This window comes from Salmo salar, chromosome ssa28 (assembly GCF_905237065.1).
Source record: "Salmo salar chromosome ssa28, Ssal_v3.1, whole genome shotgun sequence".
In the NCBI taxonomy this organism is placed as follows: domain Eukaryota; kingdom Metazoa; phylum Chordata; class Actinopteri; order Salmoniformes; family Salmonidae; genus Salmo; species Salmo salar.
This window is the reverse complement of record NC_059469.1, coordinates 13,119,733-13,263,911: the sequence shown is the minus strand read 5'-3', so window position 1 is coordinate 13,263,911 and position 144,179 is coordinate 13,119,733. Positions and strand designations below refer to the sequence as shown.

The 144,179-nt window shown below is 42.4% G+C and overlaps 2 protein-coding genes and 1 long non-coding RNA gene across 10 annotated transcripts in view; 1 reads left to right on the top strand and 2 right to left on the bottom strand.

The window, feature by feature from the left end:
• Nucleotides 1–56,068, bottom strand: part of abcc3 (ATP-binding cassette, sub-family C (CFTR/MRP), member 3) — a 62,731-nt gene extending 6,663 nt beyond the window's left edge. The window contains exons 1-25 of one of the 7 annotated variants that reach the window (XR_006762609.1): nt 55,798–56,068; nt 21,922–22,098; nt 21,469–21,594; nt 19,639–19,776; nt 18,800–18,925; nt 18,657–18,718; nt 18,255–18,386; nt 14,875–15,114; nt 12,264–12,441; nt 11,988–12,149; nt 11,380–11,472; nt 10,576–10,779; nt 10,215–10,361; nt 9,911–9,998; nt 9,320–9,386; nt 9,091–9,217; nt 8,519–8,695; nt 7,854–8,021; nt 6,740–6,923; nt 5,922–6,030; nt 4,574–4,730; nt 4,101–4,308; nt 3,409–3,719; nt 2,154–2,467; nt 1–8 (exon numbers count right to left, since the gene is read on the bottom strand). The exon at nt 1–8 is cut by the window's left edge and continues 192 nt beyond it. Coding sequence is in view for 5 of the 7 variants with exons in the window: in XM_014179583.2 (XP_014035058.1) it covers nt 1–8; nt 2,154–2,467; nt 4,101–4,308; nt 4,574–4,730; nt 5,922–6,030; nt 6,740–6,923; nt 7,854–8,021; nt 8,519–8,695; nt 9,091–9,217; nt 9,320–9,386; nt 9,911–9,998; nt 10,215–10,361; nt 10,576–10,779; nt 11,380–11,472; nt 11,988–12,149; nt 12,264–12,441; nt 14,875–15,114; nt 18,255–18,386; nt 18,657–18,718; nt 18,800–18,925; nt 19,639–19,776; nt 21,469–21,594; nt 21,922–22,098; nt 55,798–55,833 (3,428 nt within the window). In the remaining 2 variants the exon portion in view is untranslated. Of the gene's footprint in view, nt 9–2,153; nt 2,468–3,408; nt 3,720–4,100; nt 4,309–4,573; nt 4,731–5,921; nt 6,031–6,739; nt 6,924–7,853; nt 8,022–8,518; nt 8,696–9,090; nt 9,218–9,319; nt 9,387–9,910; nt 9,999–10,214; nt 10,362–10,575; nt 10,780–11,379; nt 11,473–11,987; nt 12,150–12,263; nt 12,442–12,774; nt 12,794–14,874; nt 15,115–18,254; nt 18,387–18,656; nt 18,719–18,799; nt 18,926–19,638; nt 19,777–21,468; nt 21,595–21,921; nt 22,099–55,797 lie in introns of those variants that run through there. The other 6 variants (XM_014179584.2, XM_014179583.2, XR_006762610.1 and 3 more) reach the window with 6 other exon arrangements.
• A 12,961-nt stretch (nt 56,069–69,029) lies between these two features.
• On the bottom strand, nt 69,030–132,163 carry LOC106589507 (ras-interacting protein 1). Of its 2 annotated transcripts, none has more exons than XM_014179579.2 (17): nt 131,278–132,163; nt 109,779–109,984; nt 109,397–109,571; nt 107,073–107,305; nt 106,097–106,701; nt 98,499–98,816; nt 97,406–97,554; nt 96,495–96,744; nt 96,297–96,334; nt 93,180–93,406; nt 92,928–93,040; nt 84,401–84,665; nt 84,117–84,295; nt 83,827–83,971; nt 83,439–83,626; nt 82,847–83,293; nt 69,030–69,564 (listed from the first exon to the last, which is right to left on the bottom strand). In XM_014179579.2, exons 1-17 carry the CDS (start codon nt 131,415–131,417, stop codon nt 69,487–69,489), a joined length of 3,756 nt encoding a protein of 1,251 aa, XP_014035054.2. In that variant the 5' UTR covers nt 131,418–132,163; the 3' UTR covers nt 69,030–69,486. The 2 variants fall into 2 exon arrangements, with proteins under 2 accessions (XP_014035054.2, XP_014035055.2); XM_014179580.2 differs by lacking the exon at nt 69,030–69,564 and adding an exon at nt 77,052–78,674.
• LOC106589509 (uncharacterized) lies at nt 75,730–93,064 on the top strand. Its single transcript, XR_001324859.2, has 5 exons — nt 75,730–75,873; nt 76,468–76,557; nt 92,010–92,049; nt 92,706–92,757; nt 92,982–93,064. It is a non-coding gene; the product is annotated as an uncharacterized lncRNA (long non-coding RNA).
• Nucleotides 132,164–144,179: the final 12,016 nt, after the last annotated feature.

Below are 144,179 nucleotides of genomic sequence, written 5' to 3'. Positions count from 1 at the left end.
TAAAATCTCTACAGCCGTGGGGAAGAGAGACGAACAACGCATTATATAGTTACTGAACACTGGGATACAAGCTGTGACAGTAAGCAACTAGGAAGCGCACACTGCAGTAACACACTATATATAGTAAGGTCAGGGTTCACAAAACATCTGCAGAGTTCCTTTGGACAGACTAATAGAGTAATAGATTCCTTTCATAGTGATAGATATATTTAATATTCATATTTAGCTAGCGTTTACATTAATTATCATAATGCCAGTTCTTGAACTCTGCGGATGCTCTTTCCACCCGGCCCATTCTACGAAATAAGGTATATTTAATTTGATTATCAAATCAATTTATAAATCATCCAGTACTAAACATATTTGATTCCATTTCATAAATCAACACTTCAATTTCCATTAGTGCTTAAATGCCATCATAATATTGGCTTTTAAACACTAACACATTATTAAGGTCAAACTCATACATATAGAATGATTAAAAGTCCCAGTGAGTAAGAAATACCCATTTTTTTTCAGTGATTGAGAGACACATGGAGAAGGTAAATAAAAGACAATGCAGATAAATCAAAAAGGAGAAGGAATATATGCGGATGTTAGATGATGGCGACCCAGTTAACAGCATTGCAGTTCCAGTTAGCAGGCGACTCAGAGGCACATGTGAACACACAGAACCCTGCTTACATTCACCGTAAAGAACTAGTTTCAAATGTCTCCCCGACAGAAACATATAGAGCCCGACCAATGGTTTTTTGGGTCAGATTCTGATTTATTAGGGGACAAAACATACCGATCTGTCTGCCGATCACATTTTTACTCACTGAATTTGCATAAATTGCCATTCTAAAGTGCAATTGTCCAATAACTATGCTTCAAATGTTGATTTCACACATCGTGACAAGAATGTATGCAAATATGTCCCCTCGTTCTGAGAATGGCCGCATTTGTTCAGAAAAGCATGAGATTTAAAAATCCTTTTTACTGAATATCGGTTAACGGTTGAATTATCGTCTGATAACGATATAGCGGTAAAAGGCCAATATCGGCCGATAATATCGGTGAACTGATATATCGGTCGGGCTCTAGAAATATATCAGTTTTCCAACTTCTGGAAACTGCTAGCTACTGTACAATCGTTAAAGGAAATTATGACCAAGCACAAGCCCCAATAGCCCTCAGCGAAACATCCAAATGCAGATACTACAAACTAAACTATTTTTCGGTCGGGATCACGTAATCTCTTTAGACCTTCTCAATCAAACTGATTGGAAGGTGGAAAGGAGGTGATTGCAGGTGCTGGAGCCAGGACATGGTGCATTTCAAACGGATGAAAATCAGATCAAGAGCAGTCTTGTCAATTGACGCTCAACACATTCTATCATTGACCAGCAATTTGAAGAAACCTTGTGGCTCCTATCAAGTGTCGTAATTTTGTGGGCGAAATCTCCAGACGCAGAAAAAACACACACATTACAAAGCCATAGGGACCTTAATAAGCCAAACCATCTTAGTGAGTTAGTAGTAGATAACATGATAGCCAAAACAGTTATTCACAACAAATGGATGCTAAATGGATGTTGGATGATTTGAAGTTTAACTGATTAGGATGAGTTATAAAACGGCGGAATGAACATTCAGCAACCATGATGACACGATAATGCCTATTCCCCCCCCCACACACACACACACTACAGTATTCACTACAGATACCGAACGGCTGCTCACCATCTACCCTCAGTTGTTTGCCGGCACTGATTCAGTCAAATTCAAAGTTCTGTGCATCGAATGATCATAGTGAAGCCAAGTCAATGGAATAGCAACAATGTTGGTTCTAATGCCATATGTTGAGGTTCCACATCCATATACCCTGGGGTGGTGTGGACTAGAAGAACAGCCGTTCCACACAAACCAAACAACTAGAGATTGGAGCCTTAGCCGACAGACTAAACCTCCACTCGCTAGTCTGCTACTGTATCTACCCACCAAGCAAACCCCACTGCCACTATAACACTAAGACAACGAGAATGATGGTCACATCTACCACAGCAAACTGCACACACACAACAGCAGCAATCTACCAGCCCCCCCACACACACACACACACACACACACACACTGTATTAGAGTTATTAAATGAGTTGTGTCCTATTTACCTGGACCCACCAATAGAACACCGTTAACGGCACTACGACTAGTAGGAACAGAGGGGTGAGGGCAGAGCATACGATCAGCACATTCACTGTGTACCAGAAAGTGCGCATCCATATGTCAATATTGTCTGGGATGTGCGAGTCTATAATGTCCACGTCTTTGCTGAAGCGGTTTAGTACGCGCCCCGTGGGGGTGCTCTCGAAGAAGCCCTGGGGTGCCCTCAGCACCCCCTGGAGCATGTAGAGGTGCATGAGTTTGGCTGCCCGCAGCATGCTGTAGGCCTTGGACAGCAGACAGTTGGCCAGCAACAGCACACCTGGGAGAGGGGGGAGGGGCACAGGTGACAACCACACTACTGTTAATTGGATCTCTCTCTCTCCCTCTCCCTCCCACTGGTATAGAAGCCTTTGGCAGTATAGAGTAATGACCCAAATATTCACTTCCTGGGTCAAACACTAAAAGCAGGGCATGGAAACCCTGCATACCAATACCCTGTAGAGTCGGACAAGAAACAAAAGACCTCAAACTCTCTAATGTGCGGATGGATACCTGTAGCATCAGACTACTACTTGCCTTTCCATTCATTCACCGCCAGAGGGCAGCAGCACACCAGAGTTCTCATCTTTCCTGTAAGAACAAACCTAAAACCCTCACCTTTAGATTAGGTCTAGGGGCAACTTCATCCTACGCCACTCTAGTCTAAATCTATGTTCTCCAGCTACAATACATTCTCCACTGTGTCCCTGAGAAGGATGTTGGGTGGTAAAGAAAGCACAGTAGTGTTCTGAGCTCTCAGCTTGATCGCCTCAAGAGGACCAGAGTAAACAAACACAACAAGATCAGCTGAACTGAAGCCTCCTTCACTACTGTGTGTACACAGCACCGGCTGTGGGTGAACCAACCCTGCTGTGTGTGTCTGCGTGTGTGGGTAAACAGGCTGCAGGCAGGGCAGGAAGTGCTATAGGGCCGCTGAGAGGGAGAGAGAGACAGTTAGGGGAGAGGAGACAGGGAGGAGAGCAAATGCTCAACAGATAACAGGAACACAAAAAGCTGCAGAGAAAAAAAAAGCCAAAGGTCACAGAAACTGCTCCCACCAATCAGGGTGCTGCATGCTGCATTCAGGAACGTAAGCAACCCAGTTTGGCACAAATTCAAATGAAAAGGAGGGGGAAAAAAATAAGTATTACTTGACACCATAAACTCCTGCCCTAGAGAGTAGAGCAACCAACCATTAGCTCTTCAGAACAGAACCAATACCTGGACAAAGATGTATATGAAAGCCAGCGGGGCTATGACCACGGCGAAGATGGGGGTGCTGGTCACTATGACTATCATGGTGGAGAGAGAGGAGAAGAAGGTCCCGAGGAACATGAGAACGGTAGAGGGCAGGGCCTCGTCGATGACGTAGATGTCCTTAGAGAAGCGGTTGATGACCCTGCCTATGGGGGTGGTGTCAAAGAAAGACTGGGGTGTGTGAAACTTGTTGTCCAGGAGGGCATAGTGGAGCTTCCTGGCTGCTCCGATGTTTCCCATGGCCAGGGTGAAGGAGGAGACCATGACCAGGAGCCCTGAGAGGAAGGGAGGAGGAAGAGAGGGAGGGAGCGGGGAGAGGAGGGTTGAGGAGGCAGTGGGTTCTGTATGTGTCCGCGCTCGTGAATGCAGAGATCCTTTTCAATTTCATTCAAATCAAGCTCCCAGAGTTACTGGAAAAGGACCTGAGGTGTTGAGGAGAAGGTCCTCACACAAGACCAACCACTCATAGTTAGCGTCATACAGTAATAAAGTAAAACATACAATTGTCATATACACAGCAAAATCTACAACAACAAAACCTCTTTGGCACAAATGACCCAAACACCACAGACAAATTGTATTATTGAATACTTTCAGTCATCTTAAGGTGGATAGGTATCCTTATCCTAAAGGTACTGAACAGCAGGTCTCCTCACCTTGTGCCATGCCCAAAGCAGCATACACCCCCACCCTCATGCTGACATTCTCCTGGGTCACGTTCTGAGCTGCGTCATTGGTCCACTGGCTCAGCCAGACGTTGGCTCCGATGGCGGCAGCACTCTGGCAGCCGTACAGGAAACAGATGAAGAGGGACAGCAGAGGCCCTACTGCCTTGGCATACTCCCAGAACACCTTGCTCTTCACCTGAGGACAGGGAGGATAGGGCAGTTAGAGGTCAGGGGTTAGAGATCAGTGGCTCTAAAGCTTTGGAATACTCCCAGAACACCTTAATCTTCACCTGAGGAGAGGGAGGAGACAGAGGTTAAAGGTCAGTGGTAAGAGGTTAGACGTCAGAGGCCGTACTCTCTCGGAATACACCCGGAACAACTTCACCTGGGGGTAGGAGAGAGTAGAAGTCTACATCTTCAATCAAGTTTACTAAACTATGTATGCCCATAGCTCTACTCACCCTGCCTGTCTCAGCGGTCTCTGCCTGGATGAGTTTCTCCACCTTGGGTAGTTTCTTCTCTGGGTCAGACTCGGCATGCTTCCTCTCGCTGCACAGACGCTTCCGGACAGACCTGCTCTTTGGGTTCTCCAGGTCCCCTGAGATGATGCTGATCTGCCTGCAGGGAGGGAGGAAGTGATTGATCAGTCAATCAATCATTGTGTATATCACACATTTGAAAAAAGTGCTTGACAGCAACTCAAGTCCAAAGCCCCATAAAATATGGCATTTATCTATTAAAGAGGTGGTAAAACATACCGTAGAACTTTTAGCTAAATAAACAATCCCCTGCATATTAAGCGATGGGCTTGCAATTTGAAACACTGCATTTTTACCAGATAAAATGGTTCAATCAAACAACACTTCAAACTTTTCCCCCTGTCAGCTAGGGTGAGCACATGCTCCGGATTGTACGGGACAGTCCTGCATTTTGGCCCTTTGTCCCGCAACCAAACAATCATGTCCTGCATTTTATCAACAAATTAAAAAGCCAGTAATTTACAAAAAAAAAGGTTGATTTGGCCCATATTTCAGTCAGACTTCCCATTCATTTGATAAGAATTGACATTCCAACCTGCCTCTTTTGCAGTCACATTGCGCTTAAATGCTTATGACAAGATATATACCATAAGGATGTGGTACTGATGATTACTTCTCCAGTCAGTGTTGAGATCTGATATTCTGCGCAGTGCAAGATGAGACGCCAATGTCATATCGTCAACCAATCACATTTGTCAAATCTTTTCAGGCTAAATTCCAGCGGACAGTTATAACTACTTACAAAAAGTGTGCCTCTAATAAAGAGCTAAAAAAGTCAGTCAATAGCTGTATTAGACAGAAAGATATAAGTTAACTTGTGAGGCTCTCCATGCTCATTAGTTGCTCATTCAACATATTTGCTGCTACTTCACTCAATCTCGTTTTAAAAGTCTCCCTTCCTAATTGTTGTACATTCCCTGAGACCAACCAGAAACATTTCCTTGGACAAATATTCCTAGATTTTCATAACAATCACACGTGGTCTCTCATTTCTGCATCACCACATTTTAGACGAGTCAAAAGAGGTACGCTTCAATTCATTCGCTTAGTGCAGCGGGAGGGGGATTTTTGTCCGGGGGAGGTGCTCCCGTTGACCCGCATTTGGGTTTTTTAAATGACCCTACTGACACATTTTATAAAACATTGCAAATTGGAATGCAAAATGTCAGAATTGCCGCAGCAAAATCAGGCATTTTGGCCAGCAACTATCACAAAAAAACTCAGAAGAATCCTGCCAGCCTTATGAACTGTTACAGAGACTTATAAGTACCTTATGAACTGTCTCTTTGCCTCATTGACCACTGGTTCGTTGTCCACCATGTCTGTATGGTTGCTAAGGGCGTCGTCAGGGAAGTCTTCTTCATCGTCAATCAAAGCCTCTGTGGGTGTTGAGTCAGTGTTACCGTGGTAATTATGTAGCAGGTGTACACACTCCTATAGGTGTAGGGCAGGGACAGCCAACTCTCCTCCTAGAGAGCTACTGGGTAGTTAGGGTTTTGTTCCAACCCTACTCTAACAAACCTGAATCAGCTAGTAGCTTGCACACCCAGTAGCCTTCAAGGACACATATTGGCACGCACTGGTGTAGGGGGAACAGTGGAACCCCAAGGGCATTAACATCAATAGCATCTGCCCTTCTGCTTTAGCACTCAAATTCAAATCTGGACCTTGAAGCCAGTTTCACTGCTTTTCTTCATTCTTCCCCTCTAATCAGAGACCAATTTAAACGTGGGACCGCTTACGGAAGCCCGTCGGAGCGGGGACAGGTCGCTGACTAGTGTTGGCAATTCAGCATGATACATGTCCATTGGGGTGGGGGCAGGGTAAAAATGTCCATTGAGATGGGAGGGGGGTTAATATGATAACATACAACTACACATAAGAAAACATTTGAATACATGTGAAGTATTCCAAAGACATGTTCTCACATGATTTCACGTGACCAAAAATGTACGCGGTTTTTCTTTAAGGGACACTAAGTGGGTGCAATTAATTACCAGGTGGAAGTAGAACGGAAAACCAGCAGTGCTACAGACATCGTAGGGTAAGATTAAAATACCCCTGTGCTATAGTAACAGGTAGTTGTACCTGTTGCCTCGTCCTCCTCGATGATGTCCTCCAGGGAATAGTTCCTGAGGAACTCTGCGAACGCTCCATTCTGTTTGAGCAGCTCTTGGTATGAGCCCATCTCCGACACCCTGCCCTCCACCATCACCACTATGTTGTCCACCTGCGGCAGGAAGCTGATGCCGTGCGTCACCAGGATCCGCGTCTTGAGAGAAAAGAAAAGAGGATCTGTCATTAAGGCTGGGAATTGCCAGGGACCTCGCGATACTTTATTATCACGATACTTAGGTGCCGATATGTGTTGCGATTCTATACGTTTCACTATTCTATATGTGTTGCGATTCTATACGTTTCACTATTCTATGTGTTGCGATTCTAGACGTTTCACTATTCTATATTGCTATTGCGATTCGATACTGAGATTTTATTGCAATTCGATGTTCTAATAAATCTGCTTAAAACATGTTGACTCACCATTTAAAAAGAAGATGGAGAACAAACTATAGAAGGAGAAATACTTGAGCTAGAGAATTTATATTTGGAGTCTTTAAAAATAATAGTGATACTATACTGTATTCATTTTTCCCCCATCACTTACTGTCATGTCAGTTCAAGTATTCTTAGTGTTGCATATGCAGCAGGACAGTGAACATTCAAATATAGGAAGTGACACTCACTATAATAATGAAACAACCACAAACACATTGCACATGAAAGCCCCACCGAAGACGATGTGTATTACACATACTGAATTTACACACTCAAGTCTGTACATGAGTTTCTTATCAGCGCAATAAATTCGTACATTTGATACTAAACCAACAAGTAGAGGGTTGAAAACAATAAACCACAGATAAGAGCTACCATTTCCTCTATTGTAGGTGAGGACTCTTTAAAAAAAAAAAAAAGGGGTTTTACTATGTGAACTAGACAGAATATAGCTCATGTACTTGTCAGTTATGAGGAGATTCCCACTGGTGTCCTTTTTAACATGGCCATGTAGTGCCATACCACCAAATATTGTTGATAATGGACAAGATATCTAACCAGTTAATGTCTCTCTGCGATCACTCAGAATGTGTCTCTCTTCTTCTGTAGTGTATGGAGAACAGAGCAGAGTGACTCTGCTACTCACTTTGCCCTGCAGCGCCCCCTCTGGGCCAATGACGTGGTCGAAGATGTGTTTGGCCACGTGGGCATCCACAGCAGAGAGAGGGTCATCCAGCAGGTAGACGTCTGCCTCGTTGTACAGAGCTCTGGCCAGACTGACCCTCTGTCTCTGACCACCTGATAGGTTGATTCCCTGAGAGAGAGCGAGAGAGCGCGAGAGAGCGAGAGAAGAGAAAGTGAGGAGAAAGAGTGAGGAGAAAGAGTGAGGAGAAAGAGTGAGGAGAAAGAGTGAGGAGAAAGAGAGAGGAGAAATAGAGAGAGAAATAGAGAACGAGAAATAGAGAGAGGAGAGAAAGAGAAAGAGGAGAGAAAGAGAAAGAGGAGAGAAAGGAAAGAGGAGAGAAAGTGAAAGAGAGGAGAGAAAGAGTGGAGAGAAAGAGAGACAAAGAAGAAAAAGAAGAAAGAGGCGAGAGAGAGAAAGAGAGAGGAGAGAGAGAGTAGAGAAAGAGAGAGGAGAGAGAGTAGAGAGAAGGAGACAGACACAAGCAAATCACTGATCTCAAAATAAGTTGCTTTGTTTGAGACTTGAAGACTCATCTTAGCTCCCAGAACTGATGCCTTTAGTTGTGGGCTAACATGACCTTTAGCCCCCAAAAACTAACCAGGTTAGATTCTATTCCATCTCCCTACCTTCTCTCCGATCTCAGTCAGGTCTCCTCCAGGTAGTACTTCCAGGTCCTGGGTCAGAGCACAGGCCTCCAGACAACAGCGGTACTTCTGCTCGTTGTAGGCCTTGCCAAATAGGATGTTGTCTCTGAGAGTGGCATTCTGGATCCAGGCTTGCTGCGGGACGTAGGCCACCGAACCCTGAAAGGAGAGGAGGGAGAAAACTCAGTACAGCTGGGAGAGGAGGGAGAAAACTCAGTACAGCTGAAAACTACAACTGGACCCAAACAATCAGTCTATCAATCGTTCAATCAATCAATAAAGCAATTGACCCACTAATCAATTACTCAATCGAGCAAATGCCCCAGTAAAATCAAATCAACCAACCTTCAGCTAGCATTTTACATTTTAGTCATTTAGCAGACGCTCTTATCCAGAGCGACTTACAGTAGTGAATACATATATTTCATTTTCATTTCAAGCATTTTTTTTTGTACTGGCCCCCCGTGGGAATCGAACCCACAACCCTGGCATTGCACACACCATGCTCTACCAACTGAGCCACAGGGAAGGCTAATTGAATTCAGTGGACATACCCGTATAGAGATGTCTCCCTCCATTTTCTCCATCTCTCCCAGAAGAGCTGACACCAGAGAAGACTTTCCACAGCCGACATGTCCTACCACCGCTAGCAGTGAGCCCTGGGGCACCATCAGATTTATACTGACACACACACACACACACACACACACACACACACACAGTCAGTGCATTCTTTCCCTTGAATAGTTATTGTCCTTTACATGATGCAACTTGCCAACATACTTGTGTAGAGCAGGAGGATCTTGTTTTGCCCAGGTGAACTTCCCATTGACAACAGACACTGAGCTATCTGAAGGGGAGAATGCATTGCAGTTACAAAAACAGGAACCATGACACAGCATTACCAAACTGGTAAAAACACAGGGAGTTACAGAAGGAAAAGCAATGACTGTGGAATCCGTCCATCTAAATCCCTTAAGTCACCTCAACTTAAGAGTCTAAAATGTTATTATTACAAAAGCCAAGAGTAATGACGATGCAAAACTGAAATTGATTACATAATCCCTCATAGTTTCTATTGAAAACCTAACCGCCTACAGTAATGGCAGGCAGTGGTGCCATGGTAACGGCCCATGTGAGCATGACTCAGCAGTAACCATAGAAATAGGAATTAGAATAGTAATTTAATAGGATCTCTATGGCAGAAACATAGACAATTAGAATGCCTCAGAGGCCCCGTTCCATTAGCTTTCTTCTATACCACCCCTTCATGTCAGTGAAAACCTAAGGGGTATCAGAAGGGCCTAGGGGGTGAAATGAAACCAGCCCAGCCAAGTTTGGGGTGGTTCCTTCTTCAGCTGGTTCAATGTTCACCTGTGGCAGTGTTATTCCGGTCCACAGACTCTGGGTCCAGCTCATCATGACTCAGGAAGTCCTGGATACGCTTCAGGGACACGCTGGCCTTGGAGTAGCAACAGAGTCAACACAGGCACACAACGCAAAAGCATGCACAGCATCCACAGGAGGAATGAGAGAAGGAATAATAGGAGGAGTGAGGGAAAGAGGAATGAGAGAAGTAGGGGGAAAAGAAAGAGCGACAGATTGAAAAAATTGAGAGGAGTGAGACAAGGAGAGAAAAGAAGGAGTAAGAGAATGATAGAGGAGGAGAAGAGCCTACCTGTATGATACTGCTGATGACTTGGGGAAACATATTGAGAGGGAACCGTAAGATGTTGAACAGAGACAAAGATACAAAGGCTTTCTCCGCGTCCAAAATGTTATTTTTATCCACAGTCACATACACTGCAAACGTTGTCAAGGCAACCTGAGGAGACATAAAAAAAAGAAAAGCTTGGAAATAGATCCTCTGGACAGCTCATTGATCAGCAGCTTCCAGTTGTATTCTGTCCATCTAAAACAGCTGGCTAATAGTCAGAGTTAACCTTCCTTCCTCCATGCAAAGTGATATAGCGCATACAACAAGGATAATATAGGTGTGTGTGTGTGTGTGTGTGTGTGTGTGTGTGTGTGTGTCGTACTAGGAATGGTGCGCTGGTCCAGGCCATGGTAGACAGAGCACCGAGGTAGGCCGTCTTGCGGAGCACATTGAGCTCTTTCTGTCTGATCTCCAGAACCTTGTCTTTAAAGGAGCTCTCCCAGGCGTACAGCTTCAACACTTTGATCCCGTTCAGAATCTCGTTCATCAGTTTGATGCGAGCGTCCTTGTACTGCATCTGCTCCACCTTAAGAGACAACAGGAGGGAGGGGGGAGAGAGGGGAGGGGGAGGTGGGAGATATCCTCTGTCCATGTCAAAACAATGCTACTTTAGAGATGTAGACCGCTTGGCTGTCGAAACGTTGGTAAATAAATAAATAAATGCGTCAGATCTAACAGTGTATGCGGCTTTTCCTTTTCCTTTAAAATACTGTATTTTAACACTCGTTAAAAGAGGCTTTGATAGATGCTCAAAGACAAAGCACAAACATTTCAGAGCAAACTGACACACCACAAACAGAGTTTTTGAAGTACAGAGGCGCAAAAAACGTATAGAACACTTCATTCATCTTTCCACCCACAAGCCAACTAGTTTAAAGAGCAGCCTGCTCACTATAGTACAAACTCACAGGAGATCTTTACAGTGCTTTGGTGTTTGATCATGAGCATTTTTGTGGTAAAAAGTTGCACGTTTCTACTTTGACACACTTGGATGGGAAGCCGTTTGTTCAATCTATGAGACTTCATCTTAATTACAATCACCATCATCAACACCATCCTTCTAATCGTGATCGTCACCATGACTTCTACTCCATGTCAAACAATAAGCAGAGGGAGGTGTGTATACCTGGTAGGCTCGTGTCTTCACAGCGATGGCGGCATTTAAGGGGATCAGCAGGATCATCACAGCAACACCAGCCAGCACTGACGGACCCAGATTCTACCACACAGAGATAAGGCATGACCAATCAACACAGACACTGACCAAGGTTCTAGAAGAGAGAGGCAAGGTATTAGCAATCAAAATAAAAACAAGGCAGGATCAATCAACACAACAGAGATGGACCCCAGAAAGACCACATATGACTAATCAACACAGAGAGCAGGGGTGTAATTATTAGTCGGATTAAGTTGCAAAACTTTTAGTCTGTTACAAAATGTTTTGCGTCGGAAAAACGTTTACCGTTAACTTTAGGAACTAAACGGAAGCAAACGGAATGAAATGAAACGGGGGGGGGGGACCTAGAAACTCATTTTTGTTGCTAATTGTTTTCCGTTTTGAAGTAAACGGTTTCCCTTGCAAAACATTTTCTGTTGCAAACGGAATCCCACTAATGAATACGCTCCAGGCACAATCATTCTGGATCTCATCTCATTAGATCTATTCCCCATACAGTGCACTACTTTGGCTATGGTGGACTAATAAACCCACCGCCATGGAAAGAACCCACCCACCTGCCACAGGAAGTATAGTGCCAGTATGATCTGAAGTGGGGCGGACCACAGCATGTTGAGAAAGGTGGTGAGATCCATGAAGCGCTGAGCGTCCACTGACATCAGGTTGACTATCTCTCCCACTGTAGATGTACGTTTGGCCGCGTTAGTGATAATCAGAGACTAGGGAGAGAGAAAGGACAGAAGAGAAAGACAAAAATACTATTTTCACCACTGTAGTGTGTGTGTGTGTGTGTGTATATATGTGTGTGTGTGCATGCTTCTGCTTGTGTGTACCTTCCTGTAGATGGCTCCTATGATGGAGGTGCGGAGCCTCATCCCAGTGACGAAGCAGTACTGGAAGTGTTGGTGCAGAATGAGAGTCTGGAGGAAGGCTGCAAAGAACATGAGGAAGGCCAGGGCATATCCCCACCAGGTGGGAGCTCCCTTCTGCTTCGTGAATGAGATCAATAACCTGGAAGGAGGAGAGAGGAAGATGGGGGGGCGGGACAGGAGGAGAGAAAAAGATGGGAGTAGGTGTGTCCAAACTTTTGACTGGTACTGTATATATAAAATACAAGTCAAAAGTTTGGACACATCTACTCATTCAAGGGTTTTTATTTTTACTATTTTCAAAATTGTAGAATAATGGTTAAAAAATAAAAACGAATCAAATAGCACATATGGAATCATGTAGTAATCAAAAAAGTGTTAGACAAATGAAATATATTTGATATTCTTCAAAGTAGCCACCCTTTATCTTGATGACAGCTTTGCACACTCTTAGCATTCTCTCAACCAGCTTCACCTGGAATGCTTTTCCAATAGTCTTGAAGGAGTTCCCACATATGCAGAGAACTTGTTGGCTGCTTTTCCTTCACTTCACTCTGCAGTCCAACTCATTCCAAACCATCTCAATTGGGTTGAGGTCAGGTGATTGTGGAGGCCAGGTCATCTGATGCAGCACTCCCTCACTCTACTTCTTGGTCAAATAGCCCTTACACGGCCTGGAGATGTGTTGGGTCATTGTCCTGTTGAAAAACAAATAATAGTGGGACTAAGCGCAAACCAGATGGGATGCCGTATCGCTGCAGAATGCGGTGGTAGCCATGCTGGTTAAGTGTGCATTGAATTCTAAATAAATCACAGACAGTGTCACCAGCAAAGCACCCCCACACCTCCATGTTTCACGGTGGGAACCACACATAAGGATATCATCCGTTCACCTACTCTGCGTCACAAAGACACGCCGGTTGGAACCAAAAATCGAAAATTTGGACTCATCAGACCAAAAGGACAGATTTCCACTGGTCTAATGTCCATTGTTTCTTGGCCCAAGCAAGTATTTTCTTATTGGTGTCCTTTAGTAGTGTTTTCTTTGCAGCAATTCGACTATGAAGGCTTGATTCACGCAGTTTCTTCTGAACAGTTGATGTTGAGATGCGTCTGTTACTTGAACTCTGTGAAGCATTTATTTGGGCTGCAATTTCTGAGGCTGGTAACTCTTATGAACCAATCCTCTGCAGCAAAGGTAACTCTGGGTCTTCCATTCCTGTGGCGGTCCTCATGAGAGCCAGTTTCATCATAGTGCTTGATGGTTTTTGCGACAGCACTTGAAGAAACTTTCTAAGTTCTTGAAAGTTTCCGGATTGACTGATCTTCATGTCTTAAAATAATGATGGATTGTCATTTCTCTTTGCTTATTTGAGCTGTTCTTGCCATAACATGGACTTGGTCTTTTACCAAATAGATGGGGGGGGGGGGAGAGTTTGTATACCACCCGTACCATGTCACAACACAACTGATTGGCTCAAACACATTAAGAAGGAAAGACATTTCACAAATTAACTTTTATCAAGGCACACCTGTTAATTGAAATGCATTCCAGGTGACTACCTCATGTAGCTGGTTGAGAGAATGCCAAGAGTGTGCAAAGCTGTCATCAAGGCAAAGGGTGGCTACTTAGAAGATTCTAAAATATAAACACTTTTTGGGTTCCTACATTCCATATGTGTTATTTCATAGTTTTGATGTCTTCACTATTATTCTACAATGTAGAAAATAGTAAAAAATAAATAAAAACCCTTGAATGAGTATGTGTGCCCAAACTTTTGGCTGGTAGTGTAGATGGGTTTATGCTTCACAGAAAGCCTCCCATCATTCAAACACACACTTTCATGACAGCCTACACAGGGAACACATTTGCAAATCGGCTTTACATTGCAAACAAATAAAACAACTCGACAGCCGATGAGGACCATAAGGACGTAGACCAATCAACATGCAAATAATATTTGTCCTGGAAATAAGAGACCATGACACATCGTTAATGTAGGTAGATTTTGTCCTTCCATAAACCACATAGGTAAATACTGTCCAGGTGAATCCTCTCCAGTGGAAACACTGGGGTAGTGAGAATATTTGTTTAAACATTTGAGTCATTTAGCAGACGCTCTTATCCAGAGCGACTTACAGGAGCAATTAGGGTTAAGTGCCTTGCTCAAGGGCACATCAACAGATTTCAACTAGACAGCTCTGGGTTACTGGCCCAACAGCTTAATCGCTAGACTACTACCCAGCCCACGTTGGTAAAAAGATTATTACATCGGAGCTACTAGACTGTGCAGCTTTTCCTTTTCTTTTAAAACACTGTATTTTAACACTCGTTAAAAGGGGCTTTGATAGCTGCGCACTCTGTAAAGCTACAAGGAAACAAAACACCCACCCCTATGATGGGTGTGATACAGGAAATACTGCTGCTGTACTAAATTAGCTTATATTCTTATCTTTTTATTTTCTCAGAACTTTATCTTTATTCAGACCACATTCAGCATGTTCATCTGCATTTGACATATAGACTTGGTAAGACTTCATAAGGGTTTATAATGCTGCGTAGTGCTCTATTTACTTGAGGAGCTGTGGGTTGACGAAGGTGATGAGGTCCTGTAGGAGTTTAAATGCAGATCCGATGAGGAAGTAGGGTCCAAAGGCCTTGATGAGGGAACGGAGGAAGGAGGGCTTCTTGGGGTCTTTTTGTTTGGACAGCAACACCTCCACCTCCTCAGGACTGCTCTCCCCCCCTACATGGTTGGACTCTCCCGCTGGCGGAGGTTTGGAGTACAGAGCCTGGGTGGACTGGTCCTCAGCACTGTGGAGAGAAGGGGTGGAAATAGGTTCGAAGTAGAAGAAGCATTCATCACATCCAGTTTCTACCCTTGAACATGAAGTTAGCAGATATACTGTATATTTACGCATGATTTTCTCACACAATCGGAATGTGGAGGGGTTGGATTCCTACAGTCAATGAAACACAGCCCTCCCTCACACCTCTAAACAGGTTTGAGCAATTACAGGCTTAGGTCTCTCTTTCATATCACTTTACTGGTTCTTCTGTTCACTGAAGGAAAACCAGACAGAACTTGGCAGAGAAACTGAAGAGTAGTGAAAGAGCGAGCGAACATGAGAGCGAGCGAGAGCCAAAGAGAATGTTTGGAACAATGATGGAGGTTAGAGTTCAGCATTCAGCAGACACTCCCAAGCTGGTGTCAAGTGTGTTTGGACAAGATTTATATTTAAATTTTTGTCATTTCCCAGACGCTCTTACAGTTAGTGTATTCACCTTAAGGTAGCTACGTACAACAACCACATCTCACAGTTTTCAAAACTTTCCTCAATAAAGCAGCTTTCTGCAAAATCAGTGCAGGTAAGAAACATTTTAAAGTTGAATTCCATTAGTTCTGGAATGCCCTGTACTTTCCAGTTATGGGCCAAACAGAATAAAAAAAATGCCGTTTCCAGCTACAATAGTCATTTACAACATTAACAATGTCTACACTGTATATCTGATGAATTTGATGTTATTTAAAAATCTTTTCTTTTTTTTTTACTTTTCTTTCAAAAACAAGGAAATTACTAGTGACCGCAAACTTTTGAACTGTAGTGTATGTCCAGTTTAATAAGCTGAAGCAGATAGCAGTTTCAGCTAATAGTATTTTCCTCTTGAAAGCTTGTTTGACAAGTTTAAGCAGAAAGCTTTCTAGTTAAGGTTTTTGTGGTAGCCACCTGCTTTGATAAGTTAAAGTGGAAGACAAGACCTTTTCAAAGAAAAACTTTATATAAATCCAAACAATTATTAATATCGTAGGATTGGGATGAATTATAAAAATGGTTGTCTTTTATCAGAGAAAAAGCAGGTACTCTGTGTTTGGAGCAGAAAGCAGGCTTAATAATGGCTACCAGCCAGGCTATACAAGCGAGATTTTCACTCCACTGCTTTCCAGTCACATTCCAGTTTTTTTAATTCACTGCAGCAGCCTGTTGGAATTCTCTGTATGATGTAAACACATCATGTATTATGTAAACACATGTAAACACACAATGTTCCATCTGTGTGTTTTGTAACGATTTCTCTCCAACTCATCTTACTGATCTGTGGTGCTATTTCTGCCTTTGATACTAGCATGTTTGCTTTACTACTGTGTTTTCCACCCAAGACCAGGGATGCAGAGACACTGACTCAACAAATGAAATGCTCAAAAGGTGCCGCACAATCCAGTGGTTACTATCCTAACAAGTTTAACAGATATGAGCGATACTGGCTGGCGCCACATGAAGAACACACTTTATCTTTCTCACACATACGTGCACATGTACAAACACAAGCATGCACACTCAGATCCCATAAAGACAACTTCCTCCTACAGCTCTCCACAGTACTGGGAATGATGTGAAAGGGCAAACTACTGTTGACTTAGGCTGTGTCATTTGGCTGTGTAACCTTAAACAAGAGAAACCCTTCTCTACACAGTCATACTGCTGGGTCAATGTTGTTGTAACAAGTAAAATAAGGAAATAAGGGTACTGATTTTCAAACTGTGAAAAAATGTATTAAAACAAAAAAAGTTGTGAAAACATTGGAAGCCTTTGAGATAAGAAATCACCAAATAGAATATGTCCATTACAGGAAAGATTAAAGGAAATTTGGATGCTGGTCTCAAAATCAAAATTTCTTAGAAATACACACTGAACAAAAATATAAAACGCAACATGTAAAGTGTTAATGAGCTGAAATAAAAGATCCCAGAAATCCTTATTTCGCTAAAATGTTGCGCACAAATGTGTTTACATCCGTGTTGGTGAGCATTTCTCATTTGCCAAGATAATCCATCCACCTGACAGGTGTGGAATATCAAGAAGTTGATTAAACAGCATGATCATTACACAGGTGCACCTTGTGCTGGGGACAATATAAGGCCACTCTAAAATGTGCAGTTTTAGACCAGCCACCCGAACAGCTGATGAAACTGTGGGTTTGCACAACCAAAGAAGTTCTGCACAAACTGTCAGAAACCGTTTCAGGGAAGCTCATCTGTGTGCTTGTCATCCTCACCAGAGTCTTGACCTGACTGCAGTTTGGTGTCGTAACCGACTTCAGTGGGCAAATGCTCACCTTCGATGGCCACTGGCACGCTGGAGAAGTGTGCTCTTTACGGATGAATCCCGGTTTCAACTGTACCAGGCAGATGACGTTGTGTAGGCGAGCTGTTTGCTGATGTCAACGTTGTGAACAGAATGCCCTTTGGTGGCGGTGGGGTTATGGTATGGGCAGGTATAAGCTACAGACAACGAACACAACTGCATTTTATCAATGGCAATTTGAATGCACAGAGATACAGTGACAAGATCCTGAGGCCCATTGTCGTGCCATTCATCGGCCTCCATCACCTCATGTTTCAGCATGATAATGCACGGCCCCATGTTGCAAGGATCTGTACACAATTCCTAGAAGCTGAAAATGTGCCAGTTCTTCCATGGCCTGCATTCCCACCAGACATGTCACCCATTGAGCATGTTTGGGATGCTCTGAATCGACGTGTACGACAGCGTGTTCCAGTTCCGCCCATATCCATCAGATTCGCAGAGCCATTGAAGAGGAGTGGGACAACATTCCACAAGCAACAGCCTGATCAACTCTATGCGAAGGTGATGTGTCGATCTGCATGAGGCAAATTGTGGTCACACAAGATACTGACTGTTTTTTTGATCCACACCCCTACCTTTTTTTAAAAAGGTGTCTATGACCAACAGATGCATATCTGTATTCCCAGTCATGTGAAATCCATAGATTAGGGCCTAATTAATTTATTTCAATTGACTGATTTCCTTATATGAACTGTAACTCAGTAAAAACATTGAAATTGTTGCATGTTGCATTTATATTTCTGTTCAGTATAATAATAGTTTTTCAGTTTCCCATTCTACCCCCACCCTCCTTTGCTCCCTCCCTACCTGTGAGCCTTGGCTTGCTCCACCTCCCACTCCCGCAGTAGCTTGGGGACGACCACCTCTGAGCTGTCCCTCTTGTTCAGTGACCACAGGTCTTTGGCTTCCAGAGGGTTCTTATAGCCCTTAATGGCCATGCTGGGACAGAGAGGGACACAACACATTAGTGGAACTTTATGAAGTGCAAGATCCTGGAAAAGGCTTTATCCGTGTCCAGGAAACCAGGGCACAGAGAGAAGACGTGTTGGCGGTTCCATTGATTATTGATCAAATGTACTGATTACTTGTGGGAATAACATACATTGAACATGCAATAGCTACAAGCCATACAAATGTATAGGATAAGACAATCCTGCACCAAGGCATAATTGTTGTACAGTATGTGTTGTATGGGGGAAATCATGTTACCTAGTGAACCACCAGAAGGTCATAGTGGAGAGGAAACCAGCAGTTGATTGAGGACAAGGATTCTGAGGAGAAAATGGCAGAATAAGGTCACAGTGTGTGTGTGCGTGTGTGTGTGTGTGTGTGTGTGTGTATTGTTGACTCACGGGGTCTGTGTCTATGTTGGAGAAAAGTGGAGGTTTCTCATTGAAGCAAGAGAGGATAAGCTCGGCTACGATCAGGCTGAAGTAGAAATAGAATGTGGTGAAACGCAACTTGTCTGAAATCACACTCTGAAACACAAGAACAGAGAAAGACTGTATTGACCTGTTGGAGGACATTTTGTTATGAAAGCCATTTCTTAAGGAAGCTGACAGACAATACACTAACTGTGCTAGTCTCCTAAAACGCTCTCTTACATATCGATGATCAGTCCCCCCAAACCCTGCTGAGCTAAAAACAACTAAGTCATCCAAAATCATTCTTTTGTCTCCCTGACCACAAGCCATTCAGTCATTTTAAATAAAATATTTAAAACACAACTAGGGCCTAATTGGTAGGATCAATGGGATTGTAAATAGCCAGAGCAGACCACAAGACAGATGTTAGCATGGTTTGACCTGGTTTGGCCCCAGTGTAGCTCTGGCTAGCTGTTAGGGCATTAGATTATGTTAGAGTATTAGACAGCCCTCAGTAGGTTAGGTTAGATAAGACGGCTAAGGCCCTGCAGGTCGCTAGGACAACAGACCTACTATTTCTCCTCTCTCGCTCACTCTCTCCACCCAACCTCGGCCCTGCCTAACCCCCAAAACAACCAACCGTAAGTTCTTTAGCCAGGGAAGGAGAGGGAGGGAAGGAAGGAGGAGGAAGAGGGGGGGTGGTAACCATGTTTTGAGAGAGGGAAAAGAAGAAGGAGAGAGCGAGGGAGATGGAGACATCTATACATTTTAAACATCTCCTTCACCTCCGCCTATACAGTACACATTAGGGGAAACCCTGATCTCACCTGATATTTGGCCTGTAGGATCTTGGAGCGGAAAGGCACTATGGCACACAGCACCGACAGGAACCAGAATATAAATAGAATCCCTGAAGACTGGACCCCCTTCAACCTCTCAAACTGTATCAGAAACAAAGCTAGCAGCTGAGAAAGAGAGGAGGGAGAAAGGGAGAGTGAGGGAGCGAGGCGTTGAGTGAACACGATTTAGATAAGCACAGAAACACACAGGGCATGTAAAGGTGAACATGCATCTAAGCTCTACTCTCTCCTTCGCTCACTCATGCATAGGGCATGAGAGAGAGAAATGTGAGATAGAAGAAGAAAAAAAAACTTGTGAACCAGCATAGCAACTGCCTGTGAATAACAGCATGTTCACTAGGCTTATTCTACACCTTAGAGCGCGCAACATACTGTAAGGGCTAATGGAATACAATGACAATCTAATCATCTACAAACACAACAATCAGGCTGGTCTCATAGACTAGACGTAACATAGTAAACAAAAATCTGGGACACTCAACTTAGTATAATGATATGTTATCTTTGGTATGGTTACATAAGAGGGAAGGTTACTTAAGGCAAAAACAGTGGTTGTTCGTTATGGATGGATAAGCGTATAAAGCGAACGTCTAGCAACCCAAAGGTTGCGTGTTCGAATCTCATCACGGACAACTTTAGCATTTTAGCTGATTAGCAACTACTTACTACTTTTTTATCTACTTTACAACTACTTAGCATTTTAGCTTCCCCTTCCCAATAACCCTTTAACATAACTCCTAACCTTAACCCCAACATATCTAATGTTAGCCACCTAGTTAACATTAGCGTCCGCCACCTAGCAACCTAGCTAATGCTAGCTACAACAAATTAGAATTTCTAACATATCATACATATTGCAAATTTGTAACATATTGTATTAATTGCAATTCGTAACATGTGATACGAATTGGGACTGTGCTTCCACCCATCCAGTACATCTACTCGAAACGTGGTCGTCACGGAGGCTGAGCTTCCATCCATCCGGGACATTACACAAAATGGTGCCTGAGGAACGCACGCAGCATCATCAAGGACCCCACACAACCCAGCCACGAGCTGTTCTCTCCCTTACCGTCTAGCAGACGGTATCAGAGCATGAGGTCTGATACCAAAAGGCTCAGAGACAGTTTCTATCTTCAAGCCATCAGACTGCTGAACAGTTGAACTGGACTGACCACCTGCTCTGATTCTCTGCACCTTAGCACACATTACAACTGCTGCTACCAGACTCTTATTATAGTGCTCTAGTTAAACACTTGCTCTCCATCCCCCCTTCCCCAAAACACATGTAAATATTTTACTATAAATTGTGCCTTCCTGTATTATATGTATACTAAAATTGTTAATCTATTCTACTGCCATTTACTTCATGTTCGTATTCTTATTTTTTACAATTTTTTATGGTTGTTGCATTGTCGGGAAGGAACCTGCAAGTAAGCATTTCATTGGACAATGTATACCATGCGTATCCCGCACGACTAATAAAACTTGAAACTTGAATTGTAAATCGTAACTTATCATACAAAATGGATGATGGACATCCATAAATTAATACATACCATACCAAACATATTATACTAATTTGAGTGTCCCAGATTTCCGGTTACTATGTTACGTCTACCCCTGAGTCCAGGTTGCAACAATACATACATGATTGATTGACAAGTTATGGATTCAAAATACTGGTCACTAAGCAACAAGACCCCAAAAATAAGGTATTTTTCAGGAAGTGAGTTGAGCACTGTACGACTGTACTGCATGTTTACAACGCCACACCCTGTTGTTGTGTACAAGTACCATCGTCATGCCGACCACCAGCGGAGTGACGAAGTAGATGGGTGGCTTTGTGTCCCCCTGCCGCAGCTCATGGAAGGTGCCGAAAAGATCTGTCCAACACACGATCCACAACACCAACCCAAAGACCTAGAGGAGGAAAGGGGAGGGGTGAGAAAGAGAGAAAGAAATAAACCCAAAACTGAGCAGGAGTAATTTGATCAAAACCCATCTAAACTGTCTGAACAAGCTTGAATGTCTGGTACGTTTCCCAGTACTGGTCATTAGCCTGTCTGATAAACAGTTCCACTATTCCCCTATCGCGCATCAACTAAATAATCTAATAAGGGCCACGAAACAGGGTATCAATCTCTGGCAACAAACAGTATTGCATCGAGAGAGAGAGACGGAGACAGAGAGAAAGACAGCGTATGCATGTCCGCATACAGCAGCCCAGTGCGTGGTGTGGTCCCTCACCGTTTTCACTCTGTTAAGGATGGACATCATGATGTAACCCTTGTTGTTCCTCTGGAGGTAGAAGAGGTAGGGGGGGCAAGCAAGCCACAGGTACACACAAGGCAGCCATGACAGCACTGACAGCTGGAAACATTCCGGCAGGTCTGGGCTGTCTGTGTGGAGCGTCTGATTGGCTACCTGGAATCAAAGATGGAGACCAATGGGATGAGACCAATACACTTTAAAATGTCAAATCATCAAACATATCCAGTGGGACCTATCTGAAATTGCGCCCTATAGTCCCTGTACAGTGCTTTACTTTTGGACAGAACCCATGACATCAATATGGCCCGAAGTAGTGTCCTATATAGGCCTAGGGAATAGTGTGTCATTATGAACATACCCAAGTCTAGTGTTTGTTCTCACAGAACACCAGCACTGTATATAAATCAGTACTGAACATTAGCAGTAGTCAAGCCGCTTGCTCCTGTCTGACCCCAGGTCATTTTGGGGCCGTCTAACTGTGTGGAATGTCGCATGACATCAGCTGGCTTAGGGGCCGAGAGAGGGACACGCACACCATAGGTTGTTGCTGTACTTAGCCTAGTTACGTAGAAGGGACAGTGTTCATAACTGTAAACCTCCAATGCAAATGAAGAGGGGAAAACCACAGCATGGGGGCTGAGTTGAATCACAGACACTAAGAACTGAGTAGTGAAACTCGAGAGAGTGGGAAGCATCTTGTGATACAGAAACAAACTGCACTACTCTCAAACATCATATTTCATAATAAGAATAATTGCATTTTTAAAGCACTTCATTATACAAGAATAATCTCAAAGTGCATTAAAGATCAAATAGAAAGTTAAAAAACGAAACAAATATACTGAGTATACAGAATATTAAGAACACCCGCGCCGGAGAAGGCGGCAGACGTTTTACGTGTCCCCAACCGATTGTGTTTTTTGTTTGTTTATTTGCGTTGTTTGTAACTTGTTTTTTTAACTTATTTTGTACATAATGTTGCCGCTACCGTCTGTTATGACCAAAAAGAACTTCTGGACATCAGGCCTGCGATTACTCACCACGGACTGGCAGAATCCTTTTTTTCCCTTTAACGAGTCTGACGAGCCCGACGCGAACAATATACTGCTTTCTCAGGAACAGGCCCAGATCCCCGTCATTTGCGTGAAGAGGCGGCGGAGGAAAAGGGGCCAGAGGGCGGGCTGCATTTTGAGAATTCGTATGCGATCGAATAAACCCCCACTTCCTTCCATTCTGCTAGCAAACATGCAATCTTTGGAGAATAAATCGATGACCGACGCGGAAGATTAAATACTAACGGGACATTCAAAACTGTAATATCTTGTTCTTCACAGAGTCGTGGCTGAATGACGACATTATCAACATACAGCTGGCTGGTTATACACTGCACCGGCAGGACAGAACAGCGGCATCTGTTAAGACAAGGGGCGGGTGACTATGTATTTTTGTAAATAACTTCTGGTGCACGATATCTAAGGAAGTCTCGAGCTATTGCTCGCCTGAGATAGAGTATCTCATGATAAACTGTAGACCACACAATCTACCTAGAGAGTTAATCTGTATTTTTCATAGCTGTTTACATACCACCACAGTCAGAGGCTGGCACGAAGACAGCATTGAATGAGCTGTATTTTGTCATAAGCAAACAAGAAAATGCTCACCCAGAGGTGGCGCTCATAGTAGATGGGGACTGTAATGCAGGGAAACTTAAATCCAAATTTCTATTAGCATGTTAAATGTGCAACCAGAGAGAGAGAAAAAAAACAACTCTGGACCACATTTACTCCACACACAGAGATGCATACAAAGCTCTCCTCGCCCTCCATTTGGCAAATATGACCAAAATGATATCCTCCTGATTCCTGCTTACAAGCAAAAATTAAAGCAGGAAGCACTAGTGACTAGATCAATAAAAAAATGATCAGATGAACCAGATGCTAAGCTACAGGACTGTTTTGCTAGCACAGACTGGAATATGTTCCGAGATTCCTCCGATGGCATTGAAGTACACATCAGTCATTGGCTTCATCAATAAGTGCATCGATGATGTCATCCTCACAGTGACAGTACGTACATACCCCAACCAGAAGCCATGGATTGCAGGCAACATCCACACTGAGCTAAAGGCTAGAGCTGCCGCTTTCAAAGAGCGGGACTCTAACCCTGAAGCTTATAAGAAATCCCGCTATGCCCGCCGACGAACCATGAAACAGGCAAAGCATCAATACAGGACTAAGATCGAATAGTACTACACCGGCTCTGACGCTCGTCAGATGTGGTAGGGCTTGCAAACCATTACAGACGACAAAAGGGAAGCACAGCCGAGAGCTGCCCAGTGACACGAGCCTGCCAGACGAGCTAAACTATTTCTATGCTCGCTTTGAGGCAAATAACACTGAAACATGCATGAGAGCACCAGCTGTTCCAGAAGACTGTGTGGTCACGCTCTCCGCAGCCGATGTGAGTAAGACCTTTAAACAGGTCAACATTCACAAGGCCGCAGGGCCAGACGGATTACCAGGACGTGTACTACGAGCATGCGCTAACCAACTGGCAAGTGTCTTCATTGACATTTTCAACCTCTCCCTGTCCGAGTCTGTAATACCAACATGTTTTAAGCAGACCACCATAGTGCCTGTGCCCAAGAACACTAAGGTAACCTGCCTAAATGACTACCGACCCATAGCACTCACATCTGTAGCCATGAAGCGCTTTGAAAGGCTGGTCATGGCTCACATCAACACCATTATCCCAGAAACCCTCGACCCACTCAAATTTGCATACCGCCCCAACAGATGACGCAATCTCTATTACACTCCACACTGCCCCTTCCCACCTGGACAAAGGGAGCCCCTATGTGAGAATTCTATTCAATGACTACAGCTCAGCATTCAACACCATAGTGCTATCAAAGCTCATCAATAAGCTAAGGACTCTGGGACTAAACACTTCCCTCTGCAACTGGATCCTGGACTTCCTGATGGGCCGTCCCCAGGTGGTAAGGGTAGGTAACAACACATCCGCCATGCTGATCCTCAACACAGGATCAACTCAGTCCCCTCCTGTACTCCCTGTTCACTCATGACTACATGGCCAGGCACAACTCCAACACCATTAAGTTTGCCGATGACACAACAGTGGTAGGCCTGATCACCGACAATGATGAGACAGCCTATTAGGGAGGAGGTCAGACAACAACCTCTCCCTCAACGTGATCAAGACAAAGTAGATGACTGTGGACTAAAGGAAAAAGAGGACCGAGCACGCCCCCATTCTCATCGACGGGGCTGCAGTGGAGCAGGTTGAGAGCTTCAAGTTCCTTGGTGTCTACATCACCAACATGGTCCAAGCACACCAAGACAGTCGTGCATTTGGGTTGTTTGTGCAGTCCGGCAGTGTCAATGCGTGTCCTCCGAATTAATGCCGGCGTAATATTACACTTCACTACATTACAACGGCTTGAGTTGTTTGATCTGAGCAATTCTTCTTAGCTGGCTACATAGCCGTCTTTGTATCAAAGATAATTGTGTAGTTTAGAGTAATTGAGTAATTATCGAGGCTAGCTATCTTCGTCCTCCTAACGTAGTCAACACTGCTAGCTGCTAGCTAGCTAGTCATCACTGCTAGCTAGCCAACTTCTACCAACTAGCAGCACTGTAGAAACTATTACATTACAACGTAACGACTTGATTAGTGTGGTGTTAGTGTTAGTTAGCCAGCTACATAGTTGTCTTTGCTGTCTCTGTATCTAAGATAATTGTGTAGTTTGAGTAATTATCGAGGTGAGCTAGCCAGCCATGACGCGGCGCCAGACTTAGTCAACACACCTAGTCATCATTAACCCACTGCTAGCTAGCCAACCGTTACCGACTAGCAGCGCTGTAGATACTAATACTTTACAACGGAACGATTTGACTAGTGCAGTGTTAGCTAGCTAGCTACTTAGTTGTCTTTGTCATAGCTTGATAATTGTGTAGTCTAGTAATTACCGAGGTTAGCTAGCCAGCCATCGAGGTTAGCTAGCCAGCTATTTCCGTCCCCCGCGACGCCATTTTTCCTAACCCAGCCAACTATTACCGACGAGCAGCATTGTAGAAACTAAATACATTACAAGGAACGTCTTGATTAGTGTTATGTTAGCTAGCTAGCTACAAAGTTGCTTTGTATCATGACAAGGGGTAGTACTGAAACTATCGAGGTTACCTAGCCAGCTACACGTTCAAAGTCAACAACGCAGCCACTGCTAGCTAGCCTACTCCACCAGCCAGCAGTACTGTATCATTTTAGTCAATAAGATTTTTGCAACGTAAGCTTAACTTTCTGAACATTCGAGACGTGTAGTCCACTTGTCATTCCAATCTCCTTTGCATTAGCGTAGCCTCTTCTGTAGCTTGTCTACTATGTGTCTGTCTATCCCTGTTCTCTCCCCTCTGCACAGGCCATACAAACGCTCCACACCGCGTGGCCGCTGCCACTCTAACCTGGTGGTCCCAGCGCGCACGACCCACGTGGAGTTCCAGGTCTCCGGCAGCCTCTGGAACTGCCGGTCTGCGGCCAACAAGGCTGAGTTCATCTCAGCCTATGCTACCCTCCAGTCCCTAGACTTCCTGGCGCTGACGGAAACATGGATTACCACAGATAACACTGCTACTCCTACTGCTCTCTCTTCGTCTGACTATGTGTTCTCGCATACCCCTAGAGCATCGAGCCAGCGGGGTGGTGGCACTGGAATCCTCATCTCTCCCAAATGGACATTCTCTCTTTCTCCCCTGACCCATCTGTCTATCTCCTGATTTGAATTCCATGCTGTCACAGTTACCAGCCCTTTCAAGCTTAACATCCTTATCATTTATCGCCCTCCAGGTTCCCTTGGAGAGTTCATCAATGAGCTTGACGCCTTGATAAGTTCCTTTCCTGAGGATGGCTCACCTCTCACAGTTCTGGATGACTTTAACCTCCCCACGTCTACCTTTGACTCATTCCTCTCTGCCTCCTTCTTTCCACTCCTCTCCTCTTTCGACCTCACCTCTCTCACCTTCCCCCCCTACTCACAAGGCAGGCAATACGCTTGACCTCATCTTTACTAGATGCTGTTCTTCCACTAATCTCATTGCAACTCCCCTCCAAGTCTCCGACCACTACCTTGTATCCTTTTCCCTCTCGCTCTCATCCAACACTTCTCACTCTGCCCCTACTCGGATGGTATTGCGCCGTCCCAACCTTCGCTCTTTCTCTCCCGCTACTCTCTCCTCTTCCATCCTATCATCTCTTCCCTCTGCTCAAACCTTCTCCAACCTATCTCCTGATTCTGCCTCCTCAACCCTCCTCTCCTCCCTCTCTGCATCCTTTGATTTCCTCTGTCCCCTATCCTCCAGGCCGGCTCGGTCCTCCCCTCCTGCTCCGTGGCTCGACGACTCACTGCGAGCTCACAGAACAGGGCTCCGGGCAGCCGAGCGGAAATGGAGGAAAACTCGCCTCCCTGCGGACCTGGCATCCTTTCACTCCCTCCTCTCTACATTTTCCTCTTCTGTCTCTGCTGCTAAAGCCACTTTCTACCACTCTAAACTCCAAGCATCTGCCTCTAACCCTAGGAAGCTCTTTGCTACCTTCTCCTCCCTCCTGAATCCTCCTCCCCGCCCCCTCCTCCCTCTCTGCGGATGACTTCGTCAACCATTTTGAAAAGAAGGTTGACGATATCCGATCCTCGTTTGCTAAGTCAAACGACACCGCTGGTCCTGCTCACACTGCCCTACCCTGTGCTTTGACCTCTTTCTCCCCTCTCTCTCCAGATGAAATCTCGCGTCGTGACGGCCGGCCGCCCAACAACCTGCCCACTTGACCCTATCCCCTCCTCTCTTCTCCAGACCATTTCCGGAGACCTTCTCCCCTACCTCACCTCGCTCATCAACTCATCCTTGACCGCTGGCTACGTCCCTTCCGTCTTCAAGAGAGCGAGAGTTGCACCCCTTCTGAATAAAACCTACACTCGATCCCTCCGATGTCAACAACTACAGACCAGTATCCCTTCTTTCCTTTCTCTCCAAAACTCTTGAACGTGCCGTCCTTGGCCAGCTCTCTTGCCATCTCTCTCAGAATGACCTTCTTGATCCTAATCAGTCAGGTTTCAAGACTGGGCATTCAACTGAGACTGCTCTTCTCTGTGTCACGGAGGCTCTCCGCACTGCTAAAGCTAACTCTCTCTCCTCTGCTCTCATCCTTCTAGACCTATCTGCTGCCTTTGATACCGTGAACCATCAGATCCTCCTCTCCACCCTCTCCGAGCTGGGCATCTCCGGCGCGGCCCACGCTTGGATTGCGTCCTACCTGACAGGTCGCTCCTACCAGGTGGCGTGGCGAGAATCTGTCTCTGCACCACGTGCTCTCACCACTGGTGTCCCCCAGGGCTCTGTTCTAGGCCCACTCCTATTCTCGCTATACACAAAGTCACTTGGCGCTGTCATATCCTCACATGGTCTCTCATATCATTGCTATGCAGATGACACAATTAATCTTCTCCTTTCCCCCTTCTGACAACCAGGTGGCGAATCGCATCTCTGCATGTCTGGCAGACATATCAGTGTGGATGACGGATCACCACCTCAAGCTGAACCTCGGCAAGACGGAGCTGCTCTTCCTCCCGGGGAAGGACTGCCCGTTCCATGAGCTCGCCATCACGGTTGACAACTCCCTTGTGTCCTCCTCCCAGAGTGCTAAGAGCCTCGGCGTGACCCTGGACAACACCCTGTCGTTCTCCACTAACATCAAGGCGGTGACCCGATCCTGTAGGTTCATGCTCTACAACATTCGCAGAGTACGACCCTGCCTCACACAGGAAGCGGCGCAGGTCCTAATCCAGGCACTTGTCATCTCCCGTCTGGATTACTGCAACTCGTTGTTGGCTGGGCTCCCTGCCTGTGCCATTAAACCCCTAAAACTCATCCAGAACGCCGCAGCCCGTCTGGTGTTCAACCTTCCCAAGTTCTCTCACGTCATCCCGCTCCTCCGCTCTCTCCACTGGCTTCCAGTCGAAGCTCGCATCCGCTACAAGACCATGGTGCTTGCCTACGGAGCTGTGAGGGGAACGGCACCTCCGTACCTTCAGGCTCTGATCAGGCCCTACACCCAAACAAGGGCACTGCGTTCATCCACCTCTGGCCTGCTCGCCTCCCTACCTCTGAGGAAGCACAGTTCCCGCTCAGCCCAGTCAAAACTGTTCGCTGCTCTGGCACCCCAATGGTGGAACAAGCTCCCTCACCACGCCAGGACAGCGGAGTCAATCACCCCCTTCCGGAGACCCCTGAAACCCCACCTCTTTAAGGAATACCTGGGATAGAATAAAGTAATCCTTCTAACCCCCCCCTTAAAAGATTTAGATGCACTATTGTAAAGTGGTTGTTCCACTGGATATTATAAGGTGAATGCACCAATTTGTAAGTCGCTCTGGATAAGAGCGTCTACTAAATGACTTAAATGTAAATGTAAGAGGGCATGACAAAAACTATTCCCCCAAAAACTATTCCCCCTGGCATGGGTCCTCAGTCCCTCAAAAGGTTCTACAACTGCACCATCGAGAGCATCCTGACTGGTTGCATCACTGCCTGGTATGGCAACTGCTCGGCCTCCGACCGCAAGGCGCTATAGAGGGTAGTGCGTATGGCCCAGTACATCACTGGGGCCAAGCTTCCTGCCATCCAGGACCTCTATACCAGGCGGTGTTCGAGGATGGCCCTAAAAATTGTCAAAGACTCCAGCCACCCTAGTCATAGATCTCTCTCTGCTACCACACGGCAAGCGGTACCAGAGTGCCAAGTCTAGGTCCAAGAGGCTTCTAAACAGCTTCTACCCTCAAGCCATAAGACTTCTGAACACCTAATCAAAACAGCTACCCAGACTATTTGCATTGCCCCCTATTTTACACTGCTGCTACTCTCTGTTGTTATCATCTATGCATCGTCACGTTAATAACTCTACCTACATGTACATATTACCTCAACTAACCGGTGCCCCAACACATTGACTCTGTACCTGTACCCCCCTGTATATAGTCTCGCTATTGTTATTTTACTTCTGTTCTTTAATTACTTGTTTCTTATCCATATTTTTTTAAAGTGCGTTGTTGGTTAGGGGCTCGTAAGTAAGCATTTCACTGTAAGGTCTACACCTGTTGTACTCGGCGCACGTGAGTAATAAAAAATGTATTTGATCTTTCCATGAGATAGCTTTCACCTGGATTCACCTGGTCAGTCTATGATCCCTTATTGATGACACTTCAAATCAATGTAGATTAAGGGGAGGAGACAGGTTAAAGAAGGATTTTTAAACAATGACACAATTCAGACATGGATTGTGTATGTGTGCCATACATAGGGTGAATGGGCAAGACAAAAGATTTAAGTGCCTTAGAACGGGGTATGGTAGTAGGTGCCAGCCACAGCGGTCTGTGTCAAGAGTTTGTGTGTATCAAGAATGGTCCACCACCCAAAGGCCATCCAGCCAACTTGACACAACTGTGGGAAGCATTGGAATCAACATGGACCAGCATCCCTGTGGAATTCTTTCGACACATTGTAGAGTCCACGCCCCGACAAATTGAGGCTGTTCTGGGGGAAAAAAATGGGGGTGCAACTCAATATTAGGAAGGTGTTCCTAATGTTTGGTATACTCAGTGTATATGCCATTTAGCATACATGTATAGCTTATGGTCATAGTTTTCTCCATTCTACATCAATAAAGCTAAGTTAAAGGTCCAATGCAGCTCAATATCAAAATAGCTTCTTAGCAAAGAGCCATTTCTCAAGCAAGAATTTGATAGGACTGTCTGGGAGTGGTCTGAGTGGGAGGGGAGAACTGAAAACTAGCTGTTATTGGCAGAGAGGTTTGGAACTCTTTCTTATTGGTGTATTAATTAATTTACCACCTGATGTTACCAGGCAGGCTAAAACTCCATCCCACCAAAACAGACCAAAATTATTTCAGCCAGTCTTTTCAAACAGCTCTTACACTAAAATGGCATTATCATAATTTTCACAATATTATTCCAACATCATACAGTAGTGTGGAAATATATACAAAACACAGGACAATCTCATTTATGACTGCACTGGGCCTTTAATTTAAAACAGCCAGTGAGACTGGACAGCAAGGCAGGGACTCATAATGAAGAGAAATGACTGCCAATTACATTTCTCTTAGGGCATAGTTCTTTTTAATCATTTTAGGGCTCAAAAGAGAATATATAATATTCCAGGTTAGCATATGTACAGTATGCAAATAAGGTTATTTCCCAGTAAAGTTACCGGACCGGGTAAGTCACAACAGTCATAAACAGACATTAGCTGTTATAACTCCTAATGACAGCTGCTATGACAGTCTTATGACAGTTTAGTGCTATGTAGGCATTATAGCACTAACACCACTAAAATGCTAATCGGTTTTGTGAGGCACGATAACAATCCCAAAAGCCAGTGAGAGTATCTATGGAAGCGTTTACCATGAATAGCTAAAGGACATGCAGCCATATCTCAAAGACACGAGAGGAAAGAATATTGTATCAAACTTCCTATAGGCGGGGTGGCAGGCAGCCAATGCTGAATGTGCTTTTAAGGACCGGACCAGGCAGTGGTGGAACAGAGTAGAAGAGGCCCAACCCCAGATACTTGGCTAGATAAACACAGCTGCCCATGTTTCTGCCTGTCGGCACCCATCAGGGGAGTATGTGTGGACATGTGTGCATGCCTTGTGTCTGTATGATGTGTGTGTGTGTGTGTGTGTGTGTGTGTGTGGGGGGGGGCTGATCCAGACTGATCCATCCCATCTGTCAGTTTCCATTTCTGTAATGTATGTGCATAAACATCCCAGGTGTCCTCTTAATAGGCTTCAGAACAACATGGAGAATGTGAGACCACAGCTGGACAGCGAAATGTATAAAAATGTGTGAATATGATAAGCAAGACATCATTTATTTGTACATATTCACGTTGCCGGACTTGATTAAGGTTCATTTCTTCAGATGCCCTTTTAAAGCCTAAGAACTGACATACAGTTAGACACATGAACCATACCATTCCTTCCAATTAAACCAGTATAAATCAGTTGACAACAATGGATGTGGCACTTTGGTCTTCAGTAGGCCCATAGTTATACATAGAATGACTGGCCTTTACATTTGGCCCATCTGCTTAATGGCCAGGATGAAAGGGCAGACCATGACTGAATCATATTAGTATGACGGGACAGGAATACACAGTATGGTTGTGTAAATCAAAAAGGGACTGAACTGAATGAAGTGTGACTTAATAAAGTGAAGGTTTGCCCCTAGCCTGGCTAACAACCCAAACGCTGTATAACCAGGTTACTCGTTTTCCATTGTACCACGTGGTATGTTGCGTCAGGCTAGTCGCCTCCCCAGTGTGGTCATTATTTAGCTGCATCACTACAGTAGCTGAAATAAATATCACCCTAGGGAACAGCCACACACCCTGAGCATTAGAAAACAAAAAAACGCATTGACTTTGCTCTCAGTGAGTCACAAAGCGTGGCCTTTGCCGTTCCGCTCTGCGTGATGAGAACAATGGCCAGGTCTGCGGGTAGGTTGTGGTGTGTAGAGTAGAAGCTACGGTTGGATGGTAGGTTGTGGTGTGTAACCGGCTGGTACATGTGTGATACACCCCAGCCATTCCTGTCTGTAGAGTCTTCCTGTCTCATCAACCTTCAGTACAGATGGAGGATGGTTAGCAGCACTAGTCAGTATTTACTGTATGTTTTGCATCTAAAAATCAGGCCTGCTGGGTTGTGTTAACCAGTTTGAGGGAGGTAGCTAGCAGCCATCGCTCTGCTAATGACTTTAGTGTCCCTGTCCAGGAGAACAAATATTACATTACGGGGGTGATACTGAATTATGTAAATAAATAGCTGTTTGTCCAAGGAAGGTCACCTTTCTTTGATGCCAGTGACGAGGCTGATTTGAGAATGAATGCAAATGTTTGGCCTGTCATTGTTGCTCACTTTATCATTGGGACCATTTCTGGAATCAAACTCTTTACATTTTTTGTGTAGTAATTAATGTTAATAGTCCTTTGACATCAACACATCACAATGTCGAGAGTTATAGCTTGGCAGTGTCGTGGTGAGTCTATAAGCTAGCTTTTTTTCTCCCATCCCCCTCGGTTGAAATGAATGTATGCAACACCCTCTGTGAGCATGATTGATAACTTTGCATTGTAAAGGCAGTGTATGCAAATAAATCATGGGCTGACAAGTAAAGCAAAGGTGATAGGGAGGAAAAAAGGGTAGCGGGTAGCATTGCATTTGCGGAGCACGAGTCCCATCTCCCAAATGGCTAGAATGGCGGAAACAGATAAGAGTAGTATGCACTCACTATTGTAAGTCACTCTGGACAAGAGTATGTGCTAAATATCTCAAATGTGAGAGAGATGGGGAAAATAATCCTGCAGCAACAGCAAATGTGAATGACTATGTGGATTATTTAAGTGATAATGCCTGAGAAGCTGCTGTTTGGAGGATATTGGCACAGGTGTTGTTAGGCCCAAGCTGAAGTCAAGGGCCAGCAAACCGTGCCAATATATCCTCCAAACACCGGCTTCAAGGGCATTATCACTTTTATACAACGGGTTACCAACATATTCAAATAATGGTTGACATATTTTCATTATAAACATTATTTTGATGAATTTATTCATACCATTTCATCCTTCCACAAGATATAGCCCCGACACAAATCTAGGTTTGGCTGGTTGTTCGTTCTATCAGTTGCCAGAGACACGACCCAGTCGTTCAGTCTTTTTGTTCTGTATCTATGGACGCAACCCAGTCATTCCTTCTAAATGTTCTATTGCCATACTGGCTGGCAACGTTCTTATCCCTTGCTTACTAGCTAGCCAACTATGGCTAACTTAGTCACGTCAAACAGTGCAGACAGAATAATAAAGTAGCTGCATTTGCATTTGTTTAGCTGTGACATTTATTCGGACGCATCCATAAGAATGAACTAATGAGGAGCAATTTTTCCTGCCGTAGAAAATGTGCTCTCTCATCAGGACACGGTTGTTCAGAGGAGCTAGCCAACAACACAGCTAACACAATCACTGCAAACTGAAGCTGGAAAGACTGCAAACTAGCTGCACTTCGATTCGTTGTACCTTTTTTCAGTTGACATTTCTTTGTATATATCCATAAAAATTATGATTCATGATTTTGACTGGCTGAGAAACGCTGCCTTCCTATCTGTCTCGTTCTGACTCCAGAGACTGTCATTACTATGGGACAGCTGGAGATCGAATTTGAATGTTAAAACAATGTTGAAAATGTCAGAGAGACAGCAAGGTTTAAACAAATCCCCACTGTTGAAAACTAAATGTTAGTCTAAAAAAAAAAAGTGAGATAATGTCTAGATGCTTTTTATAGTGGAGATCAAGTTTATAAATTGCCTGGCTGGGCTGATAAGACAGTGGATTGCGCAGTCAGATGGAAAAGAGTAAATCGGCTAAATCTATGATGTTAAAATGCCGGTGGACACCGGCTGGAATGCGGTTTTAACCAATGAGCATTCAGGATTAGACCCACTCGTTGTATAAAATAAAATGTACCTTGTTGTATGGATTAATAAATGTTTTATTAGGGCAAATCAAGTCTGACATTGTTAAGTAACTGTCCAGTGTTTCCAGATTTCTATGAAATATGACCTATGATTTACCTATGACTGTAATAGTTTTCCTTCAATCAAGTACAGGCCTAACTGAATGACAACAGAGACAGAATGCAATTTTACTGAATAGTTTGGGGGAGGCCTCGTCTCCTAGATGCTGATGACAGATTTGCCCCCCCTCTTCTTGTTGGAATGTTGTTGGCGTACCCCAACAACAGAATGGTGTGGGTGTATACCGTAGGGGAGGGGGGGGTCTCCTATTTATGCTTTGGCCACAAATATGAGTATAGGATCAACAGCATTAGTGAGATTTTGAATGGACAGTTACTTTAAAACATTAGAAGACTTTAAACCTCAAATACACTACAATTTGCATTTAATGCCGTGCAGGAAAATTCTCTGTAACAGAGTGATCAAATGAAGATATTATATTTGTAGTTAATTTGTCCCCAAGCAGATTTCCTAATACTAAGGTAGGCCTTTATGAAGCAGATTTCAATAGACTTCAGTAGATTTCTCCCAACAGGTTAATCGTGTCATGGGATGATGAAGAGAGATACAGTAGACTAGTTCTAGAAAGGAAGGAATATATGAATGAGTATTCTGTTCTCTGTTGGGCCCATGACTGGAAAGTACAGGGCATTCCAGAACTAATGAATTTCAACTTTAACATCTAAAAACACACAAGCCATCTATATGGAATGTGAAACTTCACTCTCCCAAAGCTTTTATCTACGATATTCACTGTGTAGTTTCAACACCAAATCAAAACCCCACATAGGGCGGTGCACAATTGGCCCAGCGTCGTCCGGGTTAGGATTTGGCCGGGCTAGGCCGTCATTGTATATGAGAATTTGTTCTTAACTGACTTGCCTAGTAAAATAAAAGGTTAAAAAAAATGTTTTGCCAAATACAACAGGTGTAGAGTTTGTTGTGAAATGCTTGCAGAGTAACACACACACACACCACACACTACTGATCAAAAGTTTGGGGGTCACTTAGAAATGTCCTTGTTTTCTAAAGAAAAGCACATTTTTTGTCCATTAAAATAACAACAAATTGATCAAATACAGGGTAGACATTGTTAATGTTGTAAATTACTATTGTAGCTGGAAACGGCTGATTTTTTATGGAATATCTACATAGGCCCATTATCAGCAATCATCACTCCTGTGTTCCAATGGCACGTTGTGTTAGCTAACCCAAGTTCATCATTTTAAAAGGCTAACACAACGTGCCATTGGAACACAGAAGTGATGGTTGCTGACAATGGGCCTTTGATAAGTACACTAAAGGTGTTTCATGGGGAGATAAAATGTATTTGAACCTCACAATGACATCACAATCTTCAAAACATGACAATAAGTAAAGCATACTGTAAATGCCCAGAAGAAATAGCTATGACCACTGAGCTTCTCATGTGAACATCCTGAAGACCACTTATCATGGGTAGCTGTTTCACATCTATGAAGTGGAAAATACATTCAGGACACAACCCCAGTTCTTTGAAAAGAGCTTAAAATTGATAGCTGATTCAAATATGCAACTCATCATCAAGCTTTGACTATTTGAATCTTCTGTGTAGCGCTAGGGCAAAAAAACAAAATGTGCTCCATTGGGGGCCCTAGGACCAAGTTCGGGAGTGTACGTGCCAAAACCAGAGTAGGCCCATGTTATATTTAATGCAACAGTTGTGACAAAACTATTAGTATATTTGAAAATGTGATGGAAAAACATTGAACTTTAGATTTTTATTCAGTACATGAAAACTTAAGCGAAGAAGTTAATTACGTCATAACTTTGGTAGAAATACACTACTGGTTGGGAAATGCGCATATTTTCCTCATGCGCATATTCTAAAATCCGCATTAAGATTAGGGCTGGGCGACATATACACACACACACAAAAGTATGTGGACACCCCTTCAATTTAGTGGATTCAGCTATTTCAGCCACACCCGTTGCTGACAGGTGTATCAAATCGGGCACACAGCTATGCAATCACCATAGACAAACATTGGCAGTAGAATGGCCTTAATGAAGAGTTCAGTGACTTTCAACATGGCACCATCATAGGATGGCACTTTTCCAACAAGTCAGTTCAAATTTCTGCCCTGCTAGAGCTGCCCTGTCAACTGTAAGTGCTGTTATTGTGAAGTGGAAACGTCTAGGAGCAACAACAGCTTAGAAGTAGAAGGCCACACAAGTTCACAGAACGAGACCGCAAGTGCTGAAGCGGGTAACAAATCGTAGGTCCTCAGTTGCAACACTCACTACAGAGTTCCAAACTGCTTCTGAAAGCAACGTCAGCACAAGAACTGATCGTTCGGAGCTTCATGAAATGGGTTTACATGGCCGAGCAGCTGCACACAAACCTAAGATCACCATGTGCAATGCCAAGCGTCGGCTGGAGTGGTGTAAAGCTTCCGGTCATTGGACTCTGGAGCATTGGAAACGCGTTCTCTCGAGTGATGAATCCCCCTTCACCATCTGGCAGTTCGATGGACAAATCTGGGCTTGGCGAAAGCCAGGAAAACGCCACCTGACCTAATGCATAGTGCCAACTGTAAAGTTTGGTGGAGGAGGAATAATGGTCTGGGCCTGTTTTTCATGGTTCGGGCTAGGGAAATCTTAATGCTACAGCATACAATGACATTCTAGACGATTGTGTGCTTCCAACTTTGTGGCAACAGTTTGGGGGAAGGCTCTTTCCTGTTTCAGCATGACAATGCCCCCGTGAGCAAAGCGAGATCCATACAGAAAGGGTTTGTTGAGATCAGTGTGGAAGAACTTGACAGGCCTGCACAGAGGCTTGACCTCAACCCAATTGAACACCTTAGGGATTGGACCGCCGACTGCGAGCCAGGCCTAATCCCTCAACATCAGTGCCCGACCTCACTAATGCATGTGTCTGAATGGAAGCAAGTCCCCTCAGCAATGTTCTAACATCTAATGGAAAGCCTTCCCAGAAGAGTGGAGGCTGTTATAGCAGCAAAGGGGGGACCAACTCCATATTAATGCCCATGATTTTGGAATGAGATGTTCGACGAGCAGGTGTCCACATACATTTGGCCATGTAGTGCATATCTCAATTTTTTTTTTTATGTTCTCTCCAAATAAGCATTGTTGTACAATTAAAGGTCACATACACTGCATTTCAAACAGACAGCAATATTCTAATGAATTCAGGGCTTGTGAAGTTACACCTAGGCTAAATATAAGCATTCCACAACCATAAGACCCAATAATAATTAAATTATGTTATCCAAATAGGTTTAACCTGCATTTTGATGCAATAATCACTGATCTGGCTTTCAAGTCTGTCTATGAAAATGCCCTTTTGTCTTAATGTAACTAGAACCATGCATAATGCACATTCACAAATGATAACTTCTTGTAGCAAGCATTAGGTTATAGAAAATGAACACAGGTTTCATCAACAATCTCTCAAGCCCATGTGCTAGTGATTAGCCAGTTAATCCAAGTTTAGCCAACTTGGATCTACAGTATTTTCTAGCTAACAAGGTTGAACAGTTGAATTGTTATGAACACACCCTTCTGTCTGTCTACGACTGTTTGAAAAGCATGTTAGCCTGTCCACTTTAGTCAGATGTTGAAATCAAGTGGCCTACCTTATTTCTGAAACGAGTTGCCAATTGATTATACAATTGTGTTTTATGCTTATTGCACATTTATAAAACACAGACATGACAGCTAGTATAACAGTATTTGGTTAAAATGCTGCTAGCAGTTCGTGGTATCTCAATGGCCCGCGCGACAAACTGAACATTCATTTTCCACAATCAATGTTCATTGATACTCTTGTTTTAGTAGTGTCTGCTCTGTGTGCAATTTGAGTAGTTGACACATAAAAGGGTATCATTGAAAAGGTTAACTTCTCCTCCATTACAGTAAAATAATGTCTCAATGTGTTTTGGTGTCCATTTGACTGATTCTGTTGGACCAAACCTCAAATGCAAATAGCGAGTTGAAACCACTTGTCAGAGAGGAAGATGTGATCCCTCTCAACTTTGTTGGCGAGAGAGACAGGGGCTTGGTGTGTGTGTAAACCATAGAAGAAGAGGCGAAGACCTAAAAGAGCTCAAATCTGTCCAAAATATAAGGCCAATGCGTTTCTATGGGCTTATTTTGGACGTAAACTCATTGCCCGTCTTCCCGCCTTTGGGACAACGACTCCTATTGTTAGGGAGGAGACGTGCATCTCGTCATTATATAGAGATCTCTGCTGTAAAATGGGAAGGTGCACACAGCAGACAAGTGAAGGAGACGACACCACAAATAGAACAAGCAGACATAAACGCTCATAAAAAGGAAAAATAACAAAAACTTGATTCTTGCGATACAGGTATTTGGAATATCTCGCAAAAACATCCATTCAAATTAATCAAATGAATCTGATATATCATCCAGCCCTAATGAAGATCTGGTTGCCAATTGGATGGAAACCTAGCTACTGATCAAAATTATTTTTCTCATAGCTATCTCTTATCCCTCTGCACCAGACATATGGTGAGCAATATTTTAGGAACATCGAATCACAATAAAATCACAGTATCGAATTGCAATACATGTGGTGCCGACACTTAAGTATTTTGATAATATCATATTGTGAAATGCCTGGCAATTCCTACAGTCAAGTTGTGGCAAGTTCCCTACTGTTACTCAATAGCCAATCTGTCACGACAGCCTTCATTTTTCAACTTCATTTTCATGTCCACCACCACCCCAACATCAACATTATGTGAAAATTGCACGTTTATGTTTTTTATTAAAAGAAATAGAGGGAGATACTGTAAGTGTTTCCAATGGCATCATCGGTGTGCATCGTGCTGATTTCTTCTACCAATTGTGAGTAGGCATTGCCCACTAACTGCCTACTAATTGGTTGATGACATCATTGGAATGGAAACACTTATCTTCCCCTATCTTTTTTACTACAAAATATAGAAACGAGACATTTTCACACATGTCGATGTTGGGGTGGAGCTGGAGATAATGAATATGAAGTTGAACAATTTAGAAATGTCCCTTTAACAGTAGCTGATTTGGTTCTGGGTGTCAAGATGAATGAGTGGTTATGGTGAGTGTGCAATTTTCCCATGGTGCTTCGAAAAGTAATGAGCCATCTACACAGAGTGTACACAAAACATTAGGAACACATTCCTGATATTGAGTTGCTCTCCCTTTTGCCCTCAGAACAACCTCAATTATTTGGGCATGGACTCTACAAGGTGTCAAAAGCGTTCCACAGGAATGTTGGCCCATGTTGACTCCAATGCTTCCCACAGTTGTGTCAAGTTGGCTGGATGGCCTTTGAGTGGTGGACCATTCTTAATATGGGAAACTGTTGAGTGTGAAAAACCCAGCAGTGTTGCCGGTCTTGACAAACGCAAACAGGTGTGCCTGGCACCTAATACCATACCCTGTTCAAAGGCACTTAAATCTCATCTTGTCCATTCACCCTCTGGATGTCACACATACACAATCCATGTCTCAATTGTGTCAAGGCTTAAAAAAATCCTTCTTTAACCCGTCTCCTCCCCTTCATCTACACTGATTGAAGTGGATTTAACAAGTGACATCAATAAGCTTTCACCTGGATTCACCTGGTCAGTCTCATGCAAGTAGCATGTTTTGTACACTCAGTGTATTTGTTTTGTTGGCATTGGAAGAAAACATTGATTTGTCTGATACGTGTGTGATTGGAATCTGATATGAAGTACAGTAAAACGCTGCCTTGTTATCTCGGTCTCAACTCAAGTTAAATGTGCCCCTTATGAGTTCCGTCACTCAGAGGGATTGTCTCGGCAGCATCTAACATACATTATGAACAATAGGGATCTAATTACTTAGTATGATGTTGCATGAACTTAATGTCGGCATAAAAGTTATCTAGAGGAGCCAGCTTGTCTGTACGGACTATACTCACTCTCCCCCCTCCATGCATTATAACCAGATAGTAAGTAATCGGAGGCGTTTTGTTAATCAGATGTGTTGTATGGGGGTTCTGTAAGCCCTACCAGATGGTTAGCGCTACACCGTAAACACTGACAATCCCGGTCAGGTGGAGTTCACAGATGATGTTTTCAGAGTTTAGAATCAAAGAACGTTGAACCGTGTCTTTAAAGCTCACTTTTCGACTTAAAGTAAAACACTCCAGTGGATGTTGTACTCTGGTTACTTACAGAATTTATCTTAAGTCTTTCATCTGAAAAAGTGGAAGTTTTCAATAATAATAATAACCACGTGATCAAAGAAATGTGAATCAGCTCTGAAAGTTCACTTCTCTACTCGTGAGTAAGTGGTGTTAGGGTCAACATTCTTTAGGCTGGATGTTATGAAATCGTCTGAGGTGCACAGCACCATCTGTTCCGTGTTAGACCAGAGAGCTCTATTAACTACTGTACCGGGAGGTGCCCTTAGACACTGACCTAAGGTCAGTTTTACATTGGTTAAGGGTAAGACTTGGCTAGGGTAAATTGATCCTAGATCTACAGTTGAAGTCGGAAGTTTACATACACTTAGGTTGGAGTCATTAAAACTTGTTTTTCAACCACTCCACAAATTTCTTGTTAACAAACTATAGTTTTGGCAAGTCGGTTAGGGCATCTACTTTGTGCATGACAAGTAATTCTCCAACAATTGTTTACTAACAGATTATTTCACTTATAATTCACTGTATCACAATTCCAGTGGGTCAGAAGTTTACATACACTAAGTTGACTGTGCCTTTCAACAGAAAATTATGTCATGGCTTTAGAAGCTTCTGATAGGCTAATTGACATCATTTGAGTCAAGTGGAGGTGTACCTGTGGATGTATTTCAAGGCCTACCTTCAAACTCAGTACCTCTTTGCTTGACATCATGGGAAAATCAAAAGAAAATCAGCCAAGACCTCAGGAAAAAAATGGTAGACCTCCACAAGTCTGGTTCATCCTTGGGAGCAATTTCCAAACGCCTGAAGGTACCATGTTCATCTGTACAAACAATAGTATGCAAGTATAAACACCATGGGACCATGCAGCCGTCATACCGCTCCTTAATACCAGAGATAAATGTACTTTTGTGCGAAAAGTGCAAATCAATCCCAGAACAACAGCAAAGGACCTTGTGAAGATGCTGGAGGAAACCGGTTCAAAAGTATCCATATCCACAGTAAAACGAGTCCTATATCGACATAACCTGAAAGGCCGCTCAGTAAGGAAGAAGCAACTGCTCCAAAACCACCATAAAAAAGCCAGACTACGGTTTGCAACTGCACATGGGGACAAAGATTGTACTTTTTGGAGAAATGTCCTCTGGTCTGATGAAACAAAAAATAGAACCTATTTGCCATAATGACCATCATTATGTTTGGAGGAAAAAGGGGGAGGCTTGCAAGCCAAAGAACACCATCCCAATCGTGAAGCACGGCAGCTTCATGTTGTGGGCGTGCTTTGCTGCAGGAGGGACTGGTGCACTTCACAAACTAGATGGCATCATGAGGGAGGAAAATTATGTGGGTATATTGAAGCAATATCTCAAGACATCTTTAGTTTAGTTTATGGCTTAAGGACAACAAAGTTAAGGTATTGGAGTGGCCATCGCAAAGCCCTGACCTCAATCCTATAGAAAATTTGTGGGCAGAACTGAAAAAGCATATGCGAGCAAGGAGGCCTACAAACCTGCCTCAGTTAGACCAGCTCTGTCAGGAGGAATGGGCCAAAATTCACCCAACATATTGTGGGAAGCTTGTGGAAGGCTACCCAAAACTTTTGACCCAAGTTAACCTGTTGGGTCTAGGGGGCAGCATTTGCACGTCTGGATAAAAAAAATGTACCCGATTTAATCTGGTTACTAATCCTACCCAGTAACTAGAATATGCATATACTTATTATATATGGATAGAAAACACTCTAAAGTTTCCAAAACTGTTTGAATGGTGTCTGTGAGTATAACAGAACTCATTTGGCAGGCAAAACCCTGAGACATTTTCTGACAGGAAGTGGATACCTGATGTGTTGTATTGACTTTAAACCTATCCCATTGAAAAACACAGGGGTTTAGGAATATTTTGGCACTTCCTATTGCTTCCACTAGATGTCACCAGCCTTTACAAAGTGTTTTGAGTCTTCTGGAGGGAGATCTGACCGAACAAGAGCCATGGAACGTTGATGTCCCATTAGACACCTGGCGCGCTAGTTCATGTTGGGTACCCTCGTTCCAATACGTTATAAAAGAGTATGCATTCGTCCACCTTGAATATTATTCATGTTCTGGTTAAAAAAGGCCCTAATGATTTATGCTATACAACGTTTGACATGTTTGAACGAACGGAAATATATTTTTTCCCCTCGTTCATGACGAGAAGTCCGGCTGGCTTACATCATGTGCTAACGAGACGGAGATTTTTGGACATAAATGATGAGCTTTTTTGAACAAAACTACATTCGTTATGGACCTGTGATACCTGGAAGTGACATCTGATGAAGAGAATCAAAGGTAATGGATTATTTACATAGTATTTTCGATTTTAGATCTCCCCAACATGACGTCTAGTCTGTATCGCAACGCGTATTTTTCCGGGCGCAGTGCTCAGATTATTGCAAAGTGTGATTTCCCAGTAAGGTTATTTTTAAATCTGGCAAGTTGATTGCGTTCAAAAGATGTAAATCTATAATTCTTTAAATGACAATATAATATTTTACCAATGTTTTCTAATTTTAATTATTTAATTTGTGACGCTGACTTGACTGCCGGTTATTGGAGGGAAACGATTTCCTCAACATCAATGCCATAGTAAAACGCTGTTTTTGGATATAAATATCAACTTGATAGAACTAAAAATGCATGCATTGTCTAACATAATGTCCTAGGAGTGTCATCTGATGGAGATTGTAAAAGGTTAGTGCATCATTTTAGCTGGTTTTATGGTTTTGGTGACCCTGTCTTTGACTTGACAAAACATTACACACAACTCTTGTAAATGTACTGTCCTAACATACTCTAAATTTATGCTTTCGCCGTAAAACCTTTTTGAAATCGTAAAACGTGGTTAGATTAAGGAGATGTTTATCTTTCAAATGGTGTAACATAGTTGTATTTTTGAAAAATTTGAATTTTGACATTTATTTGGATTCAAATTTGCCGCTCTTGAAATGCACCTGCTGTTGATGGAGTGCACCACGGGTGGCACGCTAGCGTCCCACCTAGCCCCAAGAGGTTAAACAATTTTAAGGCAATGCTACCAAATATTAATTGAGTGTATGTAAACTTCTGACCCAGTTGGAATGTGACGAAAGAAATAAAAGCTGAAATAAATCATTGTCTCTAGTATTATTCTGACATTTCACATTCTTAAAATAAAGTGGTGATCCTAACTGACCTAAGACAGGGAATTTTTACTCTGATTAAATGTCAGGAATTGTGAAAAACTGAGTTTAAATGTATTTGGCTAAGGTGTAAGTAAACTTCCGACTTCAACTGTATGTCTAAGGAGGACCACTATACATAGGCCCTGATAAAATAGAGGAAGTGCCCGTCGCCATGTTGGCTGTTTGTATGGTTTGGGTCTGAGAGCTGGCTGCAGGCATACACTAGGGGTCAGGGAGAAGAGGCACAACTGCTAAAAGGGCAATTAGGGTTAGACTTAGGGTTAGGGAAAATAGGATTTTGAATGGGAATCAACTGTTTGGTCCCCACAAGGATAGTAAAACGTATGTACGTGTGTTTCATATTTCTTTTCATGAGAAGATAACCCAGTGAGACTGTGGTCATACTAGAGGTATGAGTATGACCGTACAGTCAGCAAATCTCATTTCCTGATGTTTTCCAGATCAGCAGAATCTCAAGAGTTCAGAAAACGTTGCTATTGAGGAAAAGAAAATAAGCCATGGTGAGGAAGTGTGTTCATAAACTGATTAAACTGAGGGGGTAAAAAAAGTTACATTTCAGAAACAGCAAGACTGAAAAGTCGACATTTCTCAACAATAGAAAATAAATGTGAAAATATAATTATAGACAACATTAGCGTTTGGACATCAATAGATGACAAAGGAAAAATAGCACAGTTACATTACATACAGTGACTGAATGATAATAAGATCCACCATAAGGGAAAGGTTAGGAGCATGGAGCTGGCAGTTATTAGATGAGTCACTGAGCTAACTCAGCACAGGGCTGATTTCCTTTCTAGAAAACGTCCTTTGTTCGTTTATTATCAGTGCTTTGCCTCCCTCACAAGACAGAAACGATGAATGAATTAATGAATGAAAATAACACCAATAAAATATAGATGTGAGTGTGACAGGTTAAAGGAAATACTCATAGCCTCATGAACGCTCCTGCAGCTTTTCAGCGGTGTATGGAGGAGTGTTTGGAAGGGCTCCGGGATAACATCTGCATTCCTTATCTGGACGACACGCTAGTTCTCAGTAAAACATTCGACAGCCATGTGAATGATGTGCGAAAAGTTTTGCAGCGTCTCAGAGAGTATGGCATTAAACTCAAACCAAGTAAGTGTGATCTCTTTAAACCCCAGGTCCGTTATTTGGGCAGAATAGTGTCTGCAGAGGGCAGCCGAGTTGACCCAGCCGATTTTGAAGCAGTAAGAGCATTGAAAGACATCAGACCAGAGACTGTGGGCCAGCTCAGAAAAATGCTTGGTTTACTCACTTACTACAGACAGTACATCAAAGACTTTTCTAGGAGGGTCAGCTGCCTGTATGACCTCCTGAAAGCAGATTCAGAGAAATTACCTCACCACCCACGGAAAACAAAAACAAAGAAAGTAAGTAATGTGGTGCCCTCAAACAAGCCAATCCTGTGGACTGACCAGCATCAACAGGCACTTGAACAGCTGATTGAGTGTTTGCTTCACCCACCAGTCTTAGGTTTCCCTGATTTCACTCAGCCATATTTTTTACACACTGATGCGTCACACCAAGGCTTGGGAGCAGTTCTGTATCAAAAGCAAGATGGGAAGCTTAGGGTCATTGCTTATGGCTCTCGAACCTTAACAGCCGCTGAGAAGAACTATCACTACCACTCGGGCAAGCTAGAATTTCTAGCTCTGAAATGGGCAATCACAGATAAGTTCCGTGATTATTTGTACTATGCTCCGACCTTCACTGTATACAGCGATAACAACCCGCTCAGCTACATTCTGTCTACTGCAAAACTGAACACAACCACTTCCAGGTGGGTTGCAGAATTGGCTGATTTCCACTTTACAATAAAGTACAGGCCAGGCAGAGAGAACGGTGATGCCGATGCTTTGTCAAGGATGCCACTGGATGTAGAGTCACTGATGGAAGAATGTTCTGAGGAGCTTCCACCAGACACCATTGCCGCCACGATACAAGCAGTTGAGGTACAGAAAGAGGCTGTTGTACCTTGGTTACTTTCAGCTGCATCTATGTCAGTATCAGCTGAAGGTGAGACAACCACTGCAACAATCAGTTCGATCCCAAAAGATGGGATAAGAGAAGCATAAGAATCTGATCCGGTCATCCGTCCTGTGATCAATTTCAAACTGTCTGGTTCCAAACCGCCAGGAATGCAGTCCAAAGACAAAATGCCTATTCAGGGAATGGGACAAATTGACAATAGACAGTGATGGCATTCTGTACAGAATCACTACAGCCCGCAAGCAGTTAGTACTACCAGAGCAGTACAAAAGTAAAGTGATGGAAGAGTTGCACAATAACATGGGACACCAAGGTACTGACCGCACTGTATCACTAGTACGTGACCGCTTCTTCTGGCCATATATGCAATCTGACATCGAGCACTATGTGACTAAAACTTGTAGCCGTGTCAAGCAGAAAAAGCCAGCCCATGAAACAATAGCTCCTCTGACAAACATTGTGACAACACAGCCATTTGAACTGGTATGTATAGAATTCCTTCATCTCGACAGATGCAAAGGGGGATATGAGTACATCCTCGTGATTGTTGATCATTTTACACGTTTTACTCAAGCCTACGCCACCACATCAAAGTCAGGTAAAACTGCTGCAAATCTCATCTTCAATGACTTTGCCCTGAAGTTCGGGTTCACATCCCGCATCCACCATGACCAAGGGGGAGAATTTGAAAATCAGTTGTTCCATCAGTTAAAGAAACTCAGTGGCATGGCGGGGTCCAGAACAACACCCTACCACCCGATGGGGAACGGTCAAGTGGAACGCATGAACAGAACAGTGTTGCAAATGTTAAAGACACTAACTGAGACACAAAAGTCAAATTGGAAGGAGTCTCTGAACAAACTGGTTTATGCCTATAACTGCACCCGTTGCGAAGTGACTGGCTATTCACCATTTTATCTTCTGTTTGGGAGATCACCCAGGCTTCCAGTTGATATGCTCTTTGGATTGTGCACAGAGGCAGGTTCCAGTAACCAGCGAGACTACGTGGAGAACTGGAAACGAGGGATGGAAGAAGCATACGCCATTGCAAATGAAAATGCTCAGAAAGCCGCTGAAAGAAGTAAGAAGTACTATGACACTAAAGTTAGGAGTTCAGTGCTACAGCCTGGCGAGCGAGTTCTGATTAAAAACCTGACACCAAGAGGAGGACCAGGAAAACTCGGTAACTATTGGGAAGATACAATTCATACAGTAGTGAGACAAATGGGTTCAGACCTGCCGATTTATGAATTGAGACCAGAAACGGGTAGGGGACGCTCCAGGGTCCTGCACAGAAACCTGCTCATGTCCTGTGACCACTTACCTTTTGAGACACAACCAGAAATGACCAAAGATGACAAAAGTCAGAAAAAAAGGAGACATCAGCCTGAATCAGAGCCTCTAGATTCTGATGAAGACAGCGGGGATGAATATGACCTTCATCATGAGCCGCTACAGGTTCCCACATCTCCTACAGTACCTGAGGAGAGGGATGCTGAACCAGCGAGAGAGTGGGAACACAGGCCCCCACCAGTGAAACAGACAGTTGCAGTGCCAGTCCCTGATACGCTACCAGCACAGCCTCTTGTTGAAAAGCGGCTGGAGGAGACAACAACAGTTAAAGACCTGCCTGCTGAGGAGATGAACTTGCCTGCTGAAAATTTGCCTGATGATCGTCCACCAAGTGCCTTTCCTTCATTAACTGCTGCTGCTGAACCTGAGGAACCAGCCTACCAGCTGCCACAGAGAGGGACACCCTCCAAGACGTATCACCTATGATCAGCTTGGTATCCCTTCCTGCTACAGTATCCAGCCACAGTTGTTCCCTGTCTACTCTGCACCAGGAATGGTTCCATGGCTGCCATCACTACAGCAATGTTACTTTCAGCCACCTTACATGTATGGGCTTCAGCAAACATGAGGCTACAGAGTTGACATGTTTGACCATGGACTACTGACTGATTTCACAGACTGTCACAAGAGACAATTTGCAGACTATGCATATAGATCATTAAAATGGATGGACTGTTGATCAATAGTATGAGAAAAGACTGCTTATGGACTGTTTATACAGCTGGTCAACAGATATGGACTGTGAAAATGACTTGTTAGTTATATTTGAACTGTGACCCTTGACCTCTGCTCAAGTACTACCTTACAGAAAAGGATTTCCTAGGTCCAGTGCATACAGACTGTTGAAGAAGACAATGTTGGGACAACATTTATTTTGTCGGGGAGAGTGTGACAGGTTAAAGGAAATACTCATAGCCTGTTATACATTAAAAAGTATTAGTAAGTTCATAGTATGTGAGGATCTTAAAACATCTAAGGTTAAAAAGATCATGCATTCTGTATTAGTTGATAGAGATTGATAATTCATAATTGTGTTAAAAAGTTAAAATCCATCAAGCGTACAAAGGGTAAGAATTGTAAAAGGAATGTGTAAACTTTATATTGATTACTTTATTTGTGGTGCCTAATTGAAGTGGAAAAGTGTTCATCTGTGATCTACTAAATGCTCTTAATCTATGAGCCTGAGATCGGTTGCTCTGGTCTCCACCCAAGTTTGCGGGGAAATCGCGGTCTTTTCCTTATTGCAGTAAAAGTTCTCAGTGAGGAAACAATACCGTATCACACTTATTTCTCCCCTTTTTCAGGTACGTTATTGATGATAAAACAGAGTCATTTAAATGTAATAACTCGCTAACATGTCAAGAGTGTTTAAGGTGTGTCTTAGTAACATCTTGAGGAAGTTAAGTTTGCTGAGAGTAATATGAGCCCTGCTCGGTTGCAGCAAAGGCTAGCTTCGTACTGAGAGTAGCTGCCATTTTATGTCGATCGTGAATGAACATGTGCGTTGTTAATAAGATATTTTGCGGTGTTATTTGTATAATGGTTTTTCAAACACTTTATTGACTGTTGATAAATTGAGTTATGGTTTACTAAGTTAAAGCATTGTGCTTGACAGTTATATTGAAATTAGTATATGCTTCAGTGAATTACAGTGTATACTGTTGTGACTTGAATAAGCCTTGTACCCTACAACACTAGCTCTTTCCTGTAGATCTGTTGTTCTATAAAATGTGTTACTTTTGTAAAATGATTGCAGTAAAACTTCTCAGTGAGGAAACAATACCGTATCACACTCGTGATTATTTCTCCCCTTTTTCAGGGGCGTAACATGAGCAACACTAACAGGGTCCTAGCAATAGAAATAGTACCACTTGGTCCCCCATTGTGTAATAAAGGCCAGGTTCACTGGACACAGCCATGGATGTTTCACTGGTCATTAATTAACTAAAGAAACGTCTATGGTGTACTCTACATGACAAGATGCATCCTTTACAAAATACTTTCAGCAAAGTAAGGTGAACATTTGCAAAAAATCTCAACAAATGACCAATTAAAACATCCATGGTGTACTCTTCGGGCCGGTTTCCCGGACACAGATTAAGCCTCTATTTATGGACTAAAAACCATGCTCCATGGTGTCTGAGAAACTGTCCCTTCATGACACTATTTATTTAATAACTCCAACAACTACAAATTGCCAGTCAGGACTGAATAAGTGGGTCACTTTAGAATTACAAAAGATTACAGTAAGATTGCGGTTATACATAATCTCAATAGAGCAGCAGTCTTGCTATACCTGATGAAATGGATGAGTGTTGTAGAAAGAAGGTAAATGTAGTATTATTTGCTGCTCGGAAAACCATTTCCCTTAAATACATTACAAAGTCAATGGAGCTGAAACTGTATGGCCTTAAAGTAAGTGTACAGTGTTTCCTGATTTCTATTAAATATGACCTATAATTTAAGGTCCAATGCAACCGTTTTTATCTCAAATTTAAAGAGTTTCTGGGTAACAATTAAGTGCCTTACTGTGATTTTTTTTTCTTCAATTAAAATGGTCAAACAAAAATAGCTTCTTAGCAAAAAGCAATTTCTCAATCAAGAATTTTGCTTGGACTGTTGGAGTTGTCTGAGTGGGGAGGGGAAAACTGAAAATTAGCTGTTATTGGAAGAGAGGTTTGGAATTCTCCTTCTTATTGGTCTATTAACTAATTTACCCCCTGGTGATGTCACCAGGCAGGCCAAAACTCCATCCCACCAACTCAGCACTATCATTATTTTCACAATATTATTCCAAGTGCAGAGAGGCAGAGAGGCAGACATTGGGCCTTTAATTACAATAAGAGTGAAATTGTTATCCTTCCAAAAACGTTTTATTAAGTATGGATGTTGTGAACTACCTTTTCAAAGTTACTTTAGTAAACTGTATTTTTCTTAAGGGTAACTTTAGTGCAGCTTAACTTATTCCAGTGTGAAGTAATTGGTAGCTTGGTAAATGATATTTTCAGAAAAGCTTCCCCAACGCTTATGTTAAAAGGCTGTGAGCCGGTAATAGCCGTCTTTTGTCCCCCCCAAAAATAGAGAAGTCAGATTTCCGAGTTCCCGGTTGTTCTGAACACGGCATCAAACCGCAATGGAAGGCAGGCTTCATCAACACGTCCCAGAACACTTTACAATGAGCTCGAGGCAGTATGCATTTTGAAACGCATAATTAATTGTTTGAAACCTGGACGTTTTAATACATACGAGGCCTTACCTTGCTTCAAAGTTGCCTAATAGATCTCCTCTCTTTCTACATTTCTAACGGATATTTTTATCTCCGTCACATGAAACCGCTCGCATGAGCAGTGCCCTTTTGACAACAGTGTTTTCCGCTAAGTGCATTATGGAATGAACATTTGCACGTAGCCTACTGCCTTGTGCACATTGCTGAGCTTATATGAAGAAATAATCGTTTATCAACATTAGAAGCTAAACATTCTCATCTGCTGCATCAGACTCATTGCTTTTGAATTTTTTTTTATTTTTTTATGTAGCCTAGGCCTAATAGTTTTATGAAGGTGGGATCTATCGTCCCACAACTGTCCCGGAGCCTGTTCGGAATAGGCCATTTCTTTTCTGACAAGCTGATCCATATAACTTTTTTACATTAGTAGACTGACATATGCTAGTGATTTTTCTGTTTGTTACTTGTCTTGTTGGCTGATGAAGAGTAACTTTGCACAGTTATTCTAACATGTTCACCACAGGTTGGTCACCCTAATCATTCATTCCTTTACACTTGTGTGTATAAGGTAGTTGTGAAGTTGTTAGATATTACTGCATGGTCGGAAATAGAAGCACAAGCATTTCCCTACACTCGCATTAACATCTGCTAACCATGTGTATGTGACCAATAAAATTTGATTTGATCAGGTTACGCACCCAATGCATATCTGTCTGGTAAATTTCTCAAATTTCCAGTAAATTAAAATGTTGCCAGTCAAAACCCTGGTTGGAATGGTGTGGGCGTATACCGGTCTTTAAAAATATTAATGTGAGTATACCGCTGATTGGCCAGCTCAGGAGGATGACATCTTCTGAGGAAATAGCAAACATTTTTTAACGGTATGTTTGATATACAAGTTTGAGATGGGTTTAAAAACAAACAACAACAAAAATCCCTCAAATACAAGTATAGGATGAGTCAACAACATTATCTGGGTATGAGTTAACAAAATATGAACTTTTAAAAGTGAGATTTTCACTGGACAGTTACTTTAGCGCTCAGTTGTGAATTGTGAGATGAGTGAACCAAAGGATTAGCTTTACCGCATGTCAACAGTACACCTGTTGCAGCATATAGGGAATTAAAGTGGTGAAAAACTGAAACCATACTATGTAGCTGTAAAATAAAGCTTTAGGTGTGGAGTTACACGCTGTCCTCCTGTGTCAAAGACATTACTGTAATCCTTCCTAGCCTACGAGCCTAAAACCACCTTGAACTCGTTTCAAATTAGGCCTTAGCAGCCACTACTGCACTGCACTAAAGCCCTTCAGCTCTCCCTCTCACACACATGCACTCTATTTATCTTTCTCTCCTCTCCGTCTGTCTGTTCTCACAGCATAAGGTTTAAGAACTAGGTTAGTCTACTGAATAAAGGAGGTAACGTACTGTATATTGACTTTACACACACACACACACACACAGAGAGAGAGAAAGAGAGAGAACAGGAGAATGGGGGAGAGAAAGAGAGACAGACATGCTCTGGTCAGACATCATACTTGTTCGTTTGCTGAGAACATCATTGGTATGATGAGCACATGCCACACACTCTGCAGGACTCCATCTAAGATCTGAGATCGATAGAGAGTGAGCGAGAGCAGAGAAAGCCGAGAGAGAAGGTGAGAAGGGGGGGGGCGCAGGACAGGGGGAACCTTATATGCCCTGTGTGTTTCTGTGTTAATCTAACGCCTCAAACACACCTACAGCGTTATTGGCCAAAATGGTACGGAGCATCATCTGGATATGTGTGCAAAAAAAGTTCAACATTCACCTTCTGCTACCATTTCTGTCAAGCCGTCTACTCATACAGTTTGACGCATACCTTCGATTTATCCATTCTGAAAGTATTCAGACTCCTTGACTTTTTCCACATTTCGTTACACTTCAGCCTTATTCTAAAATTGATTAAAATGTTTGTTTTCCTCATCAATCTACACACAATACCCCATAATGACAAAGCAAAAACAGGTTTAGAAATGTTTGCAAATATAAAAAACAATAATCACATTTACATAAGTATTCAGACCATTTACTCAGTACTTTGTTTAAGAACCTTTGGCAGCGATTACAGCCTCGCGTCTTCTTGGGTATGAAGCTACAAGCTTGGCACACCTGCATTTGGGGAGTTTCTCTCATTCTTCTCTGTAGATCCTCTCAAGCGCTGTCCGGTTGAATGGGGAGCGTTGCTGCACAGATATTTTCAGGCCTCTCCAGAGATGTTCAAATCGGGTTCAAGTCCAGGCTTTGGCTGGGCCACTCAAGAACATTCAGAGACTTGTCCCGAAGCTGCTCCTGCGCTGTCTTGGCTGTGTGCTTAGGGTCAGCCTTCCTGTTGGAAAGTGAACCTTCACCCCAGTCTGAGGTCCTGAGCGCTCTGGAGCAGGTTTTCATCAAGGATCTCTCTGTACTTTGCTTCGTCAATCTTTCCCTCAATCCTGACTAGTCTCCCAGTCCCTGCCGCTGAAAAACATCCCCACAGCATGATGCTGCCACCACCATGCTTCACCATAGGGATGGTGCCAGGTTTCCTCCAGACGTGACGCTTGGCATTCAGGCAAAAGAGTTCAATCTTGGATTCATCAGACCAGAGAATCTTGCTTCTCATGGTCTGAGATTCCTTTTAGTGCCCTTTGGCAAATTCCAAGCGGGCTTTCATGTGCCTTATACTGAGTGGCTAACAAAGGCCATTCTTCCCCGATTGCTCAGTTTGACTGGGCGGCCAGCTTCTGCTCGAATCTTGGTGGTTCCAAACTTCTTCCATTTAAGAATGATGGAGGCCACTGTGTTCTTGGGGACTTTCAATGCTGCAGACATTTTTTTTGGTACACTTCCCCAGATCTGTGCCTTGACATAACCCTGTCTCTGAGCTCTACGGACAATTTTCTTCGACCTCGTGGCTTGGTTTTTGCTCTGACTTGCACTCAGGTGTGTGCCTTTCCAAATCAGGTCCAATTAATTGGAGTCCACCTGTGGTAAATTCAATCAAGTTGTAGAAACATCTCAAGGATGATCAATGGGAACAGGATGCGCCTGAGCTCATTTCGAGTAACGTAGCAAAGGGTGTGAATACGTATGTAAATAAAGTATCTGTTTTTTATTTTTAATACATCTGCAAAAATGTCTTAACCTGTTTTTTGTGTCATTATGGGGTATTGTGTGTAGATTGATGAGGGGAAAAAAACAATTGAATCGATTTTAGAACAAGGCTGTAAAGTAACAAAATGGGGAAAAGGTGAAGGGGTCTGAATACTTCCTAAATGCACTGTATGCACCACACTGAACGCTCTGCAATGCTGCAAGGCAAACGCAGCATTCCATTGGAAATGAATGTACATCTGGTGTACTTAAACGCAATGATGCTGTAGGTGTGACCGAGGCCGAAATCATGTTCTCTAAATACCTCTCTCTCACTTCCCAGCCAACCCCATCCCCCTTTTACTCTCCTTCTCCCTGTCCGTCAATTCAATTCAAGGGCTTTATTGGCATGTTAACATTGCCAAAGCAAGTGAAGTAGATAATAAACAAAAGTCTGTCTCCCTCTTACTCCTATAAAGCATAACCCAGCTGAGGGGTATAATGAATTGAGTTGTGTGAAAGAGGCAATCAAGGTATTTCAAAAAACAGCCTTTTGAGAGCATTCCCAATATATGCAAAAACTGTCCCTCAGCACAGTAGTCCAAGAAATGTCAATGCCACTGTCTGTCAGACAGACACAGACCAATAAAGAGTCTAAATAGGCTGTGGGTATCTAGGTTGAACTAGTAAGGTACAGTATTAGAGTCCTAACCTTGACTGAGACCTCTAAAGTCAACAATCTCTGGACCAGAAATGTGTTGGCCTGTTCTCCTGTTGACTTTGGGGAGCAGAACACTGGCAACCAACTGCCAAGACCCAAAATATTTTAAGGAACCAAATGTAAGATGGATGTGTCCTTGAATGTGAAGATCTGTTAGTGATGGGTTGCTCTCATACCATGAGAGCTAGACCCTGAGTCCAGGGGGATTACCAGGCATTTTTCAGTAATCTAGACCAAGCAAAGGCAGGCAGCACAAACACTTGAGGTCTTCACCTCTCGTGACCTCATAAACAAGGCGTTTTTGTGGAATACGCACCAGAGTGAGGGAAATCAGGTGCCTAGTCTAATACCAAAACAGACAAGCACAATTGACCTATATGTGCTCATGCGCTGTGAACTTTAAAAAGGTCAGGTTGACTGAGGTCACTGTGTGGTTTCACACAGAGATTAATGGATTTAAAAGGGTAGGTTACATGTTCATCAACATTGTAACAATTACATTTTGATATTCTGCTTTTTGGTCCGCTCTGGACAGGCCTTGGTATGGACCTAACATAGACATCTATAATTGGTCCAAATATGTTTGCTTCAAATTTGGTCTTGTTTGGGGGTGGATCCAATTTAAATAATACCCAGTGTGCTTTGCAAGTGTTCATTTTTACATTTTGGTCATTTAGCAGACGCTTTTATTCAGACTGATTTACAGTCAGTGGATTTAACTCTGGTAGACAAACAACTACATAGAAGTAAAACATTTCTGTAACCATTACTGAGAATGTTGTTGTAGTTAATGTGCTCTGTTTGTGTCAGCAAACTTGGAACATTAACTCAATGTTGCTATTTAAATAGGAAATAAAACTGTTGAACGTGAAATAATGCTCTCTTCATTGACATGTACATTAAAGTGAAATTATTTACTGTTGACATTTGGCCCTAGAAACAACGACCAAAGCAAATGTCTTCTCAATGTCTGCAAAATACGTATTTTCAACAAATTTTCTAAATACTTTTGCTTACTGGGTAGGCTCCAGGTTGAGTTTATGAAAGCCTCCAGGACCGAATATGTATTTCCTTGTCTTATAATATATATTTTTTTCAGCTGCGCTCGTTGTCATGTTTAAATCGCCAACACGGGGTTATTATACTCTAACTGTAGGCTAGAAACCAAAGAACCATGAAACGTTGCTATAATAGTCAACTATACAAAGGTGTTGTTAAAGCGAAACAAATATACTTATATCTGAGGTGAGGAACACAGAGAAAACACTGAGGCCAAGGCAATGGCCTTGTTTCAGATCCTTGTGATATGCACGAGGTGATCACAACCGCGAACTCAACTGACTGCCACCCGACAAGCCCTACTTACCCAGAACGGGAGCTTTGGTCCACATAAGCGCTCCATGTCCACGGGGCTTCGGTACAACGAACGAATGATCTTTTCCCGGCGTTAACAGGTCGCTCCCTCTCTTTTATCTTCTTTTGTTATTGCACATACAGAGACTTTCAACAAACACACTAGTGGAGCTCGTAATTGATTTAATCTGGATTAGTAGTTTGTCCCTGCTTTCGAAGAACCCTCCTCTCTCTCCTCTTCTGCCTCCAGAGAGTTGTAAGAGAGAGAAAAATCATAAGGAGGTTGTTATGATGATATGACGAGTCCGCCCACTCCCTGGCTGTAGCCTAGGTCCCTCCCTCCCTCCCATCACACACACACACACACACACACACACACACACACACACACACACACACACACACACACACACACACACACACACACACACACACGCACGCACGCACGCACGCACGCACAAACACACACACACACGGTAGTGGAAAAAGTACTTGCATAAAAGTAAAGATACCTTAATAGAAAATGACTCAAGTAAAAGTCAACCAGTAAAATCTTACTTGAGTAAAAGTCTTAAAATATTTGATTTGAAATATACTTAAGTATCAAAAGTAAATGGAATTGCTCAAATGTAAAGTAAAATTACAAGTATAAACCATTACAAATTCCTTATATTAAGGAAACCAGACGGCACCATTTTTTATTTATTTTATTGATGGATAGCCAGGGGCACACTCCAACACTCAGACATAATTTACAAACGAAGCATTTGTGTTTAGTGAGTCCACCAGATCAAAGGCAGACCAGGGATGTTCTCTTGATAAGTGTGTGAATTGGACCATTTTCCTGTCAAAATGTAATGAGTACTTATGGGTGCCCTGGAAAATGTATGAAGTAAAAAGTACATTATTTTCTTCAGGAATGTAGTGCAGTAAAAGTAAAAGTTGGCAAAAATATAAATAGTAAAGTACAGATACCCAAAAAAACTACTTAAGTAGTACTTGAAAGTATTTTTACTTAAGTACTTTACACCACTGCACATACACACGCACGCATGCACTCTTCTTGATGCAAGATGGCGCCGACAGAGATGGTCGCCTCACTTCAGGTCCTTAGAAAACTATGCAGTTATTTGTTTGTTAATGTATTATTTTATGTATTATTTCTTACATTGTTAGCCCAGGAAATCTTAAGTGTTATTACATACAGCCGGGAAGAACTATTGGATATAAAAGCGATGACAACTTACCATCATTACAACCAGGAATACGTCTTTCCTGAAGCAGATCCTTTGTTCGGACCTCCACCCTGGACATGGGATCTTATCCCAGAGGCCGACCCAAAGCAACGCGGTTGCCGCAGGAGAGGCAGACGGAGCGGCCTACTCGTCAGACTCAGAAGCCGAGCACACCGCTCCCGAGCATATTACTCGCCAATATCCAATCTCTAGATAACAAGGTGGACAAAATTAGGGCACGAGTTGTCTTCCAGAGAGACATCAGAGATTGTAACATTCTCTGTTTCACGGAAACATAGCTCACTCGGGATATGTTGTCAGAGTCGGTACAGCCACCCGGTTTCTTCATGCATCGCGCCGACAGAAACAAACATCTCTCTGGTAAGAAGAAGGGCGGGGGTGTATGACTTATGATTAACAACTCATGGTGTAATCACAACAACATACAGGAACTTAAGTCCTTTCGTTCACCTGACCTAGAATTCCTTACAATCAAATGCCGGCTGCATTATCTTCCAAGAGAATTCTCTTCGATTATAGTCACACCCTTGTATATCCAGTGTATTTTAACAAAGCTAACCTGAGAACGAGACTTCCTAAATTCTATTAGCATATCGAATGTGCGACACGGGCTGCTAGCATTCTGGATCATTGCTACTCTAACTTCCGCGCTGCATACAAAGCCTTTCCGTGCTTCTACACCTCCATTGCTTGCTGTTTGGGGTTTTAGAATGGGTTTCTGTACAGCACTTTGCGATATCAGCTGATGTAAGAAGGGCTATATAAATACATTTGATTTGATTTGATTTGATTTCCCCGCCCTGCCTTTGGCAAATCTGACCATGACTCAATTTTGTTGCTCCCGGCCTATAGACTGAAACTAAAACAGGAAATGCCCGTGCTCAAGTCCATCCAACGCTGGTCTGACCAATCGGATTCCACGCTTCAGGATTGCTTCGATCACGTGGACTGGGATATGTTCCGGATAGCCTCAGACAACAACGTTGATGTATGCGCTGACTCGGTGAGTGAGTTTATAATTTTAAATTTTTTTGTTATTTAATGACTACATCATACCAGTCATCCAACAGATTCCCATTCAGAGCGACACACAGAAGCATCCAGGTACAATGCCCTGCTCAAGGGCACGTTGACAAATAAGGAGATGCATTCTGTCTCCTAGATATGAACGTACTTTGGTGCGAAAAGTGCAAATCAATCCCAGAACAGCAGCAAAGGACCTTGTGAAGATGCTGGAGGAAACAGGTACAAAAGTATCTATATCCACAGTAAAACGAGTCCTATATCGACGAAACCTGAAAGGCCGCTCAGCAAGGAAGAAGCCACTGATCCAAAACCGCCATAAAAAAGCCAGACTACACTTTGCAACTGCACTGCAAAGATCGTACTTTTTGGAGAAATGTCCTCTGGTCTGATGAAACAAAAATAGAACTGTTTGGCCATAATGACCATCGTTATGTTTGAGGAAAAAGGGGGAAGCTTGCAAGGCGAAGAACACCATCCCACCCGTGAAGCATGGGGGTGGCAGCATCATGTGTGGGGGTGCTTTGCTGTAGGAGGGACTGGTGCACTTCACAAAATAGATGGCACCATGAGGAGGAAAATTATGTGGATATATTGAAGCAACATCTCAAGACATCAGTCAGGAAGTTCAAGCTTGGTCGCAAATGGGTCTTCCAAATGGACAATGACCCCAAGCATACTTCCAAAGTTGTGGCAAAATGGCTTAAGGACAACAAAGTCAAGGTATTGGAGTGGCCATCACAAAGCCCTGACCTCAATCCTATAGAAAATATGTGGGCAGAACTGAAAAAGCATGCGCGAGCAAGGAGGCCTACAAACCTGACTTAGTTAGACCAGCTCTGTCAGGAGGAATGAGCCAAAATTCACCCAACTTATTGTGGGAATCTTGTGGAAGGCTACTTGAAATGTTTGACCCAAGTTAAACAATTTAAAGGCAATGCTACCAAATACTAATTGAGTGTATGTTAACTTCTGACCCACTGGGAATGTGACGAAATAAATAAAAGCTGAAATAAAACATTCTCTCTACTATTATTCTGACATTTCACATTCTTAAAATAAAGTGGTGATCCTAACTGACCTAAGACAGGGAATTTTTACTAGGATTAAATGTCAAGAATTGTGAAAAACTGAGTTTAAACGTATTTGGCTAAGGTGTATGTAAACTTCCGACTTCAACTGTATGTAAGAATGCTGTTCATTGTCTACAGCTCAGCATTTAATACCATAGCTGTGGAGGGCTACAATATTTTTTCTGAGGTCTTGGCTGATTTCTTTTGATTTTGCCATGATGTCAAGCAAAGAGGCACTGAGTTTGAAGGTAGGCCTTGAAATACATCCTACATCTCCAATTGACTGAAATTATGTCAATTAGCCTATCAGAAGCTTCTAAAGCCATGCAATCATTTTCTGGAATTTTCCAAGCTGTTTAAAGGCACAGTCAACTTAGTGTATGTAAACTTCTGACGCACTGGAATTGTGATACAGTGAATTATAAGTAAAATAATCTGTCTGTAAACAATTGTTGGAAAAATTACTTGTGTCATGCACAAAGTAGATGTCCAAACCGACTTGCCAAAACTATAGTTTGTTAACAAGAAATTTGTGGAGTGGTTGAAAAACGAGTTTCAATGACTCCAACCTAAGTGTATGTAAACTTCTGACTTCAACTGTACACACATAGGCTATGAAAGAGGTGAACTTCTCTTATTATCTCTCTTTGAAAATGTTGTGTAATGTTCTGCCTTGTCCTATATTATTGTACAGTAGCTATGTCCTCTCCATTGCTGTTGTTTGAAGAGGCTTGTATTCCAGGAAATAACTACAGTAGGCTATTGACATCAAAGGAAGAGTTTCTCAGAACACTTGTGTGTTGGACCCCACAAATACATTTAAGTCATGCTCTTATCGAGAGCAATTAGGTTGCTTAAGGGCACATCGACAGATTTTTCACCTAGTCGGCTCAGGGATTCAAACCAGCAACCTGTCGGTTACTGGCCCAACAGTCTTAACCGCTAGGCTACCTGCCACAGCTAAAAGGGAAATGTTATGAGCTAAATGTCATCATGGTGTCAGCTAATGGGAATCTAAATAAATCGAATCCCAAAATGGCTCTGTCTCGCTCATTCACATTGTAAACACACTATATCCAGGCCATGAAAACCCCACCTTGGTGAATTTGTTTTATATATAACAGTAGAGTTGGGTAGGCCTTCATGAGCTGCGCTGGAGGTCATTAAACAATGTGCTCGCCCCAAGGCTATTCTTCATTATTTGACACACGTTATGTATGAGAGATGAGTAATATAGGACTACAATTGGAGAAGGCTCTCTCCATGGCATTCAATTACAGTTATGTACAGTAGGATGGTATAATTCTTATACCCCCCCAGGCAGCCAATGTTCTTCCTTTTCCCCTGTTAGTATCAGAAAGTGCTATAGATTTACACTCCTGTCCAGTTGGTGGTGGGAATGCACCTTTTTGGTTGCCAACCGCCATTTAAAAATCACAGAAGAAGAATGTTCTAGATCTGGAGGTGAATGAATATTGTATTTCTGACATGGAACTTCCCCAAGAAGATGGAAAAATTATTATGAGATGGAGTTACGTCGGGATGCCACCGGGCCGCTAGCAAAGCTGGGAGAAGAGGAATATTGGGCCAGGGACACAGAAAGGTGGATTTCGGGGGAGGAATGGAGGAGGAAGAAGAAGTCGATGAGAATGAAGAAAGCAGAGTTTGAATTTGATGAAGATTTCGATAAAATGGGAGATGGTGTGTCGAAGAAGACTGGGGTCAAGTAAAAACAGAGTGAGATGTCTGCCAGACTGAGTTCTGGAGGTGAAATGGAAGTGAATGAAGGAGATTTTAAGTGAGGTGTAAGTTGTGGTGAGGAGCTTGGAGCCCGAGCCTTGCATCGATGGACGTGGTTAAGATTAAGATGAGATTGACCCAGTGGGAGTTAGATTCTTGGAGAAAATGGATCCAAGCCTTTTGGCTGATCCATATGTGGTATCAGGTTGGATGGAAAAGATGAGTGCTGTTGAGTCGGTGAAGCTGGACTAGTGGACTTGTGAAGTTTGTTATGTACATTCTGCCCTGTGGGTGTGGGCGCGGGCGCTCCGTGCGACACAACATGGGGCAAGATTTGTATCTGGCTTTGCTCTTAGGAACAGGGCATCATTGAAGGGAGTGATTTCTAGGGTAGTGTTAAGTGTGGAGGTGGAACAATTGATGTTGAAGATTCCTAGTGTTTGTGCAGATTCCTGTTGTTTGGTGCGACACAGACCCGGTGGGGAGCGTGGTGAAACAGAGGTGACACATTCTGTTCTTTTGAGCTTTAATCAGTCTTTACCCAACAAAGTCATGTTAGGATATATAAGTTATCCTGTTTCAGTGGGAAAAGTGGTGTGTTAACTGTAGGGGTGCCCATGTTCCTGTGGATCGGAGGTGTCTGGTGTGAGAGAGGCAGGTTGTGGTGGCCAGGGTCAGAGATGCGCAGAAGGTGTCGTATGTTGAGGCAGTGAAGAAAGTTGAGGAGGATGGATCAAAGGTGAGGGATTCTGAGAGGATCACTGTGAGTAGTAGATCTGTGCCAGCACAAAGGGATAGGTTGGCTTCTTAACGTTCATAGCAATGGTTTGTACTGCAGAGATGGAACATGAGTCACAGAAAATGAATATAGTGGTGCCAGCTGCAGAGAAGTACTTGGGTGTACAATATTTGACTTTAGAAGAGTTACAGGATGTGCTGAGTGGTGGTGTCCTGTCCTCCCAGAACGTTGGCATGGTGTAGGATCAGAGACTTAAAATAGTGGAATAGGGTGGTGGGTTTTAATGAGTGTAGGGTTAGTTATCACAAAGTATAATGGATTTATACTATAGTCCAGTTGGGGGCGGTAATGCAACATATTGGATGCCAACCGCCATTAAACCCCAACGAAGAAGAGGTTCAATGTTTCCGGGCTGCCACCCACAGGAAGAGATGCAGTCCAGAGGCCTGGTGGATAGTCGTTGACACTAGAGCTTATAGCTGAAATGTTTGAGAGCACATGGCAAATGGACTTTGTGCTGTATTACTAAATCTGAGAAAATATGGATACCTGCCTGTTTGCCTGCGTCACTGTCTGTGCCCCTTTGTTTCTTCATGTTGTATGTGTGTCTGATGATTTTAAAAGTTCATATTCTGTTAACTCACACCCAAATAATGTTGTTGACTCATCCTATACTCATATTTGTGGCCAAAGCCTAAATAAATAAAAAATCCCCACCTCAACTTGTATCTTGAACATACGTACCATTTAAAAATGCTTGCTATTTAAAATCAGCTGTCTACTCACATTAATATTTTTATATGACCGGTATACGTCCGCACCATTCTGTTGTTGAGGTATTCCCACACCATTCTGTTGTTGAGGTACGCCCACACCATTCTGTTGTTGAGGTACGCCCACACCAATCTGTTGTTGAGGTACGCCCACACCATTCTGTTGTTGAGGTACGCCCACACCATTCTGTTGTTGAGGTACGCCCACACCATTCTGTTGTTGAGGTACGCCCACACCAATCTGTTGTTGAGGTATGCCCACACCATTCTGTTGTTGAGGTATGCCCACACCATTCCAACAGAAAAGCTGCTTTTTAACATGCTCAGTTACTATTTTTTGGAAGGGAAACTATTTCACTCATATTGTAATTAATTATGGTCATATCATAAAAATCTGGAAACACTGGACAGTTCCTCTAAAAGAAAATGGTATAAGCCTACCGAAATGAAGCATTATAATTGAACTGTGAAAATGAATTGAGAATGTGTTTAAACTTGATTGCTGAAACGGAGACTATTTGAAAACCAGGCATTACATTTTGAAACTATTTTTGTTGTCTGCCTCTGCTTCACTTTGCCTGCTCAACCCAGACCATAGAACCTGTCACTTTTCCACCTAATGACACTTATGAAACCAAATCCTATATCCTTTAATGAGCCACTGAACAAAACTCAGTAGTTGTGAATAGCCTTTATAAGCACCAGGCCTTATAATGACAGTAGAGCTTTAGAGCTATGATGGGCTCATTTTTGGAGGGGAACATTTTATTTGTATTCATTTTGGAATGCGCATGCCAACAGGAACACCCCTGCCCTGGCCCTTTGCAACCTATGCTACCATTGCTAAAAAATAAATCCAGGGGGAACACTGCAGTTCCGCTCGAATATATTGGGACTCTTGCGTGATTCTACATTTAAAAAAAAAAAAGTATTCTCAAATAAGTTTCAATTCAAAAACGTTTGATGTTCACACGTGTATTGTTTGATTTACTGGGGCATTCACATGCTCGTGGGAAGTTGAAAACTGAGAAGTGGGAAGTCCTGTAGGCCTGCGTCATGTGGAAGGGCCAACTAGTCACAGCCTTGTCTGGCATGAACTTATTAACTTTTTGTGTGGGTGGGTGTATGATGGGGTGTTATTCTATGTACAGTATGTTCTGTCAATTGAAACTGTATTTATGTGGACGCAGCAGCACACTCTATTGTCCAAGTCAAATTTCCCTTAAGGGACAATAAAGAGTATCGTAAGTCATACATCCCACAAGATTGTGTTCAAGTGCTTTTGAAGTCAGACATTTTTTAGCAAGCTTGATAAGCTAGCAAACATTGCTAATAATAAAGTTAGTTAGCTTTCTACAATATCCATATTGATAAGGTGGTAATTGTCAAAAACGGATTTGTTGTCATCTTTTTCTTGAAAAGGTAAACGGTCAGTGTGAAATGTCACAACTAGGCAACTTGTGTAACAGAGTTTCCCATTTGTGATTACTGGGGCGTTCGTGTGCTCGTCAGAACTTCTTATTTCTGTGTTGAAATTAAAGTAAGTTATTTGCGTAGAGCTTCCTATTGGTTGATTTTGATTGTTTCCAAGTCTTACTACAATCAGCTTCGGAACTTTCAGAGTTTCCTCGTGCTGACATGTCATGAATGCAGGGTCGTTGAATGAAACTTTCCAGTTGGAACTACGAAGTTCTGATAACTCCGATAGCATGTGAATGTCCCATAAAACTGCATAATGGCACCAAGAAAAAAAAAATCTACATTGAAATTGAGATTTTTCTTTTTAAAGTAAAAAAATGCCCTGGACTAAATGATTGTAAATTATTATAAACTCAGCAAAAAAAAAGAAACAGCCCTTTTTCAGGACCCTGTCTTTCAAAGATAATTCGTAAAAATCTAAATAACTTCACAGATCTTCATTGTAAAAGGGGTTAAACACTGTTTCCCATGCTTGTTCAATGAACCATAAACAATTAATGAACATGCACCTGTTGAACGGTCGTTAAGACACTAACAGATTACAGACGATAGGCAATTAAGGTCACAGTTATGAAAACTTAGGACACTAAAGAGACCTTTCTACTGACTCTGAAAAACACAGAAAGAAAGATGCCCAAGGTCCCTGCTCATCTGCGTGAACATGCCTTAGGCATGCTGCAAGGAGGCATGAGAACTGCAGATGTGGCCAGGGCAATAAATTGCAATGTACGTACTGTGAGACGCCTAGGACAGCGCTACAGGGAAACAGGACGGACAGCTGATCATCCTCGCAGTGGCAGACCATGTGTAACAACACCTGCACAGGATCGGTACATCCAAACATCACACCTGCGGGACAGGTACAGGACGGCAACAACAACTGCCACGAGTTACACCAGGAACGCACAATTCCTCCATCAGTGCTCAGTGCTCAGACTGTCCGCAATAGGCTGAGAGAGGCTGGACTGAGGGATTGTAGGCCTGTTGTAAGGCAGGTCCTCACCAGACATCACCGGCAACAACGTCGCTGGACCAGACAGGACTGGCAAAAAGTGCTCTTCACTGACGAGTCGCGGTTTTGTCTCACCAGGGGTGATGGTCAGATTCGCGTTTATCGTCGAAGGAATGAGCGTTACACCGAGGCCTGTACTCTGGAGCGGGATCGATTTGGAGGTGGAGGGTCTGTCATGGTCTGGGGCAGTGTGTCACAGCATCATCGGACTGAGCTTGTTGTCATTGCAGGCAATCTCAACGCTGTGCGTTACAGGGAAGACATCCTCCTCCCTCATGTGGTACCCTTCTTGCAGGCTCATCCTGACATGACCCTCCAGCATGACAATGCCACCAGCCGTACTGCTTGTTCTGTGCGTGATTTCCTGCAAGACAGGAATGTCAGTGTTCTGCCATGGCCAGCGAAGAGCCCGGATCTCAATCCCATTGAGTACGTCTGGGACCTGTGTGATCAGAGGGTGAGGGCTAGGGCCATTCTCCCCAGAAATGTCCGGGAACTTGCAGGTGCCTTGGTGGAAGAGAGGGGTAACATCTCACAGCAAGAACTGGCAAATCTGGTGCAGTCCATGAGGAGGAGATGCACTGCAGTACTTAATGCAGCTGGTGGCCACACCAGATACTGACTGTTACTTTTGATTTTGACCCCCCCTTTGTTCAAGGACACATTATTCCATTTCTGTTAGTCACATGTCTGTGGAACTTGTTCAGTTTATGTCTCAGTTGTTGAATTTTATGTTCTTACAAATATTTAAACATGTTAAGTTTGCTGAAAATAAACACAGTTGACAGTGAGAGGACGTTTCTTTTTTGCTGAGTTTACAAACAAATGCCTGATTCCACTCAGCACTACTGAGGGAATGATGCTGTTACCTTAATGGAAAGCCAAGCATCTCTACAGACTCCAGGAAGAAACCAAGGGCAGTTGATGCTTTGTTGTTGGTTGCTGCACTGTGTACATGATCTACATGATATCATTATGAAACTGATTGTGTAATACAAAAGAATAAACACATGTATACAAAAACAGCTGGGCTGTTGTATAATTCAAACCCATTTTGAATAGAAAGCATTGGATTATCCACATTGAGTCAGACAAACATTACAAACTTCAAATACCATGGGAGATCAATCAGTTACCTTTCTTGAGAAGCCACCAAATATTACAAAGCCATATCTGTTGAAAGACCGTTTGACAGTTTTGTATACTTGTCAAAGCAGCAATCTTGCGGTAAAATACAACAGAGGCAGCATTGTATGGGCTATGAGTTATATGACTAAACGTGCACCCCTGAGCTGAAGGGGGTCTTAGCTTACCTGATCAACTTGTGGTTGGTGTTTACATGTATGAGGGAAAGAGGACCCCGAACAGTATGTTCTTCTGACAACACATCCAAGTCGTGCCATTCTTTCTTGTACTCCTGCAGCAGACACGATGCACTGAGTCCCACACTCAGGCTGCAGCATCGACACGATGCACTGAGTCCCACACTCGGATTCACTGGACTCGATGACCCAGTGCTTTCAGACGTTCTCTCACCATCCTAATTGTGGTGAACTTGTCTTGATTGTGTCCACCAGATTGTCCAGCTCCTTGTCTATCATTTGGCTGTATGTTCCCCTCACCATGATACCATATTCCTGCATTGGTCAGTTTGTGTTGAGATGCCAAGCAGTTGCAAGGTACAGGCAGATCCCTTTCAATCAGCTGTCAAAGGTGCTGTTCTGACAATCAGTTTTGGATGTCCCATTTCGCCATCCAACTCAACAACAATGGATGGGGCACATGTTTCTTCAATTTCAGCATTGACTAGACTATACAGGTTGAAAAGACCCTGCACTACCTTTTGAGGCAAGTCTACCTGATTTGCTAGTGAGCTGATAAATATAAGAAAATTGAAAAAAATAGTAATTATGTCAACCAAACAGCTGGTATCAGGCAAGATTTGGTCTAGACTTCAGGTATTGGAATAACTATTTAGGGTTGTCACTTTTCTCTCACATACAAATCTTTCACTACGGCTGGCAGTGGCTAGCTGTAACGTCTTGTGACTCCTTCCATTTTACACTTTTTTTATTTTACCTTTATTTAACTAGGCAAGTCAGTTAAGAACATTCTTATTTACAACAATGGTCTTGGAACAGTGGGTTAACTGCCTTGTTCAGGGGCAGAACGACAGTTTTTTCCTTGGCAGCTCGGGGATTCGATCTAGCAACCTTTTGGTTTCTAGATCAAAGGCTACCTGCCACCCCGTGACTGCTCTAACCACTAGGCTACCTGCCGCCCCGTGACTGACTTCAAAATTGTCAGTCACGGGTCAATAATGAATGGATATTATAAGCATGTCTATCTAATACATTTAATGACAAACCATCTAACTACTTATATAAACATATTAATTACCTGTTGCACAACGTTCGGCGCAGGTAAATGGTTCGCCATGTTCAGAACATGCAGGCACAGGGGGGAAGATTTGGTGCGTAGTGGTGATGTCAGATCGTCTAATTAAGTAGGCAATAGAAAAAAAGCCTGTATCATTTATTTGTCTTTTATTTTTATTTTTTATTAACAACAAATCAATACAGGAAGTACATGTGGGAACACAAGTATATATAAATAATATACAAAGGATAATTGGGCTAGGGGGTACAATATCACATTACACAAGGACCTTAAGGGACATACATACACTTAGATTTCTAACAGCTTTTTTTGTTAGCAGAGTATTTAATTGTCTTACAAAAAGAAATTGAACTATATTTTAAGGTAAGAAAATGTGGTGTATTGTTTGTAAATTTACATTTGTGAATATGACATTTGGCCAAAAGAATAATGAAATGAATTACATAAAATTGTTTCAGTTTATTTCTATCGTAGGTAAATAATCCAAGCAGTACATCTCTCCACATTAGTGTAAAATCTTCATAAATGTGTTGAATTATAAATCTACTGATGTCTTGCCACAGTTTCCTTACATGAATACAATGCCAAAAAAGATGCAACACCATTTCTGGGTGGTCATTACAAAAGAACAATTTGAGTTTGTTTTCCTTAAACTTCTTCATATGGTGGTTGGCAAGATAATATTTATGAACAATTTTAAAAGGAAACTTCCTTAATTTTGTTAATAAGTAGGTATGTGTGTGGTGTTGGGGTTCGTTCCTTGTTCCTTGTCAATCATTGGCTCATTGCATTAGCATTCAGACAATATCTTTAATTAAATCATTAAAAAACCTTTATTAATGCAATTGCAGACAGATGTTGACAACAGGAACATAGCACGCATGTTTCCGAGTAAGTTCTGAAAAATAGAAAAGGGTCCGAGTTGTTTTATTAATCCTACAGTCATATATCTAAGTGATGTCACTGCCTACGTCATTACCTTCTACTCATGAGACCAAAACCATGCCTACCCAGCTATATACATTTATAGTGGAATGCCTACACAGCTATATAACTTTATAGTGGAATGTCTGACTAGTCTCTTATCTCTTACACTCCCCTGCAGAGTTCTGTCTCACAGTCACACATTTCTCAGACAGTTTCTTTATAAGAGGCAGAGATTAGAAAGGACTGTGGAACAATAAACCTTTATAATGAATATATATATTGTTAATCTGTAGTCTAGGACCCCATAAATGTAAGGAGGGAGGGGTCTTATAACCCCTTCTATTAATACAACATAAGCATAATCAATTATTATAATACATCAAACATTTGGTACAGTCTGTCGTGTCTTTGGCTATGCCGGATTAAGTGATATGACATGCTATTCAATAAAATAATTTCTCTGTAATTCATATTACCTGATTAAGCTAAGCAGGTGAATGTAATTAACTAGAAAGTCGGGGCACCACAAAATAATGTTTATAGAGCTGTTATCTTCCGAATAAACTCTTAAAGACCTAGTCATCTTTTACATCAATAGCAGTCAATATTTAATCGTCACTTTATTCAATCTCATCTGAAAGTTGTAAATTCTTGGTTATCTTCACGAACCCTGGCTAACAAGTTGAATTAACAATACAAAATTTGGTTTAATTATTTAGTTACTAAATACCTAAATAATCACACAGAATTACATCTACACAGAATGGATCATACATTGATTACAAATTATGTCATAAAGAAAACGTCCCTGGTGGACGGAACAGATATGACAGCTGGTTACACAAAGAGAGGGGGGTTGGGTTTGAGTGAAAGAACGGGAAGACTGAGTAACAAAGGGAGAAGCTATGCTATCGTAAATACAGTATCTTATGCATTCTAAATTACCGCCCATTTGAAAAGGAAAATGCAATAAATATTTACTCTGAGCTGTGCTTTGGTAGATTGTAGATGGGAGGCCGGGTGGTCCAGCATGGATCTCTGGTCCTCTGAAGACCGTGTAGTGGTGAACTGGAGCGTGGTAGAATGGATACTCTGTCCGTCCTCTCCTAGCCCACGTTTAGCGGGCGGAGGGGGTAGCACTTCTTTAGTGAATAAGAGTTCAAAGTTCATACCAAGTTGCCATACTTTATGCTCATGCTATATTCTGGCTGGTATAGTCGAAATTCATCCTTCCGGCGTGTAGGTCGTCACCTTCACATTGAAATTCGATGCCAATTGCGTTAGGTTCTTGCTGATGTTGGCTTAGTTCTGTAGGTGGTCTTTGTCCTTTCAACGTGGGGATGGTAAGTCCTCACGTCCTTGGAACAGAAAGATACATTTTCGTCAAGGGGCTTATATAGGATTGGAGACAGGGCTGTGTTTCATAGTTTACAACCCATGTCTGTTCACTTGGGCGGGGCCTCTGAGTGAGCAGAGTGGTGTTCTTCTGACAAACTGTTCTCTCATTAAGAAGCTAAAAATTACATTTCATCTTTTCACAAATAGTTTCATATTTAAACATTTAAATTGCACAACAATTCCATGTGAATCTGATAACTAGAATGTGTAGATTTTCCAAGATACAGTTTATGTCGTCCTATCATCAGTAATCATGTCTCAGACACCAACTGAACTGACATCATATTCATTAAGTCCCAACGCATATTTTCAACTGGTTGGATTACCGAAATATGGTTCCGTTTCCCATCATTTGATGTCACCAGACTCTCTATGTTAACAAAGGGATTTTCAATACTCACATCGGTAGAGTAGAGAGAGGAAAAAGGGGAAAGGTATTTATGGGGGTCATAAACCTCCCCCAACAGGCCAGCGTCATGACAAGCTGCTATCATGACCCCAAGGTGAACCAGACAGTGGCAACATCCAAACTTTTTTCTAACAGATATTATCAATCAAACCATTCCAATAATGCATGACATAAGGTATAGATACAACATCCTGGTGAAACAAGGTTCGTATCGCTCTGTTGTTGAATGGACCAAAAGAGAAACAAATATTTCCTACTGATGAGTCAAGAGGGTTAATGGAAGGTAGGCTCTGAGGGTCAGGTCTTGACAGGTTCCTGAATAATAAATAAACACCTGAGGGAATGGCATCTAAAACAATTGCAAAATCTTTAGGTGTTACAGGGACCTTGTAAAGTAATTCCTTATAACTAAGTAAAAAACCCTCTGCATTGACAAGTTGGATCACCAATAGGATATTATTTCGGAACCAATACTCTAAAAACAAAAGTATTTTTATACAATATATCCTGATTATTCCATATATAATATCTGTGTGGAGAAAAATTATGCTTATAAATTAAAGGTCCATGACAAGAAAACCTGCCGATGAAAAGCAGAAAGTTTCACTGGAACTTCGTCAATATTATAATTGCAAACCAACATGAAGCTAAGGCCACCAAAAATAGAGAAGACATGATGAGGAATAAAATTCCACATAGAAGTGGGTCTAATTAGGGACTGTTTTATCCAATTTATTTTAAAAGTGTTATTTAAGGTAGTAAAGTCCAGAAAATTCAGCCCACCATACTCATAAGTGTTCATTACAACAGCTTTCCTAATGTAATGGGTACGGTTTCTCCACAGAAAGTTGTAAAGCATCTGGTCTATCTCCTTGCTTATTTTACTGTCAAGATATAACGATAGAGCGCCATATGTTAGCCTAGAGATACCGTCAGCCTTGGTTATTAGGACTCTTCCTTTTAAAGATAAGTCCCTCTGTAGCCATTGTTTTAGCTTCTTCTGGGTTTTTTAATAAGAGGGTTAAAATGTAGTAAGCCTCTAGACTTCTGATCCTTAGTAATGGTTATGCCTAAATATGTCATTTCTTCTTTTACTGGAATACCATAATATGAAGGTGTCACACAATCTTTGACTGCCATGAGTTCACATCTATTAAATGTTAAGATATAGACCAGACACTTTGGAAAGGATTGTATCACATTGATCGATATGGGAATTTGGTTAGCATCTTTCAGAAAAAGTGTAGTATTGTCAGCCAGCTGGCTTATAATAATTTCTTTACCAGCTATGGAAATACCTTGTACAGGACTATTATTTAAATAATTTGTAAGAAGTTGGGTGATTAATAAAAACAGATACGGGGAGATAGGACAACTTTGCCTAATTCCTCGCTTTAACTCAAATCTAGGTGAGGTGCCATACTTCAATTTGATAAAGCTGTTACCATTTGTATGGAGTCTTAAAAGCCTTATAGAAAAAAATCCCAAAGCCAAATTTCTCAAGGGAGTGGAAGAGGAACTGATGCTCTACTGTGTCAAATGTCTTTATAAAATCTAAAAAATAAAATGAAGCTATCCTCCGTTATTAGGTCTAAGTAGTCAAGTATGTCTAATACTAGTCTGATATTGTTAGAAATATGTACAGTTGAAGTCGGAAGTTTACATACACTTAGGTTGGAGTCAATAAAACTCGTTTTCAACCACTGCACAAATTTCTTGTTAACAAACTATACTTTTGGTAAGTCGATTAGGACATCTATTTCGTGCATGATGTCATGGCTTTGATATCATGGCTTTAGAAGCTTCTGATAGGCTAATTGACATCATTTGAGTCAATTGGAGGTGTACCTGTGGATGTATTTCAAGGCCTTCCTTCAAACTCAGTGCCTCTTTGCTTGACATCATGGGAAAATCAAAAGAAATCAGCCAAGATCTCAGAAAAAAAATGGTAGACCTCCACAAGTCTGGTTCATCCTTGGGAGCAATTTCCAAACGCCTGAAGGTACCACGTTCATCTGTACAAACAATAGTACGCAAGTATAAACACCATGGGACCAAGCAGCCGTCATACCGCTCAGAAAGGTGACGCGTTCTGTCTCCTTGAGATGAACGTACTTTGGTGCGAAAAGTGCAAATCAATCCCAGAACAACAGCAAAGGACCTTGTGAAGATGCTGGAGGAAAAAGGTACAAAAGTATCTATATCCACAGTAAAACTAGTCCTATATCGACATAACTTTAAAGGCTGCTCAGCAAAGAAGAAGTCACTGCTCCAAAACCGCCATAAAAAAGCCAGACTACGGTTTGCAAATGCACATGGGGACAAAGATCGTACTTTTTGTAGAAATGTCCTCTGGTCTGATGAAACAAAAATAGAACTGTTTGGCCATAATGACCATCGTTACGTTTGGAGGAAAAAGGGGAAGCTTGCAAGCGAAGAACACCATCTCAACCGTGAAGCACGGGGGTGGCAGCATCACGTTGTGGGGGTGCTTTGCTGCAGGAGGGACTGGTGCACTTCACAAAATAGATGGCATCATGAGGAAGGAAAATTATGTGGATATATTGAAGCAACATCTCATGATTAAAGCTTGGTTAAAGCGTGGTCGCAAATTGGTCTTACAAATGGACATTGACATTTGGACATGGACATTTGCCACAACATTACAAAGTTGTGGCAAAATGGTTTAAGGACAACAAAGTCAAGGTATTGGAGTGGCCATCACAAAGCCCTGACCTCAATCCTATAGAACATTTGTGGGCGGAACTGAAAAAGTGTGTGCAAGCAAGGAGGCCAACAAACCTGGCTCAGTTACACCAGCTCTGTCAGGAGGAATGGGCCAAAATTCACCGAAATTATTGTGGGAAGCTTGTGGAAGGCTTCACAAAACGTTTAACCCAAATTAAACAATTTAAAGGCAATGCTACCAAATACTAATTGAGTGTATGTAAACTTCTGACCAACTGGGAATGTGATGAAAGAAATAAAAGCTGAAATAAACCATTCTCTCTACTATTATTCTGATATTTCACATTCTTAAAATTAATTGGTGATCCTAACTGACCTAAAACAGGGAATTTTTACTAGGATTAAATGTCAGGAATTGTGAAAAACTGAGTTTAAATGCATTTGGCTAAGGTGTATGTAAACTTCCGACTTCAACTGTGTGTTCCTCATAAAGCCTGACTGTGTTTCATCAATTATTGCATCCAGGACATCTATAATTATTTTTGCAAGTAGTAAGGCTAATATCTTATAGTCCTAATTAAGAAGACAAATTGGACGCCAGTTATCGATGAGCAGCACTTCTTTTTTTAGGCTTAGGTATCAGTGTTATTAACCCCTACTCATTGTAGGAGGGGGAACATTGTTTTTAATACTCTCTAAAAATACTTCAAATAGGAAGGGAGCTACTTGTTCAGAAAATAATTTCTAAATTCTGAAGGTATTCCATCAACACCTGTGATTTATTGTTCTTTAGATGTTTGATAGACTCTATAATCTCTTCAAATTTGATGGGTTCATCACACTGTTTAGATTCTGTGTCACTGATAAAGTGAACATTATTCAGTGAGTCAAAAAAAATATCTGTGTATTCCTGACAGTATGTAGAGCTATACAATTTCCTGTACAATTTGCTACAGTATTTAGCAATTCATTTTTGGTCATCTGTAATAACACCATCAATGTTTAACTTATGGATAGTGTTATTTTTAGAGTGAAATTTCTCAAGTCTAAAGAAATAGGATGAATTCTGTTCTCCCTCCTCAATCCATTTTTTCCTAGATCTAATAAAGGCTCCTTCTGCTTTTCATCTATATAAATTATCCAGTTTATTTCATCTATATAAATTATCCAGTTTATTTCATCTATATAAATTATTCTCTCTCTCTCATATATATATATATATATACTGCTCAAAAAATAAAGGGAACACTTAAACAACACATCCTAGATCTGAATGAAAGAAATAATCTTATTAAATACTTTTTTCTTTACATAGTTGAATGTGCTGACAACAAAATCACACAAAAATAATCAATGGAAATCCAATTTATCAACCCATGGAGGTCTGGATTTGGAGTCACACTCAAAATTAAAGTGGAAAACCACACTACAGGCTGATCCAACTTTGATGTAATGTCCTTAAAACAAGTCAAAATGAGGCTCAGTAGTGTGTGTGGCCTCCACGTGCCTGTATGACCTCCCTACAACGCCTGGGCATGCTCCTGATGAGGTGGCGGATGGTCTCCTGAGGGATCTCCTCCCAGACCTGGACTAAAGCATCCGCCAACTCCTGGACAGTCTGTGGTGAAACGTGGCGTTGGTGGATGGAGCGAGACATGATGTCCCAGATGTGCTCAATTGGATTCAGGTCTGGGGAACGGGCGGGCCAGTCCATAGCATCAATGCCTTCCACTTGCAGGAACTGCTGACACACTCCAGCCACAAGAGGTCTAGCATTGTCTTGCATTAGGAGGAACACAGGGCCAACCGCACCAGCATATGGTCTCACAAGGGGTCTGAGGATCTCGTCTCGGTACCTAATGGCAGTCAGGCTACCTCTGGCGAGCACATGGAGGGCTGTGTGGCCCCCCAAAGAAATGCCACCCCACACCATGACTGACCCACCGCCAAACCGGTCATGCTGGAGGATGTTGCAGGCAGCAGAACGTTCTCCACGGTGTCTCCAGACTCTGTCACGTCTGTCACGTGCTCAGTGTGAACCTGCTTTCATCTGTGAAGAGCACAGGGCGCCAGTGGCGAATTTGCCAATCTTGGTGTTCTCTGGCAAATGCCAAACGTCCTGCACGGTGTTGGGCTGTAAGCACAACCCCCACCTGTGGACATCGGGCCCTCATACCACCCTCATGGAGTCTGTTTCTGACCGTTTGAGCAGACACATGCACATTTGTGGCCTGCTAGAGGTCATTTTGCAGGGCTCTGGCAGTGCTTCTCCTGCTCCTCCTTGCACAAAGGCGGAGGTTGCGGTCCTGCTGCTGGGTTGTTGCCCTCCAACGGCCTCCTCCACGTCTCTTGATGTACTGGCCTGTCTCCTGGTAGAGCCTCCATGCTCTGGACACTACGCTGACAGACACAGCAAACCTTCTTGCCACAGCTCGCATTGATGTGCCATCCTGGATGACCTGCACTACCTGTGCCACTTGTGTGGGTTGTAGACTCCGTCTCATGCTACCACTAGAGTGAAAGCACCGCCAGCATTCAAAAGTGACCAAAACATCAGCCAGGAAGCATAGGAACTGAGAAGTGGTCTGTGGTCCCCACCTGCTGAACCACTCCTTTATTGGGGGTGTCTTGCTAATTGCCTATAATTTCCACCTGTTGTCTATTCCATTTGCACAACAGCATGTGAAATTTATTGCCAATCAGTGTTGCTTCCTAAGTGGACAGTTTGATTTCACAGAAGTGTGATTGACTTGGAGTTACATTGTGTTGTTTAAGTGTTCCCTTTATTCTATATTATCCAGTTTATTTAATCATATATATATATATATATATATATATATATATATATATATATATATATATATATATACACACACACTGCTCCATTGCCTTATTGCTATTATAAACTGGTTACCAACATAATTAGAGCAGTACAAATAACTATTTTGTCATACCCGTGGTATACAGCCAAACAGCATTCATGGCTCCAACCAGCCAGTTTATAAAAATACATGCAGTATTACCTTGCTCTGAGCATGCACATTGGAGCACTGGAGGGTTGTATGGAGCCAAAAAGGTGCCAAAAGGTTGAACGTATGTATCATTAGGATCCATACGTAAAGAAAATCCATTCGTAAATTGTTAGGATCGTAAGAAAAGCCATGAGTGAAAGGTAAATGTGAAATTTCATCAGCAAATGACATCTAGCTAGCTGGCTAACTAACTAGCTTACACACAGTTGATCTCGGCTCGTGGCATATGATAGCTAGCGTTACCTAGTTAGTTAGCTCACGTCACTGACAAAATGACACATTGTTGTGCAAGGAGTAAGCGTGTCTAGCTAGCCACTGTTGAAGTACCAATTACAGTTATGGTAATGGTTAGCTAGCAAGGAGGATGAAATATCTCAAAGGAGAAAGTTTACTGTCCACAAGGTCGCCCTAGTCAAGGACCCACAATGCAGTACCTAGGTATAGTAATAAGTTATTGATTGGCGTTATTAGTTTTTCTAATGAGTTATCAAAAAGTAGCTAAGTTAGCTAGCTAAGTAGCCTAACACAAGTTTAACTGACATCAATAATAACCTCGTCACTCTGTCTTCGGGTTCTACAAATAAATGACATAATGGAGAGGCTTCAGACCAGCCTCTTGCGGGTGGTCAATTACCCAGCAATCGATTTAGACTTTTTGGAATTCACCTGCAATCAAGAGCTCACTTTCATCAGTGCCGTGTCTAACGTCAGTCACATCCCTGAATATGTTTTAGGACCTTTGATGGAACTGCTGAACCGTGTCAGAGGTTGAGAAGATGATGTACCTTAAGATGAGCCACTACACCTGGAGCAAGGACGAACCGGTAGGCCCAGACACACTGTACCTTAGAGCCAGCTCCAGGAACCGTTTGCCCAGTTTTTGCCAGGAGAAAGCATTGCACAAGTCCTTGGTGTGTCAGAACGCACTGTTGCCAGACGTATGAGAAAGAACGATCTATCAGTCCAGGGATCATCCTCTCAATGGCCGACGAGGAAATCAAATCCAACATGCCCCATGCAGACTAGAGAGTTGTGAAGGGAGCTTGCTCGCCCAGGGCCAATGTGCACAGTGGGCAAGGGTAAAGGCATCAATGCATCGAATCGTCAGCCAGGGTTATCCTTTGGATGACCAACATGGGTTGTGTTGTCCGACGAACATAGTCGGTGGCTGGGCCCCAGGAAGTTATGCATATAGACACCAACCACAAACTGATTAGTTTTCGAAACAAATCTAACACATGAATGTGTGTCTTTGTTTTAAATGAACGAAATGTTTTTAGAATTATGGGATATTGTGCTGGTGCATAAAAGTCCTTCATTTAAAGATTCAGACGTTTTATTAGACCCAATCCAATGTAGACTTTCAGAACTCATTACTATTGAAGATTCATTTGGCATGAAAAATACAAGTCACCAGTAGACAAGTGTAATATCTTGTACGTAACATGAAATTCTGAGGCTGAATATGCCGTATACTGAATTCTCTCATGCTTTGTTGTTTAACATTTTAAATGAGTCAAGTCAATGTGCTTATACATAGCAGCTGATATTTACGTAACATCTGCCCAGTTTGTTGAAAGTGTTATTAGCATCAAAGTAGTGTCCCTTTAGTATGGATTAGTTTCTTTCCTTGCCAAATTGATTTCTAATAGTAATAATGACACATTCTACAAGTCTACATTGGCTCAGACCATCAGTAGACAAGTGTAATGATATCTTGTATTTAACATAAGTATTTCTGAGGCTTAATATGCAGTGCATTCCCACATACGATGCTTTAACATTTTAAACTTGAGTAAACTTTATATGTACTTGTACACTGTTCTCGAAGATGTGGATGTCAATTAAGGCAGCCCTCCGCACCTCTCTGATTCAGAGGGGTTGGGTTAAATGCGGAAGACACATTTCAGTTGAATGCATTCAGTTATACAACTGACTAGTATCCCCCTTTCCCTTTACGTAGCAGCCAAAACTTACATAACTTGTCCAGTTTGTTGAATATTATTGCATAAAAAAATTCCAATGTATACTTGTAGAATTTTCATTACTATTGGAGAATTATTTGGCAATTAAAGACATCAGGAGTCTAGAGGTGAAATGACAGCTTGTATTTAACATACACATTTTTGGGCTAAATATGCAGAGCACTGGATTCTCACAGGATGCACTCTGTTTAAAATGTTAACTTCAAGTCAGCATTAAATGTACTAATACATAACATCTAGGGTCTGATAGCCCATACAGACTATTAATTAGAAAAATGACATTTTTTGATGCTTACGTATAGCATTCCCTTTGAATTCTAAATCCAGCCATAGACCAATTTAACTTTCCTTGACTTGCCCATTCAATGTACACGTTTCAGATAAACTGGAACAATTTCAAAAAACAACAACAGCCGGAGTAAGGGTAAGATTTGCAGTCTGTACTGATAAACTGCATGAGGGCTTATTTTACTTATAGTAAAATGTACTATGCTAAAGTTACCTGGCATAGGAACAATGGATGACAAACTGTGGCCAGATAAGCTGGCAGCAAATAACAAATGAAACATTTTAATGCCTCAAAACATGTCACAGTAACCTACTGGATTCAATTTGCCATTTGAAACATTGTGAAACCCTTGGCCACCATAGCAAATTGCCTGTGTGAAAACATGCTTACATTCCGCATAGGTTCTCATGTGTGCAGTTGGTAACACGTCAGTTTTTGAACAAACACGTACTGTAGGAAAACACAAACTGTGTCTAGGGTTGCACACAAGACAGTCATGAACAAACAAGACAGTCATGAACAAACAAGACAGTCATGACCAAAGAGGACGTTGATGATAAAATCACTCCTTTCTCTTGGTCGTAAGGACACGTGGGCTTGGCCACTCAACCCTGCATGACAGATGGGATGGTTACTCGCTCATATTGTTGTTTGCCTTCCATTGGTCCTGAAAGACAAGATTAATTCATTGCTGGCTCATATGCATAGTGTTTACTGTGGTGGGTTTTTGCTTTGTCATTATGGGGTATTGTGTGTAGATTAATAAGGGGGAAAAAACAATTTAATCAATTTTAGAATAAGGTTGTAACATAACAAAATGTGGAAAAAGTCAAGAGGTCTGAATACTTTCCGAATGCACTGGGTGTATGTATGTATGTATGTATGTATGTATGTATGTATGTTGTATATATATATGGGATTGGAAATTATGCAATTACATTGATGGAAGCCACAATCTATCTGCAATATTAAAGCTGATCTACCTCCTAAAAATATATATACAGTATATTCCAACACTTCATTGTGGCATTGTGCATTGTCAGGCACTTACAGTTGAAAGTTTAGGCTAACACACATGATTGCATAGCCGTTGTCACAAATACAGTTACAGTTCTATGAAATGTAATGAAATACAGTTTGAGTTTCAATGAATGATTAAGGTAATTAGTAAGAGATACAAAAAGCTTGAGAGCATACCACAGCCTCTGCATAAAGTTACTGTGAAACAAAGGTAAATAAAATCCCTTTTTCTCAGTTATACACTGAGCAGTTACTGCCTTTTTGCTTGGTAGGGCAGAATACTCCTGTGCCTTCTGGGAATATTATAACCACATCAATTAATGATTAATAAAATGTTTAATGATTCATTTCCTCTGTATTGAAGAGCTGGATAAGTATCTCCATATTAGAGACTGAAGAGCTGGATGCATGCCATGAAATCAGTGTAAAATATGACCATAGTGCACTTGCTTATTTTCAAAAAACTATTGTGTCAAAAGTACAGCCTGTCCTGAAAGTGCACTTCATTGCTTGTCCTGGAAGTGAACTTGATGAAGCCCACTCAGCATTTAGTGATGGTTAGTGTACTAAGTGCTGACACTCGCCTCCATGTCACCTGCTCTCCCTGCCCTGTCGGCATCCTCGTGCTCTCTCTCTCCTTCTCCCTCTCTCCTTCTCCCTCCCTCTATCCTTCTCTCTCTCCCTCCCTCTCCTTCTCTCTCTCCTTCTCTCTCTCCCCCCTCTCTCCCTCCCTCTCTCCCTCCCTCTCTCTACTCTGAACACACCAGAGTGAACATGAAATAAATATTATCTGTAAACTAATGATTATAAAGAATGTTGATACACATATGGAGGCCAACAGGAGTCTGTCTGTACATTAGGATTAGACTGTTGTGATGTCATTATTCGTAACCAACTAACTACAGGTCAATTGCAATGATGGGCCTGGAGCAACATTAATTATGATGTCGTAGGAACAACACTAACACGGCGATATCAGATCGTGCAAATATTGGTGGTTAAGACTATTTAACTATCAATATTTGCACGATCTGATATCGCCATGTTAGTGTTGTTCCTAAAACATAATTAAAGTTGCTCCAGGACCATCATTGCAACTGACGTGTAGTAAGTTGGTTACCCCAGTCCAAAGACAGAATATTCCCCTGCCCCCCACCCATTGACCTAACCCTAACCTCAGTGAGCCCTGTGCCCAAACCTAACCTCAGTGAGGTCTGTGCCTAAACCTAACCTCAGTGAGGTCTGTGCCTAAACCTAACCTCAGTGAGGTCTGTGCCTAAACCTAACCTCAGTGAGGTCTGTGCCTAAACCTAACCTCAGCTGTGCCAATATTAATTGTGTGTTAGGAACAACACCAACACGGTGATATCAGTTCAGTCATCAGTATTTGCTCCTTTACTCACTCACCTCCATGTCACCTGCTCTCCCTGCCCTGTTGATCAGGAATGGATTACTAACGATTTCTGATCTGAATGGCAATGATTATTATATCCAGAAACATTGACTCAATAAAGACATTAACGTTAGTTGAATACGCCCGCGTGAGTACCATTTTTGATCGCTGGGTGAATGTGACTTATGAACTTTCCAGGTGAGTTAGTATGATAGCTAACGTTAGTGATTGTTGATTGATTAGCACTCGCAAATCGGCCCGTTTTTACCAAAAACGTTTGTTTCCACACCATGCAATTACTGACACTTTTTTGCAAAATATTTATTTCCACAATTACAGTTCCGCGCAAAATGACGTGTTGACGTTAAAATCGTCACAATCGACAGTGAAATAGCCTACGTAACACTCATATTACATTCTAGTTTTCCACTTGTTAATACATTTGAAAGTAATGAAATAGAAAGACAGTACAGTGTTTGACATCGATTATCTGTACCCACAACAGTCGAGCAACGGCTTCTGCTGGGGTACGGCAACACCACTTGGACAAGCCACACGCAGAACTGCAGTACACAGTAATACTAGAACCGGTAGTAATAATAATGGCAATTTGTTAAGTTATAATTATGATTACATTTGCTAATGATTATTTCGGACAGCGGTGCGTGGTTGCCTGCCTTAGCATAGCACCAAAAAAAAGTTGTTCTATTTTTTATATCAATACGTTGGGGGAGGGGGGGGGGGACATTTTGAGCATATTTGAAAAATTGGGCGGGAGGTGTCCCCCCCAATACATATTATAATTACGGCCCTGGTGCATGTAAACCTTACTCACTGTGACATGAGGTTATTTCCTCATGTTCATGAGTTTCATGAACATCGAAATTGCACTTAGTTCCAGACCACCAGGAGGCAATGTCTGACACAAAATACACTTCCAGAGACCGAGTGGCCAAACAATGCATACCAAAAGCAGTCCATTTGCATCCTCTCATGTCTACTAATTACCTCAAAAATGCAAACCCAGATAAAAACCCAGTCCTAAAAGCTCTTACCTATCTGTTATTTTTAAGAAAACAAACAGTTCTCAGACCACCATGCTGGACTATTGGACCCAGGTGTGGAGGAGAATGTATAGAACATCATACAATTATATATGACAAAACCTGTTTTTTAGGGCAGATAGAGGAAATGATAAAAATGGCTACTCCTGTCATCTGAGCTTCATTGATTTGACCTTGGACCTTGTTGTTTTTTCTCTGAGTGAGTTATCTCAGATAGCCATCAGGGCTACCAGGGAGGTCTAAAGTGAATGTTTTCAGAATGAGTTATTACCTAAAGATGAACCTCACCAAGGTTAAGGCCAGTCACTCAGACAGCACAAACACCACTGGTCCTGGAAAGCTGCAGGATGTTTCAGATGGGTCAGAATAGAGAAGAGTACACTTTTGGAATGATCTAAAATTACACTTTGGTTTGTTCAACCTATTCTATTCAGTTTGTCTGAAATCAAATAAAGAATTTTTCAGATCAATGTGATTTTTGGAATTGAATGAAAGCTTCTTAATTGCTTTCAACACCTCATGGCATGTGCATTGAAAAGCAGTGGGGGCAATGTAGCGGCGGCAGCCAATCAGAAGAGTTGGAGGTGTTGTTTATTGGGGGTGTGGCTTTCAGTTTGTTATTTTTGTCCACCCGTGAGATTGAATGTCATTCCAGTTAATCTGGTCTATTTGGATTTGTTTTTCCAATTTAAACCTGAATACTGCCAGCTTCTGTAAAGATACTGCCATAAGTGCACATGAAACTAAACAGCCTGATAAGATGTCTGCGATAAGGTAGCCATAGTCAGTTATGATATTGTGGTAAGTAAATGTAGCCTAGTGGTTAAGAGTGTAGGGACAGAAACTGAAGGCTGGTTTGAATCCCTGAGCCAACTAGGTAAAAAAAATCTGTTCATGTTCTTTTGTGCAAGGCACTTAACCCTAATTGCTCCTGTTAGTTGCTCTGGATAAGACAATCCAATTGTTTGTAACTCCCAGGAGGACTACAAAGGAAAGAAATCTGTATTAAGTGTGTGTCACCCTTGCCCTCTCTCATGTGTGTATGCACGCATGCACGCATGCACATTGTGTATGAGCATCTCTGAGCTGCATGCGTTGTTCCCTTGGCGTGGCCAGTAGGTTGACATTAGGTTGTATTTGTTATTTATTAGGTTTAACGAAAGGGGAAAAGTAGACTTGAAATATAGGTTTGGTAATAATCAAATATAACTGTTGGCATTGAATTATATATTTGGTTTCAACAAATGTAGTTTTTTTTTCAAATGAGAATTAATTTACTTGTAATCAGTTGAAGTATTTTTTGGGGGGGTTGATCCAAATAGTACTTTTTTTTAAGTGTATATCATCGTCTCTGTCACTCACCCTTGCATCCACCAGAGCCAATCCCAGTCCTCTATCTCCTCTCTGTAGCTCTAGAGTAAACACCTCTTCATCCTCCTGATGCTCAGTCTCTGGTTCAACCAGCTCCAGGCTGTGGGGGGTGTTAGGAGGGGTGAGGAGGCAGGAGGGGTCCAGGGCAGACCTCCTCTGGGTGAGGGGGCTTAGGTCTGTCTCTCTGAACTGGAGCTCCAGGCTCTTCAGCTTCTGGGTCAGTAGGGCCCCACAAGAGTTCAAATCACTTGGGGGAGAAGGGCTTTGCTGGGGGGGAAAGGGCGTAGATAATTGAGAGGGGGGTGATGGGGGAGAGGGGCTGGGGAGAGAGGCCAGAGGTAGGACCTTCTCTACGGGGGGGGATTTGAGAGACTCCAGGGAGGCCTTTGGGAGAGTTGCCATTTTTGTCAGCTTGGCTTCCGTGGGAACAGCATAATCCTGTGGGAGTTCCAGAACAAAGCATATGAGTTCTAAAAGAGTTCTAGAACAAAATAGTTCCACAAAAAAGTAGTAAACCAGTATCATATAGATATAAACCCATGTCTAATTAATTCAAGCAACAGTTGTGAACCAAATGTGTTACCTGTTGCGTGTGCATATGACTGAAGTTCCCTGGTGACTCTTTGACAGACAGGTTGCTGATAAACTCCTGAAGCCTCCTGAGCTGTCCAGCCAGACCTGAGTCTGTCACCTCTTCCCCGAGCCCCAGGCTGAAACCAGAGCTGGGCAGCACCAGGGGAGGGTGGCTGTCAAAACTCTCCAGGATATCAGCTAGTGAGAGGAGGGCAAGAGGGGTTAAGAGAAAGTAAATCAAAGGATCATGTAGCACAAATATCATGTAGTCATCATACTGTGTCTATGTTGCTGGTTTGCTTGTCTCAGTTTGAAATGGCAACAGTGAAAAAACAAAGCCACAAAACAAGCCAGACGTTTACTATAGTGGACTAACAGCAGACAATCAACCAACTGACCGGTGTTCTGTGTAGCTAGTTGATCCTCATCAGAAGGGGCCCAGTGTGGGGGCCAGGGTGTGGCTGGGCTGTAGCCTCTCAGCAGGTGGTGGAGCTGGGCTGGACTCAGACTGGGGAACGCACACCGCAGGGACTCCCAGGAGGACTACAGGGAAAATGTGTGTGTGGAGGGGTGAGTGTGTGTGTGTCACCTCCTCTCTCCCGTGTGTGTGTGTGTGTGTGTGTGTGTGTGTGTGTGTGTGTGTGTGTGTGTGTGTGCGCACATGCAGGTGTGTATGAGCGTCTCTGACCTGCATTAGTTGTTCCCTTGGAGTGGCCAGTAGGTTGACAGCAGAGGAGAGTGTGTGGAGATGTTCCACAACTAAGTCACCCAGTCCAGATCCAGATCCTTGGGCCCAGTCCAGTAGCAGGTCTAGGTTAGCGCTGATATGGACCCCTCTGGACCACTGGTAGAATTCATCCTCTGAACCTTCACTCACAAAAAGATCAGTGTTAATGACGTAGAAAGAGAATGTGTGTGTGTGTGTGTGTGTGTGTGTGTGTGTGTGTGTGTGTGTGTGTTGTGTGTCCTCACCTCTCTCCATGAGTGTGTTGAACAGTGAAGCATTGATGAAGTAGAAGAGATAGGCCAGGAGCTGAGAGGAGATCTCATGGTGGAGCTGACAGTCCTGTAGCAGTCTGCTGGTCTCTGTCAGGACCTCCAGAACCTGGTCTGTCTCTCCAGGGACCTGCACACCACTGCTATCCAGGAACGTCTCATTTTGCTCGGGGAGAAGCAGCCCACTGCTCCCCCTGAATGGGTCACTGTCCAGCAAACTAGGCAGAATTGGGTACAGAGTCTAGATGGGATACAAAGACAAGATACTGTATATACAATATAACAAATTATACCGCTCCCCCTGCAGCAGAATGGTTTCGCTGTGAATGTGGGTGTTTGACCAGAGATGAGGTCTGACAGAGAGAGTAGTGGGAGACTAGACTACAGTTAATGTCTGCAGCCACTCTCTCTCTCTTATTTCTTCTCAGCCAAAAGCCCCCTTTCTTCTGCTCTACAGGGCAGGCTAGCTATGACAATGATAGCTTTGTTCTGGCTAATTGTAGTCAGACAGAACAAGCCCCCCCCCCCACACCCATCCCTGTCCCTCAGCACTCTCCTCTCCCCCACCCCACCCCTCTTCCCAATCTCACTTGGCACTGGAAACACCAGCCAGCGAGCTCCGTGGATTGACATTCCTACAGAGCTGAATATGTATTGTGAAAAAAGCCTGTGAATCTGGCTTGTGTGGGCTTGGCATGATAAACTGCTGAGTGGTACAGTACAGAAACTCTGAGTGACTTCCTCTCCTTCACATCCCTTTACAGTATAGTACAGCAGTATAGTGACTATATATCTCCATGCTTATTGCTCTGGTTTATTAGCCTATATACTGTACATTCATGAGTCCTAAGCCGTTGCATATATCAGCGTAACGTTTCCCATGACATCCAAACAGGAGACACTGGAAATCAGGAGAAATAGACCCAAACAATGTGTCCATGTTTTCATTTGGAAAATGTAGCTCATCACCAGATGCCCAACAAAACAATGACCCACCCTCAACATGTTCCAGTGTTTCACTGTAATGCCACATGTAGCCATGGCACTTATCATGCCCTGTAGGCTGAGAGTGTGTGTGTGTGTGTGTGTGTGTGTGTGTGTGTGTGTGTGTTCATGCCAGGTCCTCCTCTGGGACCGGACGATCACCAGAAGAGGCTTTTGTTTTCCAGCCCACACCAGCATCTGTTTCCCCTACACCAGATGGAATGGCACGACATGATCCCAACATCAGCACACACACTTTCATTTCTGTTATTATAGCTTTAGACAGACCATTCAGCTCTGTTTGGTTTACATTTGAATTTGCTCAGAAAACGGTAGCACATGCACAGTACAGGCCCACATGCAACACACCCACACCCACCCACCCACCCAGACCAGACCAGTAGTCTCAGAACGGTGTGACAAAGGAGAGTATTGAGAGGGAGAATATAAATTCTGAGCTCCTGTCTCTTGAACACCCCCCCACAGAACACACCTTGACACATAGTCACACATATAGGCAGCCCTCGATAAACACCCTTTTCCTATCAAAAATAACCCTGGCTGCCATACAAAGATGAATAGAGATCTGTGAAGAAGTGGGGCTTTGAGAAGCTTTCCCCATGAATGTTAGCCTGGCGCACACACACACACACACACACACACACACACACACACACACACACAAGCACACACAGCTCGCCTCTGCTGCTAACACATTCCTAGCATTGTTTGGTCCAGTCCAACTGTCAGAACTAACTGGCGCTCTAGTCCTGACATATATGATCGATGAGGAGATCTACATCCAGAGAAACCCACCAACCACACAATCACCAGAACTACAGAGCTCTGCACAGCTCTAGGAGCAACACAATCACCAGAACTACAGAGCTCTGCACAGCTCTAGGAGCAACACAATCACCAGAACTACAGAGCTCTGCACAGCTCTAGGAGCAACACTAGCTTAGAACCACACAATCACTAGGACTACACAGCTTGAGTAGGATCATGAGCTCAAAACAGAGATTTCGAGGATAGATTTGGAAAAAGGAATCATGAGACACACCAATAAACCACTAGATTTACATGAATTTAGATATAGCAATAAGTATTACATTGTCATCCATGAATGAACATACATGACCTAAACATCTGGAAAACCTCAGGATCGTATGACTCAAATGCATCCCAGCACAGCAGAAATGGATACTGAGGCCAGGTAGTTCACAGACTGGACAGCCATTTCCTTCTGCATTGTGCAAAAATATGTAAACCACAAACTTATCTAGAGTGTTGTGTGTTGGGGCTGTGTCGCAGAGCATCATGGAAGTTGTGTGTGTTGAGATGATCACGTTTCAGATAAATGGTTGACCTGTATTCCTGTCTCCCGTCTCATCATTATTGAATTGTTATAAAGATGTGGTTATGAAACCCAGGTGACATAACAAAAGATTGACGACGAGTAAGTCTGAACCTACAGCAACTATTCTGTCCAGAAGATGTTGGTTTTTAGAAGTTTAAAACTTATTTTCCGTGGTACTGGCTCTATGTTACCACAGTGTATTGCTAGCAGAGGCACGTGAATAGTCGAGCTAGCTAAGAGAGAAAGTTAGCGTCGTCATGAACGGCAGAAAAGGATTCAAGATGGACGTCGTAGAAGGAAAACAAAGAGATTAAAATGGGAGGGATATACAGTAAAGGAAATAACATTTATTCAACTGTGAAGACAAACTCTGGAATTAAAAACTGCTAAATGAGCTAACTTGAGGATGAAAAGTCAGTGAGTGAAGTGAATGAAGATCACGTGACTGAGGAAAATGTGGTTGAGGACAATATTTAAGTGAGCGATAATCAGGAGCCTATTGAGAAATGAAAAATGTCTGGAATTGTTTGAAATGTTGGACAGCTTGATGAAAGTGTTGAGCAGTGGAGCTCATAACAAATGGTTTGAATATTTTATTGTAAATTACATTGATGAGGACAAAATTGTGCAATTTGTTTTGTTTGTGTTACGGGGCCAAAGACATTAGTTTACTATGCAGCCTGCTACAGGGGAAAGGGGAAGCACAACGGAAGCACGTGCCTTCATTTTTCAGTTGTACCTCTCTGAATCAGAGAGGTGCGGAGGGCTGCCTTAATCGACATCCACGTCTTCGGCGCCCGGGAAACTGTGGGTTAACTGCCTTGCTCAGGGGCAGAACAACAGATTTTTTACCTTGTCAGCTCTAACCACTAGGTTACCTGCTGCCCCTACAGCCAGTCAGGTCAGGTAATAAGACGTATGGGGATATTGTGGAAATACTGAAAGGACACGTTTCACCAAAACCACTAGTTGCTTAAAGGTTTAGGTTCCACAGAAGAAATCCGGAAGAGGGAGAATCAGATGACAATGCTTTGCTGCTGCATTAAATAAACTATCAGAGTTTATTGATGACAACATTAGAGACAGACTAGTATGTGGGCTACAGAGTGAAGCTACACAAAAGAGACTATTGACTGAAAGTAATCTGACCTTGTCAAGAGCCATTGAAGGTCAGTGTGTCCATGGAACTAGCTGCTAAAGAGGCTCAGCACTTGAGTTCATCAGGAAAAGTGCACAGAGTTGGAACTGAAAATCCCAGATAGAGAAATGAAGGCACATGCTTCCGCTGTGGCACGGGGGGACATCAGGCTGGTGTAAGGACATGGATTGCCGAGCCTGTGTTAAAAAAGGGCCTCACTGAGCGAGCGTGCAGAAACAAAAAGAGAAAATGTCAAAGACTGAAAAGAAGAAAGAAACATTCCAACAAAAGGAAAAAGAGACATGTTCACGCTTTTGAGCAAGAGACCACTGAGATGAATGACTCATCCGACGAGGAAGTCGAACTGAATATACGGACTGTGGCAGGGCTACTATGTCTCTCAGTTGCTAGAGGCAACCAGTGCATATGGAGATAGACACAGGGGCAGTTGTATCTCGTGTCAGACACAGTCTACAAAAAGACACAAACACTTTCCACTTCAACAAGTACACATCGTGTTAAAGACTTACACAGGTGAATCTGTCGCCGTGAGAGGCATCACTGAGGTCACTGTTTAGTTAAATGGACAAACTGAAAAGTTCCCACTCTACGTTGTGAAAGGGGACTATTCATCACTACTGGGCAGTTTGTGAATCACACTGGATTGCAATGACACATGGAGACACAAGCGGCCATCTTAAATAAACATGTACAAGTCTTTAATGGAGAGCTGGGTAGCATGAAAGACATTACAGCAGGGGTGTCAAACATACTGTCCATGGTGTGGTTTGAGTAAAATATATATTAAAAGAAAGTATTCAGTATTCTTTTTCCAAATTTTATTATGCTACAGCCTTATTCTAAAATTGATCAAATATATACTTTTCTCATCAATCTACAGACAATTCTTGCAAATGTATAAAAAAAAAACCCCGGACAAATCACATTTACGTAAGTATTCAGACCCTTTACTTAGTACTTTGTTGATGCAACTTTGGCAGCGATTACAGCCTTGAGTCTTCTTGGGTATGACGTTACAAGCCTGGCACACCTGTATTGGGGGAGTTTCTCCCGTTCTTCTCTGCAGATCCTCTCAAGCTCTGTCAGGTTGGATGGGGAGTGTTGATGCACTGCTATTTTCAGGTCTCTCCAGAGATGTTCGATCGGGTTCAAGTCCGGCCTCTGGCTGGGCCACTCAAGAACATTCAGAGACTTGTCCCGAAGCCACTCCTGCGTTGTCTTGGCTGTTCGCTTAGGGTCATTGTCCTGTTGGAAGCTGAACCTTTGCCCCAGTCTGAGGTCTTGAGCGCTCTGGATCAGTTTTCCATCAAGGATCTCTGTACTTTGCTCTGTTCATCTTTCCTTTGATCCTGACTAGTCTCCCAGTCCCTGCTGATGAAAAACATCACAGCATGATGCTGCCAACACAATGCTTCACCGTAGGGATGGTTCCAGGTTTCCTCCAGATGTAACGCTTGGCATTCAGGCCAAAGAGTTCAATCTTGGTTTCATCAGACCAGAGAATCTTATTTCTCATGCTCTGAGAGTCTTTACGTGCCTTTTGGCAAACTCCAAGTGGGCTGTCATGTGCCTTTTTCTGAGGAGTGGCTTCCGTCTGGCCACTCTACCATAAAGGCCTGATTGGTGGAGTGCTGCAGAGATGGTTGTCCTTCTGGAAGGTTCTCCCATCTCCACAGAGAAATTCTGGAGTCCCTGTCAGAGTGACCATCGGGTTCTTGGTCACCTCTCTGACCAAGGCCCTTCTGCCCCGATTGCTCAGTTTGGACAGGCGGCCAGCTCTAGGAAGAGTCTTGGTGGTTCCAAACTTCTTTAAGTTAAGAATGAGTAGGCCACTGTGTTCTTGGGGACCTTCAAAACTGCAGAAATGTTTTGGTACCCTTCCCCAGATCTGTGCCTCAACACAATCCTGTCTCAGAGCTCTCTGGACAAATCCTTTGACCTCATGGATTGGTTTTTGCTCTGACATGCACTGTCAACTGTGGGACCTTATATAGACAAGGGTGTGCCTTTTCAAATCATGTCCAATCAATTGAATTTACCACAGGTGGACTCCAATCAAGTTGTAGAAACATCTCAAGGAAGATCAATGGAAACTGTATGCACCTGAGCTCATTTTCGAGTCTCATAGCAATGGGTCTGAATACTTATGTAAATAAGGTATTTCAGTTATTAGTTGTTGTTTTTTTGCAAAAATTTCTAAAAGCCTGTTTTTGCTTTGCCATTATGGGGTATTGTGTGTAGATTGATGAGGGGAAAACATTATGTAATACATTTTAGAATAAGGCTGCAACATAATAAAATGTGCAAAAATTCAAGGGGTCTGAATACTTTATGAATGCACTGAGGTAATTATTAGTCGAGTATAGTTTTCAAACTCGATCTTACCAAAATTAAAAAATAACTGTTGGCCGTCTCTTTGAGTAGGTGAATATACATACCGTAATTTCCGGACTATTAAGCGCACCTGAATATAAGCCGCATCCACTGAATAAAAAAATATATTTTGAACATAAATAAGCCGCACATGTCTATAAGCCGCAGGTGCCTACCGGTACATTGAAACAAATTAACTTTACACAGGCTTTAACGAAACACGGCTTGTAACAAAAATAAATAGGCTCGGTAAAAAAATAAATAGGCTTTAACAAAGGCTGTAAAAAAAAAATAGCTAACGAAACACGGCTTGAAATGAAACACGGCTTGTAACAAAAATAAAAAATTAGCAGTAAGCTTTAGTTGTCTTTTTGCACTGAGTCAATTCCTCACGCTGCTGTTTCCAACGTCTTATCATCGACTCATTAAGACCAAGCTCCCATGCAGCAGCTCTATTTCCTTTTCCAACAGGCAGATCAATCGCCTTCAACTTGAAAGCTGCATCATATGCATTTCTCCGTGTCTTTGCCATGATGAGGGTGACAAAATGACTACCGTAATCAGAATGATGGGAAGTTTGAGAATTCGCTCGATTTAATCTAAACAGTAAACAAAAAAAAGTTGTTTGACCTTAACCCGTTCGGCAATTTCATTGGTCTAATGAAAGCTTCATGCCGCCAAAAAACTGAGCACGTCACAGAATGTGTTTTTTTTGAGAAAAAACGGCAAAAATCCATATATTAGCCGCGTCATTGTTTAAGCCGCGAGGTTCAAAGTTGGGAAAAAAGTTACGGCTTATAGTCCGGAATTTACGGTACATTGTAATCTTGTTGATCAACGTCTCAACCAAATGTTACCCAATTACGAAGTGTGCCCAGTGGGCAGTTACTGTTGAGTAAAGCCACACCGACAGAACCACCAGTCATGATGGGTCCAGAATTGTTACTGGGTGACACCCTAACCCAGTCGTCATCACCTTGGGGCTCACAGTCATGTTCTCACGACACTGACTCAGCCGCAACAACACAAGTGTGTGATGAGACTGTGACACAGGCTACTCAAATACCTACACCTGTGTCAACGCCTCAGTCAAGAGACGTTGTTGAGAGTCAGGTTGACCGCCGTTACCCTACAAGAGTTAGGCTGGAACCTAGATGCTTGGACTTGTAGAACAATTATTGTCGTTCACAATGGGGACAATTTAACTAGGTGGGGAGGAGATGTTGTATATTGGGGTTGTGCCGCAGAGCATCATGGGAGTTATGTGTGTTAAGATGATCATGTTCCAGATAAATGGTTGAAGTGTTTCCAGTCTCCTGTCTCATCATAATTGAATTGTTATAAAGACGTGGTTATGAAACCCAGGAGACATAACAGAGAAGGTTGTATCTGTTGGATGAATCACTTGTCATTAGCTGTAGACTGAGTCAGTTGAAATGCCATTGCACCAATGCTGTCATGATTACCTAACACCTTTTTTGCACTATTGGTTAGAGCCTGTAAGTAAGCATTTCACTGTAAGGTCTACACCTGCTGTATTCGGAGCACGTGACAAATAAACTTTGATTTGATTTGTACAGTTCAATAGGTCACCGCTGCTAACCTGCTAGCCTGCCTATCCCTGAACCCTCTCCGGGAATCTAATCTGTTTCCTCTTTGGATAAACTATAGTGATGATGCTCTTTCCCTCCCACTTCCTTCCTGGACAGGAAACAGATACGGAACGGTGCCATGGCCTCGTCTGCCTCAGTAAGCATACAACTGACTTCCAGTTAGCGTAGCATTTAGCATAGGCTGCACCTAACGCTCGGCTTGAGTTAATTTACCTTGGCTAATGCTAATGCTAACATGGCTAACGCTTGACGTGGCAACCTGTACATGACTAAGTCATGTTCTCTTGGTTTGGGTGGTACTGTAGTGTGCAGTCACAGGTCACAGGCAGGGTTAGGCAGAGGGTGGTGGAGGTGGGTGAGGACTGTGTCTATGACTAGGACTGTGTCTAACAACTATCCCTGACCCTCACCAAGGAGTGATCAAAAGATGACAAAGTAAACTTCCATTGTGGAATTCTTTGTCAGACTACACACTGACTGATGGTGTGCCGACTGATATAGGGCAACCAGCTGTACCCCAGCTGCCAATAGGTCCTCTCAAACAGTATACACACACACACACACCTGGCAACACTTCTAAACTCCGTAATGACAAGAGGCCTGACGCACGCGCACACACACACACACAGCCCTACAATACCCCTGCTGTCTGTCTGTGGCCAGCAATAAAGCCCCTAGTGTAGCAGTCCAATAAGGCTGCTCTATCAGAAAACCTCTCTCAGGGCTCTACTCTAGAGAGGACTAACTAACTGGACTCTTTGTACCGACTCCCTCTCTGTTTTTCTTTCTCAGACTAAGAGACACAACAAACCCATCAGGCCCTGAAGGGAAAAGCTAAAGCAAGGTGAGCTAACTACTACATCAGGGGATATGTAGAGTGTTGCTGAGGAGTTTAGTCCGTTAAAGTTCTGCAGTTGTAGGCCAGAGTTGTGTACCCCTGGTCTAGTCTCTGGTGCTGAACTCACTAAAAATGTGACTGATGGAGTTTAAAGTTCAGGTGTGTGGGATACTGACCTTGGTGAGGTAGTAGACACACTGCTGAAAGGTCAACATGATAACTTCCTCCAGAACCGTCATGGCTTCTTCACTGGCCGACCTCACACACGACAGCCTTATCTCCAACAGGGCTGACAACAAACAGAAAATATAGGTAAATGTCTTAATTGATGTTATGGATCCTACGTAAAGTTCATAGTAGGCTTTCTTTAGACTCTTTTAGTCCCCTGGCTAGAAGGTGAGGCTAGGCTAGAAAAGCCCAAAACTAACCCATACTCTCCTCCTCCCTCTCTTCATCCCCCTTGTCATTGTGTTCCTCTCCCTCTGCCTCCACCCCTTGTTCCATGTGTGACCTCCAGGCCAGTGTTTGGGGCATCTGTTGTTGGATGTAATACAGCAGCTCCAGGGCGTTGGACATCCAGACCACCAGGGTACGCAGGCCTGAGACCAGTTCTGCCAGGTTGAGAGTCTGCTGCTCCTCTGGGTCACTACAGAGACTGGGATACCAAGGAACAGATCTGGAATCAGATCCTATGCCTATAATCATACAGTGGCAAGTACAGTACCAGTCAAAAGTCTGGACACACCTACTCATTCAAGGGGTTTTCTTTATTTGTACTATTTTCTACATTGTAGAATAATAGTGAAGACATTAAAACTATGAAATAACACATATGGAATCATGTAGTAACCAAAAAAGTGTTAAACAAATCAAAATATATTTTATATTTGAGATTCTTCAAAGTAGCCACCCTTTACCTTCATGACAGCTTTGCACTCTTGGTATTCTCTCAACCAGCTTCATGAGGAATGCTTTTCCAACAGTCTTGAAGGAGTTCCCACATGACCACTTGTTGGCTGCTTTTCCTTCACTCTGCGGTCCAACTCATCCCAAACCATCTCAATTGGGTTGAGGTCAGGTGATTTTGGAGGCCAGGTCATCTCATGCAGCACTCAATTCGTCAAATAGCCCTTACACAGCCTGGAGGTGTGTTTTGGGTCATTGTCCTGTTGAAAAACGAATGATAGTCCCACCTGCAAACCAGATGGGATGGCGAATCGCTGCAGAATGCTGTGGTAGCCATGCTGGTTAAGTGTGCCTTGAATTCTAAATAAATCACAGGCAGTGTCATAAGCAAAGCACCTCCACACCATCACACCTCCTCCTCCATGCTTCATGGTGGAAACCACACATGCTGACATTATCCGTTCACCTACTCTGCGTCTCACAAAGGCACAGCGGTTAGAACCATAAATCTCAAATTTGGACTCATCAGATCAAAGGACAGATTTCCACCGGTCTAATGTCCATTGCTTGTGTTTCTTGGCCCAAGCAAGTCTCTTATTCTTATTGGTGTCCTTTAGTAGTGGTTTCTTTGCAGCAATTAGACAATGAAGGCCTGATTCACGCAGTCTCCTCTGAACAGTTGATGTTGAGATGTGTCTGTTACTTGAACTCTGTGAAGCATTTATTTGGGCTGCAATCTGAGGTGCAGTTAACTCTAATGAACTTGTCCTCTGCAGCAGAGGTAACTCTGGGTCTTCCTTTCCTGTGGCGGTCCTCATGAGAGCCAGTTTCATCACAGCGCTTGATGGTTTTTGCGACTGCAGTTGAAGAAACGTTCAAAGTTCTCGACATTTTCCGCATTGACTGAAATTCATGTCATGAAATTCATGGACTGTCGTTTCTCTTTACTTATTTGAGCTGTACTTCACATAATATTGACTTGGTCTTTTACCAAATAAGAATCTCAAATATAAAATATATTTTGATTTGTTTAACCTGTTAGGGCTAGGGGGCAGTATTGACACGGCTGGATAAAAAACGTACCCGATTTAATCTGGTTACTACTCCTGCCCAGTAACTAGAATATGCATATAATCATTGGCTTTGGATAGAAAACACCCTAAAGTTTCTAAAACTGTTTGAATGGTGTCTGTGAGTATAACAGAACTCATATGGCAGGCCAAAACCTGAGAAGATTCCATGCAGGAAGTGGCCTGTCTGACAATTTCTTGCCCTTCTTGATTATCTCTATCCATTACAGAGGATCTCTGCTGTTACGTGACACTTCCTACGGCTCCCATGGGCTCTCAGAAGGCGTCAAAAAGCTGAATCGTGGCTTTGCAGGCTCTGGTTGAAAAAAAGTAGCGCGTTTGGATAGTGGCTGGTTACAGTACTGTGAGACTCAGGCTCGTGCCCGCGTCGACCGAATGCTTTGTTTTCTTTCCTCTGTTTACCTAAACGCAGATTCCCAGGCAGAATATTATCGGTTTTTTACGAGAAAAATGGCATAAAAATGGATTTTAAACAGTGGTTGACATGCTTCGAAGTACGGTAATGGAATATTTAGAAATTTTTGGTCACGAATTGCGCCATGCTCGTGACCCTTATTTACACTTCGGATAGTGTCTTGAACGCACGAACAAAACGCCGCTATTTGGATATAACGATGGATTATTTTGGACCAAACCAACATTTGTTATTGAAGTAGCAGTCCTGGGAGTGCATTCTGACGAAGAACATCAAAGGTAATCAAACTTTTGTAATAGTAAATCGGAGTTTGGTCAGGGCTAAACTTGGTGGGTGTCTAAATAGCTAGCCGTGATGGCTGGGCTATGTACTCAGAATATTGCAAAATTTCACCGAAAAGCTATTTTAAAATCAGACACCTCGATTGCACAAAGGAGTTCTGTATCTATAATTCTTAAAATAATTGTTATGTTTTTTGTGAACGTTTATCGTGAGTAATTTAGTAAATTCACCGGAGGTTTGCTAGTTCTGAACGTCACATGCTAATGTAAAAAGCTGGTTTTTGATATAAATATGAACTTGATTGAACAAAACATGCATGTATTGTATAACATAATGTCCTAGGTGTGTCATCTGATGAAGATCATCAAAGGTTAGTGCTGCATTTAGCTGTCTTCTGGGTTTTTGTGACATTATATGCTAGCTTGAAAAATGGGTGTCTGATTATTTCTGGCTGGGTACTCTGCTGACATAATCTAATGTTTTGCTTTCGTTGTAAAGCCTTTTTGAAATCGGACAGTGTGGTTAGATTAACGAGAGTCTTGTCTTTAAAATGGTGTAAAATAGTCATATGTTTGATAATTTGAAGTAATAGCATTTCTAAGGTATTTGAAAATCGCGCCACGGGATTACACTGGCTAGCCCAGAGAGGTTAACACTTTTTTGGTTACTACATGATTCCATATGTGTTATTTCATAGTTTTGATGTCTTCACTATTATTCTACAATGTAGAAAACAGTAAAAAATAAAGAAAAACCCTGGAATGAGTAGGTGTGTCCAAGCGTTTGACTGGTACTGTATAACTCATGTGTAATACAGAGATGGAAATAGTTGGCTTTGTGCAGGCACTCACACTTCTGGTTGATTAGCAGCAAGCTCCTTGGTGTGTTCCTGTTACAAAGCATTGGGACAAAATGAAATATTAGGCCTACAAACTTTTCTGATCCAAATATAGTTATATAATTTATCACATACACTTTAAGAGAAAATAAAAGATGATCACTCATACAGCCATATTGAATATAAAGTAACATACAGTAACGTCACTTACCCACATGGCATTCTGGAGCTGGCTCGCTATGAGCAGCAGTAGTCTGCGGAGGTCTGAGGTTTGGAGGTGTGTGGCGGAATGTTCGACACACACACTCAGCAGGAATGCTACAGTCAACGGCGGCTTGTCTCTATGGACACTCCCCATGGCAATGATTTCCTTGACGACGGCATCCTCGTGCTCCACAACGTAGAGTAGGTTCAGGTCGCGACCCTCAGGGTTTTTAAGGCAAGCTGTGGCCCTTCTAGACCTGACGAAGACCATGTCAGTGGAAACGTGTCTAGTTAAAAAATGTTTTAATGGTGTTAAGAATGAACAAAAATTCAGCAGAGGACCAGACTTGAATGCAACACTTTAATTAGTTGCATTGAGCGCAGCTCCCTAGCAACTCAACAAGCATTAGCTGCAACTCATTGCTAATCAGCCTCCCGACCTGTCCTCATTCTCCTTAATCACCACTGCCACCCTACTTAAAACTGACCAAACTAACGTTCTTCCTGTTTGTTCTGCAGCGCATATAGCGTGGCACGATGCTGTGTGTTTACGAGCTTTATCAAGTTTAGCATCCCGCCTTCTATCTAGTATCTCTTATGTTCTTCTAAGGATCTCATGGGGAGATTTCCATCACCACAGCAGCCTACTACCACTGCCTGATGATGATGTCTACCCGAGACTCCAAGCCAAACTCTACCCCTCTGGATCCTTCATCTGTAGCTCTCGGCTTCATCCAGTCCATTCTCATTCCCCTCCTGAATCCTCATTCTCATTTCCTCAATAAATATTCTAATCCCATTTCAATGTCTGGTCCTTAAACTTGTGAATCGTTTTTTTTAATTTAATCTTCATAATTTACGATAATGACCTGTATCACTAAAAGCTTGGAGGAGCAGCAACCTGTGAGCAGACGTTACCTTATTTCTCTGGTCCCACTAGATTCCCTCCTAGCTGAGATACAGGTGTTGCAGAGTGCTGGTTCACTAGTAGCGAGTGTAGTGGCCTGGGGCAGAACCCCGGGAGCAGCAGTAACTGTAGGATCGGGAGAAGAAGTGGGGTCCTTCACCTAAAAACAAAATGCGTCAGAAGTAAAACTTTAACCTTAAAACCTGCCCAAAGAATCTGTTTTGTAACAAACACAGAGCTAGAACAAAATTGTTCTAAATGTTTTCATAAGCTAGGTTTCCATACAACTGGAGACTGATTTTAATGCAAATATTCTCAAATCGGCATAAAGAAAATATAATTTTCCAGCCAGTGGTGTGTTTCCACCAGATGGACTTGTTGCAGATCAAAATCACTGCGTGATGATGTAATGCACACAAAATGTACTTTTTCGCTCAAGTTTTCATACAGCAAATAAAAATCTAAAGTTCATTATGTTTCCATTGCATTTTCAACTCTACCAATTTTTTTTTATCACAAAAACTGTGTTAAATAGCAAAACTCTGGTATTAGCATATGTGCTCTAGCCAACAGCTCGCAAATTCAATGCAGGTAGGCTGTGCAGGTAGGCTAGTCTACATAATTAAATTATTATGGATAAGAGCTCAAATATTTGTATTTGTCAAACGGAAGTCAAGCATCGATCATCACGTCACTAGAATCAGACCCTCGATATTTATTGGAAAGGAGCATCAAGATCACAGTGCGTTTTCACCACGGTGTGAAGTTCATCATCATTTATTTCATCTGTAGCCTAATAAACTGCATGATTTCCCGAGTCATAGTGGGAGGACCACACACCATGTCATCGTGTGACTCCAAGTTTACTTCGATATTATGGTTATTATATCAATATTTTCGCATAAATACTTTTCCACTGCCATTTCTCGCATCATTTTCAATCCCACGATGTCAAACAAACAAATTATTTGTTGCCATTTATAAAATTGTACCAAAACTCCTGGTTTCCATCACAGCTGTAGTGATTTTTATTTATACGGTATAGACTTTACTCGCATGAAAACTGTGGATGGAAACGTGGTTATAGTGACTAAACTTATTCACCTTCTGCATAACAACCCAGGCAGTGGGTTCCTTGAACAAGAATAGGTAGTGACGTCCCATCCCGATGACATCACCTGGACTAAGGCCTGCCTCTTTGGACAACGTCTCCCCGTTCCGTGTTACCATAGCACTGTGGAAGGGACGGAGGCGGACGGTGGAACAACCTTTATCGTTGTTGTCATAACGACATAGGCAGCAGTGAAGAGGCAGGATGTCGGGGGCAGAGAGCGGGAAGTCAACCTTTGACCTCTCCTTGTCTTCGCCACTACATCGACCAATCAAAGTGCTTGAACCGTTCAGCAGGTAGATGACGAAGTCCTGAGGATAAAAAGAGAGAGAATGTGAATTGTAAAATCCCATTTACTTTATTGGGTCAAGACCCTACAGTATATCAACATTCAACCATCAGACATCATGCACCACGGCCCTTGTGTTCCAGCCTGTAAGAAAAATAGAAGTTGAAAAAGGGTTTAAAAGAACAACTCCAGATCCCCCTGATCATCAACAGAGCCCAACACCCCTTGAAGGCCCCATGTATGGATGAAGAGCCTAATGTTCCCCAGCAATCTGTAGAATGGCAATTCCACGGTAACGGAATTACACTTTGACTCCGAATTTTCACTTTAAAATGTATGCCAAACAAAAACCATTGATTTCAAAATTTTGCTAACCATACAACTCTATGCACAAGGACTACTTTGAACAAAGTAAAAGAATTTGGGTAAAATCTCCCTCAGTTTTTTACGCGACCACATTTTTCAAATGTCTTAAACATCTAATCCGAATTAAGATTCAAAGATGTCTGCAGAAAGAATGGGGTGTCAGCTATGACATGACATCTTGAGTTAAAAAAATATATTTTGGTTATTGAACTACAGTAGGTGAAATGGATTTACATCCAGTAACATAATTATGATAATGGGTTACATCATGGGCCCCTGATCTGTACAATACAGAAATTCGTAATTATGGATATTATTCTCTTCATGGTGATGTATCCTGAATAGGTACACAAAGGTAGAAATATGCAATATCCTTATTTTGCATATTTGGGTATTATTCAACACACTGGCTATTATTCTAGTGAGCTCCATCCCCAAACAAGACCACATTTGGTTGGTCCGGAACAGACCATATCTGAACCAATCATAGACGTCTTTGTTTCACAAGTTTGGACATCACAGTACAGCACAGCAGAGTAGAGTTCAGTACCATACAGTAGAGCGCAGGAAAGTAGATATGTTCAGCACAGTACAATAAAGTACAGTATAATACAGCACATACGGTACTCTACTCTACTGAAATCGACACTACTGTACAGTAGTGTACTTTTCTTTACTTTCTTTACTTCCTGTTGAATGCCTAATGAGCCAATGGTTTGTTGGTTTTGAAAGTGTCTGAAAAAGTGTTCTATTGGAAAAGTTTGGTTACCTACACTACCATTCAAAAGTTTGGGGTCTCCTTGTTTTGAAAGAAAAGCTTTTTTCTGTCCATTAAAACAACATCAAATTGATCAGAAATACAGTGTGGACATTGTTAATGTTGTAAATGACTATTGTAGCTGGAAACTGAAGATTTTTTATGGAATATCTACATAGGCGTACAGAGGCCCATTATCAGTAACCATCATTCCTGTGCTCCAATGGCACGTTGTCACGTCCTGACCATTGAGTGCTCTTATTTTCTATGGTAGAGTAGGTCAGGGTGTGACTGAGGGGTTTATTCTAGTTACATTTTTCTATGTTTGGTTCTAGTTTCTGTTTTTCTATGTTTTTTTTTTGGATGAGCCCCAATTAGAGGAAGCTGGTCATCGTTGTCTCTAATTGGGGATCATATTTAAGTAGTTGTTTTTCCCACCTTTGTTTTGTGGGAGATTATTTTGAGTTAGTGCATGTTGCACCTCTGTCGTCACGTTTTTTTTTTTTATAGTTTATTGTTTATTGTTTGTTTTGCTAAGTTTCACATTAAAATAAAAGATGTGGAACGATACGCACGCTGCGCCTTGGTCTCCTTCCTACGACGAACGTGACACACGTGTTAGCTAATCCAAGTTTATCATTTTAAAAGGCTAATTGATCATTAGAAAACCTTTTTGCAATTATGTAAGCACAGTTGGAAACTGTTGTACTGATTAAAGTAGCAATACGACTGGCCTTCTTCAGACCAGTTGAGTATCTGGAGCGTCAGCATTTGTGGGTTCGATTACAGGTTCAAAATGGCCAGAAACAAAGACCTTTCTTCTGAAACTCGTCAGTCTATTCTTGTTCTGAAAAATGAAGGCTATTCCATGCGGGAAATTGCAAAGAAACTGAAGATCTCGTACAAAGCTGTGTACTACTCCCTTCACAGAACAGCGCAAACTGTTTCTAACCTGAATAGAGAGGAGTGGGAGGCCCCGATGCACAACTGAGCAAGAGGACAAGTACATTAGAGTGTCTAGTTTGAGAAACAGACACCTCACAAGTCCTCAACTTCATTAAATAGTACCCACAAAACACCAGTCTCAACGTCAACAGTGAAGAGGCGACTCCGGGATGCTGGCCTTCTAGGCAAAGTTCCTCTCTCCAGTGTCTGTGTTCTTTTGCCCATCTTAAACTTTTATTTTTATTGGCCAGTCTGAGATATGGATTTTTCTTTGCAACTCTGCCAGCTCAATAAGTTTAAACAGGAAAACGGCCAAGAACTGTTCATTGGGAGCTTCATGAAATGAGTTTCCATGGCCGAGCAGCCGCACACAAAACCTAAGATCACCATGCGCAATGCCAAGGGTCAGCTGGAGTGGTGTAAAGCTTGCCACAATTGGACTCTGGTGCAGTGGAAATGCACATTGTATGCACACTAAGCACATTGTATTTGGTACAAATCATTCCCTAAGCTCTAGACCTCAGCTGAATCTGGTAATGAATGGTGTGGCTGTTGAATAAATTGGGGAGACTAAATTACTTGGCGTTACCTTAGATTGTAAACGGTCATGTCAAAACATATAGATTCAATGGTTGTAAAGATGGGGAAAGGTCTGTCCGTAATAAAGAGATGTTCTGCTTTTTTGACACCACACTCAACAAAGCAAGTCTTGTAGGCTCTGGTTTTGTCTTATCTTGATTACTGTCCAGCCATGTGGTCAAGTGCTGCTAAGACCTAGTTAAGCTGCAGCTGGCCCAGAACAGAGCGGCGCGTCTTGCTCTTTATTGTAGTCAAAGGCTAATATAAATACTATGCATGCCAGTCTATCTTGGCTGAGGAGAGCTGAGGAGAGACTAACTGCATCACTTCTTTTTATAAGAAACATGAATGTGCTGAAAATTCCAAATTGTTTGCATAGTCAACTTACGCACAGCTCTGATACACACACTTACCCCACCAGACATGTCACCATGAGTCTTTTCATAGTCCCCAAATCCAGAACAAATTCAATAAAGCATACAGTACTATAGAGAGCCATTATTGCATGGAACTCCCTTCCATCTAATATTGCTCAAATGAACAGCAAACCTGGTTTCAAAAAACAGATAAAGCAACACCTCACGGCACAACGCCTCTCCCCTATTTTGACCTAGATATTTTGTGTGACTGTATGTATTGATATGTAGGATATGTGTGCCGTTTTTAAATGTATGTAGTTCTGTCCTTGAGTTGTTCTTGTCTACTAATGCTCTGTACTATGTCATGTTTCATGTTCAGTGTGGACCCCAGGAAGAGTAACTGCGGCTGTCGCAACAGCTAATGGGGATCCTAATAAAATATCAAATACCAATTACTTTACTGTACTGTTCTATACTGTACTGTTCTCTACTGTGCTCTACTGTACTGTACTGTTCAAACTTGTGAAACATAGACGTCAATAATTGGTTCAGATTTGGTCCGGCCAGGGCAGACTGACCCAATTTGATCTACTTTTTAACGTCCGTGGACGGTTTGGTCGGTGCTCACTGAGTGAGGATGCTTGTTACAGTAAATGCAAAGCGGGTACGTGGTAGGTGTCAGTAAGAGCCGGGAGATGCGACATTAACTGGAGAGAGAAAGAAGAGAGAGAGAGCGGCAGAGAGCGGGAGAGTGAGAGGGATGGGTTGTCTGTTTTCACCGTCTTGCTTTGACCACCAGAAGACTGAAAGATAAAGAAAACAGTTGCAGTGCCTTCAGAAAGTATTCATACACCTTGACTTATTCCACATTTTGTTGTGTTACAACCTGAATACAAAATGGATTAAATTAAAAAAATTCTCACTGCTGGTTGAGAGAATGCCAAGAGTGTGCAAAGCTGTCATCAAGGCAAAGGGTGGCTACTTTCTAGAATCTCAGATGTACAATATATTTAGATTTGCTTAACTCTTTTTTGGTTACTACATAGTTTTGATGTCTTCACTATTATTCTACAATGTAGAAAATATAAAAAATAAATAAAAACCCTTGAATTAGTACGTGTTCATCTTTTGACTGGTACAATACCCAATAATGACAACGTTAACATGTTTGACATTTTTGCAAATGTATTGAAAATGAAATGTGTATTCACACCCGTTTGCTGTGACACTCCAAATTTATCTCAGGTGCATCCGATTTCCTTTGATCATCATTGAGATGTCACTACAGATTGATTGGAGTACCTGAGGTCAATACAAGGCTGTATATAGATTTTTCTACTGTATTATTGACTGAATGTCTGTTTATTCCATGTGTAACTCTGTGTTGTTGTATGTGTCGAACTGCTTTGCTTTATCTCGGCCAGGTCGCAGTTGCAAATAAGAAATTGTTCTCAACTAGTCTACCTAGTTAAATAAAGGTGAAATATATATATTTTTTAAATTCAATTGTTTGGACATAATTTAGAATGAAATACACCCGTCTTTCCGTAGATCTCAGAGATATAATTGTGATGAGGGATATATCTGGGGAAGGGTATAAAACAATTTCTAGAGTGTTGAACATTTCCAAGAGTACATTGGTGTCCATCATTGGGAAATTGAAAAAATATGGAACTACCCTGACTCTGCCTATAGCTGGCCATCCGACCAAACTGAGCAACCGGGCAAGAAGGACCTTGGTCAAGGAGGTGACCAAGAACCCCAATGACCACTGTGACAGAAGTACAGAGTTCCTTGGCTGAGATGGGAGAACCTGCCAAAAGGACAACAGTCTCTACAGCACTTTACCAATCTGGGCTTTATGGGAGAGTGGCCCGATGGAAGCCACTTCTGAGAAAAAGGCACATAACAGCACACCTGGAGTTGTCAAAAAGGCACATGAAAGACTCAGAGCATAAGGCAAAATATTCTGTGGTCTGATGAGACAAATTGAACTCTTTGGCCTGAATGCAAGGAGAAAACCAGGCACAGCTCATCACCCATCTAACACCATCCCTACCGTGAAGCATGGTAGTGGCAGCATCATGCTATGGGGATGCTTTTCAGCGGTAAGGACATGGAGAATTTTAAGGATAAGAAGGAACAATGAATGGAGCCAACTACAGGAAAATAGTTGATGAGAACCTGCTTCAGAGTGCAAACAACCCTTGTCCAGACTACAAACGTCATTGTCCTGTTGGAAGATTTACAGTCCAACAGGACAATGACCCCAAGCATACAGCCAAGCTAAAGCAATGCTGGAATGGCTTCAGAACAAGAATGTGAAAGTCCTTGAGTGGCCCAGCCAAAGCCCAGACTTGAATCCAATTGTAAATCTGTGTAAAGACTTGAAGATTTCTGTTCACCGCCACTCCCCATCTAACTTAACAGAGCTTTAGAAAATCTACAAGGAAGAATGGGAGAAAATCCCCAAATCAAGATGTGCAAAGCTGATACAGACATACCCAAGATGACTCAAAGCTGTAATCACCGCTAAAGGTGCTTCTACACAGTATTGACTCAGGGGTGTGACTACTTATGTAAATTACATATTTCTGTATTTCATTTTCAATTATTTATAAAAACAGGTTTTCCCTTGAAGAGAGAGAAAAAATGATAATTTAATCAATTTCGAATTCAGGATGTAACAACAAAATGTGGAATAAGTCAAGGGGTATGAATATTTTCTGAAGGCACTGTAAGAGCTGAACATAACAGCAGTGGAAGGGAGAACAGTAGCAGGTGACACAACTGTTGTATGTGACCACTATGGTTTCCCATTGTAGCCAATTCAATTGCAGAGAAATATCTTAAAGATATGTGCGTTTTTGATAATGTAATTACAAGGCATAAGGCAATGTTTCTTAACTCATAGAAGGCAAATTATTTCTCCAAAACAAAATATAAATGTTGATATTAGTTGGCAGGGGTCTTTACTTCAACGTGATTGTGTTTTGATGTTTTTCTAATACCTAGAAAAAATCTAGAATATATTAAAAAAAAATGTAAGACCCCTTTTCCATCTGTTTGACCAGAAATCAAAGCCTTTGCTTATTGCTTATTTCTCAAACATATAGACTCTTAGCTTTTATTTGACACCCAATTTGACATGTTCCTATGAACTTCACATGTTGGTGCTCATGGGTCCTATTACATAGAAATTACCGAGAGAGAGAGAGAGAGAGAGAGAGAGAGAGAGAGAGAAGAGAGATAAATTCGTTTTAGAATACCTGGCAGAACATACAGTATGAGATGAGTTCAATACCAAAACACCTAGCATTCAACTCTTTATTCAGCCTCTATCCAAGATTAAATGTGTGTCACACATGAGTGACTTTGAAACTATTATATTTGGATGATTAACCCTTCGTGTGATTTAACAAATGGATTACTATGGGAACAATAAACAAATACATTCAAAATCCTAGGTGCTGACGTAAGATTACTTGTGTTGCGTATGTGTGCACATCTTGCATGCACGTGTGTGCATGTGTGTGTATGTGTCCCGCCCTGAATTCGTTATAGCCCACTGTAATCAGTCAGGAAGCAGTGCCACTGTTACGCCACTCTGTATCCGGATCTGTGTTTTTACACACGTTTCTGCTCACGCTGGCATTTCCAAGAAGGATTCTCTCCGCTGTTTGTCCCTAACTGTCTCTGTGAATTTTTCCAGTGGGAAAATGGGATTGCTTGCCTGGAATCTCACATGTTCCAACTGTAATGTTTACTGTGAGACAGAGATAGCATGTCAGGGGCGGACTGGGACCAGAACTCGGCCTTGGCATTTCTAACAGCGTCCATTTTTTTCCTTGATGCCCCCATTATCAGCCAAATAATGATAAAAAGGCCAACTGGGCTAAAAATGGACCAGCCCATCTGGCATTTGCCCGAAATGCCAGATGGCCGGTCCGCCCCTGCAGCATGTAATGGAACATCACCAATGTGTGTGTGCCCAATGCGGTGAGTAAGAGCAGGCAGAGAGTTTGAGGACAAAGTGGAGCCACGAGGGAGAGAATACTGTGATAGATTCTCTGTCCATTGTCCACAGACACCTTGAGAGAATGAGAACATAGTTATCTGTTTCCATATGGAGCAGCAACCTCAGAAAGAGAGGGAGGGAGAGAAGGGTGAGGGAGAGAGGAGAGGAGAGAAAGGGGAGAGAGACAAAGGAGAAAGGTGTTCAAGAGGGAGATTGATGAGACTCAATGTTGTGCGGGGTACTCGTGGGGTGAGTGAATGGAGTACTGTGTGTCCTACCTGTCTGTTGCAGTAGCCCTGTAGCAGCAGTAGGTAGGGGCAGTCTTGGGGAGGGTGAATGGAGTAAAGTGTTACGTTATCGTCACTGCTCTCTGTCTCCTCCCTCTCTCTCTCCATCTCAGGGGAAGGACAGAGGGGCTCTGTGTAAGTCTCTGATCCAGGGTCCTCCAGAGGGGAAACACTGGCGTCAACGTAGCTCTCTTCAACTCTCTGTTTGAGGTTCTTATCGGGGTTCAATTTGTGATTTCGTTCCACATTCTGTTCATGGTCCTGACTGTGACACTGATTGTGGTTCTCGTCTTGACTGGGAGTGTGGAACTCATTGGGGTTCTGACTATGGGGCTCAGTGGGGTTCTGTTGGTGTTTCTGTTGTGTTTCTGTGGACTGGGATGAGAGGTCTGCTTCACTCTGGCTCCTCCACAGACCTGGCCCCCGTTCAGACTTGTTCTGGTCCCCACATACCCTCCCACCCCTGTCCTTTTGGTTCCGAGCCCCACACACACCCCTCTCTAGGGTAGAGGTCACATGCACACTCCTCCTCTCGATCAGGGCAGAGGTGACTCGAGAGCGGCTCTTCTGGAGTTTACGAGCCTGGGCGTTAATGCCTGAGAGACACAAGAGAATTTGGATATGTGTGTGTGTGTGTGTGTGGCTGCCAAAGTCAACATGCAGAAGCTAACGTGCAGGAAACAGACTGCAGTGGTGGATATGATGGTTGGGAGAGAAAAACGTTCAACATTAAAACGGTAAAACAGTAAAACACAGGCAGGGGGCTATCATAAGAGGTGCTTTTACCATTCATAAAACAAACACATAACAGGATGCACCCCTAAGTTATTTTGCTGTCCCTTAGTCCCTTCCCCCTAGCAAAGACCCTACCCTGGTATCATATCCCACATTAATCAATCAATTAACTACCAGGGATCAAAGAAAACCACTAGTACTGCAGACCTTGCAGTCTCCCTATCAGTCCTACCAGCAGTGACCGTGTCCTTGTCTCTTGAGCTCTTTTCCTCCACACTGGCTTTCCTCTGGATCTCAAACCGCCTCGCCAAACCCTCCCTGGGTTTCCATAGTGACTGCAGGAGGAGGGGCTTCTCGTTGTCACCGACGACCCGGAAGCATTCCGTCTTCCACTGGTGGTCGCCCACGTAGCCAATGGAGTCGCAGAGAACATATGACTCTGCCTCTTCCTTGTTCAGACCGTACCTGGGCAATTAAGGGAAGTGAAGCTGTTTAGAACAAGGATAGTATTTACAACTAACAACTCTTGGAGGACAATGGGAACGGACTTCAGTAGGCTTAGTCTATGTCTGGTAAACCGGCTCTGCATGTGCATTAACACGCCAAGCTCAGAAACCCACCCTGAGTATCTCCATTCTGTTCCTGGTTATAATACAGTATAATAAGTAAGGTGAGAGAGTGAGAGAGAGAGAGAGAGAGAGAGAGAGAGAGAGAGAGAGAGAGCCTCTCAACAGCATGGTTAAACTGGTCAGCCTTCACGGTTTGTGGTTCTCTCTAGAATGTTCCATAACGCCCATGTAAATGCTAGATCTGGCTCACACACACTCAATGCATTATACTGAAGATATAGCCAAAACAAAACATGACACACCACACACACCGGACATGTACACCCAATGCAATATACTGCAGTTATACTAAACAACTACCCTTGAGAACAATATATCAATGTGTCTGAATTCTATTCATTGCATAGGCTCAACACCAGCGTGAAGGATGTGCATTAGTCATCTACTTCACAATGGGCGCTCTGGCATAGTACTTACAGCTCACAGGCCCCTGACACTGGATAACAAGCTGCACATGTCTCGTCGTTAAAACAATTGCCAAACAAGTATCAGATACAATCAAAGACTGATATACTGTCATTACAGTATATTTATGATTCTCCATAAGTACAGTACCAGTCAAAAGTTTGGACACATCATTACTTTAAGACATGAAGGTGAAGTCAATGCGTAAAACTTCAAGTGCAGTCGCAAAAACCATCAAGCGCTATGAGGAAACTGGCTCTCATGAGGACCGCCACAGGAATGGAAGACCCAGAGTTACCTCTGCTGCAGAGGATAAGTTCATTAGAGTTACCAGCCTCAGAAATTGCAGCCCAAATAAATGCTTCACAGAGTTCAAGTAACAGACACATCTCAACATCAACTGTTCACAGGAGACTGCGTGAATCATGCCTTCATGGTTGAATTGCTGCAAAGAAACCACTGCTAAAGGACACCAATAAGAAGAAGAGACTTGCTTGGGCCAAGAAACACGAGCAATGGACATTAGACCGGTGGAAATCTGTCCTGGTCTGATGAGTCTAAATTTGAGATTTATGGTTCTAACCGCCGTGTCTTTGTGAGACGCAGAGTAGGTGAACGGATGATCTCTGCATGTGTGGTTCCCACCTTGGAGCATGGAGGAGGAGGTGTGATGGTGTGGGGGTGCTTTGCTGGTGACACTGCCTGTGATTCATTTAGAATTCAAGGCACACTTAACCAGCATGGCTTCCACAGCATTCTGCAGCGATACACCATCCCATCTGGTTTGGGCTCATTTGTTTTTCAACACGACAATGACCCTACACACCTCCAGGCTGTGTAAGGGCTATTTGACCAAGAAGTAGAGTGAGGGAGTGCTGCATCAGATGACCTGGCCTCCACAATCACCTGACCTCAACCCAATTGAGATGGTTTGGGATGAGTTGGACCGCAGAGTGAAGGAAAAGCAGCCAACAAGAGCTTAGCATATGTGGGAACTCCTTCGAGGCTGTTGGAAAAGCATTCCAGGTGAAGCTGGTTGAGAGAATGCCAAGAGTGTGCAAAACTGTCATCAAGGCAAAGGGTGGCTACTTTGAAGAATCTCAAATGTAAAATATATTTTGATTTGCTAAACACTTTTTTGGTTACTACATACATTTTAGTCATTTAGCAGACGCTCTTATCCAGAGCGACTTACAGTAGTGAATGCATACATTTCTTTCCCCGTACTGGTCCCCCGTGGGAATCGAACCCACAACCCTGGCGTTGCAAACACCATGCTCTACCAACTGAGCCACACGGGACTATGTCCATATGTGTTATTTCATAGTTTTGATGTCTTCACTATTATTCTAAAATGTAGCAAATAGTAAAAATAAAGAAAAACCTTCGAATAAGTAGGTTTCCAAACTTTTGACTGGTACTGTATATAGGACATTGAATACCATAACAAACAATGGAAGGTGACGGTGATCTAAGAAATCTAAAACAACATGCATACACACATACACGTACACTCCCGTACCTCTCCAGTGCCTCTTTGACCAGCTCCTTAGCACTGGAGTGTGTTGTTGCCAGGACGCTCTTGTAGTTGGCCCCCTGGCAGATCTCACTGCCAAAGATCTTCAGAATGCCTGGGGCCGTTATCTGATTGGACAGCTCCGCAGGGTCGTCTGTCATTGGTGCATCCCCGGGAGAAACTAGATGGACATGTCAGGAAGAACAGTAGTGACTACATCATCAGAACTGGTAAGCAAGTGCACTTCATTTATTTTAGGCTGGGTTCGAGGGTTAAGATTTAGACCGCTTGCCAGTCAGATGCTTTCTGCTTAAGCCAACTCATTTGTCATTGTCAAGGTTAGGGTTAATGTTTATAAAAATACAATTTTGATTAGAAAAAGGCATACTTCTGTCATTCGACTCCTTCCAAGCGTGGCTAGGTAAGCCAGGTAACCCGGGTAAGGCCATAGCGGTGGCGTTCTGGGCGGAGCCTCGCTGGAACACAGCAGACAAGCGGTTGGTATGACGGCGGATGCGACTCCTGGATGGCTGTCTGATGACGTCCACGCCCACACTGTCAGCTGACCTGGTACTGGAACCAGAGGAGCCTGACCTGAGGGGGAGGGTGAGGGACACAGATCGAGATAGTGAGAAAGAGAGATAAAGGGAGAGAGAAATCGCTCTGTCAGTAAGCAATGTTGTCCCACCAATAAGTGTTACAAAATGCTAGAATGCTGTAGAAATCTAATTTTTAAAAAAATCCAGAAAAATCAAAAGAATAGTAATCTAAATCCACTTCCTTATGATATCTCTACCCTCTTTGAGAAAGGTATCAACATTGAGTCTCAACTAGACATTACCATCCATCCATCAACAGTCCCCAATCTTACTTTACTGTGCTATGCTCAGTCTGGTAATGAGATAATATGGTCTTGTTAGACCTATTTCTGCAACAGTCCTTGTAAGCTTCTTATTTTAATTGCTCAATGCTTCATTGTTAAGGGAATTGGAGTTGTTTCTTTCAGATTAACGTTTATAGAGCCCCACAGTGTATGGGTCATAATACTCATAAAACCTAGTGATTAAAACCAGAAATGGTTCCAACCATTTTCTAACCATTAATTTTTCCCATTGGGGAATTTAGAACCACTTCAAACAAGGTCTCTGTTTTATGTAGGTTTTCCCTGGCGTGACATTTTAATAACCGTGTAAATCTCTGTCGGAACAGGTGACTTTTATCAATATGTTCGTCTCTATTTACTCTCAGATTCTAAAAAGCTAATTAGCATCAAAATTGACATCATGCAAAACTACAAATGCCTGCAAGCTCCGGGACCTTTGCTGCCAGCTACTACCTACCTTGATCCAAAACGAAATGTATATTTTATATTCTCATTTACTCTTCCACATTTCATTTAACTCATATTTGTTGGCTTATTTATGCATTTGGTCTTGTACCTTGTACAGAATACTATCCTAGTAGCAGTGAGATATTTACAATGTTCCATGAATACTAGGCTAGTTTCTTGCCAAAAAGCGAGCTATCTAGCAACCTAGATGACAATAGCAACATACCCTTATTTTACCAGATCCTCTTCTTCTTTAGCCAGTGAAGATCCATATTTAATCCATTATGTCTGCCAACAATATGAACGAGGTGAAATCTATTTAACGTCACTGTGTCAGAATGCACTGCTGTATTAAAGCAAGATGGACAAAAGTCGTCTGTTCTTTCGACCAATTGATTGGTAAACATTTTAAAACGTATATTTTTCCATAAATATAGACTATGTGTTTTAATAAAATCAACTATATATATGCATTGAGCTGGTCTGATGCTTTAAGCGAACTGTTTGATGAAATAAGACACAGAGATCAACCATCCTCCTCCTGCTCCTACCTGGCTTTCACAGATTCTGCCATTACTCTCCTGAAGTTGGCGGTAACAGGCTACACGAGAAGTTGGCAACCTTTCTCATGTGGAATGCCAATTTAAACCAAAACTTGTTTCTCACAAGTCTAGCATAGGTTGTGAGCTCTGCAAACAACTGGTGGCGTGTATTCATGGATGCCAAGGGAAGCCAGGCTTCCTCAAAAAATTCATCAAGAAAGAAAGAAAACATCTATAAAATAATTGATGTTATGACTCTCTGTGTTTCATACATTTCCTTTAATTCGCAAGAGGCTGAATGTATCTCACCGGAGAAAGCATCCGAGCGAGCCAAAAAGCGCCCCTCTGTCTCCCTACGTGTAGGCCATCTATCTGATGCTGTCTGGACCAAACGAGTATGACATTATTGCCGCCTGTAGCATTGAATGCATTTGGCCTCCCTTGATTAAAAAAGAAATTCAATAATAGCCAATCAGCGTCGAGCTCAACTTTGAATGGTCCTGGCGAACTAAAAAAAAAGTGTCAAGGGAAGCCTGTTTGGATTTGGCGTCAGTCCTATCAAATCACATTGAGAGCATACATCATTGACATTAACATGATTCTGGTTCTGATCCAAGCATTCATTCATACATTGTTGTGCCCCTGTTCTGAGAGGATGGAAGTTCAATATGTAGCTAGATGTAAAAGGCTAATGTTAACTACCTAACGTTACCCATGAGTGGAAGTTAGTCTAGCGAGCAAGGATTTTAGCCAGGTAGCCTAGGACAACAAAAAATAAGTGTGTACAGTATGACAGAGTGATAGACCGTTTCATCAACATGACACACACACACACACACACACACACACACACACACACACACACACACACTTCAGAACCATGGACAGCCACATAATATTTAGCTTACATTGATTGGACTAAATTGTTTTTGGTATCTTTTAGTTGTCACTGTATTAGACTAAGCACATGTGATTTTATGATGTTGAAATGTTGAAGTTGAAATGGTGCTAGAATAGTTTTTATTTATTTATTTTACATTTTTTAACTAGGCAAGTCAGTTAAGAACAAATTCTTATCTTCAATGACGGCCTATCCCGGCCAAACCCTATCCCAGACAACACTGGGCCAATTGTTCGCTGCCCTATGGGACTCCCAATCACAGCCTGAAATCGAACCAGGGTCTGCCGTGATGCTTCTGGCACTGAGATGCAGTGCCTTAGACCACGGCGCCCCTCGGGAGCCCAGTTGAGGCAGTTCCTGTTTTCTTTGCGACTTGCAGTAAAGTAACTCTCCATGGTTCAAAATCAATAGTTGTTTAGTGGTCCGAAAATGGCGGAAACATTAACTTGCTTGACAATGCTCTAGGTCATGTAACTGTTTGTTACATACAATATGCTTTGTGGACTTCACGGGACAGAGGTTGCTGTCCAGTTTTGTGATGAAACAAAGGTGTGGTTGAATTTATTCTGCCACTGTGACTTCTTATTGTCTCGGCCTTTAGGCCTATATATCACGGTGGCAAGGCATATGAACTAACATGTTATAGAGCAAACATCGCAAAGAAGATGTCAAGGAAGTGAATTTGTATTTATACAGGACGTACCGCCCACACCTACCGTCAACCAATCATGTCAATGCGGAGCTATACGGAGCCCTCTGCATTGTTCCAAAATTTGAGAGGCGGACGGCGATGAGGTACGGAGCTTGATTTGGCCTCTGCTTGCCTCCGGAGGCTCTGCAATTGCGTCACAGCCTCCTACCACATTAATGGATCAAGCATAAATATGCTTTTAGTCTCGGCCTTCGCAATGGATTAATTCACTCAGATGGGCACGAATAAGACAGGTGTCTCATGTGCTATGAAAAATATATAGATTTGCTATGACTCAACAAAAAAATTACTTGGTCGACCAACAGCCTACCGCCCAAACAATCAACCAGTCGACTAATTGGGGACATCCCTTCTGCTTTTCCATTTTAGGAATTAGACCAGCACAAATAACACAAAATGTAAAACAGCATATTGACCAAGGAGCAGAGTTCATCTTGCCTTTCATTTTTTAGGGGGGTAAATACTGGCGAATATATTGATAAAAGTCACCTTGTCCGAGAGAGATTTACATGGTTATGGTCAAAATGTCAAGTCTACATGAAACACAACCTTTTTTGAAGTGTTTTTTTTTTTTTAAATCCCCTATGTGAAAAATGAAAGGTGGAAAAACCATTGGAATCATTTCCATGTTTGACCTAGGTATTATGTGTATTACAGAGCTGCCAACTCACGCATTGGGCGTGAGACACGCATTTGACCTTCCTCTCACGCTCACACGGCACACCTCTTATATCTCTGCTTTTCTTTTTCTAATTAGTCCATTGTATAGTCAATGCGTTAACTTTTCAACTGTGCTCCAAATCATTTCGAATCCGGAGCATCTGCACCTGCAATTTAACATCACGAGCGGAACCTCTATCATTGTACTGTCTTGCCACAGTACAGTGAACCGCAGCACATTGAAACATTTGATTGGTCTAGTTGTGACAGGGATCAAGGGGATTGGATGCATTTTTTTTTTTTTGAAACGCCCCTCAAGATTAGAGCACTGTCATGACGTTGGCCTGTGGGCAAGGTTTATGACCCCCCCCCCATAAATACCTTTCTCCCTTCCCCTCTCTGAATCTACTGAAGGACTTGAATAGCCTGTGTTAAATATAGAGAGTCTGGGAACATCAAACAAATGGGGAAAGGTACCACATATTTTGTTAATAAAACCAGTTGGAAATATGCTTGATAACGTAATGACTATGGATTTCATTTCAGTTGTCATCTGAGACATTATGATTGATGACAGGACGACATAAACTGTACCTGAGAAAGTATACGCCCTCTAGTTATCAGAGTCACATGGAATTGTTATGCAATTGAAATGTTTGATATTGAAAATGTTTGTTAGGAGATGAAATGTAATTTTAGCTTCCAAATGAGAGTATTTGGTTTTTCATAAGGAAAGTGCCCTGCTCGATCAGTGGCCCAACCCTGTGAAGAGACAGGGGTTATAAACGATGAAACACCTCCCTCCCCCTCTCCACTATATAAGCCTTTGACGAAAAGATAACCAGGGTTCCAGTGCGGGAGGTCTGCAGCCTCTACGTTAGAAGGACACACATGTCAAGAACAGAACTAAGCCAACCTCGGCGTGAGCTTTGTTGGCGAATGGTATGAACTTTGAGCTTATTCACTACAGAAGTGCTACTTCCTAGCCGTTGAGTTAGCAGCGGCCGCTGCTTACGTGGGCTAGGAAAGGACGGACGACGGATCCAGTCTAACAACCAGACGAAGATACCACCACGTATCCAATTGACCACCATTGACATTCTTCCGGCCAGGAAGATCTGTTGGCCAACCCGGCCAGCATCTACGCCCAATCTACCGAAGCGCAGCTCAGAGTAAATATTTATTGCATTTTCCTTTTCCAAATGGGCGGTAATTTAGAATGCATAAGATAATGTATTTACGATAGCATAGCTGCTGTTTCTCTGTTCCTAAATCTTCCCGCTCTTTCATTCAAGCCCAACCCCTTTCCTTTGTGTAACCAGCCGTCATATCTGTTCCGTCTACCGGGACGTTTTCTGTATGACATCATTGTATTCTGTGTATTTGTAATTCTGTGTGATTAGTTAGGTATTTAGTAAATAAATAATTAAACCCAATTTTGTATTGCTGATTCAACTTGTTAGCCAGGGTTCGTGAAGATAACCAAGAATTTACAACTTTCATTATGAGACTGAAAATAAAACAAGGGTTAATATTGACTGCTATCGATGTAAAATATTACAAAGTATTTTAAGAGTTTATTCGGAAGATAACGGCTCTATAAACGTTCTTCCGTGGTGCCCCGACTTTCTAGTTAATTACATTTACATGATTAGCTTAATCAGGTAATATTAATTACAGAGAAATCATTTTATAAATTAGCATGTCATATCACTTAATCCGGCATAGCCAAAGACACGACATTTGGAGCCCCCGTGCGAGGAATCTAAAATAGGATGAAGCTTTCATTTTGATTCAGCATATATAAAATTGAAAAGCAGATTACATAATATACCAAGTTGATTATATACATTATGGGAATTGTAGACCGGAATTATTGGTGCGTATATGCTCTGGAGAATCGCCTCCGTGTTGTGCTCTGACGTAGTCAGTGGGCGAGCATAAGCTATACAGTTCTGTATGAGGACTGATGAAGCTATCTGAGAAATAGCGCGTTTGGCCAAACGCTAAGTATTTCTGCCTCTCGCGTTTCAGACGCGTGTTGGCTAGGTCATTATTAATTTCTCGAGCGAGGACAAAGACCCAGCCGATTGAAATTTAGGAGAGATTAGCTTGACCAGCGATAAGTATCTCTCTGTCTCTCTCGCGTTTCGATGCGAGTAGACCACGGTGCATTTCGTTGTTTCCCGCGAGTTCCGGTTAAAACATCGTCAAATATCGCCGAAAAGGGTTTGAACATAATACGTTATAAGTAAAACCTTTCCCTTGCCAAGGGAATCCTATGTTGAGCATTTTTCAGGCATAAAGTAGCATTAGCTTGCTCGAGATGCTAAGCTAACAAAAGGGAAAACAGCCAGTTTGTTTTGTGCCACATTGTAAGTCATCCGACTTGCGGAACGAAAGTCCCGCCCTGGGTACTTCCGTTTGATTTCAGTGTGTGCCAGCAGGGACCTCTGAAGAGTCACCAGTACCACCTTCAATAATAATTAGTCAGGTGACACTCAAGTCGTTACTCGTGATATCCAGACGGATATCGATGTTTTTTCAATTGAACTAATAAGTGAACTTGCCAGATTTACATTCTCAAGTTTAAATAATATCCAAATTGATGAGTTTTCTAAATGAGACATTGTAATCTTTTCCCACATTAACCTAGATGAATAAACCTCTCAGGTTAATTAAAGTTTAAATCCCAAATAGCCTATACAGGTTTGATTTATCATTAAAATTGATCAATCAGTAAAATTTGGTTTTTGCAAAACCCATTCAGTAATCCAGTACTGACAGAAGTCCCGCCCCAGCGGGAATCCCATGTGGCTTCGGCCCAAGGAAGAAGTGTACCATAGTGGGGAGTGTTCCCAACATTTGATCTACTGTTTACACTTATGAAATCCAATCAATGGAGATTGTATGGATTATCGTCTCATTCAATTTAATAAGTTAAATTGTTGAACATACCTTTCTAGGTTCTTCCAATTAAATTAGACACTTTTAAAACTTCTCATATTAACCTGGATGAAGCAACCTCAGGTTAATTCAAGTTAATACCCAGATAGCCTACCCAGGTAGGATTAATCATTGGCATTGATTAATTAATTCAATTTGCTTTTGCAAATTCATTCACGTCCAACTTGCACATTACTGGTACAGTACTGATGGTTCGTCAACATCTATAAATAGATTAAACTTGTCTTTGCAGCTTCCAATGAATTCCAAACCCAAACATTGAAAAAAAATAGGAACATTTTTCCTCTAAATTTTTCTAATAATGTGCAAGCTACCAAAGGAGGTGGTCACCACTCCTCTGCTAATTAGTGAACCTCCACCCATAAAAGGATTGATCTCTGACCTCAGCAGTGATACCAACCCTAATTATGCCATTAGAAAAACAACAGCCGAAATTGCGAACGCTCTCCAAAATCAACCATCAAACACAGACTTTGTGACTGTTCTCTCCACTTTAGCACTTATGTATCGCCATCAAAGGTTGGCATCGGTCCAATACCACAGTGCACAGCTGAAGCACGTGCAAGACATGGCTAACATGAGGGCACAGGTGGAGAGAACTGAGCAACTATTGACAAAAGCAGGAAATGAAAACATTCTACTAGTCGAGGAACTGCGTTTGAAATCGGAACAATTAAAAGTAATTGCAAATACTTATGACGATGAACGAGCACAAACTCTCCAACAAAATCGTCATCTGCAGGAACAACTCGATTTAGCCAAAACTAAATGCGATGTAGTCCACGCCAAACTAGATAAATCTGTCGAGTTATCTACAAACAGGAACACGCAATTTGATAACATGCAGGCAGTTTTGTTGAACGTTACTCAAGGTAACAATGTTCTACTCCAAATTCTGCAGACCAAAGACGATCAGTTGATGAACACAATGACAAAGTTGGATGACAAATCAGCAGAACTTATTGAAGTCGCTGACCAAATGAATGATGAGAGAACTCAGGTGATGAGGATGGAAATATTGATTTCTAAGCAAGCAAAATAAATCTCATCACTGAATCTCTCGCTCCGTACTCGAGACCTCTATCTGCAAACCATGACAGATAAGTTTGAGACCGAAAGGAGCAGGTGTGACACTCACGTGTCCAAAATTGGTACTCTAAGCGCTCAAGTGGACTCTGCAATGCAGCAGAAGACCACCCTTAGGTACCATCTGGAGGAAGTCCAGAATGGTCACGCTCGACAGCATGACTACCCATCCAAGCAACCGGAGTCCGGTACTCAAAGGAGTGAAGACGATAGGTTTCAGACATTGCCTCCATCATGTGTCCCTCAGTCTTCTCCTCTTGGCCATTCGGCACTGAGTAATATGGAGCCTCTTGGCCAACAAAGCCAAAGCTTGGCTTCTCCTCTTGGCCTGTCGGCCCCAATTTCTCCACAGGATGAAGCCAACCCTCTCCGCCCGCTTGGCGCGGAATACCTTGACAAACTCGTCAAGAATTTCCCCACCTTTGACCCCGTTCCAGGTCAGCCAAACGATACTGAGACGTTCCTAGCTGACATAGAGGACGCGTTGGGTGGCTACCCGAATGCTACGGGTTCTGACAGGGTTTACCTGTTGAAGCGAACGTCGAATAGACACGTGACGAGGTTCATTCGCCTACAACAGCAACACGTGCTAAATGACTATGCTAAACTTGCCACAGCTTTGAAATTAGAATTCAGTGGTTCTGTGACTCGCAAACACGATAGCTCACTGGCTAACACGGTCAAACAAGCTCGAAATGAACACCCACAAGCTTTCTATCATAGGCTTCGTTCAGCTTACTTTGGCCTATTCACAGAAACAGGAATGGAAGAGCTGTTACCATTCAAACAAATGTTTCTGTCGAACATGTATCCCACCTTCATTACCTACTTGGGCCCTGCCGCCCACGTTGGCTTGCCTATCTTACAACTCAGAGAGCTTGCAAGCACAGCTTTTGAGGCATCAAAAGCTCGCAACACTAAGAGCCCTGACCACTCGGTTTTGAAGTTTGACCAGGAGCACTCACTCCAGTTAGAGGGTGCATTATCAGGTATTGGAGCGTCGAGAGATGACGCACCACAACAGTTTCTACCACGAAACCATGATTCCAATAACCTCCGCGGTCGAAATAACTGTAAAGTACGTAGCCATCAACATGACTACCGCTACAATCGACCCGTTCGCTACGTTCCTGCACCCAACCCACAAAAAGTGTCAGAGCACAAGGGTAACAAAGGGTTGAAGGACGATCAAAACGTAGACCAATGTTCTCCAGAAGTCCCACTACGGGAAGAACTTAAGCGAGAACAATTTGAGAAAAGGGTAAAAGATAAGTCACAAGGACTAGACGGGGAATTACCGGACACCAGGTCCGCAGGAATTAACACCCATAGCAAGGACGTTAAAGTTCAAATTTCTCCCGCTCTCATTCAAGACCCTATCCAGGGCCCGCTTGATCAAGAAACAAGCCCCCGGGCTCTGTCTATAGACTCTGATACAAAAGTTGCGAAGAAAAAGGTCAAACGCTTCGTTAAAGCCAAGCCCACTCAAAATCGGAAAAGTCAATCTGCTTCCATCTTGAACAGACATGGCACATCACGTCGTTGCGAACGACCACTCCACTTTGTGGGGAATATGCCCACTAACCACGAATCTAAACGGCCATACCTGGAAACAGTCCTGGAGGACTGCTTAGCTTGTCATGCGCTAATTGATTCGGGTGCGACAATATCACTCATCTCTCAAACATTGTTTGATGATCTAAAAAGGGCTTTGAAGCCAACTAAACGTTGGTTAAAAGTGGAACGATGCGACACTAAACTTCGAGGGGTCACTCAGACTACTTCGCCTCTCACATTGAGAGTCATGCTGAAACTACACTTCCAGGACGTATCGCTCGTTCACCCTGTGTATGTTACCAGCCTCGAAACTGTAACCCTGCTACTTGGAGCAGACTTGATGGATCGGTTACTCCCATTGATGGATTGGAAAACCAACCAGGTATGGTCACAGGCCACAGTGCCTTCTCCACTGACCACACTGTCTTCCCCTAACGCTAGCTGCAATGCAGTCATTCACGAGGGGTATCTGTCGAAAGCACCCCTTTGGGAAAAGACGTTTAGAAACCTCTTGGTGCAGAATCCGATCCAAGGAGATATTACGATATCTCGACACATTCCATCACCCAATCTGATTGACCATTCTTTTCATGATTTCGAGCCAGCTGTCTCTGTGAATGAGCAACTTCCCTCCTCCTTGCAGTCGTGCAATACGGTAGTTGAGATGAACTTCTCTTGCCCTTTGGACACTTCCGCAAGCACTGCGGCCGTCTCAGCAAGAAAAACATTGATGCGCAGAGTACACTCTGCTTCCGATGATACACCTTCTGCTTTGTTGGGGACTGTCACCCCTTACAATGACACTAATGGCGTCAGTCCAGCAACTGACCCGATGACTCCCACTGGTGAAACACTTTGCGATATCACAGACCGATATCCTCGTCTCAGTTTGCAGGTACTGAAAAGGTTGCCACACGCGGACGCGGTGGTGACTGACAGACCTCAACAGCCACTGAGGGTGTTGAAGCACAAACACCAGGAGATTTGGTTGAAAGCTACAGCCATTCTCATAATAACGCGGCCACTGACAACTCGTACATAGGGTCCGACCTTTTCGTTTGCGCCTCGGACACCAACACCACCCGCTGGTGGGGGGGTCCCGAGACACAAAGGGGGGGAATAGTAGCCCAGACCCATGATGAGCCTCATCGAGGCCGGTGGGGGGGTCGAGACTACGGACAGCACCGTACGAGGCCGCCAGAGCATAAATCAAATCTAGTTGTAAACTCCCCTATGAGAACAGTGAGGAGCAGACAGGCCCCTAGACGGGGAGTTTCTTAGAACACGTCTAAGATAGTACTGAGGTGTACCACACTGGTCGTAAAGGAAGTCCAATGGACTTGTCCACCTCCAAAACAAATGGCAACAATAATCATTCCTTGCCATGTGTAGGTTCAACTACAATACAACTAGTAATATGCTCCAATCATGTGTTCCGGTAGATAATATTTCAGAATAAATCGGTAGGACAACTGGACCCCTTGAATACCAGTACCAATACCACAGTCAGTCCAGCAACACTCAGTAAGAGGATTAGTAACCTCACAAGTTAAATTGCTATTGATAATAGCGACATAGGAGTCACTCAGAGTGCAACACGGGGAAGGGAATCTCCATTGCACTCTTCCAATGGTTAACACATGCCACTAATAAATAGAACCCTCCGTTCAGGAGAAAATTATTAGAAGTCATGAACCATGATCACACCACGTACGACTGGTCTAATACTTAGAGTACTCCGTCGTGAGTTTAGCTCCTCCGTGGATAACATAGCTATGAAATTGACTTCATACCTACTGCCACTACAATAGTGGAAGACACAGTGACTTGTAGAAAACTACTACAGACTCCCTTGACACCAATTCTGACTGACCTCCAGGCATTGACCTGAAAATTACCTGACTACGTCAGACTCATTCTGAACAAGTTGTAATCTGCCAGGATACTTGGTTTTCTTCCCTTGACATGCGCGATTGTGTAAGCATAAACGCACATGCACAACGGAACATCCAATTAGGATTTATGCTAGGATCACTTAAGGGTCCAAGCAAAATACCAGCCTTAGTAAAGTTGAACATTTACTTCTAGGCCTTTGACTCTACAGCACTCACCAGTTTTCTAACCAGAAGTCCATAGGTCATCCTGTAGACTGCCCAAAACTAGTGCCTTACAGCTGTAGACTTATCATATAGTTGTCAACTTAGGATAGTACCCTAAGCGCCACCCCGCAAATTAGGAAAGCCCTAGATATGACATTAGACAATGCCATGATAGGGTCATTTTGCCAAGACCATGGACGTAGATAGAATACAGTCCAATTAGATGATTAATGTGGCATAACTATTTTGTTTTGTTTATGCTTCCATTCATTTTGTTTATTTTCTTTGGCACATAGAAAGTGATAGAGCCATAAACAACTCCCCCATACAACCATCAGTTAGTGCCACAACGCCGCTCATTTGGGAGGAAATGTAATGATATATTTCATGAGTGTGTGTGCGTTGTTAACATCTGCCTAAGTTACTGCCCAGATATTCCAGTCTGGACGACCAGACGACGGGTCCGGAACGGCGATCCCAATCCGGACATCCGCTGCCGAGCCATGGAACGGACTTCTTCATTTGCAGAGACCCTACCCGGGTCGACCACCAGAGAGGGGACTGCAATAGCAACCACCAACTGGACATCTGCTGCCCAGCCTTGGAGCGGATTTCTTCATTTGCAGACACCCTACCCGGGTCGACTGCCAGATGGGGACCACAACGATGATCCACAACCAGGACAACCCACGTTCATTTTTATGTTGGTTTATAACATGCAGGTTAATCGCAAGATTGAACCCAACATGGGGGGACTGTCATGACGTTGGCCTGTGGGTAAGGTTTATGACCCCCCCCCCCATAAATACCTTTCGCCCTTCCCCTCTCTGAATCTACTGAAGGACTTGAATAGCCTGTGTTAAATATAGAGAGTCTGGGAACATCAAACAAATGGGGAAAGCTACCACATATTTTGTTAATAAAACCAGTTGGAAATATGCTTGATAACGTAATGAGTATGGATTTCATTTCAGTTGTCATCTGAGACATTATGATTGATGACAGGACGACATAAACTGTACCTGAGAAAGTATACGCCCTCTAGTTATCAGAGTCACATGGAATTGTTATGCAATTGAAATGTTTGATATTGAAAATGTTTGTTAGGAGATGAAATGTAATTTTAGCTTCCAAATGAGAGAATTGGGTTTTCATAAGGAAAGTGCCCTGCTCGATCAGTGGCCCAACCCTGTGAAGAGACAGGGGTTATAAACGATGAAACACCTCCCTCCCCCTCTCCACTATATAAGCCTTTGACGAAAAGATAACCAGGGTTCCAGTGCGGGAGGTCTGCAGCCTCTACGTTAGAAGGACACACATGTCAAGAACAGAACTAAGCCAACCTCGGCGTGAGCTTTGGTGGCGAATGGTATGAACTTTGAGCTTATTCACTACAGAAGTGCTACTTCCTAGCCGTTGAGTTAGCAGCGGCCGCTGCTTACGTGGGCTAGGAAAGGACGGACGACGGATCTAGTCTAACAACCAGACGAAGATACCACCACGTATCCAATTGACCACCATTGACATTCTTCCGGCCAGGAAGATCTGTTGGCCAACCCGGCCAGCATCTACGACCAATCTACCGAAGCGCAGCTCAGAGTAAATATTTATTGCATTTTCCTTTTCCAAATGGGCGGTAATTTAGAATGCATAAGATAATGTATTTACGATAGCATAGCTGCTGTTTCTCTGTTCCTAAATCTTCCCGCTCTTTCATTCAAGCCCAACCCCCTTTCCTTTGTGTAACCAGCCGTCATATCTGTTCCGTCTACCGGGACGTTTTCTGTATGACATCATTGTATTCTGTGTATTTGTAATTCTGTGTGATTAGTTAGGTATTTAGTAAATAAATAATTAAACCCAATTTTGTATTGCTGATTCAACTTGTTAGCCAGGGTTCGTGAAGATAACCAAGAATTTACAACTTTCATTATGAGACTGAAAATAAAACAAGGGTTAATATTGACTGCTATCGATGTAAAATATTACAAAGTATTTTAAGAGTTTATTCGGAAGATAACTGCTCTATAAATGTTCTTCCGTGGTGCCCCGACTTTCTAGTTAATTACATTTACATGATTAGCTTAAATCAGGTAATATTAATTACAGAGAAATCATTTTATAAGTTAGCATGTCATATCACTTAATCCGGCATAGCCAAAGACACGACAGCACTCTCCGCGGAGATTATAAAACTGTAAAATGAGCAGCACAGTAGCACTACATTATATGTACAATGTTGCCAACAAAATGAGGTTGCTGTTACTCCCGTCCCTATTGCAGAATGCAGCCTTTTGAGAGCATGTACTAAAGTCAAATTAATCCACACTTGCATTGGTCCATGGCAGGCTCGTTTGGTGATTGGAATTTAGGCTGTCACAACGAAAAGGCAGCAGAGACCTAAAGTATGTTTTAGCAGGGAAGTTTGGTAGGGTGACATCAGAGGCGACCCCTCATTCAGGGCAGGTGGGGCTTTCCTGTTTTGCATGTTATTTTGGTATTAATATGTGTCACATATCAGTTTGTAAACAATGTAAAAAATATATATACATATAATTGAGTTAATAAAGCCGCATACAAACATGGTCTCTTTTTTTTCTGGAGTAAAGCAGTTCCGAAATGCAGGTGTTTCAGCCTAGCTCAGTGCTTTCTGTGGTGGTGGGGCAAGCCAGCAGAAAATACGGAGCATTGCGCCGTGATTGGCACAGTGTTCGGTCACTGGGTAGAGCTAGAAAATTCAAGCCCCTTGGATGCTACCATAGAGTTATATTAATAAGTGCCCATACAAGAAGGCTCAAGGTCATTGGCCACAGATAAAATGACGTCAAATCACATTATATCTACAGTGTCTTTGATTGAACTGATCAGGTCAACATCATACCTTCAAAATCTTAGCTAGCAGTCATCATGAATCAAGTCGACAATCTACAGGCAAATCCTTTTCAATCCTTGTCAAATGAAGAGAAATTATAGATAAAACATATCGGTGCTCATCGGCTATTGGACAAACTTTACACAACAAGTTGGAAATCGCTAATTCAACAATGAGTGGTTAGGAAGGAATCAGTGGCTAACTGCAAGCATTGCAAAGCAATCATTAGCCTGCTATTCAGTGTAGTGGCTGTGTGGTCCCAAGTCTAAGATGTTTTTTTAAATTTGTATTATTCTTTTTTATTTATTTAACCTTTATTTAACTAGACAAGTCAGTTAAGAACAAATTCTTATTTACAATGACGGCCTACCAAAAGGCAAAAGGCCCCTCCTGTGGGGACGGGGGCCTGGGATTAAAATAAATAAATACAATATAAATATAGGACAAAACACACATCACAACAAGAGAGACAACACAACACAGCATGGTAGCAACACAACATAACAACAACATGGTAGCAGCACCAAAAATGGTACAAACATTATTGGGCACAGTCAACAGTACAAAGGTCAAGAAGGTAGAGACAATAATACATCACACAAAGCAACTGTCAGTAAGTGTCCATGATTGAGTCTTTGAATGAAGAGACTGAGATAAAACTGTCCAGTTTGAGTGTTTGCTGCAGCTCATTCCAGTCGCTAGTTGCAGCGAACTGAAAAGAGGAGCGACCCAGGGATGTGTGTGCTTTGGGGACCTTTAACAGAATGTGACTGGCAGAACAGGTGTTGTATGTGGAGGATGAGGGCTGCAGTAGGTATCTCAGATAGGGGGGAGTGAGGCCTAAGAGGGTTTTATAAATAAGCAACAACCAGTGGGTCTTGCGACGGGTATACAGAGATGATCAGTTTACAGAGGAGTATAGAGTGCAGTGATGTGTCCTATAAGGAGCATTGGTGGTAAATCTGATGGTCGAATGGTAAAGAACATCTAGCCGCTCGAGAGAACCCTTACCTGCCGATCTATAAATGACATCTCCGTAATCTAGCGTGGGTAGGATGGTCAACTGAATCAGGGTTAGTTTGGCAGCTGGGGTGAAAGAGGAGTGATTACAATAGAGGAAACCAAGTCTAGATTTAACTTTAGCCTGCAGCTTTGATATGTGCTGAGAGAAGGACAGTGCACTGTCTAGCCATACTCCCAAGTACTTGTATGAGTTGACTACCTCAAGCTCTAAACCCTCTGAGGTAGTAATAACACCTGTGGGAAGAGGGGCATTATTCTTACCAAATCACATGACCTTTGTTTTGGAGATGTTCAGAACAAGGTTAAGGGTAGAGAAAGCTTGTTGGACACTAAGAAATCTTTGTTGTAGAGCATTTAGCACAAAATCTGGGGAGGGGCCAGCTGAGTATAAGACTGTATCATATGCATATAAATGGATGAGAGAGCTTCCTACTGCCTGAGCTGTAGGAAGCATCAGATGTTCTGACTTTATACACTGCACTCTTTGAGAGAGGAAGTTAGCAAACCAGGCCAAAGACCCCTCAGATACACCAATACTCCTTAGCCGGCCCACAAGAATGGAATGGTCTACCGTATCAAAAGCTTTGGCCAAGTCAATAAAAATTAAGGATCTCTTTTCCTAGTTTAAAATTATAAACATTCAACATTGGCCATGCTTTCAATGAAGCATGATTGGTGCCTCGCTCAAAACAACTGTTAACTTGGAACTGCAAAATATGACTTTAGTGAGTTCAAGCAACTGGGAACTCGGGAAAAACGAGCTACGACTGGGAAAATGTGTTTTGAACTTTCATCCAACTCGGAATAGTAAATTGGGAACTCGGGCCTCTTTCTAGAGCTACGACCTGAAGAACACGGACGTCATCATGATTCTACTTTAATTTGGTATATTTTCACCTATTTATTTCACCTACTGTTCTGATTTGGTGGTGCACATCTAGCCTATAACCTGTTTTTGAGAAATATAATCATCGAATATTGTAAGAGCTTTCATTGTATGCTTATATGCCCCTTTAATTTATCCTACGGTTCTGACTTGGTGTACATGGAGAACACTGTAAGAATGGCCCATGTTCTGAATTCTGTTGCTGTACATTTCAAAAGTGCTGAACAAATAGTTATATTGACTACGTCCATCCTAGCTCGCTCATGAATGTCTTAATCAAAATTAAGGATTGCCTCTTATCCGCTTGTCGTCCCCATGTGCCATAGTTTGTACATCTCAATTGTCAGTAGAAACCACAGTTGTTTAAGCAAGTCAGCCATATCAGGTATGTTTTTTTTAAAGGCAGTATATGAGGCTGAATGAACTGTTTCGCTGCCAGACAAGGCTCCGCTGATAGCCAGGTGTAGCAATGTTAAGGTGTTGGGGCTTCTGTTAGGACTCTGCTGTTGGGACTGCTTTATGTAGGCCCTAACAGTTTGTTGGCATCGTTTGCCACCGTTATAGTGCAACTAATGTAGTGTTGTGTTGTGTAGTGGCTTTGCTGGCATGCATCCCCCATGTATTTTTTTTGCCCCACCAAGACTTGCCACTGGGTGACATGATTTTGTAACTATGAAAATAATTTTGTCAAATAGATGGTGAGCACAAAAGTTCAAGTTTGATTCTAGAGCGGGAACAATACATCGAAAAATAATTTGGTTAGGGACATGTACGGTCAGATTTATGTAATCTTGTCTTCAGAAGATGTTATTATATATTTACCTAATTTAGTCTGATCAGTGGAACAATTCTCATTTTTAACAATGGGCTAAAATATAGGGTAATTAGTGTGCTTGTCAGCAAGAACACTACTATTAATCCCCACACTTGTTTTATTATTCCACTTCTTCACAATTTTGCCAGTGTATTCACATATTTGAAATTTGATATGCATACTTGTGTCTTTGAAAATTAATTATATGAGGCTATGTATTTTTGCAGCCATTCATGGGCAGTTTTGAATAAGTCATACAAATACACATTGGATATTAAATGCTCCAGGAATCAAATATAATTTTTGACATTTTAGTATTGTGCACATGCTAGGCAGAGATGTTAAGGGGACTCACAACTGGCAAGGATCTTAAACTAGTATGTGTAAATCACCTGAATATTGATATTCAATCAATTTTTCTTAAAGGTTGGGTGATTTTGACCACCCAGCACTTGGGAACACAGATCAGGGGTGGCCAACCCTTCTGGAGATTTTATTTTATTTTTTGGGGATCTCTTTTAGTCCCCATTTGGACTAATCTTCCAAGAGTCCTTAAACATTAAAATACAATTTATAATACGAACACATTTTCACATATAACACACTATTACAAACATACATAATATACTAACATAATGACCCAATAAATACTCAATCTAAAAAATATTGATTCTTCATCTACATTAGTCCCACAACATGTCTATGTATTATATTTAAATCGTTTTAAAATAATGTTTAAATTTATATATTGAAAGGTTTCTGGTTTTCTCAGTTAATTTATTCAATTTCTTTATTGCTCTAAATTGAAATGTTCTTTTGCCTATTTCTCTTTTCTGTCTGGATAATGTATAGATGGTGGACAATCTATTCCTAGTATTTACGGAATGTCTGTCTCTTACCAACTGAATACCATTGTGAATAGAACTTGGCCGTTTTAAATTATGTATATTATGAAATAAAATAAGCATGTTTTTTTCAGTTATCTTGTCGATTGATGACCAACCAAGAACATTGCGCATGACTGCAACAGAAGAACCATATCTCCACCTTAAAACAATCCTTACTGCTTTGTTCTGTGCAATCTGCAGCCTCCTAACTTCACTTGCTGATGCATTTCCCCAGACCACAGAACAGTAGTTCACCTGACTCTCAATTAATGCTTGTGTTATTTGCTGAAGAAATTTTCCTGGTAAATATTTAGCTATCCTTCTGATTATGCATGCTGTTTTATTTTTATTTTTTACATAGATGAGTTATTTGAGACGACCATGATAAGCAGTTGTCTAGCTGCACTCCTAATAGTTTGGTTTCTGCCACTTCTTCAATTAGTACTCCTCCCATACTTAATTGTATCCCATGCTGTTTTGGCCTTTTCCTAATGGAACAGACCAACATAACTTTGGTTTTCTTGGTGTTTAAAACAAGTTTGTTTTGGCAAACCCACTCCCTGATATTCTCCAAATCTCCTTGTAAAGCTTGCTGTACCTGTTGAACCGATTGTCTTGCTGCATAAATTGTAGTATCATCAGCAAATATAGTAGCTTGAGTTTCAGCTAAGGCATAGAGAAGGTCGTTGGTATATATTAAATAAAGAAGTCGCCCAAGGCAGCTGCTCTGCGGTATTCCACAGTTTAACACATGAGGGGAAGAAAATGAACCATTGATATAGGTGGACTGTTTCCTGTCAGTTAGATATGACTGTACCTAATTCAATGCTACTTCCTTAAAACCATAATGCATTTATTTTGTCAAAATTATTTCATGATCCACTAAATCAAATGCTGCACTGAAATCTAAAAATAGTACACCCACAAATTTGCCATTATCCATAGCATTGAGCCACTGGTCAGTCATGTCAACCAATGCAGTGGTAGTGGAATGGTTTTTGCGATAAGCATGCTGATTGGCTGTAATCAGATCATTCTTTTCCATGTACTCCCATATTTGTCTACTCACAATACCCTCCAATATCTTACTGAGTGTAGGGAGTAGACTAATTGGTCGACTATTGGCAGGAGTAATGGGTTCTTTGCAGTCTTTCGGAATAGGACACAGTTTCGCATGCTTCCATACATTTGCAAACATCCCCTTTTCCAGTGACCAATTAAATATGTATCTCAGTGGAACTGCAATCTGGGGAGCAGCACAGCGAAGCAAAAATTGTCCATAAGACCATAACCTGTAGATTTCCCATCAGATAATGACTTCAATAGGTTTAACACCTCCTCCACTGACACCGTTTGCAGACTAAAAGAGCAGACCTTGTTGCTCATAATATGATCATCAATAGCTTGTTTGGAAGAATGTATGTTTACATTGTTGCTCAGTAAATTAATTTTCTTTGTAAAAAAATCTGCAAAATGATTGGCAATATCAACTGGTTTTGTTATTATTCTCCCGTCAACCTCCACACTAGATGGGCATGATGAGATAGATGTACCAAGTAAGCCCTTAACTATGTTCCATACCTTTTTAGAATCATTTTTCCTTTCGATTCAATTTAACTGCATAATTACGTAATGTTCTATAATTCTGTTCATCAATTTCTAATTTTGACTTGGCTGCTAAGACTTTTGCCATATTTCTTTGAGAAAAAGCCTCACCCAGTTCATCATCAATCCATGGAGATGGACGAGCACTAACTGTACTCTTTCTTACTGGGGCATGATGGAGAGCAAGCAGGATTTTATTCCAGTCCTATTTTAAAGAGATCATTCACCCAAATTACAAAATGTTTGTGTTCTCACCTTGAAAGCTGTCTATGGACAAGGAGACTGCGATCTATGATTTGGTTACCCACTGCCATCAACCATTACTATTAGTATTTCCTGTGGAGAGCCTTGGTGTAGTGGTAACACTCCCTGGTGTAGTGGTAACACTCCCTGGTGTAGTGGTAACACTCCCTGGTGTAGTGGTAACACTCCCTGGTGTAGTGGTAACACTCCCTGGTGTAGTGGTAACACTCCTTGGTGTAGTGGTAACACTCCTTGGTGTAGTGGTAACACTCCTTGGTGTAGTGGTAACACTCCCTGGTGTAGTGGTAATACTCCCTGATGTAGTGGTAACACTCCCTGGCACATGTCGCATACAACTTTCCACCTGAGAACAGGGATCAATCCCTGCTTCCAACCTTCCTACTGTTTCTCCCATTTGCCTGGCTCCCCATTTAATTTCATTATAGTTTGAATAAACTGTCAAACCACCACCCATCTAGGGGTTGTGCCAGGGGTTAATGGAAATTCAAATTGCAAATCTAATTCCCAAGCTTTTTTCAAAATTTGACAGCCCTGGTATTATAACTCATACTGTGGTACTCTATTGAAAAGGTTCTAAAACGTCCATAACCTTTAACCCCGTGGATGATATAGCAAATTCCAGGGTACCATGAGCGACATGCACCTACAACCTTGAAACTGTACGTCCAAGTATTTTGTATTTGTATTTATTACGGATCCGCATACTGCAAAGGCAGCAGCTACTCTTCCTGGGGTCCAGCAAAATTAAGGCAGTTCTACAATTTGTAAAACTTTACAATACATTCACAACAGATTTCACAACACATTAAGTGTGTGTCATCAGGCCCCTACTCTACTACCACATATCTACAACACAAAATCATGCACCATGTTTGTATAGTGCATCATGTGTTTGTATGCATGTGTCTGGTATGTATGTGTCTGTGATTATATTTGTGTCGCTTCACAGTCCCCACTGTTCCTTAAGGTGTATTTTTATCTGTTTTTTAAATCAAATTTTACTGTTTGCACGAGTTACTTGATGTGGAATAGAGTTCCATGTAGTCATGGCTCTATGTAGTACTGTTCTGTACTTGGGGACTGTGACGAGACCTCTAGTGGCATGTCTTGTGGGGTATGCATGGGTGTCTGAGCTGTGTGCCAGTAGTTCAAACAGGCAGCTAGGTGCATTTAACATGTCAATACAGCTCACAAATACAAGTAGTGATGAAGTCAATCTCTCCTCCACTTTGAGCCAGGAGAGATTGACAAGCATATTATTAACGTTAGCTCTCTGTGTACATCTAAGGGCCAACCGTGCTGCCCTGTTCTGAGTCAACTGCAATTTTCCTATGTCCCTCTTTGTGGCACTTGACTACATGACTGAACAGTAGTCCAGGTGCGACAAAACGGTCCTGTAGGACCTGCCTTGTTGATAGTGCTGTTAAGAAGGCAGAGTAGCGCTTTATTATGGACAGACTTCTCCCCATCTTAGCTACTGTTGTATCAATTTGTTTTGACCATGACAGTTTACAATCAAGAGTTACTCTAAGCAGTTTAGTCACCTCAACTTGCTCAATTTCCACATTATTCACTACAAGATTTAGTTGAGGTTTAGGGTTTAGTGAATGATTTGTCCCAAATACAATGTTTTACATTTTTGAAAAGCATTGTAGTACAGTAGGCCTACATGCATTACTTACTGTGAAGAGCCATCACTTGGTTTTCTCCCCAGCTTTATGAAGCGCCGTTTGGGTGAGCAGGCAGGTAAACCCACGGAATGGAGAGAGTTTGTCTTGGGAGGCAGAGGGCTCCGGTCCAAATTCATCTTTGTGGAGTCCATTCCAAGCTCCCGATCAAGGCTCCAAGAGCGTTAAGCGCGTTGGTCTAAAAATAATATTCGTATTCTTAAAAAAATTAATCAATATCATAAATAAGTAAAAAACACTTCTGAAATCAAACAAATGTGCAGAGTTGAGGAATTGCTCTTGGTAGTTTAGTTCTCTTTCATTCAACAGCGCATGCAGCTTCGAACGCGCCACTCCAAGTTCTGATGCAGCTGATCCAGTCCCAGTTGTGCGGAGAAGTTGCCGAGAAATGATCGAGCAATTGCCAACACCAGTTTCAGGAGAACACCGAATGACTTGTAACACTAATCAGGAAGTGGAAAGTCAGAATCATCACAGTCCAAAAAAACGGAACATCTGTATTTTACAGTTAAGTCATTTACGCATTTTACCGCTCGCACCGCAAGAGCTGCTCCAAAGGTACGAGATCGCTACATCTCTGTAGCCATTCAATTTGAGGTCTCAGTACCAAGAAAGCGACAGGCGGGAAGGCGACCTTGGGTGGAATTTCAGAGTGCAACTGCGTGGGAGCGCACGTGCTAAGTGGTCGTCAGCCCACCACTGCCAACCGAAATTAAGTATCGTATTAGTTCAGTTCTTCTCTTTTGTTCTCTTTACACGCTCCCCTACAGCCCTATAGGATAACCATCCTCAGAAAATGGGTTGAACTTGACAGTGAAATTTAATAGGTATTCCCCCGTTCGTCATGGCACTTTGGGTGCAGTGGAATTTAAGATACTCTTCCCATTTGTTAGAAAAAATTTTTGGTCTGAGAACTCCACCTGGTGGCGAACACGCTTCACATCATAGATAACCTCAGATCCAAATGCCTGCCTCTCTCTCATCAATTATCATGCAGTATTTGATCTGTAGTGTCGTTTTGTTAGGTGAGATCATAATGCAAAGTAATTTAGATACACTTCAGTTGTGAAGTAGTGTAAGGTATTCTAGATGACAATGTTTGAGCACTGTGGACAATGGACATCATCATTCGCTCCAGGGGCGAAAATCTGATATCCACTTTGGAGGGGACAATTACATGAAATTTTCTCAAGAGCAATTCCTGAGGGGGACACCAAAAGTAGTGCTGTAACACATAGCCTACATTGTAATATGGTAAATGTATATTGAGGAACCAAAGAAATAAGGTGTTTGCCGTACTCCTAACTACCGGTACCCAAAACTACACAACTAATCACAACAGCAATACCATTGCCTTTAACAAATCTTAGTTCAGTCACCAGTTTAAGTTGAGAGTGGGGGTATCCATGGCATTTTCCAATTATGTTCCTATTTTACAAGTAAAAAAAATTGAGAACCTTTCATAATGTTGCCAAACAAAGACTCAACAAACTTACCTGAGACTCCCTGTCTCTGCCAATCTGTCCCTGCATATCTGTCCCCAACTCTGCTGTCTGTGTGCCATCTGTTGCCTGCTCTGCCTAATGACATCATTGTGAAACATTTCCATTAGAATTTCATTTCTTTCTTATGAACATTTTATCAACTAGTCTTTGAGATATTAGGCTACTAGGGTTCTTACTATGCGTTTTGGTGTATTGAAAAATACTCTGATGTCCGTCTTTTATTTTTCTGCCATTTTTCTACCTGGCTGGCTGGCTGGCTGGCTGGCTGGCTGGCTGCACACACACACAGTGTGTAGGTTATTTACAGTAGGAGATGGGCTTCTATCATCTTCAATCATTCTATTTGTACTTCGATCTAAAAGGTAGCTAGCAAATGTGAAACGGATTAAAATGACAAGAGTTGACAGCTGTATGAGTTCATCATTTACACAACATATGCTGCAACCTTTTGTAATTTTAATCGTTTGTTTCATATTGTTTGGCTTCCAACAATAGCTGAATTTGCAAAGCTAGCGAGCACCAATTCAGTTTCAGTGGTGTTTGCTATAATCTTTGCTACCCGGGTTAAATAAAGGTGAAATAAAATAAATAAATAAAAGTTCCCTTGCGACAATTTAGCTTTTGCAACGAGACCATTAAATATATTTAAGACAATGGTAGAAGAGAGTGTAGTTCTGTTCAGTTTGGATTTCAGTTTATCGCTAACCTTATCACAGGGACTTTGAAGCACTAACTTACATCATCTGCATGCTGATTCCATCTTTGACGACGCCACATAAATGGAATAGGTACTAGCTAGCTTAATAGTTCATATTTGCGCACTAGCTCTGCATATTCAGCTAGTGTGTGTGTGCGCGATTGACTGGATGAACCTCACGTCAGTTATGTGCAAACTAAGGAACTGGCAGTGGATCAAACCATTGCGAGGCAAAGGGCGGGGGGGGGGTCGCAATCTTTTGAAACTTAAAAACGCGCTATTAAGTGTCTATAATCAGCACAATTGCTTTCATTGCGTATTATTAATATTATTTAAATTACATAGTTATGTTTCAGTGATATATTGGGGGGGACAAATCACATTTTTCCCAGGATGGGGGGGTCGTGTCCCCCCCGTCCCCCCCGGGATTTCCGCCCCTGATTCGCTCTTAACCAGGGTTGGGAAGTAACGGTTTTCATGTCATCTGTTACATGTAAATAATTACAAAAAACTGTAACAGTAATCCGTTACGTTACCAGCAAAAGTATTATAATCAGATTAGATACTTTTTTTAAACTAGATGATTACTTCGAGGATTACTTTTCAATTCAGAAAGGATTTTTGCCCAAAAAAATCTTTGACACTTCTCCGTTTTAGCAATGACATTTAAATAAATCAGCATTGAAAAAAAGGCAAACGTTTAAGTTTGTTCCACCTGAGCGAATCTGACCACAAATCAGAGACCACTATGATGACACACCAAATGCGTTTGATGGATCGCGGGAAAAGAGCAGGAATGGGCTTTTGTAGGTTACAGTCCAAGCTATGTCTTCCAATGATGCGACTGCTGTATCCAAAAATAATCAAATTTGAATTAACGCTTGGAGGTAAGGATGACTGCAAGGGTGTAGTCTACAGCGATACGGATATCATGTATTATTGATATCTATATAGCACAATGATGTGAATCACACTGCTGCTCTCTAATTTAGCTATTTGTGCCTTAGGGATTGTGGTTGTTGTGAATGGCTGTTCACAAATCTAAATGTGTATTTGAAACCAATAATGGTTGAATTCAAGAAGTTTAAACTGCCTATCAATAATTGTTTTTGAAACCAGTGGACAGCCAGTGAAACATGCGATCTTGCAACAGCTGCATAGTGTGGATCCCAGCCTATAGAATAAAAGTTGGGCATTTATTGTTCAATGCCTAATCGGCACATGCTCAAACTCGTAAACTTTTGATAGACTTAAAGAGGCAATCTGTAGTTGCTACATCCATTTTTGGACTTATAAATGATATATACAGTACCAGTCAAAAGTTTGAACACACCTACTCATTTTTACTATTTTCTACATTGTAGAATAATATTGAAGACATCAAAACTATGAAAAGCAGCCAACAAGTCCTCAGCATATGTGGGAATTCCTTCAAGACTGTTGGAAAAGCATTCCTCATGAAGCTGGTTGAGAGAATGCCAAGAGTGTGCAAAGCTTTCATCAAGGCAAAGGGTGGCTACTTTGAAGAATCTCAAATAAAAAATATATTTGGATTTGTTTAACACTTCTTTAGTTACTACATGATTCCATATGTGTTATTTCATAGTTTCGATGTCTTCACTATTATTCTACCTACCCAACCCTGGCTCTCTCTAAGAAAATAACTATTTGTTTGTCCACAGGTTTTGGACCAGACAATTTCAAACCAACAAGCCGAAAACTGCCAGAAGAGACAAAGCATGCACATAGGCACAAACACACTAGGGTGAAATAACCTGACCTGTGGTTCTTTTATAAGGACAAGTTGACGTTTATTAACCAAATCTGTATTTTGGATGTAAAGTTTGGTTACAGAATGATGGTAAAATCTCTGTTTTTTGTGACCACATTTTCCAAAAACTCTTAAATATCTACTCAAATTAACATTCAAAGATTCCTGCAGAAAAAAATGGGGTGTCAGCTATGATGACACCTTGAGTTTGAAAAAATCTGTTTTGGTGATATACATTAACTATGTATTTATACTATGATCCTCCCATTCTATGGAATGCCCACCGCCCTCATATGTCATGTCTGCTAAAATGTTTTATTTGGTTCTCCAATAATAGACGCAAAAGATAAGGTTAACTTTGATTCTATACAAGTAAAGACCAACATAATCCAATTTATCACATGGAATCTGCACGCGCTCCATGATGGAGAAAAAAAGCATATGGTTCTCGAACACTTAAGAGATTGTCAGCAGATGGGGTTTTCTTGTAAGAGTTAGATTTTAAAAAGGACACATGCGCTTTCCATGACATACTGTCGTCTGACCAGGGGAATCCAGGTGAAAGCTATGATCCCTTATTGATGTCACTTGTTAAATCCACTTCAATCAGTGTAGATGAAGGGGTCAAGCCAGGTTAAAGAAGGGTTTTTAAGGCAATTGAGACATGGATTGTGTATGTGTATTTAAGTATTTAATATTTAAGTGCCTTTGAAGGGAGTATGGTAGTAGGTGCCAGGCGCACTGGTTTGTGTTAAGAATTGCACTGCCGCTGGTGTTTTTAGGTAGAATTCAAGCTAAATTAGATCAAATTCAGCCAGGAACTATTATCTTAGCAGGTGACCTAAATCATACATTTGATAAGATTGACAGACATAGTAATAAAAAGGCTAATTTAGGGAGCCTCCAGAGGCTGAAAATATTCATCTCTATAAATATTTTACAGGACATTACTATTCCCAATTACCAAAGACTATTCCTTTTTTTCCTCAAAGTAAGACAAGCTATTCTAGCATTGACTACACTTTGTGTCACATCCTGACCAATATAAGTTGTTATTTTCTATAGTAGAGTGGTCAGGGCGTGACAGGGGGTGTTTTTGTGTTTGTTCTATGTTTTCTATTTCTATGTTGTAGTTCTAGTTAGTCTATTTCTAGGTTGGGGTTTATTGGGTTGACCTTCAATTGGAGGCAGCTGGTCCTCATTGCCTCTAATTGGAGGTCATATTTAGTAGGGGTGTTTCTGCATGTTGTTTGTGGGAGATTTTATTTTGAGTAGTGTGTTTTTTCCCCGCTCTGCGTCACGGTTTGTTGTTTTCTGGTTAGTTTAAGTATTTATGTATTGCATCACGTTTCACGGTTATAATAAATATGTAGAACGAAAACGCTGCATCATGGTCCGCTTCTTCTAACAGCCGTGACAGAATCCCACCATAAAAGGACCAAGCAGCGTGGAAGGGAGCAGCAGGAAAAGTACTTGGAGTCGTGGACTTGGGAGGAGATATTAGACGGGAAAGGACCCTGGAGTCAGGCTGGGGAGTATCGCCGACCGATGGAGGAACTTGAGACAGCGAAGGCAGAGCGACGATACTACGAGGCTTTATATGCACCGATAGGCAAGTGCGAGAGGTAGCCGCACACGGGGAGTTTTGCTAAGTCAGGATGGAGACCTGAGCCAACTCCCCGTGCTTACCGTGGGGAGCGGGTGACGAGAAAAGCACCGAGCTATGCGGAAATGCGTACTGTATCGCCCATACGCATTCAAAGCCCGGTGCGCTCGGTGCAAGCTCTTCAGCGTTGCCATGCTAGAGTTGGCACTCAGCCAGGAAGGAGTGTGCCTGCTCAGCGCATCTGGCCGCCAGTGCGTCTCCTCGGCCCAGTTTATCCTGCGCCTGTTCTACGCAGGGCAGCCCTCATTCCCCAGCACAGCCCAGTTTGCCCTGTGCCAGCGCTCCGCCCGTACCGGGCTACAGTGACCATCCAGCCAGGACGGGTTGTGCAGGCCGTGCGCTCCAGACCTCCAGTGCGTCTCCAAGACCCAGTGTACCCTGTGCCTGCTCCGTGTACTCTTCCTCCAGTGTGCCTGCCCAGACCAGTATGTCCTGTTCCTGCTCCCCGCACTAGCCCTGAGGTGCGTGTTACTAGTCTGGCGCCTCCAAAGCCAGCCCCACGCATCAGGCCTCCAGAGCGCCTGCCCAGACCAGTACGTCCTGTTCCTGCTCCCCGCACTCGCCCTCCAGTGCGCCTCCATAACCCAGTACAGCCAGTGCCTGCTGTGAGCACTCGGCCCTCAGCGGCGGTCTGCAGCCCAGAGCCTTCAGCGGCGGTTGGCGGTACGAAGCCTCCGGCGATGATCCATGGTCTGGTTCCTCCGGACATACAGAAGCGGGGGGATCAGCGGGCGGTTGGCGGTACGAAGCCTCCGGCGATGATCCATGGTCTGGTTCCTCCGGACATACAGAAGCGGGGGGATCAGCGGGCGGTGGGGGTACTACGCCCGGAACCAGAGCCGCCGCCATAGACATTATCCACCCACCCTACCCTCCCTTTGTGTTTTGGGTTCTTGTTTTGGGGGGGGGTGTTTGGTTTTTTGTTTTGTAGGTGCATTCGGAGTCTGCACCTTTGGGGGGCGGTACTGTCACGTCCTGACCAATATAAGTTGTTATTTTCTATGGTAGAGCGGTCAGGGGGTGTTTTTGTGTTTGTTCTATGTTTTCTATTTCTGTTGTAGTTCTAGTTGGTCTATTTCTAGGTTGGTTTATTGGGTTGACCTTCAATTGGAGGCAGCTGGTCCTCATTGCCTCTAATTGGAGGTCATATTTAGTAGGGGTGCTTCTGCATGTTTGTGGGTGATTATATTTTGTGAGTGTTTGTTCCTCCTGCGTCACGGTTTGTTTTGTCATTAAGTTTAATTTGTTATTTGCATTTAGTTTCACGATCAAATAAATATGTGGAACTACGAAAACGCTGCATCTTGGTCCGTTTCTTCTAACAGACGTGACACTTTGTTTCTTCCAAAAATGCGCTCAATAATTTACTGGATTCAAAAATGTATGAAATGGTGATATTGGATCATTCTCCTGTGTCATGCTATTACACAAACAGAAAATACACTTAGCGACGTGAAATGTATTAAATACTAAACCAAAAAATTCAAACCTCTGTAAATACAAATGTAGACATAGAGGACAGAGAAAAGCCGACCCCTGATATAATTTGGTATGCCTTTAAGGCTTACATTAAGGGAATGATCATCTCATACTCTGCAAAAGTTACATCTGATTTAGAAATGTAAATTTAAGAAAATTCACAATCTTTAGTAAAAGCCCATTAGAAGAAAATAAAATGTACACTGTAAAAAATGACTCACAGCTATTGGTAAATATTGCAAAAGAAAATCAATGATTTTTTACTTAAAATAGGTTTCTGGTATTATATTTTTGAATATAGTACTTAATTTTGTGTTGTAAAAGACTGGCATTTGCAAATAAAAATCAAAGGTAATATGCTGCTATATATATTGTAATGACCCGGCTGGGTCATAAAGGGAAAAGAGACGGACTCTAGGTGTGCAGGTCAGAACACAGGTTTATTCCTAAACTGGGCTATTGTTCAGGCCACAGCCCACGCCGCTAAATGCCGAACGTACACAATTATACCATGTCGAGTTAAGGGTCACTCCCATAGGAACAGATCAAGGCCCCGAACAGAAAAGAAAGAAAGATGAGACAGTAATCCCTATTTATGCATTTCCAAATCCCGCGGGATTACCCATCATACCCCCCCAACCTTTCCCTCTGTCCTGACATATTTAACCCCCGCTAGTAGCCATGAGAACCATAACACACCCACAAACACAGAACACAATACCGGGTCGTTACAATATCTAAGTAACAACCAACAACTTAAAAATATGATATTCAAATTATCATTATGTTGGACTGACATGCTAGATCTAGTTCTGAACTTAAATTGTGCTTGGAACAGCTCAACGGACCTCGTCTTGATCTTTCTCCTCTGGAATGGCCATGTAGCAGGTAAGGACAAAATTATAACTTGGAATGTAGTTTGGATCTCTCTAGACATATTTTCGACGAAATGTCAAATATTTGTGGAAAACTTTAACTAATATTCTTCAAGTACGAAAAGCTGGCTATATTGCCAGAGTACGTTATATATTTGCGGTGGTGTCAGGAAAATAACCTCACACTCAATGTCAACAAAACAAAGGAGATGATCGTGGACTTCAGGAAACAGCAGAGGGAGCACCTCCACATCGACGGGACAGTAGTGGAGAAGGTGGAAAGTTTTAAGTTCCTCCGTGTACACATCACGGACAAATTGAAATGGACCACCCACACAGACAGCGTGGTGAAGAAGGCGCAGCAGCGCCTTTTCAACCCCTGGAGGTTGAAGAAATTCGGCTTGTCACCAAAAACACTCAAACTTTTACAGATGCACAATCGAGAGCATCCTGACGGGCTGTATCACCGCCTGGTACGGCAACTGCTCCACCCACAACCGTAAGGCTCTCCAGAGGGTAGTGAGGTCTGCACAACGCATCACCGGGGGCAAACTACCTGCCCTCCAGGACACCTACACCACCCGATGTTACAGGAAGGCCAAAAAGATCATTAAGGACAACAACCACCCGAGCCACTGCCTGTTCACCCCGCTATCACCCAGAAGGCGAGGTCAGTACAGGTGCATCAAAGCGGGGACCGAGAGACTGGAAAACAGCTTCTATCTGAAGGCCATCAGACTGTTAAACAGCCATCACTAACATTGTGTGGCTGCTGCCAACATAATGACTCATCTCTAGCCACTTTAATAATGAAAAATTGATGTAATAAATGTATCACTAGCCACTTTGAACAATGCCACAACATATTAGCTACATAGCTTACCAAAAAATGCCTCGCCAGCAAACATTACAGTAGAACTGAACACATGGTTCCCCTGCAATTTAATGTTTGCCTGCTAGGCAAGCTAGCCAGGCAGAGACAGGAACGAACAACACATAACTACACCTAGCTATCTAGCTACACCTGTCCTTGCGGAAACCTTGTTGTTGTTCACGTATTCACAACATGTTCAAGGCAGCACTGCAAACGTTGACCTTGTGCCATAGTTATCTAGTCAATAAGCTATCAGCCAAACTAGCTAAAGGAAATAACTGGGCTGGTTAGTAAGATAGATAACAAGCAGCTCTTCCAAGTCACCTAGGATTGCGATGTTTCTGCTAGCTATCTAAAGCTGAAGTCATTCGAGTTTTATTTTCCTGACATTGCCATATATTTTAATAACTCCTCTTCTTTAGGTATAGGTATTCAGACGTTCCTGAGTACTGGACAGACCATATTTTCCAGAATACATTGATAATGTATGTAAATATATGCAAATGTCTGTGTGTTGTCATTGTAGCTCACATTAATTAGGGCTTGTAGGGCCCTATGATTTCCGCAATGCGGGAAAACTCAGACGGAATCCAGAAATGTAAACAGAATACACGGTACCCCTCGGACAGGATACACTGGATATTTTTATTACAGTAACTCAACATTAGTGTGAATAATAGGTATTAGATATATACTGTCACCCAAATGGATTGAACACGTTAGGCAACACAATTAATTACAATGTTAAAAGCTCATGAAAATGTATGTAATTCAGAATTAAACAACAGTTGTATAGATCCTATAGCCTTAGACTCAACAACCCTGAAGCAATTATCAGCAGACAAAAATAATCACTAAAAACAGAGATCACCCAAAAATAAATATTAGTCACGGTTAAAAACATTTGCACGTAGAAAAGCACAAGGAATTGATGGCTTTCCCATAGAATTCGATTCAACATTTGGGACAAAGTAGCGCCCCTATTTACTCAATTCAGTACTTCCTAGTTCCATATAACAAACAGTTATTTCAGTTATATTAAAACCAGGAAAATCTGGAGAGTCCCTTGCTGATCATAGACCCATAAGTTAAAACAATAAAATAACAAATCTTATAAGCAATAGATTGGCAAAAGTCTTACCAGACTTGATACACATCAATCAAACAGGGTTTATTAGAAAACTTACAAACAAATGCAAAACATGTTTCGGTTGAATACAATACCCCAAAAAACAAGATATAGATTTATCAATAATGGCTTTCGATGCCGAAAAGGCTTTCAACCATCTTGAATGGCCTATTCTATTCAAAACTTTGGAAGCTTTCAACTTTCCAGCTGAAATAATACATTTTAATAAAAATATAAATGTCCTAAAGCAAAAATGAACACAAATATGTCACGACGTCCACCGAAGGCGGTGCTCGGCGGTCGTCGTCGCCGGCCTACTAGCTGCCACCAATCCAATTTTCCTTTTCGTTTGTGTCTGTCTGTTTTTTCACACCTGTGTTCAGTTAGTTGATTTCGGTGGGTTCATCTAAACCCCGCTGCATGCTAGGCTTTGTGCGGGATTGTTTTTATGTATTTCATGTTAGGGGTGCGTGCCTGCACCACGGGGTTTTCGATTTGTTTCGGTAGTGTTACCGTGTTTTTTCGAGACTTTGTTTAGGAGTCGAGGTTTCTCCTCCGTGTGTGCAATTAGTTTCCCTGTGGGTGGCGACTTCGTTTTGTGCGTGTTTTTCCCTCTTGTTGTACTGTGAGTTCGGGACCACCTTATTAAACGTTTTGTGCCACTGGAACTTCTTTGCTCTCCTGCTCCTGATTCCTACACCCCCCCCTCCTACTAGGAGGCATTGTAACAAAATAATACATTATCTGATGAAATTGCTTTAGAAAGGGGCACAAGACAGGGATGTCCCCTGTCCCTCCTTCTGTTTGCACTGGCAATTGAACCACTTCCAGAAAGAATTAGACAGGACCTAAATGTAACAGGTATCAGTATTGGTAAACATGAATATAAACTGATATACTTGACCAATAAAGAAAACTCAATGCCCTCTTTGCTAAAAAATATTTTCAGATTACTCTAAAATCCACCACTTATTGTGTATAGGAGAGGTCGCAATTTACGCGATAAATTGGTTCATGCCAACTGCCAGCCACGAAAGAAAATAAGCCAGGCTCTTTTACGCCCTCTACCAAATGGTAGCTATAAATACAGAGGATGCGCACAGTGCGTGTGTGAATATTTCTGTGTGAATATTTCTGCCACCCCCACACAGGAAAACGGTTCCAAAAAAATTATATCATTACGTGTTCCACCACCCATGTTATTTACATTATTAAATGTCCATGTGGGCTCTGCTATGTCGGTAAGACCTCCCGCTCTCTCAAACAGAGAATTAGTGAACATAAAAGTTCAATCAGGCGAAATGACAGGGATTATCCAGTCGCAGTACATTTTAATGACCTAAAACATGACATTTCCAACTTTAGATTTTATGGCATAGAGAAAGTCAAGATATCAGACAGGGGAGGTGATATTAACAATACTCTGAGCAAAAGAGAATGTTTTGGGATTTTCACCCTCCAGACATTATTTCCCAAAGGACTTAATGATGAAATGCCTATGTATGTTATGTTGTGAATTTGAACATGAATTATGTCCCTATTTAAGATTACTCTGATGTCTTTCGTATGATGTACCCAATGATTAATGAATACTTGCTATGTCCTCATTGAGGTTTTATGGACGTATTCAATGCGATCTATACACTTTTGTAGTGTTTGTGAAATGCATGTTGTTATGTTTGGTAGCACTTATTTATTTTTTATTTTCCTCCAACCCCTTTCCATGCGTGGAACAGATGTGGGTGGGGCTAGGTCTACATAGTGTCACGTCCTGACCAGCAGAGGGTGTTGTTGTGTCGTTTTGGTCAGGACGTGGCAGAGTATGTCTGTGTATGTGTGTTCTGGGTGTTGTATTTCTGTGTGGCTCCCGATCAGGGACAGCTGGTGATCGTTGTTCCTGATTGGGAGTCATTTAATTAGGAGTATGTTTGTCACTTGGGTTGGTGGGTGGTTGTGCTAACACTGCTAGTCTTTTTTGTTTGTAGTAAGCCTGTTAGCCTGTCGTGAGTTTCGTGTTTATTGTTTTCCTGTGTATACTTTGCTTTATTTATTATTCTTTACATTAAAAGATGAGTATCCACATTCCGCCTGCAGTTTGGTCCATTCAACACGGCTTCAACTATTATGACAGAACCACCCACCTAAACAAGACCAAGCAGCGGAAAAAGGAGAGGAACGCTGAGTACATGGACTATGGTGAGAAATGGACCTGGGAGGAGATCTTGGAGGGAAAAGGCTCCTACACTTGGGAGGAGATCCAGGCTGGAAAGGATCGCCTTCCATGGGGACAGGTGGAAAGAGAGAGGGAGGAACGGCGAAAGGCTGGTGAGGACCGGGAACGCTACCGGGGTACACGACTGGCGAGGAAGCCGGAGAGGCACCCCCAAGAATCTTTTTTGGGGGGGCACACGGGTAGTTGGGCTAGGCCAAGGAAGAGCCATAAGCCAGCTACCCGTGATTATATGGAGGAGCGTATGAGGTGGAGGGCGCCATGTTTCGCTGAGGTGCGCACTATCTCGCCCATACGCACGCACAGTCCGGTGCGCGCCATTCCAGCCCCTCGCAGATACCGTGCTAGAGTGGGCATCCAGCCTGGCAGGAGGATGCCTGCGCAGCGCATCTGGTCGCCGGTACGCCTCCTAGGACCAGGCTACCCTACTCCCGCTCTACGCACGGTAACCATCAGGCCCCTGCACAGCCCAGTTCGCCCTGTACCAGCACCCCGCTCATACAGGGCTGCTAGTTCCATCCAGCCAGGACGGGTTGTGCAGGCGGTGCGGTCAAGGCCACCTGTGCGCCTCCATGGCCCAGTCTTTCCGGTTCCCGCCTCTCGTGCTATCCCGGAAGTGAGTACCTCCAGTATGGCACGACCAGTACCAGCAACCCGGACCAAGCTTCCC

Coding starts and splice junctions, on each gene's coding strand:
- LOC106589507 (XM_014179579.2), bottom strand. CDS start 131,417: ATGGACTCCACAAAGATGAATTTGGACCGGAGCCCTCTGCCTCCCAAG. Junction 96,745..97,405: donor AGTGGGACCAGAGAAATAAG/GTAACGTCTGCT, acceptor GGTCTTCGTCAG/GTCTAGAAGGGCCACAGCTT. Junction 83,972..84,116: donor CAAGGGAACAACTAATGCAG/GTCAGAGACGCT, acceptor TTTTCCCTGTAG/TCCTCCTGGGAGTCCCTGCG.